Raw genomic sequence first — 129,406 nt, 5'->3', positions numbered from 1 at the left:
CCTTGTGGTTGTTGTTGTTGAACTTGCATCCCACTGGGATTTTTGCACACAGCGTTGGTGTACGGTGCTTTTTCTGCAATATTTTGGCGTCTTTTCTTGGATTTTCTGTTTGCACTTAGTCACATAGTCACTTTAAGATGTTTTCTTGTTCATGTTTTAGTTTTTTGTTTGTTGCGGTTGCACCCGATTCAAGAGGCGAATGGCTCACAGGGCTATACCTAATAAATGAAACTGAAAACTGACAGACTCATGCCCGCTTGCAGGCCGGTGCTGCACTAGCCTTGTGCCACACAGGGACAGCTGCCACCAGAGCGTCCCCTTGGCCAGACTGCAACAGGGTGCCCTGAGATGTGCTGCATGGGAGGCAGGGTAGGAATATCAGGCGAGGATGATGAGCCCTACATGAATAGACAATGAGAAGCTTAGATTTCTTTTCTGTGGCTGGCTGCAAACAGTGAGAAGAAGTCTTCTTGGTTCTTTCGGTAAAGTCACGTAAAAGGAAAATAATAAAATAATAAAAATGAAACATAATAAAATTATTCTCACGACGTTTCGGCCACAACGCAAGCAGCCGTCCTCTTCACCTGAAGACGGCTGCTTGCGTTGTGGCCGAAACGTCGTGAGAATTATTTTATTATGTTTTATTTTTATTGTTTTATTATTTTCCTTCGACGTGACTTTACCGAAAGAACCAATAAAATGAATCCCTGCAGTCACGAAAGCTTTATAGTGAGAAGAAGAGCATTAGGTGGGAAAAAGAGAGCACATTTTTTTTACACAGCACATGCACATTGCAAACGTGTACACATTTACCTCCACGTGTTGTATTTTACAAGTGAACAATTTACAGCACGGCTATGCACAAACAGAAGTTAATTTATCACGGGTAAACGTGTTTACAAAGAACTAGTATTATGGTAAACGTGTTCTTTCTCACTCAATGCGGCATCGCAGTCGCTCGGTGAACAGCCAAAGCGCCATTAAAATTCAAGAGATTCTTTAAATATTAAAGATAATTGTGCGTTTATTTCACGTAAATTCTTTAAATGTTGTTGTTTGTGTGTGTGTGTGCGTGCGTGGAAAGTGTTGCTGTTGCTGTTTAGCGTTCGTAATAACAAACAAAAGACGTCAAACATTTGCTGAGAGTGAGAGAGGATTTCTGGCTACGGGTGTTTATTCGTATTAATGGTTTTGTGAAAAGAGAAGACGCGGTTTAAATAATGTACACGACGTGATGTATTGCTCGTCAATTTTTTTTTATAAACCTTACAAAAAATTCTATTCAATTTCCGTGTGGGCGGCATGGGCACATGCATTCAGGGTCATCCTGTCATGCCAACTTCAGAATTTGACAACTGATGTTTTTTTGCCGCGCTCACCAACTCTACACCCGTCTCCACTTCGCATTGGTTCACCTCCAGATCCTGCATACTGAGCAATATCTCGGATGAAGTGAAAAACTGACCCGACACAGCCACACACATGTTCACACGAACAACCATTTTAAAAACGCGCCAATTATGACCGTCCCAGATCACCCGTAAGATGTACAACAATTTCTAATACCAGATGCATCAAACTAGAAATTATCTTCAAATGGATACCATCTAATTGTTCAAATATTCCATGAAAAATTATCCTGACCTAACCCAAATATCAATTGCGAAGCGAAGCTATGGGAAACATTTGACATGCTACCTAAAATCTGTCTTGTGTTGGAGGCGTCAGAACATCCTGAAGGGACAGTTAATTTTGTCATGTAAGGCCGTTGTTACCTGCAGGGGAAGTACAATGTTCTTGCAGTGAGTGGCCTCGTGACCTCCGCAGTGATGACCTCCAGCAAGCTCATGCCCTGGCTTCCATCCAGACGTCTCACCGATACTCATGCCACGACTCTCCCACCACCCCAGCACACACACGTTTGCCTGGAAATACATTCTTTGCCTTTCTTTATAAAAAGTAACATCGAATCATGTGTTAACTCAGGAAAGCCTCAGTGAGTTTGTCGACTTGTTTTCCTGGAGGACCCTGTGTGGGATTCATATTCTATGGTTCCTTCGGTAAAGTCACGTAGACAGAAAAATAATAATAACAATACAATAATAAAAAGAAAGTGAACAAAAATATCACGACGTTTCGATCGCAACACAAGTGGTCGTCATCCTGCGTGGGATGTTTGGCCAATTCTATACGGGGAATTATGGCATTGCTCTTGTAAAAACTTGGAAAATTCCCACAAATGTGTGTGTGGATATTTTCACTGAAGTCAATTTGGAGTAAAGAGGTACACTACATTGGGGAACAGTGGCGGCTCCTGCAAAATCTCTCAGGGGGGGAAAATGTCTGGATGATTGATAAGGATAAGGTTCACCCATGCAAAGGATAAATTAACAGCTTAAGCATGTAAAGGCAACTTCACTTCTTTAATATTAATGCAAAATAAAGTGACTCTTACAATACATCTTGTTTGTTTCTATACTCACTATTATTACAATCCACTCAGTTTCTTTTATTAAAGATTCCACTAGGTGGCGACAAATAATATTGTTGGATGAAACGTGCTTACGTATGATGACGTAAGCACGTTAGTGCGAGCCCTCCCGGAAGCCATAGAGAATGCATTGCAGCGCCCACCCTTCAAAAAAAAACATCTTTGAATGTAAGTCTATGGGACCACTCGGGGCGATTCTCAGCTGGAGGGAAATCGCCCAAAAAGAGGCGGTACTCCACAGAACGTAGCATGACGCTGATTGGACTATATCCAGCGGCACAGTGACGGCGAGCGTGACTCTGTGGTTGAATGACATTGGTGGTGCGTCGCCCAATCGCCCTAATGAAGAAACCGCCCCTGTTGGGGAACAACCCACCCTATAAGAGACATGACAACTTATAACAGTGGCGTTTATCCCCCCCCCCCCCCCATCAGCTTCTGTCACCAGTAATCATCAGCTGATGCTCCCAAGAGATGACCGGGTGACTCAGAGGTCAAAGTGCTGAGCTGGCACTGCTGAGATCCTGGCTTCAAATCGTGCAGACACTTGTGAGCGATTTGATGGTCATGGCTTAGTCATCCATAACTGCACAAAAAGCCTCACGTTAAATTTTGGTTCCGCACTTAATTTGGCAAAAGTTCCAGCTCTGAGACGTTAAATATTCGGTTGACTGTAATGCCAAAAAAAACTTTACTCTCACATGGCAGAGTAGGTGGGAAAGTGCTGACTTATGTGAGGAGCCGGTCACTTGAAGGGATCTCAGATGCAGCTCTGTAATATCCACTTACATGGACCGTTCTGCGATGAAGGGTTGCACTGCTCTGAGACCGATCTGAATGGATACTTCGTCTCGCGACAAGATGCCGCTCGGCAGAGTTGGGATTTAATTTGAGGAAAATGACAATACGTAAAGAGATGTTGCTGTTTGGCAAAATCTGCGTTGCATGAAAATGTAGCCAGTACAGCTCGAATTTGGGTGAATTTAGAACGAAACCAACAGTTAGACATTGTACATCTCTGACCAAGACCATCAACTCAAACTGGATTTGAGTTACGGGATCTCAGCTACAGAGGCGCAATGATCTAACACAAACATTAGTGCATTGAGTCACTCCTCCACCTCGCATATTGCTCCCCTTAGAACACCAATATGCGTGTGTGTGAATGGAAGTCGACCGGTTCAGGTGCTGTGCTACGAACCCGGCGACCCGAGTTCGATTCCTGCTCACGGCCAACACCAGTGACGATTATTTGAACCGTTCCTGGGCATCCCCTAGGTCGACTTAGCCTTAAATAAGTACCTGGTGTCGTGTGTAAACATCACCTCTAGGGAGACAAAGGCGGCCGGGCGTGGTGTTGGCTACCCACCCCTCCGTGTGCCGTACAGACCAAAGGTGGTCGCTAACAGCACTTGCCCCAACAGTCGGTTAAGGCTATACGGGGGATCTTTGTCTTTGTTTGCAGTGGTTAGCGCACTGTGCTACGAACCCAGCGACTCTAGCTCAATTACCACTAACAACCAATAACAGTGGTAAATGTGAACCAGTCCTGGGACGTCCCCTAGGTCGACTCAGCCGTAAATAAGTACGCTGTGGGGTGTATAAGCATCAGCACTGGGGATACAAAGGTGGTCGTGGTGCATGGTGTTGGTCATCCACCCCCTTTGTGTGCCGCGCCGGTCTTCATCCGTGCTAGGTGACAGCACTTGCCCCAAAAGTCTATTAAAAGACTATCAGGGGGACCCGTATCTCTATCTTGGGATATTTACATAAATTGGACATTTGTTTCTGCCGACAGTGACGCTGAATGCTTTCTGGGTAGCAAGGTCCCTCATTATCTGTGGTCTCGTGGGGATTGCTTTTCGCAGCATGGCTTTCATTACCTGCGATGGCTTTCCGCATGAGCCACTGATAAACTCTGGCCTTGGGGGAGTGGGGGGGGGGGCGGGGAACGAGGGGCTGTAAAAAATTACAATTTAATTCAAATGCACAGTAAGTGCGAGAAAAATCGCAGCCAAAAACTGACGTATAAATTGGCAAAGGCAGCTTGTGGCTTGACTAATGACATCGTACGATTTGAGCACGTCCTTAATTAGCGGAGAAGGATTTTAGCCATCATCATTGTCAATGTGGTTAAGTGTTTGATGGATGCACGAATCTAATATTTAAAAAAAACATGTTCTATTGTACCAGGTGAGGTCCACTGAGCTATATAGCTCTCTTTCATAAGCGACCTGGCCACAGATGATAGCTCAACGAAGTGGCCCATCACGTGGACATTTATAGCAGCCATATACTCTAAACGCACATTGATTATAAATCTGGAGGGAAAAACCGGAGGACCCGGAGAAAAATCCACGTGACCGCGGGGAGAACATGCAGACTTCCCAATATACAGGCGTCAGGGTCGGGATTGAACCCACGTTCTCCTCTGTACCAGGCGAGGTAGTTAACATCTCGCCATCATGAAATTGTGGCGAGATGTTAATTATAGAATTAACTTTTATATACAGATACAACTTTGAATGACAAATAACATAATTGTGCCAATGATAATGATAAATCATCACCCACGGTCTGTACAAATGCTGGTCGAAGACCTCTCCAAGCAATTGCTAAAATAATAATTGCAGTCTTGATTTGAAGCTTTCGTGACTGCAGGAATCCATACTCTTTGGTTCTTTCGGTAAAGTCACGTAGGTATAAGATAACATAAATGACGACGTTTCGGGCGCAACACAAGCGTCCATCTTCTTGGTTCTTTCGGTAAAGTCACGTAGAATGGAAATAATAAAATAATAAAAATAAAACATAATAAAATAATGGTCTCAGCAGACCATGCTTTCCCACCTGATGATGGACGCTACGTGACTTTACCGAAAGAACCAAAGAGTAATAATTGCAGTCTTACGATCCGACAATTAATCCAGCTCCTTCCACGCATGCCGATTCCGTGGCTCCGTCTCCGCAGTAACCACACAACGCAGGTCTCTTCCCTCCTTTGACTGCCAATCCCTTGCCAATCTCGATCACTGGCAGCCACCATCCCTTCCGAGAGTTGTGCCATGAATGACTGAGGTCTCGTTCCGTGATCGAGGTATTTCCATGTAAACATTTGAAAAAAGGCTCCACTAACTCTGTACCAAAAGTTAGTCCCGCTGATTTTTTTTTACGATTTTCATAGTTTTACCACCTGTTCTAGACAATTTCCTTCATTATTATTCTATGAATGGCAGAGTTTACTTTTCATTTGCGACATGTGGAACTTCCACCTCTTATTCTGATTGAACTTTTTTATTTTCTGGATGTAATTTTTTTTATTACATGAATAAATATAACTCCTTCATTCGGCTTAAAAGTATATCTCTATCATTGCAAATTATAGTTTCATCGTTCTGCCTAAGGGCTATCATTTGTGAATTGGCGATCATCAGCTTCCTTACTGTTATTTTCATATTGCTCATATTGCTTGCCATGGTACCTTCAATCGTTAGTTTTCCGTGTCCAATTTTTTTCATTTTTTTTTATAAACAATTTAAAAGAGTTCTGTGCATTTTCTATTGTTTAGTATCTCCATCGCATTGTATATCTCTCCTATTACGCAACATATGTTTTGTGCTTTCAGATCATTTGTTCTCTCTTTGCTTTTGACTTCCCCTCCACCCAGTTTTGATGAATTTTATTTTTATAGTGGTGATTATGTATTTTTCATAGTTTTTCTCTCTGAGGCACTTTGAATCCACTGCTAAGAGTCTGTCTAAACTTCACTACCTCCGAACCTACATATTTTGAATCGTAACAATATTGAAAATCTCCCTTAATTTTTCGTAAAAAAAAATACTCCAATGTTTCCTCACATCCCCTCCTTGCCCAACGACGACATTCACCCACTGCCATTTATCATGAATACCTTCATACCCAGAGCAATAAGTGCAGTTTAATAGCACGAGCATTACAGACAGAGATCAATAAACGTATTTGGGTCAGTGTTAAACTAATCGATTGCCTGCTACGGCACTGAGCAGAGTGCCCAGCGAGTTGAAGCAGAATTGACGAAGTCAGGCCCAACAACACGAGCTTTACCGTCTACGCTGCAGTCTTTACAACGACGTTTCAAGTTGATGTTGTTCGACCAGGTGGAGAAGAACTGAAGAGCCAAGGGTAGCCTCAACTTGCAAGAGAAACCCGGGTCACAAACAACCCCCCAAAATCTTCTCGGTTCTTTTAGTAAAGTCACGTAAAATGGAAATAATAAAATAATAAAAATAAAACATAATAAAATAATTCTCACGACGTTTCGGCTACAACACAAGCAGCCGTCCTCAGGTGAAGAACAGGTCTGTCGAGAAGACAGAGTCTGAATGCTGTCTTCTCGACAGACCTGTTCTTCACCTGAGGACGGCTGCTTGCGTTGTGGCCGAAACGTCGTGAGAATTATTTAATTATGTTAAAATTGTATTATTTTATTATTTCCATTCTACGTGACTTTACCGAAAGAACCAAGAAGATGAATCCCTGCAGTCACGAAAGCTTTAAATCGAAACCCCCCAAAAGAAAACATCATCCAGCAAGTGAGTTAACGAGTATTGTGAACTAGTACGCATTGTTAGCTCATATTTTAAAGGTTGTGAAAATTGTTATTTTTTTTTGGGGTAACCGATTGGAAAAAAAAATGGTTCGCGGTTTTCCGCACATATAGAAAGGTCGAGAGCAGAAGTCGGAAACCGAAATAACAAGAAGATCCATTGCTTTTCAAACTTGGTAAAAAAAAAAACCTCAATATTTCAAGAGCCGTAATGCAATGTAAATAAGAGACAGTGGTCCTCAATAACTCACGTCAGGAATCGTTCCTTAAAGAGCCGCGTGCGGCTCCGGACCCGCAAGTATCCGACCCCCTGGTCGAGTGCAATAAAAAATAATATCTAACAACACGTTTACCGTTTTAATTAACAAACGGAGGGGGCAGCCGTGGTGTATACTGGTTCAGCACACTGGACTTGCAATCCAGAAGCCGCTAGTTCCAATCTTCTGGGGTGGCAGTTGAAATAATGGGGAACGTTTTATTTCTAAATCCCCCCGCCCCCTCCAGCAGCTCCAATTAGCACGGTTGGCCACGTACGGTGTGAAAGAAGTTCAACATATATGGCATACATGGGTGCACGACAGTGAATGGGTGGGTCGTGAGCGCTGGGGGTAAAGTGTGGGTGCATCCACCTCTGTGAAGACGTCTGTTCAGCATGGAAGAGGAGACCAATGACCCCTTTTAGCAGAGACTATTCAGCCAGCAGTGGCTTGGGCAATTGCAGAATTGCGCCTTTAGCTGTTAAATGAGAGACGAGGGCAAATGGACTTACGCCACCGTGCGGTGAGTACATCCGCACGTGCCGATCAGTGCCATTCATTTCGAGCATTCCACTCGAAGCGGTGACCGATTACGGGGTTTCGAAAACCGGTAACAACTCGAAAAATCGCTATCGGTGTAACAGTTGCCGTTCAACAACCACAGTTCATATTAAGAGTAGGGCAAGAAGACATAGTTGTAATCAAATGGCAAAACTTCCTTCCGTCACGGAGGGCAAACGTTTGTCGAGCACCGCAAGTCAGCGGGGGATGTGACTTATTGAATCACAACGATTTACTGAAGCAGCCACTGTTCACCCACCGATGAAATGTCACGTGCATAACTTACAAACATGAGAGAGGCGCAAAGGAGAGAGACAAGACGGAGGGGGAGAGGGCGAGGCACGTTCTTCACGTCAAAGTCGCATTTGGCAGGTGTCATCAGCTCGGGGAACACCACACGCGGCTGCTGCCAACGCTCCTTAGAAATCCCATTAATCACTCCGCCTTTGAGCTTAGCCTTTGCATCCATGACGAGCTCTGAGACAGGGGCCCCCCTCTGGAGGCGGGCGGCGTTGAAGTCGGAAAAGCGCCGAGAAAAAGTACATAACAATAGGCTCAGTCAACCATTCTACCCAACAAAGACTCATTTCCTGGCAGCGATTTCAGCCGCATCATCTCTACATAACAAAAAGTCTCAGTCCCTTTCACACGCACCTTTACATCATCCGCACCTAGTTTACACAACAAAGGCTCATTCCTAACAGCGTGCTTCAGCCGCACCGAACCTCACAAAAATAATATTCAGGGCCTACATTGGCTCCTCCCACCCTCAACCAGTATATATACAAATAGTGTTCTTGGAATTTCTCTTACTTGATACAGCTATTGTGCTGTGACGTTTCCACCTGAAGACGGAAGCTTGTGCTGCCTCCGAAACGTCGTGATTTTTATTTTATTTTTATTTTAGTTTTATTAATTTTAATTTTTTACCTACGTGACTTTACCGAAAAAACCTAAGAATATGAATCCTTGCAGTCACGAAAGCTTCAAATCTGGAAGTAAAGAAGAAGCCCTCTGCCGCAATCGCCGCGCGTCTCGTTTTCTCCTAGTTTAATTAAAATTGAAGGATTCGTTACATTTTTTTTTAAAACACTCGCACAAGATTTTTTCGATTTACAGCTTTCGTGACTGCATGGATTCATCTTCTTGGTTCTTTCGGTAAAGTCACGTAGAAGGGAAGTAATAAAATAAAAAAAATAAAACATAATAAAATAATTCTCACGACGTTTCAGACGAATGCCATTCAGACGCTGTCTCCCCGACAGACCTGGTCTTCACCTGAGGACGGCTGCTTGCGTTGTGGCCGAAACGTCGTGAGAATTATTTTATTATGTTTTATTTTTATTATTTTATTACTTCCCTTCTACGTGACTTTACCGAAAGAACCAAGAAGATGACTCGCACTGGAGTTTGAATTCCGCATGCTAGACCTCGACAGTATCTGGTGTGCACGAGGCTGTTGCCTACATTTTTGTTGAGTATCTTATTGGCTTCTGTGAGATTTCAAAAGCTCGTTTGGAGATTGACTCGTGGGGTTGATTAAATGAGTAATACTTGTATTTGGTAAAGTCAGAATAAGCATCTTCATTTATCCTGGAGAAATCCGATGAGCTATGAAGTTCTGTTTTCACAAATGTCCAACAGTTTCACAGATGTCCGGTCAACAGTGATCGTACCACGGAGGGACTCTCCCCCGCCATAGGAATGTGGATTTTCCACCGCTCGTTCAGGGTTGTAAACGGGAGATAAAAAAAATTAACCCGTAAAAACAAAGTTTTTCACTCTAAATCCTTTATATGCGTGGCGGCTAGAGTCCTCTCGTCCTCTGGCTTGAGATGGCTGCCACCTATGGGTCAGATGATTGTCTGCCAGCATTAAGCAATTGGTAATTAAATATGTAAAAATTTTTCCCTAAACAGTGTAAAATCTTGGAAAAAAATTTTCACGAACATTAATTGTCACGCACAACGAGTCTGTGTGGAAAATGTCAGCTCGATTGGATCACGGGAAGTGGGTTAAAAAACGACCGAAAGATTTGCACGGTCGTAAGCAAGCAAGCAAACTTAATATAAAGGATTTAAAAAGAGAGGGATGCGCTACACAATGTATCTTATAAAGTACTGTGTACACAACAATAATTGATTGATTTGACTACGTGTAACAGTCTCCTCTTCTGAAGTTTCATCAACGCAATGAAAGTAAGAAAAAAACTTGTATCAATTGTCATGTTTAAAATATATATATATATAATTTAGAGCCCCTTGCTCTCCATGTCACGTTAGCCGTGAGTTTTGTTTGACCATACTTCACCAAATTGGTCCGTGCATGTTGGTATGAGGTGTGGCTCGGCATTGAACTTAGGTTTCTGGGTACATCTAGTACAAGTGCACGAACTACCGCACTTCCACTCTGCGCCACGTTGTGGATGTATGCAGTGATACTTCAAAAGTTCACAAAAGCCTCGTTATATTTTTGAAGTAAGCATAATTGCATGACGTTGCTTTGTCTGACAATTGTAGAGTGCCGACTAAACACATGTATTCATTTTTAATTATCCAAAAAAAGCCAAACCAAGCAAATTTGATTCAGGAAAATTAAAAAAAATACTCATTAATTATACGTACTAATGAGCAATCAATTACATACAACGGAAGGCAAATGTCAGAATTAGAATATTTATGTCTACTGGAGGGATCCGATGAGCTATAGCATTATTTTTCAGATGTCCAGTAGTAACGCTGATATCCAGTAAAAGAAAACCTGTATATTTGGAGCATACGCATGCGCATCATTGCAATCTTTTAAAAATAATTAAGTGTTTTGATGGGTGATGTGATTATTAGTTCGCTGTTGTATAATGTTGGTGACCTGAAATACATTCCTGGGCCATGGCTAAGAGTGTCCAAGTGGCATCTGAACTTGTCCTGGACATTCCCCTTATGTTGACTCAGCCTTCAACGAGTACCTGGCACAGTGTGTACACATCAGCAACATCGTAAGACAAAGTCAGCTGGCTTGCGCGCGTGCCTTGCCGGTCTTCAATAGGCGCGCTCTCTAACTGCACTTGCCAAAACTGTTTGCAAAGCTAAATGAGGAACCTCTTGGCTTTGCTACCAAGCAGTAGTTGAGCGCGTGAGAGTGGCTCCCCGTGTCTGAACCGAGAAACGTTCAAATTTGAGTGCAAACGAGTCGCAGCGTTTCTCGCCCGGGGGTATCGTGACATCGGAATTGATGATTCTCACATTTCTGCGTTGCCCGTTGAAGCTGCGGTGGCCCTGCCGATGCCAAACCAACGTGCCATATGTATTAACCTCAACACGCCCTTCTGGGAGCTCTCTCAAGACCCATTCGACGAGTCCACAGTCTGCCTCGGTCATAGGTTTCTGGCAGCAAGCGTTGATCTTTCACAACTCGTGTTGAACTATTAAAGGGGGGGGGGGGAGGAGTGCTGCCGTGTTGATGTGTCGCGTCTGCTAATAGTCGCTGGTTTTACAGACACTACGGAGAGCAGATAAGCGAGTAGATGTACGTGCACAGCCCATGTGTCACTCCACTGCTGCATGACGGCGGCCCTCTCCGCCATGCGCGTCACGGGGGCTTCTAGACAGGACCTCGCATCACTGGTCGACGCGGTTTGGTGAAGGTGGGGAGCACATAAGTGCAATTCAACCATCCACTCGTACGAGGCTCAAGCCCACTTGGCTGTCCGAGATGTGACATAGCAGGCGCGTATTACCATGTTACCATCTTATATTTAGCTTTGTCAGTAGCAGGGAGACAGGACATGTTGGTTCTCCTTTTAACCTGGGGCATGGGAGCTGGAAGTGGCGCTCAAGGCGATGATGTTCAGAATGTGTTTGTTTGTTTAAATAAGGGGCATCTGCTCATACCTACCAGTCAACACGCGCATGCGACAGATATCACGTTACATAGTCTTCGTATGAACGGATGTTTGCTATCCATATGAAGGGGAGGCGCGTCATGGAAATCTGCGCCATAGATGCCCCCAAAGGGCTCGAGTTTTGGATCTCAAGGAGAACGAGATCAGGTTTCTAGTCCAGACCTTGCCGCTAGAGGTATTATGTACCTAGGGCCTTCATGCGACAGCTGGGATTTTTCGAACACCTGATGATGCAGGATGTAATCTCCAGCGAAACATCGGATGTAATATTACAACAATGCTGGTGGGTTTTCAACATTTCCCCCAGTTCTGCTGATAAACCAAATGAATTGGCACAATCTTAATTTTAGAACTTTCGTGACTGCAGGAATTATTATTTGGTTCTTTCGGTTAAGTCACGTCTAAAGATAAAATAATAAATTAAATTAAATAATAGAATACGACGTTTCGATTGCAACACAAGCAATCATCATCAGGTATAATGAAATAGCGACATAATATCTAACCAGAAAACTATAGACAGACATATTAGCAGACAGATATCACAAGATACATACATAGCGAGAGCAACACAGGTGACAGAGAGGGGTGATCGTCTCTGTGGGGTGGCCTTAAATAGACAGAGGGGGGGCGGAGGCAGAGAGAGGGAGGGGGGTTAGAAAAAATTAGCATATCAATGAGTGGTCCAAAAGAAAAGGTGGTGCTGCGAGTACGATGGCACAGCAAGCAAGCCTGAAAATCAGGAGAAAGACACACTAAAATTAAATAACCTAGTAAAATATCTGTCTGCTAATATGTCTGTCTATAGTTTTCTGGTTAGATATTATGTCGCTATTTCATTATACCTGATGATGATTGCTTGTGTTGCAATCGAAACGTCGTATTCTATTATTTAATTTAATTTATTATTTTATCTTTAGACGTGACTTAACCGAAAGAACCAAATAATAATTCCTGCAGTCACGAAAGTTCTAAAATTAAGATTGAACCACTTCTACGGGGAAGTTTTAAGCTTATATTTTTTCTCTCTCTCTGGCGACTTGTTTTCTCTGCCTGTGTCCTCTTTAGAATGTTCACACTTAAATTCTAACTTAGCAATCTTTGAAATACGTAATCAACCAGGCTATGCGTTAATTGTGTGTTGACCGACCCTCTGTGTTGTATTACATTACATTTCGATATTTTACTAGGTTATTTAATTTTAGTGTGTCTTTCTCCTGATTTTCAGGCTTGCTTGCTGTGCCATCGTACTCGCAGCACCACCTTTTCTTTTGGACCACTTATTGATATGCTAATTTTTTCTAACCCCCCTCCCTCTCTCTGCCTCCGCCCCCCCTCTGTCTATTTAAGGCCACCCCACAGAGACGATCACCCCTCTCTGTCACCTGTGTTGCTCTCGCTATGTATGTATCTTGTGATATCTGTCTGCTAATATGTCTGTCTATAGTTTTCTGGTTAGATATTATGTCGCTATTTCATTATACCTGATGATGATTGCTTGTGTTGCAATCGAAACGTCGTATTCTATTATTTAATTTAATTTATTATTTTATCTTTAGACGTGACTTAACCGAAAGAACCAAATAATAATGAATTGGCACGTTTCCCCACGTGGCAACTTGATTTGATTGGCTCTGTCGGGTGGAGGGTTTTTAATTAAACATCAGCATTATACACGACATGGTCTACCACCCCCCCCCCCCCGCAAAAAAAACCCGTATTAATCAAAGGGGTAAGTACACGTCATATTCGTCCCATTCTTATTGCACAAAGGCTACCACGAAGGTCCCTTATGTTTAAGCTCTGTAAGCTGTACAGAACATTGCGTACGCAAGTCTACTGGAACAATTCACCTCCTCGGCGATTCAATGAACCGACACGATTGAAGGTCGCAAATTCATAAAAAAATGTATTTCTAGATTTGAAGCTTTCGTGACTGCAAGGATTCATATTCTTAGGTTTTTTCGGTAAAGTCACGTAGGTAAAAAATACAAATTAATTAAAGTAAAATAAAATAAAAAATAAAAATTACGACGTTTCGGAGGCAACACAAGCTTCCGTCTTCAGGTGGAACCGTCACAGCACGACAGCTGTATATATACAAGGACTGTTTTCTTGGAATTTCTCTCACTTGATACAGCTATCGTGCTGTGACGGTTCCACCTGAAGACGGAAGCTTGTGTTGCCTCCGAAACGTCGTGATTTTTATTTTTTATTTTACTTTAATTAATTTTTATTTTTTACCTACGTGACTTTACCGAAAAAACCTAAGAATAAAAAAATGTGTTTACATTATGGTGCATGTAGCGACCACGAGTAGCTGCAGGAGTCATGCGAATCCTTCACGATTGAAAATAAAATAATTGAATCACAGTTTAACACGTAGCAGGCTTTCGCGACCAATATTATTCATAATCAACGTTTTTGGGTTTATATCGCGTTATTTATAAATGTGTAGTAACCCTCCACCACCCGACACGGCCAATCAGTAAAAAAGTGTCACGTTGACAAAAGACAAATAGTTCACTGCTTTAGCCCACCGGTGTGTTGAAGCGTAAATGTTGTGGTTTCACGCTTCAACACACCGGTGGGCTAAAGCAGTGAACTATTTGTCTTTTGTCAACGTGACACTTTTTTACTGATTGGCCGTGTCGGGTGGTGGAGGGTTACGACACATTTATAAATAACGCGATCTAAACCCAAAAACGTTGATTATGAATTGAATCCTACACTAACAATTCGATGCATGTATCGTGAACTTGGCCATTAATCTTAATCGATGTATGTGTGAACCTTTCCACCTATATCTGCAACCCACTATTGGCCTCGCTTTGTGTTTAGACCAATCAATGTACGCGTCAGACACAATGTCAAGGAGGCATTTCGTGAATCAGCAGAACCAGATTCAATAGGTGTTTTTGTTCCTACCCAAATCAGGCACTGTTGCATGCTAACAGAGCAAATTTTCCTCTGAGTTTTTCCTTTGAATATAAAGTCTGAATACCCGTTAATAGACCGAGTGAGATGGAGAAGGCTGGTCACGTGGGATTCTCACGCATCCATGTGCCAAAATGATCGTGCACATTGAGTGCCAGGCTGGGATGGGTCTGAAGAAAGAGCTATCTCGTCAAATTCCCAGTTCATGGTCGCACTCAACACATTCTTCTACAGAGGCAGCATCACCTTCAAACCTATCACCAAATACCTGACCTCCATGGCATGCGTTAGGACCCCGCGTGTCCTGAGTCGATAACAAAACCCTGCATGGAGGGGGCGAGCGCCGCGTTCTGTACTAATGGAGCAGTGGCCACAATTTTGGACGCACATTTCGGACGCGTCAAATACATGGGTAATCATTTGCGTAATCACGATGTGGATTTTTTTGCACGGGCATAGTACGTCAACTAGGTAGTAGTGGAATCCATGAACCGATAAAATACCCCACCATTCGTAAGGGAGAATTGTTCTTAAAATACCACGGTGTTGGATGTACTCAGACTTTCCATCCATGCTGGGATGGTGATAGTGCATTCAGTCGAGTGCAAGTGTCAAGCCACACTGACTTATATAAACAAGCCACATCTTCAAAAGCTATAATTACCTTCAAAACAATACCCCATGTGTACTCTATTGCAAAGTTGATGGTGATTTTGCCTAATTTGTGGAACTGCCCTGATGTAAGGATACAATTGTTAGCTTTTCTCAACGCAAGGGAAATTATTACTGTAAGATTTGACCATCTTTGAAATGAAGATAAAATAAATTATCGGATTGTGGGAAGTTGTCCTCGATTATATTAGTTAATTGAGTGTAAAATTCAACAGTATTTTTTGACAGTGGATTAAACCACCTATTGTTTGTATCTGGGGTTTCGGCTATGCAGGCAAAGGTTTGTGAATGGAAAAAAAAAGTGTGCACATGAAAACGAATCCACAGAAAGTTCGACTGCAGAAAGGACCCTTTGGGGCCAGGAACATTGAACTCTAGAGATGGAGATAATTCTCAGCTCTGCAATCGAGAAATCTTCCAATTGGCGTGAAGATAAGGCCTCGTCTTCAACTGAGCAGGCATAATACCACTACTACCATGGCTACTGTTCTCATGAACCTCACCTCATTGCTTCCACCACCCGTGCAAACGACTCAAGTCGACCAGATTCGCCGCTTCGTCTCGCACATTTTACATTCAACCGTCAAGACTGGAGTCAACCCACTTCTCTTTCTCACACTGCCCAACTTTGGATCTTCCCTCCCTACGACTCTTCTTTGGCCCCACGGTTCTAATAACCTGGTTCGATTCAACAAAACGCGTTAACTTCCATCCAGTGCACCTTCGAGAGTGCTGTTTGTTACGCGCCGCTCGACGTTTTGGGCATTGGGGGAGCGTGTGGTTCAGCAGTCGTGATTTATAACAAATAAATAAAATTGGCCTTGGTGGAGAAATACAACGGATGGAGGAGTGTGGCCGTGGGGGGGGAGGAGGGTGGGGTGGGAGGGGAGGGTGGGAGGGGGGTGAGGGTTGTCGGGGGAGGGGTGGAGGGGGGGCTGCGAGGGGGGGTGGGCGGAGGGTGGGCGGGGGGGGGGGCACGGGGGGAGGGGAGGAGGGGAGGAGGGTGGACGGGGGGGGGGCAGTCGGGATGTCGCCATGATCCTCCGTGGATCGTGCTGGGCACGGCTCCGAGTGAATGGGCGAGGACGGGAGCATTCAGACAACGAGCGCTTCCGTTTTCTTTCGCGTCTTCAGCTTCTTGGCGGGCGAGCGCTCGATCCCGTGGGCCCGGTCTCCCCCGGTCGCTTTCTTGCAGGAAGCGTGGCCGAGGCCGCACGATGGGAACCCGCCGATGTAGCGCAGGAACCACGTCCTGCAACGCAGAGGAGTGTTCGTTGTGTTTTTTTTTTATTGTTTTCAAATAATTTTAGCCATCAATGACAATTTTGTGTAATTTGAGTCGGGTCTCAATTTGTTCGTTTGAATTTCATTCATTCTCTTCGTCTCGTCGACTAAAGCGGTCACACGTCCAGGCCTCTTCGGGTCAATAAATGTTGATATGAGTGGCCCAAAACAAAACTTGTTTTTATTTTACCAGGTAAGGCCCAATGAGCTATACAGCTATTTTTAAGAAGCGACAGGCCACAAATGATAGCACAACGACGTTAGCTTAAGTTTATAGCAGACACATACTCTAACCCCATGTTGATTTTCAATATGGAAGGAAAACCGGAGGACCCGGAGAAAAATCCACACGACAACGGAGAGAGAGAGAGATGCAAACTTAAAAAATATAGGCGTCGTCAGGGTCGGGATCGAACCCACACAGTCCTGTATACCAGGCGAGGTAGTTAACATCACGCCAAATTAGCGCCCCATCCCTCCCAAATATGGTGAGGTCTACCAACCATGAGCTCGACATATTTATATCTAGGGTGCTTAAAAATGTTCACACTTATTTGGGACTATCGTATTTTAATGGAAAAAGAACGGATAATACACGGTAACATGATAATAAATGTAATGTTAATAGCTTCAAAAAGTCAAAGAGTCTCCACTTGTTCGCCATCATTGTCAACACGTGGCCTGGAATCTTCTCCAGGTGATCTCCAGAGCCCGGAGGCACATTTCTTGTGGTATTGTTGCAAATTCTCAGAAAGGTTAAAAACATGTTTAAGCACCCCAAGTTGTACACAACACACATTGCCAATGACTAGGTGTGGTCTTCCACAGTGCACTGCAGTCTCAATGAACGTCAGTGAATGATTTCTCGTCTTGCCAAGAGTCTTGCTGTGGTGTTTGGCGAGTTGTCTCAGTCGTTGTGATATTTGATTATTTTCGACCACTCGTCGTCACCATTGATTAATATATTACCCCCCAAAAAACCCACCTCACTTTGTTGACAGTAATTTCGTTCACAACTAATGTTGGTCATGCTGGACATCTGTGAAAAAGAGCTTTGACAGATTCCTCCAGGACCGTGCCGGCCTTCACAGGAGCTCGCTGACAGCACTTGCCCCGACAGCCTGTTAAGGCTACACGGGGAATATTTGTCTGTGGTTGTGAACGACGATTCTGAATACGAATGATCTGATATGTGGAACTTCTTTCTCACCGTACGTGGCCAACCGTGCCAATCGAAGGTGGTAACTTTGACTTAAAACTTTCGTGACTGCAGGAATTCATATTCTTGGTTCTTTCAGTAAAGTCACGTAGATAGAAAATATATATTTTTTTAAAATTGAAAAGAATAAAAGCAAAAATCCCATGACGTTTCGAAGTTGCGATCGAAACGTCTTGGGTTTTTTGCTTTAATTATTTGCAATTCATAAAAAAATTATTTTTTTCTATCTACACGACTTTACCGAAAGAACCAATAATTCGTGTTAACTTTGTTGCAGGGGATGGGCATGGGGAGGGGGGGGGGGCCGGGTTTGCTGTTCACCTCGCGAGCGTGGGGGGCCCGTCGGAGGCCACGCAGCGCTGCGGCGAGGAGGGGGAATCGGGGGGCGACGGTCCCTGGGGGTCCCCGGGTCCGGCCTCCGAGGGAGTCCGGGAGCGCGGGGAGCGCGGGGAGAGGCCGCGGGGCCGCCCGGCGCAGGGGAGGTGAGCCGGCTGCAGGCAGCTGGAGGACGGCTTCACCACCTCGCAGCCCCGTGGCCGCCGTGCCTGGCAGCTCAGAGCCTGTGAAGCGACAGGGGCAAAGAGATCCCCTCCTCCACCGATAGCCTCTGAGCAGATTGTCGGGGCAAGTGCTGTTAGCGAGCACCTGTTAAAAGGGTGGGAGGGCACACGAGGGGGTGGGTGGCCAGCACCACGCCAGGCCGTTTCCCTCGTGGCGATGTCTACACGCTGCAACCATTTCGTCATTTGAGGCTGAGTCGACCTAGGGGAAGCCCAGGACCGGCGTTGGCCGTGAGCGGGGATCGTAGCGCAGCGCGCTAACCGCTGCGCCACCGCTCCCCACACACGACACGCAGTGCCACTCACACCCACGTGGACACGTTCATCCACACGGCGAACACGCGTCGTCGTGACGCGTTCACAACACAGTGACACACAGTGACACTTCCACATCCACACGCAACGGGACATCACGTGACACTTTCACGCCCCTGCCCTGTCTGTCGATTTCAAATCTTTAAAAATGTAAGAGATGTACACAGTCGTTGCTTTGTATTTTACATGTATATGTAATTTATTGCAAATAGTTTAACCAATACGCGCCCGGCCGCAAACCCCGGTTTGGATCTCCCTCCCCATGCAACTCCGTGTGGCCTCCCGTCTTATTTTGCTGTCAAGTCTCTCTTAGAAACCTTCCTGAAACTAAAACATGTATTTTACCAGTTAAGGCCCACTGAGCTATGTAGCTCTTTTGCAGAAGCGATCTGGACACAAATGACAGTTCAACGAAGTAGTGGATTATCACGTGGAAATGCATAGCAGCCAAATTCTCGAAAGGCGTGATGTTGATTCCAAACGCGGAGGGAAAAACCGGAGGACCCGGAAAAAAATCCACGCGAGGGAGAACAAGCAAACTCCAAATACACAGCAGGCGTCGGTGGTCGGGATCGAACCCACGAACTCCTGTATACCATGGGGGGTTAGTTAACATCTCGCCACCACTCCTCTTCAAGCCCGTGCCTCCGGGCGCTCTAAGTCACTTCCATTCTCTCCTGCCCCGATGCTGGACAGCTGTTTAAAAAGAGCTTCATAGCTCATCCGATTCCTCCAGTCTCAAGAAAGATTCTGATCGTCCCTCCCGCACTTCGTGTACAACTCTGCACTCTCAGACGAGTGTATTCCCATGCTTCAGATGTGGCATAATTATGAACCGATATATATTTATCATTAACATGATCTCGCAACATTGGTGGATGAAGGGCTCCCCTTTGTCGCCGCTATCTTTCACGGTCCTGCATTGCAACAATCCATTTGACTCCTGCACGCGAGCGAGATTAAAGACTCTACAGTAACTTACTAAAGTTCATAATCGCGAACAGACTTCAACAAACGCCGTGTTAACACCGGTGGGCGTGATCGTGTGTTTGCATGCATTTCCTGGATATAATGCACCAACGCAAAGTCACAAACTAACAAACATTCATATTCTGGGTAAACATTCCACGCACAATCCAGAATCCTTTGTTCTGCATCCACCCAACCGTCCCACAACCCAGGGAGACCCACTCGCACAAACACAAAACAAACATTGAACTTTCAATCACCTGCCACAGCGTTCCAATGCAACAAATGACAATGCGAAACAAATTGCACGTCAGTCTACAGAACGATCATTCACTTGACGCCATCGCAAAGCACCCGTCGGCGTGGTTACTCACTGGAATTAGGGTTGCCATGGCCAGGGGAAATCCGAGCAGCAGCGGGTCTCTCAACTCGCTCGCCCGACGCACGTGGAACGAGTGGGCCAAAGCAAAGGGTGGATATACTTATTTAGAGTGGCCAGCACGCACGCACGCACGGACGCGTGTGTGCGTGCGTGCGCACGGGTGCAGCGGTGGTCGCAGGTTCCCCGATAGGACCTTGCGGTGGCGTCCCGGGCCGACCTTGCCCAGAGCCACTCTGCCCCGCTGTGGAAAATCCATGGGGGGCTCTCAGTTAAACATAGCCCGTAGGGAGGAGTCGGGTTGCTGAACGAGCACACACACACGCGCGCGCAAAAAACAAAAGAAAATAACCTTCCGATGTGTTTTCGGGTTGTACCCCGCGTGTTGTGTCGGCGCGATTTTCGACTTTTGACTCGACACGCTTGAAAGATTCTTCATGGAGCTGAATTTGAGCGCGTGGGAGCGAAATGTCAGACATCAACGCCGAACAGCACTCGGCAGACCCCGCAGACACGTCAGGGGAGCCCTGAAGCACATCCCGCGACAACCCATGCAGTACTATCAAAGCAAGTGGAAATTCAAGTCATCAAGCAAACTCCGCAGAGGGTGGGAATCTCAGACTGGCAACCCTGATGTTCTGCGAGGGCCTTGCTATCCTCAAAGGGCTAGTTGTGGATATGTCAAGGCAAAAGCAGAGAAACGTCAACCTGAATCAGATAAAATCAGGACATTGACTTTCAACTAAATTCAGTAATGCGAGTCACATACGCAGACACAGAGGCGTGCAAAACTGAAATATGATAGCAAATCATATCCAGTTAATGATACAAATACTGCTTGCTGAGCTAGTTACATGCATACTTTCTATTAAAACAATCGAGTGATCAATCGGTGACAAAATCTGGTCTTTTGCAATTTCATACAATTATGAGATTCCATATATCATGTTTAATATTCTATTAAATACTTATTTTCTAATTAAAATATTACTGGTTATATTTTCTAAAACTTGTGGAAAATACATTCAAAACACAGGAGAACAGAAAGCTTTTATTTGTATGTTCATAACTTTATATTACTGCAAACAGCATCACTGCAGAACCAAAGGGAAGGAAATGCATGTCAATGCAAGTGCTGCTTGGCACAGCTTATAAAATAAGAAGGAACGGACACATTAACTGCAGGCGTAATGAGAGATTACTACACGCATAATGAGAGATTACTGCAGGTATAACGAATACAAAACTGTGTAAAGTGTTTTAAATGCACGATTGCTTGGCAAAAAACACGTGCATATTATTTCACAATCAAACATTTGAGTACAGTTGTGCAATTACGTCAAGACACTAGCGATGCAATTGAGTAATTTCTAACAGAACAAGGTATTGCGAATGCATAAATAATGGAAAACTCGCCCATCAAGAAGTAACAGCAAGCACACACACCTGACATCACAGTTGAGGTGGCATTGGTGGGCGCGACTCAACCACACTCTGATCAGTCAAGGCCCTACATTTCGTGCATGGCATCATTACCCATGGGCGCCAATCTCTCCAGGTGTACGTCACCTCGCGCTCACATCACACCAAATCTCATCGAAGCTCCATCGTGTCAAGGTCGCGAGGCCACCGTGGCCAATGCTTTTGAGGCCTTGACACACCTCACCCCCCCCCCCCCCATCGCTTCCTTGCTGCTAGATCCGGCAGTGGTCGCATCGTCAGCACCTGACCTCCAAAGTGCGATATCACAGTACTCAACATTGCCTCGAGATCTTACCCTCCGGTTGGTGATCTACGGCTGCCGGCTCCAGTGCCTGTCTTGGGTCACCACGCAGCCGCGTGAAACGGGCAATCAAGCGATCGTAATTTGCATCGCAGGCCTCCTTCGCAACGGGAAGGAGGCATTGAAATTAAACGCGGGTAAAGCGCAACGGAGAATCATTGGCGGTAGAATCGGAAAATGCTCCTACAAAAGTCTTGCCAAAACCGGTGCAGTTCATGCATCTCCCAATCAAGTGAGTGCAGAGAGGCTTAGCTTGTTAGCTTGTTCTTAAGAAGCTAAGCAAGCTTTGTAAAGTCCAGACAGAGTGCCCAGCCTTACCAAAGTCAAGAAGATCCTTACCAAAGGCAAGCAAAAGCTCAGTAAGAAATCGGGCGCTGGAAATGCAAGCGTTAAGATTCTTCGGCCAAAAATGACGGTGATTGGAGGGGACACCCTTTGGGTGCACGCGGCACGAGCTGTGGCCTCTACGGTTTGCGGCCACTCTTGTTCAGCTGGAAACCTTTCCGAATGTCTGAAAGCAGCAGGTCCACGATGCACAGGGACTCCTTCTCCTCTGCAACCACACACACACACGCGACATGTGCCATTTCACAACATCAGCAGCCGAATAGACAACTCTCATTATAGAATTAAGTGCAACCAACTGTTGGGTCGCGAAGCTCTAACAATACCTTAATAATCATTGAAACAGAGCCGGCCCAGCCACTAAGCGACCCTTGCAATTGCAAAGGGCCCCGTGGCCAGCAGAGGGCCCCCTAGAGTCACTGCTAGCGAGTGGGTGAAAAAAATCATACATCAAAGGGGCCTCCAACCAAATTTTGCTTAGGGCCCCCAAAGGTCTAGGGCCGGTTCATTGAAACATACTCACACAACTGTGTAGGACTTCACCATTGTAACTGCATAGCTCTCCGATGTGTTTTCGGGATGTACCGCTGTTTGGCGTGATGTCTAATGTTTTGCTCCACGAACTGGGAGCTTCTTCAGAAATCCAGCTCCAAAATAAACCACATCAGGGGGATAACCAACGGTTCCATGTACAAATAATAAACAAAATATCTAAAATCCACCAATTGTGTTTTCATTGCAGCGTTTGGTTGTGGTCAATTAATCCGCAATGTGACTTTCGTGTGTAGATTCGCCAATTATTTTTCCAGCCACTGACACGGTACAAATCAAAGCCCGACTTGGTACAAATTAAAAAAACAAGTACAAATCCCACCACAGGTCAATTTGGAGTCATGTGAAAATCAGAACCCAACTACTGGGGTTTGTGCTATGTCTCAATAAGAAGACATCACAGTTGATAAATTTGAATGCATACAAGAAACTAATCAGACCCGACACAGGAATTACTTCCTGGCTTCGGCCTACATAGAAGGCTCCACTTCATTGTGTATGAACAACGCCCGGCATATCACGGGACCCTTTTTGCCAGGATCAAAGTATGAAAAATAATCATTGGTTTCACCCTTTCTGGAAATAAAACAGTTGTTATGATGTTCAAATACCAAATAGACACCTTTTGCAAGGAATCCAGTCTACATTAACAACACGTACTTGTGGTGAACATGGAAACAAACATGCTTTGATAATATGTATTGCAGAGGTGGGACAAAGTCATTGTTATGCAAGTCCAAGTCGAGTCGCAAGTCATCAAATTCATGACTCGAGTCTGACTCGAGTCTGACTCGAGTCCAAGTCACATGACTCGAGTCCACATCTCATAGGTGGGACAAAGTCATTGTTATGCAAGTCCAAGTCGAGTCGCAAGTCATCAAATTCATGACTCGAGTCTGACTCGAGTCCAAGTCACATGACTCGAGTCCACACCTCTGATGTATTGTCCTTGAAACTGATTTACTTTGATACTGCCAAAAAGACCCCATGATATAGCTGCTCACCCCGAGCTATAGATGTTCTGATAGTGCATCGTCTTTGTACTGTCCGCCCTTTGGCGTTCTCTCGTCTGACACTGGTGAGGCCGTCTCTGGTGTAGGCCAATCAGTTTCAAAGACAATGCGAATATTATTATTATTATCCGAGCATGTTTGTTTGCATGTTCACCACAGCTACGTGTGGCTAATGCAGATTTGATTCCTTGCTAAATATTTATTTACGTGTTGGAACATCTTAACAACACCTCCTGTTTTTCTTCTTGGTTCTTTCGGTAAAGTCACGTAGAAGGGAAATAATAAAAATAAAACATAATAAAATAATTCTCACGACGTTTCGGTCACAACGCAAGCAGCCGTCCTCAGGTGAAGAACAGGTCTGTCGGAAAGACAGCGTCTGAATGAGTCTACGTGACTTTTCCGAAAGAACCTAGAAGATGAATCCCTGCAGTCACGAAAGCTTTAAATCGATATTGATACCTCCTGTTTTATTGCCAGAAAGGGGTAAAACCTATTCTTATACATTTATGCGATCTAACCCCCCCCAACAAATGCATTGTGGATGATGTCGGTCGCGAAAGCCTACGTGTTGAACAAAAAACTATTCTTATTTCTCAAGGCACGGCATGTGCGAACACTTCCTTCACAAATGGAACATTGAAAGAGTCGCCCCCCCTCTCTATTTGTGACCATTGTGAAGTGCGATCCGTTCATCACCGAGCGTCGTCCGTGCATGATATCACGCTCATGAAGGAGCACCGACGCCAAACATCAAGCGACTCCCGATGCCGTCGAATGGATTACCGGGACTCACACGGCCAGAATGTTTTTCGTCCGTTGCTTTTCAAATGCCACGTGAAAGAAAATATTTCAATGCGAATCGTGATAAACCTGAAACATCTTAAACGGTCTGCAAAAACGTTCATTATTATATTTGGCCTAACATCCCAATGCAGAAGCCTCCTATGAGAAAATCTTGAGGCTTTATTGGACGCAAAGAATGGCATTGTCTTTTGTCATAATAATTCTTATTGTCAGCACCCTGGTACGACGTGCCTAATGAGTGGTTGGGGGAAGCAGTTTGGCGCTCCGTCCCGCTTTCTCTACCTGCTTTCCCATCTTTCGGCAACGGCTTCGCGATCTTGCCGCTCGGCATGTTGCGCCGTTTCTCCGCGCGAGCCTCCTGCTCCGCCCGCGCTTTGTTTTCCTGAAAACAGAGAAATAGATGAACCCCCGTTAGGCCACCAGGAGACGTCAGGACAAAGTGACGTTAGGGGGCGAACATTCACCCAGCCCACCTCCGTCTCTCTGCGCATGCTGAAAATGACACATCGCACCAAGACAAATTTTAGGCTGAGTTGACCGAGAAGAAGTACCAGATTAAACTGTACGCCTGGTCCTGGATTTGCACTCGGGTCATGGGACCCGTAATTCAATGAAAGATACGTACGCAACGACTTGTGCAAACACAAAAATGAAAAGATGCCTCTTATAGCCGAAACAGACTTTTGTGGCAGTGCTGTTAGTGACCACCGGTGAAGGGGGGTGGGGGGTGGCCAGCATCACGCCCGACTGCCTCCGTCGCTGTAGTGACGAATGTTCACACCCACGTTCACACACAAGCCACAGTCAGAGCAGAGGTCGCAACCGGGTACCCGATACCCGTACCCTACCCGATACCCGGCTACCCGTACCTGGCCGGGTACGGGTACCCGTTTGCGACCCTGGTGCGGCCGGGTACGGGTACGGGTAGGCCGTAAGTCACTGGTGAGTCACCGTTTGTCACTCATTTCCCAACGTCTTGTCTCTTCTCACAATTAAAGTTCCTAGAATCAACCCACCCTCGCCTGCAACATGGCTTCATCCCAGAGGTCGCAATCAGGTACCCGATACCCGTACCCTACCCGGCCGGGTACGGGTAGGGTACGGGTACAGCCGGGTACGGGTACGGGTACCCGTTTGCGACCCTGGTGCGGCCGGGTACGGGTAAGGAATCAAAACCCGTTTGCGACCTCTGAGTCAGAGTAATGCAGTGCGTTGAGATGTGGCTGGCTTTTTAGATGCTTTACACACAATTAAGTGCAGATTTTCTTCAAGGACATGAATCAGAAAATATGGACACCAACAAATATCGTTTGCTAAAGCTGAAACTCAGCTTTAAGAGGTGCATGCTTGGAATTATACTGAGAAAGAGAAGCAAATGGGCTCGGGAACATCACTGGAGGGATGATGTCCGTGGATCGAGAATGCAATTTGAGTGGCAGCCAGGGAATGGAATGCATCCAAGAGGTCGTCCGCCAATGAGACGGAGCGACGAGATCAGTTCACGTGTAGGCGCCGGATGGATCAGTGAATGTCATGATCGTGAAAGGTGGTGGGGTCGGGGGCGGGCAATTCATCCAGCAGCGGATTGATCACGGCTGATGATGGCGATGACGAAGATGACGCACAGCAGCACAGGAGCCGCTTGCTGCCGGTGCCGTGACGCCGCCAACCTTTTGCGCGGAGAGGAACTCGTCGCGGAAGGTGCTCACGGAGCGCAGGCACTCGGGCAGCTGGAAGCGCCGCGCGTCCTCGCCCACGTACGCCGCCAGCACGCTCGCGCGCGCCTCCACGAGCGCCAGCAGGGCCTGCAGCTCCGCCGAGCGCTCCCGGAAGCCCTGCAGGTCCCCGCGGGCGTGGGGGGAGACACGTGGGGGGGGGGGGGGTGCACAAGCGCGCAGAGGCGACACGCGACAATGGAAGACGCGCAAGGCTCACAATGCACGATCGTAACAGCGTTCAAGTTTGTTGTTATCATGATGACGTTTCCCCGGTAATAGGCTCGCCGATTCTCAAGACTCTCTTGTTAGGAGGGTTCTGCGAGTTGTCGCAGCAAGGGTCGATGCGGCCACGTGTTATCTCGAGTGAGTCATTTGCAGGAGATGTGTTGGTACTGTGATCTTTGGCCAATACCAGTTACACACGGGTTTGTGTTGATCGCCGTGGGAGGAAAGCAGAGCAACCGGAGGATATCCATGCACGGCAGGGGAAGAACACGCACATGTCGCACAAAAATCAGGAATAAAACTCGGGCTCTTCTTGTTGCGAGGCATCTCTGTGCTCACTGTGGCACCTTTACACCCTCGTGCAGGTGTATGATTTAAAAAAAAAGGTGAATGTGATGAGGTTGGCACAGATGATGATGTTGATGTACGTATATATAATTTGTTTTAGATCATATGACAGCCTTCTGAGACCAGAAGTTTATTCTTTCAGGGAGGCCTGGTCTCCCTTGAAGTAGAGACGTGGATAATGAAGCTGATGATGAAAATAATTAATAATAGTTTTAATAATCATGGATGACAGATGGTAAACATCTGTCATCCATTAATTATCATACTTTATTTGTTTCTTTAATTCACCAAGCTATACCCTTTTTTAAATGTTCTTATTATTTCCATCTTGCAGTTGGTATTGTACATATATACACGCAGTTTGAGAAATGTTTTTTCATATTTTATTGCAATTACTTATTTTTTTGTGTTGATATCTGTTGGTTCTTCTGTGGTTGTAGAAATCCTTGCTCTGACCATTCGTATTTTAATGACTTGCTTCATTCAAGTTCAAGCTCTCAGGCATTTTCCTCATCTGCCTACGATTGTTTCTTGTCAATGAAATAATTAAATATTTCCAAATCACAGCTTGACATATCATTGCCTCCCTCGTTTCACCCTGCAACCTCCTAACACGGGCACCCTCACCTCTCCCTCTGGGAAAAAAAAAATCCTCCTCACCCCCCCCCCCCCCCCCCCGGTCTCCTTAAATTGCACATTGCCCTATTTTGTACAGCACCTGAGGACGAAACTGCACTTAGATGCTCTGCGAATGTCAAGCGTTTGTATGTAACGCATGTCACCAGCTAATGGATTGCCATGATTCAAGACCACATTTTTTTTTTAAACCTTGTCATTGCAAATAATGCAGAATCGATCGAGGCTGCAGGGTTTGCAGGAACGTGTCCGGCATCCGCAAACAAAACCGCGTGCAATATATATGATATTTACAGTATGTATTATTAATACGAATGTGTGGGGTTTTTTTTTCTTTCCGCGGATGCGCTGTACGTCTCTCCCGTGTGTTCTCGTGTCGTACCACGTGTTGTTTCGGCACTGCGTCAAACATTTATCTCCATCGTGCCGTGCCGTGAGCTTCATCAAGAGTTTAATTCGACCAACGCTAATGGTCCCCCCTCCGCCTTCTGGCGGCACTCAAAGAGGGCGGAACTTGCAGACGTGTTTTCGAGTTGTAACGAGTGTTGTTTGATGGGACGTCCGACGTTTCGCTCCTACCAGCTGGGAGCTTCTTCAGGACCTAAGGAAGCTTCGGTTCAGCTCCTGAAGAGACTCGCAGCACGTCAAGAAAGACGTCGGACATTGCGCCAACCAACACGAGGTGCAACCTGAAAACACATCGGGGAGCTGCATATGGTTCATACATGCATGATTCAATGCATTGAGTATGAGCGCAAACATGAATTTTATGATGAGAATAATTTAGTGTATTTGGTATTTGCGCCATTATTATAGCACAGGGATATCACGAAGGTGCTTTTTTCACAGATGTGGTCTGCCGGTAGTGAGCGATGTTGCTTTGTGTCATCCCAAATGAGTATTTTGCATGTACGTACAAAATTTGGACCATGACACCGGCACAAAATGGCCTGCTTATTTGTTTTCATAATGTCTGGGGATCTTAAAAATCCACTCTATTACCCGCAGTAATAACCAGGGTGGCCTGCCGGATAACAACTGCAAAACCTCTGCAACAAGTGGTGAACGTGCTACGGCTGAGCCGCGTCACCACCCCCCAACTTTAACCACTGGCTCATTGGACATCGATGACGGATGCCACAGGAGATGATGAGGATGGCGATGGTGATGGCGGCAGCGCGCTGTACCAACCTGGATACTCGGGGCGTACATCTGGCTAATCTCGTCCACAGAGGCGATGGTCTGTGCCAGGGTTTCCAGTCGTGACTTGAGAATTCCAGACTCCGCCACCAACAGCTCCATGTTCACGCTAAAAAGGTGGCCAACAGCGACATCAAACATACCCCCCTGTTTGCGTAAACATCCCAGCTATTTACACTATGAGACATCTCCTTTACCAGTGGCAAAATATAGTAATAGGTTTTTACCATTTCAACTGGTACAAAAACATACACCTTTATACAAGGCATCATGTTTGCAATAACCACAACACAAGCAGTCAGAATGCAAACAAGAAGAAACAACTCTGATAATGATATGCACTGTCCTTGAAGTTGATTGGTCCACACCCGAGACAGCTTTTCTTAGAGCCTAGTCTCCATTGGTGTTGGACCAGATGACGCCAAAAGGCGTACAACTCAAAAACAGTGCACTATCAGAGTATTGAGAGCTCGGGGCAAGCATTTACACTATGAGACATCTCCTTTACCAGTGGCAAAATATAGTAGTAGGTTTTTACCATTTCAACTGGTACAAAAACATAAACCTTTATACAAGGCATCATGTTTGCAATAACCACAACACAAGCAGTCAAAATGCAAACAAAAAGAAACAACTCTGCTAATCTATGCACTGTCCTTGAAGTTGATTGGTCCACACCCGAGACAGCTTTTCTTAGAGCCTAGTCTCCATTGGTGTTGGATCAGATGACGCCCTAAGGCGCACAACTCAAAAACAATCAACTTCAAGGACAGTGCGTATCATTATCAATATCAGAGTTGTTTCTTTTTGTTTGCATTATGACTGCTTGTGTTGTGGTTATTGCAAACATGATGCCTTGTATAAAGGTGTATGTTTTTGTACCAGTTGAAAGGGTAAAAACCTATTATTATCCCAGCTATGGTTCTGTAGAATAAGTCTTCAAAACTCAGTAAAGGCGTTCCCCTCCTGTGTTACCATTTTTATAAGAATTGTTATACACGTCTAAAGTGTCTATGTGCATCTCTGTTGCCAGTCCACTGCTGGATGAGAGCAGGGCCTCCCCCCTCACCGTGCGGAGTATTTGTCCATACTTCCCCACACTGCTGCACGCGGATTCGTGAAGGTGGGAGAGGCATAGATGTGGGGGGCATCGCAGTACAGTCCAACAACTGTCAACTACACAGCCCTGCACTATATAATAGCCGATTACACCTGTTATCCACAGCGTTTACCCAAGCACTATCCAGGCTTAGCCTGCTTAGCTTCCGAAATAGGATGAGATCAGGCGCATTCCAGTTGATTGGGTCACAGGCGTACATCCCGCACAAAGCCGAAATGGCCATCAAATATCAATGTAGCAACGTATCGTAACAGGTAATCTATGTTGTCATTTGTGCCATTTACATGCTTATAATATCTGCATGTGTCACCTTCAGGCGAAGTTAATGACCGGGACAGAACAAAGGCAGAATACAGACAATACAAATGAGATTGTGCAGACGAGACGATGAAGAATCGATGATTGAATCGAATCGTGACCCTGAATCATGACAACTCCTAGCATCTCAGATCAAGATGGGGGAATCATTAAATCTGACTGAAAAAAAAACACGTAAGCGCAACCATCGGCAGCTCTGACAAATCCACTGCTGCATGAAGACCTTCCCAAGCAGTTGGCATCTGTCACGATCTTGCGACGAAGCAATCCGCCCAGCTCCTACGGACGAGCCGATTTCATCACTCCATCTCACCGGCAGACGTCCCTTTCAGATGCGTTACTTTCCTTGGCCGTCAGTCAGTCATTATTATTGACTATCTGCCATCACATCCCTTCGAACCATGAGGTGTCCTGCCCACTTACTTTTTATGAACAGTTTGAATTACATCATTAATCCCTGTATGCTCGCCAATACGTGCAAGTTCCTAGTGCTGTCAATGTTATTTGAAGAGTGCATCTCTCTCTTCACCCATTTTTGCGATGTGTTTCAGGGCCAGGTTTCTGAACTATGGCATAGCAGGCAGTACGTACCGGCTAAGAGACATCGTCTCTCAAACAACAACAACAACATGAGGCAAGAAAAATACAGGACACGGAAGGAAAAAGTAATGGCGTGTTGTACCTTGCTGCCTTGGCAACCGTGGTCAGCTCATCAGGAAGGCTCAGGAGGTCTGGGTCCTTCTTCTCGGCCTCCTGTTACCATGGAAACAGATGGAGGACCAGGCAGGGGGCACTGCTAAGTGGGCACGGTTGCCTCATGGAGCCTCACTGGCACGGCTCGGGCACCTACTGGACTACATCGCTGTAATGTGGCGTCATCATCGGTATTAATAACAGAATCGTCATGTTTCGATTTAAAGCTTTCGTGACGGCAGGGATTCATCTTCTTGGTTCTTTCGGTAAAGTCACGTAGAAGGGAAGTAATAAAATAATAAAAATAAAACATAATAAAATATTTCTCACGACGTTTCGGCCACAACGCAAGCAGCCGTCCTCAGGTGAAGACGGCTGCTTGCGTTGTGGCCGAAACGTCGTGAGAATTATATTATGTTTAATTTTTATTATTTTATTACTTCCCTTCTACGTGACTTTACCGAAATAACCAAGAAGAAGAATCGTCATGGTTAATTACGCCAATGCTGTGACGTTGCCTCATGGAGCCTCGCTGGCACGGCTCAGGCACCTACCGGACTACATCGCTGTAATGTGGCGTCATCATCGTTATTAATAACAAAATCGTCATGGTTAATTACGCCAATGCTGTGACGTCTCCTTGCCAAGAAGGCAACAAACGGCTCTCCTGTGAGACGAGGCGTTTCAGCTGTAGTGAGCTTGCGCAACGCTCTCCGAGATGAGAAGGGGCACAGAGAGGGAGCCTTCTGCCTGGAGGGGGGTGGTGGTGAGCGTGGGTGAGCGTGAGTGAAGGTGGGTGAGCGTGGGTAAGCATGGGTGGGAGTGGTGAGAGTCTGTGAGCGTGGGTGAGCGTGGGTGAGCGTGGGTGAGCATAGGTGGGTATGGTGAGCGTGGGTGAGCGTGGGTGAGCGTGCGTGAGCATAGGTGGGTATGGTGAGCGTGGCTGAGCGTGGGTGAGCGTGGGTGAGCGTGGGTGAGCATAGGTGGGTATGGTGAGTGTGGGTGAGCATGGGTGAGCGTGGGTGAGCATAGGTGGGTATGGTGAGCGTGGGTGAGCGTGGGTGAGTGTGAGTGAGCGTGGGTGAGCGTGGGTGAGCGTGGCGAGTGTGGGTGAGCGTGGGTGAGCGTGGGAACCCACTGCTGCTCTGTCCTCACCAGGAGGAGGAAGTGAATGAGGCTGAGGCCAGGTCGGTTGCTGCGCGTCTCCTTGAGCTTCGTCAGCGTGCTGAGCCGAAATCCCTGCGCTCCACCCATGAAGCCCCCCTGTGAACGCAGACGTAGTAAAGTTAACTACTCGATGTTCACAGACTGGGAGAGCAAATCGTTGACAAAGGTTTTCCCACTCGAACTAACGGTCAGGGTCTCACAAGCTGTGAGACCTGACCGTAGACAAGGTTTTCCCGCGCGACCAAGCGGTCAGGGTCAGATAGGGTGAATTGGGATCCAAAAGCAGATTGGGAACGACCAATCACAGGGTTCCACAAGGTGGCCGGGGATTGGACAACCCGGCCACGAACAAGTATAAAACCAGAGCGCTGAGAGCTCTGGAGGAGTTCGGCTACACAAAGACCCAAGACGGCGGAAGAAGCCTAGGACCCTGGACCAAGCCCTCCAGCCCTTACAAAGACGGCGAAAGTCCCACATTTAAAGCTTTGCACAACGTTTGAGAAGGCGCTGTGTGTGATCGAGCACATATTATATCCCATGTGACAAATGAGAAGGGTGTGATAGGGTTAGCACTGGACCCAGTCACCTTTGTCTCTTGCCGAGCGGTGGCGATGTTCGCACACCGCACAGGGTCAACATTTTAGGCTGTCTTGACCTAGGAGAGGCCCTTCCCAATTGACAATGATGCACATTGACAGGAATCAAACCAGGGTCGCCAGTCTTGGAGCAGTGTGCTGGCCAATAGAGAAGATATACACAGTATAGTATTATGTATGTAATAAGTGCAATTTATAACGCGCGCAAATTTGCGGACATAACGGCCGCAACTCAGAGGCGCGGAGCCAAGCTCAGAGTCGCTCGAAAGCACGTGGTTGTAGAGGTGAGTTTTTAAGTCTCTCTTGAAGGAGGCGATTGAGGTGATGCTGCGAATGTGCAGAGGGGTGATGGCGTTCCAGACTGTTGGGGCTGCCACCGAGAAGCGGCACATAGACGTGACCATCCTGGATCTTGGTATCAAGAGGAGGTCGTGAGTCGCGCTGCGCAGGCATGTACAGCTCTGTGTCAATCCACTGCTAGATGAGGGCCTCCTCACAACGAATGGGTCGTGGGAGTTATGAGCCCGTACTTTATCACCCTGCTCTGTGCCGGATGAAGTATACAAACCGTACCTGCGGAAAATCACGTGCAGAAAAAAGAAGGACTTCCTATAACCAACCGCATTACGTTCGCCAAATAAATACGCTGATATTATATCTCCTTCATATATCGGGGACCCTTCAAATAAAAAAATTAAGTATCTTTGAAAAGTTGCCATCAACGACAAAGCCGTATTTGGAGTGCATCATTTAATTGGCAGCATTTATTCAATACAATACTCTACAAGCAAACTCTGGATCGGGTTTGAGGTACGGCGTCTCATAAGCAGCATGAGGCTTGCTTGAACCATATGCAAGTACGCAATGCGTGTGTATTATATAATGCGTATCTAATGAGATGTTGTGCTACATTGACTAAACATGTCGAGATTCATTTCTGCAGTGATTTGATGGGCTGTCACATTCAGGGCTAGTGACTGACAACTATTTATTGTCGTTTTTACCATTTAATTTGTAACGTGTTCTCATTGCTTGCTGTCTCATGTGCACAGCTCTGTTCACTCTATTAGCCTCAATGCGACGTTGGCATATTGTTTGAATGTCATTTACGTGAACGGTAAATATAATGTCTCACCCGCGTGATTCCATGAATGCATCAGGAGTGTGAGAATTAATTTTAAATCGATTCACCGAAGCATGGGTATACTCCCAACACTTGCAACTTACAAAACCTTTGTACGAACGTTGGCACAACGTTCCATGGTTACTGGGTTAAGAACGTGTTGCTGAAAAATCTGAACCACGTGCAGTTTCGCACCCCCCCCCCCCCCTCTGCAACTTACAAAGTTGAGGAAGTTTCCCACTTGCAGGACAAACATGCAGAATCGCGGGAGCCTCTTGCTGGACAGCAGACCTGCAGCAAGACGACAACGCGATCACAAACACCCCCACGTGGGACCTCGCGCACCCTCAATAAAGTACCACAATCACGGCCCCGCGCTCTCTACTGGGAGACTTCAGCAACTGCAGGGAGAATTATTTCCCTAAATTGACCATAGCCAGGGGATGGGCAACCAAAATAGCAAGAAAGGCCACATTTTTAAATCCTTTATATTAAGTTCACTCGCTTGCTTGCTTGCGCGCTTACGACCGTGCAAATCTTTCGGTCGTTTTTTAACCCACTTCCCGTGATCCAATCGAGCTGACATTTTGCACACAGACTCGTTGTGCGTGACAATTAATTTTCGTGAATTTTTTTTCCAAATTTGTACACTTTTTAGGAATTTTTTTTTTTCATATTTAATTTAAAATACCAATGTGATTAAAATGAAACTCTTACTCAAGAAAAAACATAAATGAATAATAAAATAAAACCGATGCCACGCATATAAAGGATTTATAGTGAAAAACTTTGTTTTTACGGGTTAATTTTTTTTGTTCGAATTCGGTAAACAACTCAATATTTCGCGAGCCGCAATGCCCGTGGTGGGTCTCTTCAGTAAACGACGGTCACAAAGCGGTCCTTAAAGAGCCGCGTGGGGCTTCACAGCCACGGGTTTCCGACCCCCTGCCCGTAGACACCTCTGCACGTAATGGCATGAACCCTCGATGTAACACTCACTTTCCCCACCACCCCCCCACACACGAGTTACACTACAAGTGATGCTACTAGTGCCACGCCATGCGATGACGGCAGAGAAGGTCTTGTGGAGACGCGTCAATGTGACCTCTTTATTCACACGAAGAGCCATGACGTTATATACCCCGCAGAGAGTGCTTGCTGAATGTCAACATCTAAATGTTCCAGTCTCAGAGAGAGCTGGAATTCAGCCAAATTAAGTTATTTTTCTATATATACCACGATTTACTTTGTGTAATCATCGGTGAGTGGGCTGAGATCACCAACTTTGAGTGTCTGCCTGGATTCGAACTTAGGTATCTCAGCGGCGGCAGCTCAGTGCTGCTCTGCGACCTCTCCACCCCACTGCACTAACCCACACTGGACAAAGTCTAGTGAAGTCACAATCAAACCCCCCCCATGACCGACACTGTACAGGGAAGTTTTATAAATGTAAAACCCATTGCTTTAGAACGGCTTTGTGTGTTTGGTTTGTTGTCCTCCCCCTGCACTTCCGTTCAGCACGGTTGGCTATGTACGGCGCGAAAGAAGTTCAACAGACATCATCGTCATCATCGTCATCATCACAATCCATGGACAGATCGCCCGGAGGTATCCACTGCACATTTCGTCATTTGTTTCCACTTTCGTCTGTCTTGTGCCAACATGCTCAAGTAGCGCCACATCTTCCCGGCACCGATCTCTTATGGCGTCAAGGCCATGCTCTGTTAGGTCTTCCTCTCTTTCCTGTAACCTTCAACTTTTTCCCAACAACACACTTTAAATGTTCCTGTTGTTGTTGTTGCTGCTGCTGTTGTCCATCCTACATGTGTCCAAATATTGCCTTCTCATCACTGCTGTGCATCAGCTCTTCTTCTATGTGCAACGCTTTCCTTACATCCACGGCGGCGTTCAACATACGCACAAGTTTAAATCCGGCAGTGAATCCTCGCATCCTGAATCGTGCGCGATCGCCGACCGCAACGGAAGTCGCACTGACCATCACAGGATGTGGCGAGCAACTGGGCTCGGGGCAGCAGGTTCTCCAGAATGGACCCAGCTTCTTGGCACAGCAGAAGGACGTCAATCCTGAGGGAGTAGCTGCACGTGGGGGCCGAGGAAGAGAAAGGGGTGGGGGGAGGGTGGTGGTAGGAGATGGTCATGTAGGAAAAAGGAGAGGCCGGTATTTTGGAGTAAAGTATGTGAAGTTGTCTTCTTGGTTCTTTCGGTAAAGTCACGTAGAAGTGAAATAATAAAATAATAAAAATAAAACATAATAAAATAATTCTCACGACGTTTCGGCTACAACGCAAGCAACCGTTTTCTTCACCTGAGGACGGCTGCTTGCGTTGTAGCCGAAACGTCGTGAGAATTATTTTATTATGTTTTATTTTTATTATTTCCCTTCTACGTGACTTTACCGAAAGAACCAAGAAGATGAATCCCTGCAGTCACGAAAGCTTTAAATCGAAATTTATGTGAAGTTGTTCAATGGACCATGTGATTGTCTTGTGTGAGGGTCTGACCTACCATTGTGAAATGCATACATGCACTTATATATACTGCACAATTTTTGACAGTCAATTGGTATGCAGTAATGGTCTATGCCAGGTATCCCTTGCAGACTTGATCTCAATGGGCCTATATTTTATTATTACAACTGCAATAATAATTACCGCAACGCCATTTGGCAAGCGAATGTAAAAGAGAGTGTCACGTGCATTTATAAAGACATTTGGATGTAATGTGCAAGCGGTGTGCGCGTGGGTGCTGTCTGTCACTCGCCCACGTGCATGTGTGTGGGTGTGCACTCTTTGCGGTGAGCGGTCGTGGAGCGATTGGCGAGTAGCGCTACGAACCCGGCGACCCGCGTTCCATTCCCGGTGGCGAATATCTGAACCGGTAGGTTGTCTCAGCCTCAAATGAGTACCTAAATGCGATGTATAAACATCACCATTAGGGAGACAAAGGCGGCCGGGCATGGTGCTCGCCCACCCTTTCGTGTGCTGTTCCGGACTTCATTGGGTGCTCACTAACAGCACTTTCCCGAACGGTCTGTAAAGGCTATACAGAGAGGATCTTTGTCTTTGCCTTTCTGAATTCAGAAAATTAGAATGCACGCACGCTCTTACGTCCCCAAGGCTCCGAGCACATTCACACGACAATACAGACCCACGATGACACACGCATGTATGTATGTATGTGCACAGTGACACGCACAGATGCATTATTAGTCACACATTCACACGGACACAACAACGTGCATTCTCAATCAAGGCCAAAGACAAAGGCAGCCTTAACAGACTGTTGGGGCCAGTGCTGTTGGTGAGCACCTATGAAGGCCGGCACGGCACACGAGGGGTGGCGGGGGTGGCCAGCACCATGCCTGGCCGCCTTTGTCTCCTTAGTGGCGATGTTTACACAATGCACCGAGTACTCATGTGAGGCTGAGTCGACCTAGGCGAGGTCCAGGACTGGTTCAGATATGTGTTACCAGCGTTGGCAGCGAGCACAAATTGAACTCGGGTCGCTGGGTTCGTAGCACAACATGCTCACCGCTACACTACTGCTCAGCTGCGCACACACGCACAAATGCACACGTGCGTGCACACACGCACACGTGTACATTCTTATTCACCCACACGACCACAATGCACGTTTCTCACTGGGGCAATGCGACGAGCAGCTGATAGAATCTTTCCGCGTTCCCCAGTGGCTTTCCTTCCTCCTTAAATGCCGTCACCATGGAAACCTGCACATGGCATCACCCCCACATCATTACTTTTCAGATATGTTGTTTTTGAATGCCTGCCATAAACTAATTAACATCACATTCACACCATTATCGTCCTCCAGCCCCGCTGGTCTCACTAATGCACACGGCTGAGAGAGGAAAACATTACAGCACCGAGTGATGTTTACATTGCCTTGCCCGTGACCATACAAACGTGTGCAGGGGCACGTCATCTGAACGTTTTATCCCCGACCTAATCTGTAAGCGCGCACCTAATCTACGCAGGAACATTCATGCCCCAATTAGAGCTGCGAGCACCTCCTGACATTTACAAAGTTAGCCGTTCATAAAGGGGTTATTTTATTCATAAGGTCGACGTTTTGAAATCCACAAGTCAAGCCGCACGTCATTCAATTTCAAAGGAACGTATTCACTCCTCCGAGAACCAACATGCTGCGCACACGGCTACATGCACGCATCTCGCTTCCTGTTGCATTGTAAAAGTCGTGGCTATGCACGACAGTACTCCCGCACTATGGAGGCGAGGGTTTCGAAACTCTATTCCTATGGGCGTCGAGGTCGCAATACCTGCCGCGACATCCGTGGGATGTGGTACAGAAAAAATGTGGACTCCACTTGTTTCGTCGATATGGGATAGAGTGTTTCCCCCTCGCACACGTGGGGTTTCTCCAGGTGCTCTGGTTTCCTCCCGCATGTAAAAGACTCACCGATTGGCTGATAGCACCTTAATACATAGAAGATCACAGAGCTTGGGCAATCGTTGGCGCCAGCTCACCACGTGGCTGCATTCCCTGAATGTCTCCTGGACGCCTATGAAAAAGATCTTTATAGCTCAGCAGATTCCTCCAGTATAAATAAATATTCTGTTCTGTCTGTGGTTCTTCGCGCCTCGGAATCGTTTTCTCTCTCTTCGAGAGTGAGCACATATTTGGGGGTTACTGTACAAGCCAGTATTAGCCCATCGCACATCGAGTTAATTTTCATTGTAAACCAGTGTGAGTTTATTGGATTTCGGAGCAAGAGTGACGTTTAAAGCCTTCTTAAAGCTTTGCCTCGCGCCACGTTAAACATTTTCGCATAAAACAAAACTTTGGCCCTCTGACTGGCACATCATTGGGTTAGCATGGAGACATTTCGGTACTTTTTTTTACATAGGTCAAAGGTCACAGGTTGTACAGGTCACATCATCATGACCTTGTTTCATTGTTTCTTTCAAATAAAATGTCCTCTTGCTCGGCTACGCACGACAAAATTGATTCACCAATCACTTTGCTAAGAGACGCGTGTACGAGTGTAATTCCTTATAATTGAGGGCCCAATAGGGTCTCAAACATCTACTTAGTTGGATAGTTAAAAAAAACTAATTAGACGATACACAAATCCAAGTTGTATTGTTTTGCATGGTACGGACGTGCGCTTTGTACACGATTCCCAACAATGTTAAACCGCGGGGCTGGGTCGCATTGAGCTAAGACGCCAACGGCGCCACGACGGAGCAAGTCACCTCGGAGGAGTCGGGCAGCAGCTTGACGAGCTGCTTGAGGTTGTCCTGGTCGAGACGCTCGCGGTCTCCACGTCGGATCATGTCCACGACCGCCCCGTTAGAGCTGCGCTTGCGGGGCACAGGGAAACGGCAGATGCATCTCCGCTCACCGCGTGTACATGCGTTGTGTGCGCGTCTGTACATCACTTACATGTATATTATAACAAGTCATCTCAATCGGTCAATCCATGGCACCTGAGTTTCCCGCCAGTGAGCCTTCCGCACTTCACAAGGCCCCAAAGTGCACCTAGCCTGGCACAAGCACTGTGGTGGCATCATCGCCACTTGGTTGCGAATGGCAGAATGGTGGTGTAGCAGTGGCCGCACGACACTACAAACCTGATCACCTGCGTTTAATTCCCGGCCACGGCTAAAATCAGTGGCAAGAGATAACTTAAATGGTCCTGGGCCTTCACTTAGGTCTACTCAGCCGAGAGAAGGTGTACAAATCATTGTATGCCTATTTTCGAACGGGTTAAATATCTTCAATTACAATTCTAATCAAGGTGCACATCTGTGGCAATTGATTTCTGAACATGGCTTTGGCCTCCCGTAGGTTGACTCAGACTTAAAGGAGCACCCGGTGCAGTGTGAAGTCAACAGGTAAGGCCCACTGAGGTGTAAAGCATTTTTTTCAGAAGCGACCTGCCCACAAATGATAGCTCAACGAAGTGGCTTGTCACGTGGCAATTTACAGCACCCGTTTACTCTAAGCGTTTCTAAACATGCGTCATGTCCTGTGGTGGCCTTACTTGGTGCTCGCTAACGGCACTTTGCCCCAACCAATTTGCCTGCGTGCGCTCGTATGTGTGGGCAGCAGTGATACACGCAGCTACAATTCAGGCGACGTGAGTTTTATTCTTGAACATTGATATCATCGATGGTACATTATAGCTGAACCATATTGGGTTTCCACTATTTTATGTTACGACAACTGTATTTGCTTCAGGAGATATAATTGGTCCCTTGCTTCGCCAGATGTGACAGTGCAAATTTGTGTAAGCTGATAATTGTTTTTTTACCCTTTAATCTGACAACAAAACTGACACCTTTTTTACGAGGAGTCATGTTTGCAATAACCACGACACAAGCAGTCAAAATGCAAACAAAAAGAAACAACTCTGATAATGATAATGTATACACCGTCCTTGAAGTTGATTGGTCCACACCCGAGACACCTTTCCTTAGAGCCTAGTCTCACATGGGTTGGACCAGATGACACCTTTTGGACCAATCAACTTCTAGGACAGTGCATACATTATCAGAGTTATGTTTTTTGTTTGCATTATGACTGCAAGTATTGTGGTCTATGCAAACATGACTCCTCGTAAAAAAGGTGTCAGTTTTGTTGCCAGATAAAATGGTAAAAAAACAATTATCATATTTTTTTACTGTGTAAGCTCTTACCACTTGAATTGCTTGAGGAAGATGTTAATATTCAAGCTCTTCTTCTGATCCAAAAACGTCACCTGAGGTCAACAAAAATAGGCCACGAGCAAATCATCCAGCATCCAGCAGCGGACCGAGAATAGCTGGCAGTAGCAGCGGCCAAATGTGGACAAATTATCTTGGCTTTTATTGGGCACCCCAAGCCGCACCCCAAAGTGGTGTTCTAAATGTTTAAGGAAGGCACATGCCAAACATTGCTGCTTATGTCACAGCTGTGTCCTGTCAAGTCCATCATGGGTTTGGAACTTCCCTAACGAGAACACGCTTTCACTACTTTAATCAGCAATTTCGTGATGTCACTGCAGAGCACCTGAAAATCAATCTAAAGTTTTTTTTAATTCTCAACCGAGTTTCAGACCAGAGTCAGAGAGACCAGGACGTGGTGAGTGATAACTGCACCTGTCCTGGCACTCCCACTTCACCAACCCACATTGACCAGCATGGTGAAGTATGGTCAAATAACCCACTATGATTGAGATGGTGTGGGGGAGGCCTTTATCCGATAGTACATTGAGAAAGGGCTCTATCCCATAACAATTGTAGTGGCAGTATTAATAATAATAATGGCCTTTATTTATATATGAAAGCCTGAATGAGTCTCAAGACTCTGTATTGGGACACTTGGTTAATTATATTAATGAGCGTTCAGCACATGAGATCCTGCACCTCCGATTAGCACGGTTGGATACGTACGGTGCGAAGGAAGTTCAACGTGCATACATACATTATCACACTGGTTGCAATTCTCAGCGTCGAGTGGACATGCCACTTCGTGACAGCAAAACTCTGGTACCTCTTGGGGATCAGCCCGTCGCGCCGTTGTTTTGGAAGTGGAGGGAGTGGCCTGCGGTTGGCAGAACAGCTGCTCGATGGCCGAAAAGTCTGGCTCCATGGACTCGGTCTGAGCCAAAACCCAGAGCGACGGCTTGTCCGCACATTCTACAAACAACGGTAGCAATGGCACCAACATCCACGCCCATTGAACTACCACACGGACTTCTGAAAACTACTACAATATCGATATACGTATGTATGATTAACTTCTTTCGCACCATCCGTAGTCAACCGTGCTAATCGGAGGTGCGGGGGAAGGACAACCAACTGAACACAAAAGGCAGTTCTAAAGAAATTAGTTTTCAATCGAGATGATTTAAAAGTGCACAGCTCCAGCGGCTTCCTAATAACAGAATGCAGAGCATTCCAGACGGCCGCAGAAGCGCATCTGAAAACGACTTTGTTCGATGGTTAACCATCGAACCATCGATGGTTAACCATCGAACCATCGATGGTTAGTCAAAAACCACGGTGAGGATGACCGGAGTTTTCATGACGGTTTATACTCCTTGACGAGATCAGCGCCATCTACCGCACCAACAAATCAATGACAAAGTAAATGCTCAATTAAAACGCACTGTTGTCTACTGTGTGTACATTCAATACCCCATGCTTGTCTGTTATAAATATGAATACAACTGCGAGGTAAGCTCAGTGTCCTGAATAAAGTACCCCCTCCCCCCTTGGCTCAATTAACGATTCTGATATAGCAAAACTTTTCCGACCATATGAATAGTCTCAATTGCAACCCTATGTTGGATTGACTGTGTGTGTGTACAGAACCAGAACATAACCTCATTCCAAACACTCCTTCAGTCACGTTCAAATAAAAAAAAATAGGAAACATGTGACTGATGATGATGATTATTATTATTAAGAGTTTATCAATGAAAGCAAAGCAAATTAATCGCCTTGCATGCAACTCATAATTGCTTACTTGGCAATGTATTGCTGGCCACCTTCTGCCAGTTGAGTTTCTTGAGTTGCACCGTTGGCCTGCGCTCAAGGACCGCATGCCTCTGGAGGCCCTGTGCCCCCAGTGGTGGTGGAGCAGCACTCAGAAGAACGGGACAAGGAGGTGGAGGAGGAATCATCTCATTGGTTGGAAAGGGCGGCGGCAGTGGCGGCGGTGGCGGAGGCATTCCCATATGACCAGGTAAAGGTGGAGGAGGAGGAATTCCACCAGTCGAGATTCCATTGGAAGTCCTGAGGGAGGGCGGTAGTGGGGGTGGTGGAGGAATTCCACCAGTCGAGATTCCATTGGGAGGCCCAAGAGAGGACGGGAGTGGGGGTGGTGGAGGGGGTGGTGGAGGAGGAGGTGGAGGAGGAGGTGGGGTAGGGGCAGAGATGGATTTTGATCTACAACTCTCTAACAAAGGGGGAAGTGGTGGTGGCGGTGGTGGTGGAGGTGGCATTGCTTCCACCTGAGAGCTCAGCTGGGTATGAGAAGGAGGAACTATTGATAACTCAGTTAACATGGCGACAGCAGTCCCACAATGCACCACTTCAGAAGAATTCACTTTGGCGTCGGCAGACCGAGATTTTCCAAGCGAAGGTACTGGGCCACCAGAAGGCGCGATGGGCATGGAAGTAGAGGCTCGCGTCGCTTCGGCAAGGCTCTCGTGATCCAGTCGAGCAGCCTTGAGCGCCATCATCTTGTCGAATTTCCCCGCTTTGGTGTTTTGCTGCTTCTGCTGTGGCTGCTGTGGCTCTGCTGGATGAGGATGAGACTTGGATGAAGGGATCAACCTCGTCAGGACAGCTTCCAGCTCCTGGTCTTCTTTAACTGTCAACACATCAAGCTGCTCATTTGAAAACAATTATAATAATAAAACCAACAGCAAACAAAATATGACGCTGCATTCAATTTGTTCCCTAAACCAAAAACTTTACTGCACCACGGATAAATAACAATTTGCATTTATATCATGTGCAAACACAACACACAATTTCAAATGCACACAGTCTGCATTTCAAGTACCAATGGCAGAAAGCGATTTTTTTTTTCAAAGGAAAAAAAATGAACAGAGAGGACAACAAATTTACGACAATGACAGAAAACGACATGAAAGCTGGCGCACAAACACACACCGGGTGCGCCGGGTACGGACGACATCCGGAAGCCAAGGAATTTACAATATCACAGGACGGCATAAAATGCCAGGCGCATTCCACTATCCACTCACCAGACCTCTCTGACCCCCACACCCCAAACCACACCACGGTGTCATATAGGAAAAAAATAAGTGCGTAACGAACTAGAAATAACGCTGCGTCTGCAAATTAACCCTTGAGACAAGAGTCAGAGTTCAGCTCTAGCGCACGTTCAGCAACGCCTTTAGCAATCTGAGGTTCTAAGATAATTTCTGAGAGTTAAATTAAACAAACACATTATTTAATACAAATTAAATACATTACTAAATTTCTACATTGACATACAGAAAGAAAGAAGTAAGAACATATGGTAGTAGGGTTTTCCCCTTTTTTCTGGCAACAAAACAGGTGTCAAGATGTTAAAACACCAAACTGAAACCTTTTACAAAGAATCATGTCTGCATTAACCACAATGCTTGTGGTCAGAATGCAAACAAAAAACGTACTCTGATAATGTACGCATTGTCCTTGAAACCGATTGGTCCACACCAAAGAAGGGCGGTGTTATACGTTGCATTTTAGAACCATGATGGATGTCAGCGGCTGGGGGGAGTCCTTCATCCAACAGTGGAATGGTCGTGGCTCATGATGCCATCGCTTGTGTGAAATTAAACTAAAAGACCCCTTTCAAAGCAACATCAAGGAGGCTAATGGGTAATCAGAACGAGTTAACGCAGCCGGAGACACGAGATTGTCCGGTGGCTGTGTGGCACCGGCAGCAGAGGGGAAATCCCGTGGCGTTGCTGTCGAGTGCTCAGGCCACGCAACAGCACCGGGGCCCACAGGGGCACAGGTAGGCCTCGGCAAGGTAAGGTAAAAGTTAAAAGGCCTAGGCACAGGCGCCGGGGGCTACGAGGAGGGTGGGGGGGTAATTGAACAAGCCGCCCCCCCCCCATGTTATTCCTCCAGTGAGGGCCAGAGGTCTCAACCGGGTACCCGATACCCGTACCCTACCCGATACCCGGCTACCCGTACCCAGCCGGGTAAGGTTACGGGTAGCCGTTTGCTGTCCCTGGTGCGGCCGGGTACGGGTACGAGTAGGCCGTGAGTCACTGGCGAGTAACCATTTGTCACTCATTTCGGGTAGGGTACGGGTACGGGTAGGGAACGGGTACCCGTACACAGCCGGGTACGGGTACCCGTTCCATTTGTGACCCTGGTGCGGCCGGGTACGGGTAAGGTACGGGTACGGGTACGGGTACGGGTAAGGAATCAAAACCCGTTTGCGACCTCTGGTGCGGGCCCACGCCAAACAGGCTGCGCCACTGGCAATATGAATACACTGCCTGCGTAGAGAGAAAAGTATTAATTCTTTGTCTCTCGCGAGTGGGAAATGTGCGACAGGCAGGTACTCGTGGCGTGAGAACTCCACAGATCTACGTTCGAGGGGCCCCAGGGGGATTTTCTCGTCATGGGACCAGAGGTCGCAAACGGGTTTTGATTCCTTACCCGTACCCGTACCCGGACGCACCAGGGTCGCAAACGGGTACCCGTACCCGTACCCCGCCGTACCCGTACCCTACCCGTACCCGGCTGGGTACGGGTAGGGTACGGGTATCGGGTACCTGATTGCGACTTCTGGGATGAAGCCACGTTGCAGGCGCGGGTGGGTTGATTCTAGGTACTTGAATTGTGAGAAGAGACAAGACGTTGGGAAATGAGTGACAAACAGTTACTCACCAGTGACTCACGGCCTACCCGTACCCGTACCCGGCCGCACCAGGGTCGCAAACGGGTACCCGTACCTGTACCCGGCCAGGTACGGGTAGGGTACGAGTATCGGGTACCCGGTTGCGACCTCTGCATGGGACCCGGGGGTGGGGGGTGGGGGGAGATGCCTACCCTCATCGGCGACGAGGACGGCGCGCTGGGCCACAAACTCGAGGGCGGCCCAGAGCGGCGAGGCCCCGGGCAGCGACGGCTCCAGCTCCAGGAGGCTCTGCAGGATGGTGAGCAGCTGGGAGGACACGGGGTGGCTGCTCACCTGCACGTGCACGACGCCACACGCGGGGGGGGGGGGGGCAGTGGGAACCAGCATCAAATCGCGCGTCTCGGTTAACGGGCCGACAACTAAAGCAAACGAGTCTTAAATTTCGATTGAAAGCTTTCGTGACTGCAGGGATTCCTCTTCTTGGTTCTTTCGGTAAAGTCACGTAGAAGGGAGATAATAAAATAATATAAATAAAACATAATAAAATAATTCTCACGACGTTTCGGCCACAACGCAAGCAGCCGTCCTCAGGTGAAGAACAGGTCTGTCGGAAAGACAGCGTCTGAATGACGCGTCTGAATGACGCTGTCTTTCCGACAGACCTGTTCTTCTGAATGACGCTGTCTTTCCGACAGACCTGTTCTTCACCTGAGAACGGCTGCTTGCGTTGTGGCCGAAACGTCGTGAGAATTATTTGATTATGTTTTATTTGTATTATTTTATTATTTCCCTTCTACGTGACTTTACCGAAAGAACCAAGAAGACAAACGAGTCTTGGTTGCATTTTGCAGCTGGCCAGTTTGCGTGAATGACGCCGAATAAAAACATTGATTTTTTTAATATTATTGTTTTGTCCTTTTGCCCAATTGTATCTCGATTGTGATTTGCATGCGTTTGTGTCACTCTTAGGCTAAAATAAAGAGCTGACTGCACCTGCACCTAACTTATCTCACATTACACTTGGACTGCTTTTGTCTCGCGTGTATTTTGTTTACAACCTTTGAAGACCTCGCTTGTCAGTTGTGTCATACTCCTTAAGGACCCTCGACTCGTTCTGCCCAATGTTGATGTTTTTATCCAAAAAAATGTATTGCTGTGCTCGCGCACCATGGATCTCCTTTGTAAACTAGCTGGCCGACGGGCTAAATGGGATCCTCTGTCTAACAAATCAAAATAAACAAACGCAGCCAAACATACGGTGTTCTGCTCTCCCCACAGGATCGCTTCTCAGGGCGAGGTTCCTCGTAGCATTCATAACCAGCGGGTCACGGCTGCAGGTGTCCACCAGATAAACACGCATCTCTGCTCAGCCTTGTCGGTTGAGTGGGGCAGATTGAGTGTTCCGCCCTTACATTACATGGGCTGTCTTCAGTTTATTCCATTGTCCTCCAACACACACACCACTCAGAGATGATTCATAGTAAAAAAGTAGGTCATTTACTTACACACGATAGCCTCACGGCCAGTATAAAATATATATTTTTATTGGGAGGGTCCAATTTGTAACGTTAGCCTATATTCTTTGTTAATACCCTTTGGTTCTTTTGGTAAAGTCACGTAGATAGAAAAATAGCTAATAAATCACTACTAATAGTGATATATTAGTAGTGATCTATTAGAAAGACCCAAAGAGTATTAATTCCTGCAGTCACGAAAGCTTCAAAACAAGATTTCTTTGTTAAATTTAGCTTTTTTTTTTGCTAAACTTCACCCCAATTGTGCTACCTGCGCGTGACATGAGACGAAGCATACATCTAGATATCAAAGAGCCACTTGTGAGACGTCTCCAAATGACCTCTTGCCCACAAATTTCCGAACATGCCCTACCGCAGACGGCAATGTTTGTCGCACGACAAGCGACGATTTGAAATGCTGGTAATGTCGCCAAATTATGCGAAGAACCATATTTAATATGCCGGGGCTTGAACAATTAAAGCATTCAAACGAGTAAGTCCTACATTTCATGGCCTTTAATTTTAATGTTCATGAAACTCTCAACTCAAACGACTGTTTTGTTGCAGACCATTCACTCGACTGCTCCTACCTCACCTCTGGGGACCGGAGAAATGACGCCTCGTCTAATTGGGCGCACATTTGCTGGCATTTAAATACATCCTCACGCTGCTAATTACGTTACGAGATGAAGGCTCGCGCTGTGTGATGTTGGTGGGGGGGGGGGTCAAGCTTTGCCAGGTGTGGTGGCGACATCATCGTTCTCTTTGAATGTGCAACGAGTCGTCGCTGCAGAGAGAATAAAAAAAACACATCGTGGAGGCAGCAGCACGGAAATAAGAACCAGGGTATTTACGATTGGACCGAAAGAAGGAAAGTAAGTTATCTTCTTGTTTCTTTCGGTAAAGTCACGTAGAAGGGAAATAATCAAATAATAAAAATAAAACATAATAAAATACAATTCTCACGACGTCTCGGCCACAACGCAAGCAGCCCTCCTCAGGTGAAGAACAGGTCTGTCGGAAAGACAGCACAATTTCAGACGCTGTCAGACGCTGTCTTCCCGACAAACCTGTTCTTCACCTGAGGACGGCTGCTTGCGTTGTGGCCGAAACGTCGTGAGAATTGTATTTTATTATGTTTTATTTTTATTATTTTATTATTTCCCTTTTACGTGACTTTACCGAAAGAACCAAGAAGATGAATCCCTGCAGTCACGAAAGCTTTAAATCCAAAGCAAGTCAGTAAAAGGAAGTGAGCTCAAGGCAGGGCACGTCACTTAGAAGGGAAGACGACCGACGGTCACCAAATGCCTAGCGATGGAGCGTCAGCCGAGAAAAGGAACGCGTTCCACCGGACGTCCACGCACGAGAAGGGGGCAATTAAAGCAGCTCGTGTCGAGGTGTTTGGCCGCATCGTCACATCGCAGAACCGCGAGGGATGGCGACGACTTTGAGGATGCTTTCACCCAGCAGAGGATGGAGCCTCGCTGACGAAGATGTCGATGGTGACGACTTAACCGAGACGCCTACACACCTCGGGCTATGGAGGTGCTAAAAACGTCATGTTGCGTCTTTTTTTGCAACAATGACTTGGTTCGGGGATTTTGGACTGCAACCTTGTTGATCGCTCGGGATAGAAGGCAAGGAAGCGAGCGAGACACGGGAAGGGGTGGAGGGGGGTGGGTACACGCGCGTGTCGGACAGTGTCCGTGGCGGTAGTGTAGCGGTTAGCGCGCTGCGCTACGAACCTGGCGACCCGGGTTCGATTCCCGCTCACGGCTAACACCAGTGACGATTATCTGAACCGGGTCCTGGGCCTCCCCTAGGTCAACTCAGCCTTAAATGAGTACCTGGTGCGGTGTGTAAACATCGCCACTGGGGGAGACAAAGGCGGCCGGGCGTGGTGCTGGCCACCCACCCCCTCGTGTACCGTTCCGGCCTTCATAGGTGCTCGCTAACAGCACTTGCCCCTCCAGTCTGTTAAGGCTACACGGGGGATCTTTGTCTTTATCTTTGTGGCGGTGGCGAGGGGAACCTTGTTGAAGAGCGCGTGGAACACGCCCTGGTGGCTGCCCCAGTCGGTGTCGCCGTAGCGCGCCGACGCCTCCGCCTCGTCCCCGGCGCGGTGATCCTCAAACGCGTCGCACTGCACCAGCACGTTCTCGTCCGCATTGTCGCCGGTGCTGTCGGGGGGGGGGGGGGGGGGGGGGGCACAAAGTGCCGTGAGAGCGACCACCCTTGAAGGCCAACAACGTGGCGCATGCTATGGGAATGCGGCGCGGACACCTTTGTCTCTCCACAGTCATCATGTTTACACACCGCACCAGATACGTTTCTTAGGCCGAGTCGACCTAGGGGAGGCCCAGGACCTGTTCAGATAATCGTGACTGGTGTAGGCCCGTGAGCAGGAATCGAACCCGGGTCGCCGGGTTCGTAGCGCAGCGCGCTAACCGCTACACTGCCGACGTTGTAATGCGTGCGTGCATTACAGGCATTAGCAGGCTCATGTATAAAACTCTCTCTAAACAATTAAACATCACAAGCAGACCGAGGGCAGATTCGACTGTCATAAGTGAGTATTGTTTGGCGTGCTACGCTCACGAGCCGACCAGGCTTCACATATTCCCATCCGGTGCTCCAACACCGACTTGTGCAGCACAAAGGCCATTTAATGAGCATCATAAAACCTAGAACCATCGTCAGCTTCCAAGCCAGGCTGGGCGATAGATCAACACGCGTAATCAATAGGCGCTCATGTTCACAGCAGCCGCCTCGAGACTACAATTGTCGATAGGGAGCGGGAGTGTTTGGCCCTATTGATGGGAATAACTCACAAAGCTCTGCGTGTGGATGCTCTCGACTTACCGCAGCTTTTCCAGAACCTCCAGAAACTGCAGCCCTGCATCACACAAGCAGCAGAAAGAGAGGGAGCAGCACTGTTAGACTGTCCAATTGCCAGCTCCATCTCCCAGAAGGAAAATCCAGGGCTGGCCAAAAACGAGTGCCGCGTTGTATGTTTTATGAGCAAAAAATGTGGGGCGGCGATTGGGAAAATCAAATCAAAATCATTTGTGCACTTGATAATTGGTTTTTTATCCTTTTATCTGGCAACAAAACTGACACCTTTTTTACAGCTTTCCTGTCTCAAAAGCTGTCTCGGGTGTGGACCAATCAACTTCAAGGGCAGTGCATACATTATCAGAGTTATGTTTTTTGTTTGCATTACGACTGCAGGTATTGTGGTCTATGCAAACATGACTCCTTGTAAAAAAGGTGTCAGTTTTTTTGCCAGATAAAAGGGTAAAAAAACAATCATCATATTTTTTTCTTCTGGCAAATGAGCTTCCAATGGTGTATTCGTGTACTTGTTATTCGCGCCATTCCTATAGCCAGACGGGTACAGTCCACCAGCAGGGGCCAATGTTGCTGTGCGATTTTACCCAGTCAGGTAACCTGAAGACGGTCACTTGTGTTGTGATCGAAACGTCGTGATCAATTATTTTTTCCACATATGTGACTCAACCGAAAGAACCAAAGAGTATGGGTCATATTTCGATTGAAAGCTTTCGTGACTGCAGGGATTCATCTTCTTGGTTCTTTCGGTAAAGTCACGTAGAATGGAAATAATACAATAATAAAAATAAAACATAATAAAATAATTCTCACGACGTTTCGGCCACAACGCAAGCAGCCGTCCTCAGGTGTTGGTCTGTCGAGAAGGCAGAGAAGGCAGAGTCAGTCGCTGTCTTTCCGACAGACCTGTTCTCCACCTGAGGACGGCTGCTTGCGTTGTGGCCGAAACGTCGTGAGAATTATTTTATTATGTTTTATTTTTATTATTGTATTATTTCCATTCTACGTGACTTTACCGAAAGAACCAAGAAGGACTATGGGTCATTTTAAAATTTGGCGAATTTGGACCGCGACGCCGGCACACGCACGCACGCGGCCTAGAGAGCGTGCGACCACGGTGTCCGAGCGGCGCGCGCTCACCGATGAACTCGTTACGCAGCAGCATGCGCGCCTGCAGGGAGCTGGCGCCGATGATGAGGGCGTTGATGACCCCCAGGAGCGTGGCCTGATAGGCGGCCATGTCCGTGGCCTTGAGCTCATTCAGGATGAGGCTGAAACGGTAGTGCTGGCTCTTCACCACCTGGTCACAGAACAACAACATCATCATCATCCATCCATCAGCATCATCACCACCACCACCATCACGTGTGTTTTTATTGCAACAAAACACGAGTACACTACGCCAGAGGAGGGGAAAAGACAATCTGCAAAAATCTAATTCGGTTGGTGTGACGAGACCGCACATCGGGGGGGGGGTGGTGGTGAATAGAGGGCCCACTGGCCCAGCCACCATCACGTTACTTAAAAGTCAAGAGACAGATCTGAATTGGCTTGCGCATGCCTCCACGAGATCCAGGGTCTCCACGAGAGAGCCTTTCTCGTTGGCGTTTTAACTTAATCTCCTCCACTGACCAGACATCTTGGAAGCATATCATCACATAATTGTGTTTTCATATTGTGCTTCGAACTGTTAAAGCAATGCCCGAAAGAGTGTGTGACCGACAAACACCAAGAGAGGGAGGGTGGCGCAGCGTTTAGCGCACTGCGCTTTTAACCAGGCGACATAAGTTCGATACCTGGCCACAGGCTAACATCGGTGGTGAGTGATATGTGGCAATCCCACTGACCAGCGCAGTGAAGTATGATCACACAACCACCCCCGATCGACGCCTCGCACAGGGTGGGTATTAAAATGGCTGTAAATTAAATTAATCATAATTATGAAAAAAATGTATAATGCGCATTCCGTCCTAGGATCGCAACGCGCAAAAATGTTGATTAAACGCTCACAACCAGAGGAGTGCCGGGCGGTTAAAACACACAGTAGGGAGGACATGCGGTGTGCATCCGCTAGCCAGTCACCCCGCACCTCCGAGAAGCACGAGTGGCTACGTACGGTGCGAAAGAAGTTCAACCTACATACATACAACCTGTGGCACATGGATCCGCTCCTCGACTTCCTGCCAATCGGGCCTTCAATATTTCACGCGACCTCAAAGTGCACGTAGCCTGGCACAAGCACCGTGGTAATGTCACTGTCACTCAGTAGCGAATGGCAGGTGTTGTTGTTGTTGTCCTGTGTGTGTGTGTGTGCCGCGCGTTGCCTTGTAGTGCTGCAGGGCGTCGATGGCGAGCTTGTGCCCCTCGGAGGAGTAAACGCACAGCGCGGAGAGCAGCTCCATCACCTGGCGCTTCACCAGCTCGCTGCCCGTGTCCATCGCTGCACCGCACGGACACAGCGACAGTCGCGGGTGAGCATCGTCCCCCCGCCACCACGGCGAGTCCTGCGAGCGAGCGGCCTCGCCACGCCGGCCAGCACCCTGCAGGTACGGCCAGCCGCCTTTGTCCATTCAGCAGGTAGGAGCGGAGGGGGCAGTGATTGACGCACGGAACTAAGCGGCCCGAGTTTGATTCCCGGCCACGGTTAGAACGTCAGCGGTGAACTATCTCTGAAGAGGTTCTTGCTCCCTCCCACAACCCCCTTCACCCAGCCTTCGCCAACCCACACCGACTAACGTGGTGTAGTAGGGACAAACAAACCTTACAACGGATACAAGGCGGGGAAGGCCTTCGCCCCGGCTGACAAAGAAGCTGTAGATGACATCAACCCACGGGGAAAACCCAGGGAAACGTCTAGACACTACATCGTGTTATTTACGATCAGGATTCTAACCCGGGTTGGCGGTGATAATAGCGCAGTGCACCAACCACTGTGCCACCGCTCAGCCCCAAGCAAACGCTCCACGCTGATGAATGTACGCCACACCAGGTACTCGTTTACAACTCGGTCGCAGCGTGGAGAAGTGTGGCGAAACAACGACCTGCAGCGGCACCGCCCCCCCCTCACCCTCCCGTCCAAAACAATGGATGTGCTCATCGCAAACCTTCTACGAAAAAGGGCAACACGTCCGTCGACGATCGCTTCGCCACATGTGCTCGAGCACCACCGCCGAGTTAGGATCCCCAAACAATTTGTGTGGCCTCCCCTCCTGCAGAAGTGGTGGTCGATATACGTGGATCGCAATCGACGGGCGGATGGTCGCAAAACAAATTTTTTTTGGACCTTTGACCAAATCAGAACAAACACCGAACATAAGCGTACGGCAATTTTCATTGCATGTGATGGCAAATAAAAACCCCAACTAAGCATTCATTTGTAAAACATACAGAGTGGACCGTGGAACCCATTGAGATTCGCTAATATTGATCGCAGAGCTTGGTGGCATACCCACGGCTGTTCTCCAGGCTAAAGAAGAGCCTGGCCTACTGGGACATTGTTGTAACATTGAGAAGCTGCCGACATCATCGACCAGACACCCACCGCTATCACCGCCGGTGCTGGCGGCGACGGCGACAGCATGTACATACGTGGAACTTTTTTCTCTGACGGTGCTAATCGGAGGTGCAGGGGAAGGACAACAAACTAAACACAAAAATCTATTTTCTAAAAATGAGTTGTCAATCTAGATGATGATTTAAAAAGTGCAAAGCCCCCAGTGTCTCCCTAATATCGGAAGCAAGATCGTTCCAGACGGCCGCAGAAGCGCATCCGAAAGCGCGCGGACACGGCGACCACCGTCCTTGCCCGACGACCAGCCAACATCCTCAGCCGCGAGGGATCGCCCGGAGGTTCCGCACGCCGATGGACCTTACGCTCCTCGCCGAGCTCGTGCGGCACCTCACCCTGCACGAGCGTGCGCACGCGCTCCCCTCCGCACACCAGGTAGTCGAGCCCCCGGCGCGAGTTGAGCACGGCGCGCACGCAGCCCACGCACTCGAGCTGCGCGCACACGTCGGTGAGACGCAGCGCCCGCCCGCGGCGCGAGAACCTCTCCAGGGCCTCGAGCAGCAGGTCCAGCCCACGCAGCTCCAGGAAGGCGGTGACCCAGGCCCCGTCGCACTCGGCCAGGCGGTGCCGCAGCCCCGCGTAGTTGCGCGAGCTGGGGAACTGCAGCAGGCGCACGCACAGCTCCGGGTCGGCGCTCTCCATGTTGCAGGTGCCCGAGGCCGGGCAGGAGGACTCGGGGCCGCCATCGTCGAGCGAGATGACGCGAGCCAGGCGGGCCCACATGGCGGGGTGAGTGAACCTGCGCGCGGTGGCCCCCCGCCACGGGGTATCGGGGGAAGAGAAGACGCGATATCAGTGTGAGAGGAGGAAGCGGTCGTGAGCCGTTTCGCTTTTATTCGTAATGATGATGACGACAATAATGATGGTTATTCAACCAGGAAAGCCTCACTGGCCAAGATGTATGCACGTTGAACTTCTCTCGCACTGCACGCAGTGGTGGTGCAATGCTAGCTGGAGTTCCAAATGAAAATGACTTCATCTCACGTGAAGATGACGTTATAAGACAATTGGAAATGGTGGGAAGAGAAAAACAAATTAAGGAGAAATATAATGACAATTAAAATAAACTACATTTTGAAATCACGTGTCATAAACCTTGCATGACTTGTTTCTGTATTTCAAAAGAACGCCGATTAGACATTCCACGAGTTCACGTCCACTTGAATGAGTAACATCTACTGTAAGCTTATATCGGCACGCACAATACAGATGTCATAAAAGTTTCTGCGGTCCCTAAATGTGGGCCGTTAATGCGAACTTTATGCAATTGGTTGTAATAGTGGCCCATATCGACATGTAACCGCAAAAAATGTGCCGAAGGGCCACTTGGCCCCTCCGTACTCACGATTGTTATGTTTTACAATCATTTACCGTCGCTCCCGGCATTAAATCCATCACGGTACAGTGGGTTTAAAACAGTACAGCGAAAAAAATTGGCAGCGTCTTGCAAATAAAAACACAGGGGGTGACTTCGGTGCCGCTTACTTTATAAACATTGTCAAAGGGAAGATTAACAACGCTCCTACCGCCCTGTGATTCTGCACAATGGATAATGTGAACGTTATACAGAAGTTCAACGTACATACAGACATACATAATGTGCTTTACCGAAAACCATTTCTTAAAAGCCGCAAGTTCAGAAGCGTGATGCCAATAACATTTGATGTGACTTGAACTAAAACCACAAAAACTCATGCGGTTAGGACTTTCCCCACCAACGCCAGGCAAGACACGCATTGCTTTAACCAACAGAGCTCCTTGTCGATAATAATAAGCTAAACACACATTTACAAGTTACAGCAAAAGTCATCGACTTCACCTCTTTAACGGCGGCGGTGGTGGTGTCGGTGGCGGTGGTCCCGCGAGAAGGGCTCCGTGCCGCTGGTGAAAAATACTCGAGCGGAGTGAACCAGCGGTTGTGATGTTTCCAAGTGGGGAGCGGGGAAAATACCCAAATGGCAATAATGCGCACACGCACACCCCTAAGTCCCACAAACTCGGTGCTTGTACAACGGATGAAAAAAATAAAAAAAAACACGCACGAATGTGCAGTCACGCCCCACACTTCCTAACAGCCGAGGCTATCTCTGCAAAACACGCAGGGGCAGGACGGGAAGGAGACCCTGTGAATACTTTGAGGCTCTTTCTGGAATTCGACGAATGTCAATGTGTCCCCCCCTTTGTGAAGGCACTCGATGAGGGCGGAAGTTGCCGGCGTTGTTTTCACGTTGTGACGAGTGTTGTTGTTTGAAGCGATGCCCGACGTTTTGCTGCTACCGGCTGGGAGCTGCTTTTTCTTCCTCTTCTTCAGGAACTGAAGAAGCTTCACTTCAACTAAAGGAAGCTTCACTTCAGCTCCTGAAGAGGCTCCCAGCACGTCGAACCACACACGGTACCCACCCGAAAACACGCCCGGGGAATCTGTACAGCTTCACAACCGCAAATACTGGGTGGAACTCTTCAGTAGGTGTGTAAATTTGCACAATTTTTTTTCTGTCCAAACAGACACTGGAGGTGAATAAAAGAAAATACTCCGATTCACGGAATAAAAAGAAGCGCTGTTTGAGTTGTAGCAGCAGTGAACCTCTTTGTGGCTTAAAGGGCAGCGTGCTTGATTTTATAGTTCAGTAAGTCTGCCAGTACGAGGCGGGGAGACCTGGGAAACGTAGCGTGACGCTAGATAATGGACTTCATTCAGAGCGAGCATTCGGACTTGGCATCACACCTTATCCCGGTGACACTCTCCACGCACTGGAATAACGAGGGCTCATCGAGCACAGTGACTCTCAAAATAAAATGTTTTTAGATATTAGGTTCTCAGATATTGTACATAAATACAGTCAGGCACAATTTGTGACGCTGTATTGCGTCGTGTGTATTAAATTGTGTTGGCAAAGTGGTTAGGGCACTATGGATGCGATGGACTTGGTGGTAATGCAAAACATCTAAATATTTGGATTCGTGTAACAAATATATAACTATAGCAATAGGGCTACACTTGCTTTCCAAAATTTCCAGAGGTACTTTCCTAATTACATGCAACGCATTCATTCTTTCCATTTATTCACCACCATGTGACCTGGTTTGAGGCAGGATGTTGTGACTGAACACAAAAAAATGCAGTTTTCCTTCTCGCTGTGTGAACCCCATGCACAGCCAAACGGAAGGACTGGACCGTTTGTGTATTTTTTCTATTTTCCAGAAAATGTTAAAAGTCGTTTTCTTCTTCACTTTTTTTGTAATCGCACTCAGGAGTGGCTAAATGTAATACAGTGTGGACACGGAATGCGTTCTATTTTTCGATTTAAAGTTTTCGTGACTGCAGGGATTCATCTTCTTGGTTCTTTCGGTAAAGTCACGTACTTCCCTTCTACGTGACTTTACCGAAAGAACCAAGAAGAGGAATGCGTTCTATCAGAGGACTGCAGGCATGAGGGAGACGATATCGACATATATGCCTGTAATCGTGATAAAGCGTTGGGTGACCTCTGATCATGGTGGTGTAAGGAGGGAGCAGTCGTGTTGCGGTTCGAGTTCCATTCCCGCTCAAGGTCAACACAAGTGACGGTTATCTAAACCGGTTTCTGGGCATCCCCTAGGTCGATTTAGCCTCAAATGGTGCGGGGTGTAAACATCGCCACTTGGCAGACAAAGGCGGCTGGGCGTGGTGTTGGAAAGCCACCCCCTCGTGTGCCGTGCGGGCCTTAATTGGTGCTCGCTAACAGCACTTTCCCTAACAGACTGTTAAGGCTATACGGGGGATCTTTGTCTTTCTGAGGAGGCGCAGTGAGTCGGCTGTGGTAATGCGTGAAGTTTTCCAGCCCTCAGAGAAGCCAACTACAGTATTATAAAATAATAATATAAATTCCTGCACAATCGAGTCACCATGCCTCTTCACGCCACTGTCTAACTAACCCTTTATATCACCATCAGAGGTTAATTTCAGAAAAATTCGCGTTTCTTTGGGAAACATTGCATTTCTCTCTCTGGATAACATGCAGAACAGCAGGGTTGCCACCTCTGAGGTACAAACACAAATTGGCACAAATCTTGGAAAGAAAAATATCTCACAAAACCGACGGGAGATAAGAACTATGTGTGAATGAAATGTCTTGACTGGTAAATTATTTACACAACTGACAAAATACTAAAGTTTGAATGTAACGGAGAGTCTTACAGCTTTTGCCCGGACAGCCAAATCACAGAGGATTATCCTGGGAAAACCAGAACAGGTTGGCAACCCCCAGCAGACAGGCCGATTCGCTCCTTTTTGCGCAGTTATTTTCGTGACCATTTGTTTGTGTTTTACAAACTCCAATACTTAGCCTGATAACGGGGACTCCACTTCGATAAATTGCACTCAATTGTATTACACATTCAAATATTTTATGCCGTAAAATATCTCACGGCTGAAATGAAAGCCCGCTTTAATGAAAGTGTGGAATGCGCATTTTTTTTGTTAAAGGTGCATGCGCGTCCCAGTGTGCACGCTTCAACAAACACAGAACACGCCCAAGTATGCGCTGCAACTCGTTCAACGCCTTGTCACAAGCTTCCGACTTGCGCATTACGCACAAAGTGCTTGCCGCAAGTGAACCACAATACCTCGCTGATCTCATCAAGAAGCATCAATCATCACACGTACTTCGGCCATCCTCGCAGCTTGCGGATTTTTGATGACCATCGAACTAAAATTGCCACTTTCAGAAGCGCTTCTGTGGCCGTCTGGAACGCTCTTCCTTCCGATATCAGGAAGCCATTTGGGGCTTTGCCCTTTTAAATCTAGATTGAAAATTCATTTCTTTAGAACTGCTTTTTGTGGACAATTTTTTGGTAATTTCCCCGCACCTCCAATTAGCATGGATGGCTACGTACGGTGCAAAAGTTCAACATACCTACAATATATACACACAGTACTCTACCCTTGCATGGCACCAGCGAGGATATTCCTCTTCATCTTCTTGGTTCTTTCGGTAAAGTCACGTAGAATGGAAATAATAAAATAATAAAAATAAACCATAATAAAATAATTCTCACGACGTTTCGGCCACAACGCAAGCAGCCGTCCTCAGGTGAAGAACAGGTCTGTCGAGATTTATTATTTCCATTCTACGTGACTTTACCGAAAGAACCAATAAGATGAATCCCTGCAGTCACGAAAGCTTTAAATCGAAATAGTACAAAAACATGTGACAGTACAGTAGAACAATGTACAACAAAGGTAAACAAACACACGCACACCAAACTAAACCATCCCCATCCTACCAGGCAAAGGCCACCGAGGTATTCGCTTATTTTTCAGATGCGACCTGGCCACAAATTATAGCGCAACAAGGTGTCTCATCATTTGGACATTAATAGCAGCAAAATCATCGAATAAAAATGAACGTTACCAGACCGTGAATTATAAAAAGCAAATCAACGTCTCTCATCTCTCGGAGTCTGTTGCTCTCTATCATTGTCCCTCATCTTGCTACATCTCCATCTCTTTAACACGGGGGCTTTCGCGACCAAAATTATCCAAAATACAGAATACAAATGTTGTGGCTTGGCTCTCCAACACACCGGTGTGCTGTACTAGTCACGAACCGGCATGTCCCGGTTACGTGACAACCCTTACTAGTTGGCTGTGTCTGGTGGTGGCAGCTTTAACGACACATTCATATATTTACGCAATCTAACCCAAAACAACCTGTTTTATGGATCTTCATCTCTTGTTTACATCTCCCTAGAATTTTACAAAGCACAGGAGCAGTGCTGGATTATCCTCGTAGCAAAAGTAGCTACATATGCTACGGGTCCCGCACTTTCAAGGGCCCCGCGCTAAATGCTTCAAGCTATCAATTCCAGTTCAGTGATTCTGCACTTGCTCTATTACTATAGTACTATACTGCCTTCAACTTTTATGAACGACTGGGTGTTTAAGGTTAACGATTTGTCGTATTATCTGGCTGTATAGCAAATGAAAGAATACAATTACTTTATTATGCAAATTAAAAAATTGTGTTTAATATTTATGTGTTTTTATTTTTTTTAGGGCCCCTTTATAACATACGCTACAGGCTCCGCACTAGCCTACTCCGGCACTGGACAGGAGACAGGTAGGTAAGGTGGTGGTGGCTGAAAATGTTACTTCTGCTTTAAGCCCTTCCCCCGCTCCCGCCCCACTCAATGGGCCCAGCATCCGCCAGCGACTGCTCCCAGCAGCTGCAGCTGACGCCCATTCAGACATCAGCAACCGCCTTCGGGCACCGTCGACGTTTTTAACACCCGTTCAAAATCATGGGCACCCGTTCAAAATCATGGGCACCCGTTCAAAATCATGGGCACCCGTTCAAAATCATGGGCACCAGCGTTAACGCCCTAGTGCTGCGTTCAACCATGATTGCACGTTTAGCTTATTTAATCAACCACCTGTGTGGAATTAACAACTTACCACCCACCACGTGAATTGGACGAGAATGTTTTTTTCTCACTTCTCACCAGAGGTCGCAAACGGGTTTTGATTCCTTACCCGTACCCGGCCGCAGCAGGGTCGCAAACGGGTACCCGTACCCGGCCGTACCCGTACCCGACCCGGTCCCGGCCGGGTACGGGTAGGGTACGGGTATCGGGTACCTGATTGCGACCTCTGGGATAAAGCCATGTTGCAGGCGCGGGTGGGTTGATTCTAGGAACTTGAATTGTGAGAAGATACAAGACGTTGGTAAATGAGTGACAAACAGTTACTCACCAGTGACTCACGGCCTACCCGTACCCGTACTCGGCCGCACCAGGGTCGCAAACGGGTAGCCGGGTATCGGGTAGGGTACGGGTATCGGGTACCCGGTTGCGACCTCTGCTTCTCACCCGGTGGTTGTAGCCCCGCTAGGTGTTGCTCATGTCGTTTTTTTACTTCATTTGAGAAATTGCCAAGTCAAGGTACAGGTAAAAGTGCAGAGCTGCAATCCCGACTGACAGAAGAGCCTCCACCACTAGGAGGGAGCTCAGGAGAGCATGCCAATTGGAGATTTGACTGACTCCTTCATGTTGGAAGTGGTGGAAAGTCCCCAAGCTTTACCAAACCTTTTGCACGATCCGCCGATCGACTGCGGGGTACCGATTTATACCACTCGGTGGACAGAGTTATAGTGGATGTTAAACCATTGCCCATTGTTTCAGCTGCAAAGGCCAGGAGAAGCACAGGCGTTAAACAAATTCAAGTACTGTAACATAATACCATGGCCGAAAGATAACCCTTCCAGACACTCATTCGTGGAATTTGCCAAAACATTCCAATTCAGGACCGTCCTGAATGAGAGGCTGGAGACTCGGTGAGGCCTTCTAAAACAATGGGCATTGTGTGTGTGTGTACGTGCAAGCCCATTGTCAATCCACTGCTGGATGAAGGTTTACCCAAACCGTGTGCGTTGTCGGGGTTATTTATTGCACCTCCGATTAGCACGGTTGGCTACGTACGTTACGAAAGATGTTCGACACATTTTACATAATATGTATGGGTTAGATCACGTAACTATATAACGACGCATTTATATTTACGTGATCTAACACAAAAAACCTGGGTAATATTGGTCGCAAAAGCCTACGTGTTAATACATCCGTATTTGACGATATTTCACCTCGCTGGTCAGTGCGGGATTATGAAGGCGGACGGCAAAGATGTTGAAGTTGTGATATCAGACTACAATAGATTTCACTACACTGCCCTCTGCTGCTCAACACATAGCCCCGCAGCATAACACCTGTTCGGCTTCGTGATGGGCACACATCCAAGCACTCTCCAGGGTCAACCGAGCTTGGATTCCAAGATCTGACCAGGTAGGTTCCCCATTTCAGTTTATGAAAACTGCAACTGAACTAGTTTTATTTTGCCAGGTGAGGCCTACGAGCTATATAGCTCTCAGAATCTATCTAGTGACAAATGATAGCTCAACAAAGTGGCTTATGTGGGAATTTCTCGCAGCCAAGTACTATAAACGCATATTTCTAATTGTGGAGGGAAAAACCCGATCGTGCTGAGAGAGAGACATGCAAACTCCAAATATACAGAAGAAGGGTTGGAATCGAACCCACGACCTCCTGTATACCAGGCAAGGTAGTTAACATCTGGCCACCGTGGTGCCACAACCCCAACCCCCCTTTTTGATGCATTTGACCTGTTAGGGTTAGGGCATTATTCCTGGCACAAGAAGTGCTGAATGGAACCGGGAATGTCCACCACTGTGGGAGGAGAGGACATAAGAAAGGGGTGCATAGTGTATTGGACGAAGATTGGGTCTAGCGTTGAAGACCATCAACTGCCTATGAGAGCAACCTTTGCCAAGTGCATCAGAATCTATACCTGGGCTAGACGCCCGTTGTGTATTCATGTTGACCAAAGTGTTAAAAGCCTCCTCCGATATTATTATGGCATGGTTGATGCCACCATCTTCCATACAGCACAAGTGTGAGTACATTGACTTTTAGATGGAGGACCATGTATTTTTTTTTTCAATTGTCCAAGACCACGTTGCTAGGCTATAGGAAAGTGTTTGTACAGAAACTGGCTTTGCAAGAGGAAGGGCCAACTTGTTGTTATATCAAGACATGTCTTGATACAGCGAAACCCTCAGTTGCAATATTAGAGCGTCCTGAGATTTGAACACACAAGGTCATCGTGTCCACCCACAGTTTGCGATTTGCCCGTCGACCTCATCGACAGTGACATGAACGAATTATTGCAGAAGTTCACGGCTGCCCTGGTTATTACTTCTGGTGCAATAACCGTCATATGACTTCAGCCACACGCTTCACAGTGGATATTATCCTTCCACATTTAGAATCATGTGTTTAGAGCGTTTGGCAGCTGCTATAAATGTCCACTTGATAAGCCACTTCGTTGAGCTATCATTTGTGGCCAGGTCGGTTCTGGAACTCAGTGGGCCTCACCTGGTAATATAAGAAGTTTATTTGACATTAGATTCCGTGACATCATTTGCAAGTGTAGGCCAATTCTGTGTCGGTGTCATGGTCCACAAGACAACCATTGCCAAGTAAACTAAACACATGGCGGGAGTCTCCATAGTAATTTACGAGACACAGAGGGGGCTTTCTTGGGTGAACAAGAGTTAGAATATAATTTATATAAATAAATGTGGATTTGTCCTCTGACATGCCACTCCCAAATTCAGCCCTCGAATAATAATACAAATATAATAAAAGGTGGTGTTGATTTACCAGCAACAGAGTAATGGTAGGCTGAGTTAACCCTCAACACCCTACCTGGTTGATTACGTTCTACCTGAGAATGCTAAATTTGAGAGAGAGATAAAACACGTACATAGGCACGTCTCTCTCTCTATGTATCTCTCTAATATCTGTCTCTACTTAAATGTCTGTCTATATGTCTCTGGTTCTGTGTTTTATCTCTCTCTCAAATTTTGCATTCTTAGGAAGAACGTAATCAACCAGGTAGGGTGTTGACTGTTATGTTATCCGACTCTCTGTTGTATTACATTACATTTCTAAGTATAATAGATTTGTGTTTCTATTTCATTTATACCTGATGATGATTGCTTGTGTTGCAATCGAAACGTCATATGCTAGTATTTAATTTACTATTTTCTCTTTATACGTGACTTAATCGAAAGAACCAAAGAGTAATTCCTGCAGTCACGAAAGCTTCAAATTAAGTTTGAGTTAACCCTAGCCAGTGTTTACATGCAGGATCTCGGCAAATACATAAGAAAATAACTTCCACTGTAGATTGATCCATAAATAACGAACCGACAACAACACTGCGTCCTCAAACGAGGCTTATGCCACAGCTACCGTGATACCGTACACAATATTCTACAGGGCTTCCCTCTAAAATGTCAGCTTGCATATGTATCATATTACAGACAGTCTTCTACTTACGAACAAAATTCGTTCCTGAGACCCGTTTGTAAGTCGAACGGTTCGTAAGTCGGAACAGGACATCTACTCTATTTAAATGCCCCCACACACACAAACACCCACTCCCAGCACGAGGCTGACTGATTACCTCTCGCCGAGGATCACTCATCGAGACAAAATAGTGCCGCGGTTCAATTTGCAAGTGAGCGTTCGCGTTTTAATTCAATGAAAAAAAACTATGTCATAGAAGCTGGTTTGTAAGTGCGGTAGTTCGTAAGCCAGTCATCTCGGTCATCTCGGTCAGTCGACCCGTGGCACCTGGGTCTGCCCCGTGACCTCCTGCCAGCGGGCGTTCGACACTTCACGTGGCCTCAAGGTGCACTTGGCCTGCACAAGCGTGGTGGTGACGTCACCGCCACTTAGTGGCGAATGGCGGTTGTTGTTGTTGTTGTGTTAGTAAATGCCGGTGTTCGTAAGTCGATGACTATCTGGATATTTTTTTTTATACAGCAGCGTGATTGTTAAGGACGCACCTTTGCTTTCCTGCCATCTTGGTCGATGTTTTAACGTCAGCGATTCTTGATGAGACCAGGCAGCAGAAGAGGTGGTGTTGATTTTCTCAGCACAGCCAACGCAGCAGCAACTGTGACGAATCCTCGGCACGCCAACTGCACTCACTTCGCACACACAGCGGGAACAATAATCACGAGTTTGTGGAGGAAAATTGAGCGTAGACTTCCTCTTTTTAATCATGTGCCCAGGGGTTCACGACCTTGGAAACATGACGACTATAATTTCATTAAACGCTGCGAACCAACAGTTTAAACAACAACAAAATCCCCAAAACAAAAAAATTTCCCCCGAAATTTAACTCGCATGTACATTTAAAAAATCATACAATTATTTGTGTTTGTGGCAATTACGCCATTTAAAATGACCTCATGCTGCCAGCGTCGTGATCTCAATGTCTGAGCTAAGACAGAGTATTGCACTGCAGCGGGTGCTTCTCCTTGGGAGGGAGTGGTGGCACGGTGGTTCGCGCACTGCGCTCTGCAGCACCCAGCGTCTGTAGTTCGATTCCCGGCCACGACGAGTGATATCCAAACGAGTCCCTAACACCCCCGCAACTCCCTCCACCAACCCGCACTGCCCAGCATGGCGAGGTATGGTCAAACAACCCTCCATGGCCAATATGGCACTGGGACGCCTTCATCCAACAGTGGAATTGACAAAAGGCCGAAATAAACGAATTGTAAACCGATGCTTTTAACAATAGTGGTCAAAAGTTAAAATGACATTTCATCTTCTTGGTTCTTTCGGTAAAGTCACGTAGAAGGAAAATAATAAAATTATAAAAATCAAACATAATAAAATAATTCTCACGACGTTTCGACCACAACGCAAGCAGCCGTCCTCGGGTGAAGAACAGGTCTGTCGGAAAGACAGCGTCATTTCATGCTTAAAAAGGCAGTGGTGCTTGTGCTTTCTCCCATTTGTTTTCCTGGAGAACATTGCACACTAAGTGTGGTTTGTTAATGGAAGTGTGGCCGTCTAGATTACAAGGGTGGAGTTGATGGCAAGGAAATAAGAACCAAGTTCGAAAGTTTAGTGGCCTTTGGTGGTGACTTCCTCTTCAGACAATACGTTGCTTTAAACGCATTAAGGAGCCGAAACATTCATGTGTGGCCGGGGGGCTCGAAGGCCAAGAGCAATGAGCTGGCACCGCCGGCGAGTTCCTGGATTTGAATCGACGGCAAAGCCACCAGCGAGTAATCGTTTAACGAGTGCCGAGATGATGATCTTTAATGTGAGGATTTCTCCGCAACTCTGGCTGTCGCCTGATGAAGCTGAATTGTAAATATTTGGGGTTTACTCTCCAACACACCGGTGTGATGAACTAGTAACGAATTGAAATGTTTTGCTTACGTGACAAACCTTACTAATTGGCTGTGTCGGGAGGTGGCGGGTTTAACGACCCATTGATATTTACACGATCTAACCCAAAAATCCTCTATTATGGATATTATAGGTTGTGAAAACCTACGTGTTAAACTCACATTAAAGTCGATTTTCCACTTCATTTGATTACATTTCCATTTGTGAGCATTAAAGATGTTGGTTCGAATCAACCTTCAATGAAAACACGCAAAGTGGATTGGAACCCCATCATCACGAACGCACACATTTGCTGTGCCTCACCAAAGTCTTTGTGAGTCCTCCCGAAATATCGTTCAAGTAGCATCCTTTGCATAGTGGGGGTCAAACTTTCCCTCGTATTTCAAAATAAGATTGTCATACAACGGTGCTGTACGTCCGCCAAATCAAGTGACAAACGAGGTTTTAATGTGATGGGTTTTTTGTGGCGTCATTGTTGATCGAGCAAAGACCATCATCAACTCGCTACACCCGAGCACCCGATACAGCCACGGATGGCTGCCCGGATTCAATCCCAGGATCTCAGCTGTCCCGGCTCACCATTCGAAGCCACCAGGCCACCTTGTACCAATCTATATGGTGTATATGCAAATCAGCTCAAGCCTCGGGTGTACCACGTGACTTGTGTGCTGCCACCGCCACTCCGAATGCCTTCACTCTCCCCTGTAAAATTAAACCCTCCCGTCTGTGTAGTGGCATCAAGGGCCTTGTGTAGCACCTTCCTCCCTATTCTGAACTTTCCTGGTCGCTTTGGTCCTGTTTTTCCGTTCCTTTTCTTTCCTTTTCGTCTTGATTCCTATTCTTTCTCTTTGCCCTTCTCTTTCCCGGTCCTTTTAATTACACCAATCTATGATATCATTCTCTCCTTGGCCACGAGTAAAAGGTTGCGAGTAGATTTGGATGGACAATTCCATCACCTTTCCTGTTCACGAGCAAACGAGTGGCTATCAGCGAGTTACAACTTTGAACACCAGAGGTCACTGTGTTATAAGGAGTGCTACATTGAGGTGATCTTCAGCTGAAAATGCATCGTCTTTTAAACACAAATATTCAACTTGAGAAAGATAAAATATATACATATACATAGGTTATCTTGCTTAAAACAATAACGTCCTTTGTTTCGACGTAATTTTTTCAAGAGCTTACCCCTCCCAGCTTGAAATATTTGGTCAATCAAGTTTGTGAGTGATTGGCTTGTGTAAGGAAAAAGGCCAACCCGAAGAAAACTGCATGAATTTGAACAAACAACACCCAGAAGCTCCACACAGATTATTTTAATTTTAAGGAATGCCATCTCATGGCCACCTCGCAGCCCATACATTTTGGAAGTTTCTCACAAATTTAAGCGATCCACCAATTCTCGCCTCCGAACTGCCGGATCGGTGACATGCGCCACCGCGCTTACCCCCCCCCCCCCCCTCTCATGGAGAGAGGTGTTCATATTCCTAGTTTTTTTCGACAAAGTCACGTAGGTAAAACATTAAAATTAATAAAAGTAAAATAAAATAAAAATCACGACGTTTCGGAGGCAACACAAGCTTCCGTCTTCAGGTGGAACCGTCACAGCCACGACAGCTGTATCAAGTAAATGAGAGATTGCAGGAGCTACCACTCCTTCTCCAACCATTATATAAACGGAGTGGTAGCTCCTGCAATCTCTCATTTACTTGATACAGCTGTCGTGGCTGTGACGGTTCCACCTGAAGACGGAAGCTTGTGTTGCCTCCGAAACGTCGTGATTTTTATTTTATTTTACTTTTATTAATTTTAATGTTTTACCTACGTGACTTTACCGAAAAAACCTAAGAATATGAATCCTTGCAGTCACAAAAGCTTCAAATCTAGAGAGAGGTGTTCTTTCAAGACTTGGCTGCATCAATTCTTATCGAGGCCACATCGATGGGTTGTCCTCTTCACGAACTCGCACAGAGTGGTGGTGGCCACACACAAGTCACGTGCTCTACGGGAGCCTTGAGCTCATTTGCATATGGACATTGGCGCAAGGTGGCCGAGCGGCTGGGGATGCTCAACCGGCACCGTTGAGATCCTGGGATTGAATCTGGGCAGCTGCCCATGGGAGCGTACCAGGTTCTCAGGTGTAGCGAATCGACGACGGTCTTCGCACGATCAACAAGGATTGCACGAAAAAAACCATCACATTAAAAAACAAAATTGTGGTATGTCGGGACTTCATGGAAAGACTGCGTCAAAGCAAAGAGCACTTACTTCATGATTAAAAGACAGGGTGGCGGCTTTGGCTGGCTGCATGATACGGGAGCGCCAACCAAAACATTTCCATCGTCACCATTGGAACCTCATTTGCCAGTAAAAATATATGATAATTGTTTTTTTACCCTTCTATCTGGCAACAAAACTGATACCTTTTTTACAAGGAATCATGTTTGCATAGACCACAATACCTGCAGTCATAATGCAAACAAAAAACATAACTCTGATAATGTATGCACTGTCCTTGAAGTTGATTGGTCCACACCCGAGACAGCTTTCCTTAGAGCCTAGGCTCACATGGGTTGGACCAGATGACGCCAAAAGGCGCACAACTCAAAGACAATGCACCGTCAGAGTATGAGAGCTCGGGGTAAGCATTTACACCATTGGAACCTCATTTGCCAGTAAAAAATATGATAATCGTTTTTTTACCCTTCTATCTGGCAACAAAACTGACACCTTTTTTACAAGGAGTCATCAGAGTTATGTTTTTTGTTTGCATTATGACTGCAGGTATTGTGGTCTATGCAAACATGACTCCTTGTAAAAAAGGTGTCAGTTTTGTTGCCAGATAGAAGGGTGAAAAAACAATTATCATTTCCATCATCGTGTGCGTGTCGACCCGTCGGTTGACCATGCCCCACGCTGGATTCTCACTGCTGGGGCACCGAACGGGTAGGCGGCCGAGGCCCAATGGGATAGCCGAGGGCCTCCGGACCCGCAGTAGGATCTGACAGCTGCTGCCGGAGAGATAACAGCGAAGTGACGCGGCAGGTTGGCAGCTGCTATCGAGATATGTCAGCGAGAACGGAGCTCGCTCGCAGTCGCGCCAGGATGAGGCCCCTTGGGTTGACATTGAACGAGAGATGATGCCACGCGCTGTTAATTTATGTGCTCCCACGTTAGACTTGACTGACGCACGCAAGCCTCGACAGGCCAGTAACAATAGCAAAGCGTCTTCTTGGTTCTTTCGGTAAAGTCACGTAGAAGGGAAATAATAATTGTGGCCGAAACGTCGTGAGAATTATTTTATTATGTTTTATTTTTATAATTTTATTATTTCTCTTCTACGTGACTTTACCGAAAGAACCAAGAAGATGAATCCCTGCAGTCACGAAAGCTTTAAATCGAAAAAATGAACCCGTAAAAACAAAGTTTTTCACTATAAATCCTTTATAAGCGTGTTCAATGGGCCACAACCCAGCCCACATTGGTCTTTGAAACAAGCGGCTAAAGTCCTCTCGTCCTCTGGCTTGAGATGGCTGCCACCTATGGGTCAGATGATTGTCTGCCACCATTAAGCACTTGGTAATTAAATATTTTAAAAAAAATTCCCTAAACAGTGTAAAATTTTGGAATTTTTTTTCACGAAAATTAATTGTCACGCACAACGAGTCTATGTGCAAAATGTCAGCTCGATTGGATCACGGGAAGTGGGTTAAAAAACGACCGAAAGATTGGCACGGTCGTAAGCAAGCAAGCAAGCACGCAAGCACGCAAGCAAGCGAACTTCATATAAAGGATTTAACAAGTAAACCCGTAAAAACAAAGTTTTTCACTATAAATCATTTATATGCGTGGCATCGGTTTTATGTTAAAAATGTCAGCTCGATTGGATTACGGGAAGTGGGTTAACAAACGAGCGAAAGATTTGCACGGTCCTAAGCAAGCAAGCGAACTTAATATAAAGGATTTAAAAAATATATATTCGCCTGTGGAGGACGCGGGGATCGATCCCGCGACCTTTGGCATGGGAAGCGAGGGCGCTACCAACTGCGCTACTCCGCCACGGCCTGTGGAGGGGTTACGCTCTGGGCTCTTACACTGTGACGTTCAGCCAAAGCCATGAATGAGTTCTATTTGAATATATGTAAAATAATTTTATTTTGCCTAAAAAGTGTAAAATTTTGGGAATTATTTTTCACGAACATTAATTGTCTCGCACAGCGAGTCTGTGTGGAAAATGTCAGCTCGATTGGATCACGGGAAGTGGGTTAAAAAACGACCGAAATATTTGCACGGTCGTAAGCAAGCAAGCACGCAAGCAAGCAAGCAAGCACGCAAGCAAGCAAGCGAACTTAATATAAAGGATTTAAAAATAGCAAAGCGTTTGCGTTTCCGCGGGTTGCACCGCGTTTTACGCACCACAAGCGCGAAAACCTTTGCAGTCGTGTCTGAAACGCCGTTCAGCTGGGTACACGTGCAGCCCTGCTCGTTAATCCGCCGCTGGATGAGCGCCTACCCATGCTAAGTTGGCTTTGGGGTTCATTTGATCTCACACTTTGGGCTGTGACGTGGCCTGCCGGAGGTTCACGGTTCGAATCCAGCTGCCGAACGGATTGATGGTGGAGGTGTGTTGACCGCAACATCGCCCACACGTCGTCTGCTTCACAGCGCGCAATAAAGATCCCGTGATGTTCTTCACTCTCTCCTTCTCCCCTTCTCTGGGTCCTTGGTATTCCTTCAGTACGCTGGTTACCTTCCCCCCCCTCCCACCTTCTCCCTCCCCCAAATATTAATCTTCACCCTCCCCCCCCCCCCCTCTACGCGTTGTCCCCACTTGGTTGGGGCAGTGACTCCAACTCCCCCCACCCAACCCCCCCCCCCGTGCCCCCCACTTGGTTGGGGCAGTGACCCCAACTCCCCCCACCCAACCCCCCCCCCCCCCTCCCCGTGCCCCCCACTTGGTTGGGGCAGTGACCCCAACTCCCCCCACCCAACCCCCCCCCCTCCCCGTGCCCCCCACTTGGTTGGGGCAGTGACCCCAACTCCCCCCACCCAACCCCCCTCCCCGTGCCCCCCACTTGGTTGGGGCAGTGACTCCAACTCCCCCCACCCAACCCCCCCCCCCGTGCCCCCCACTTGGTTGGGGCAGTGACCCCAACTCCCCCACCCAACCCCCCCCCCCGTGCCCCCCACTTGGTTGGGGCAGTGACCCCAACTCCCCCCACCCAACCCCCCTCCCCGTGCCCCCCACTTGGTTGGGGCAGTGACCCCAACTCCCCCCACCCAACCCCCCCCTCCCCGTGCCCCCCACTTGGTTGGGGCAGTGACCCCAACTCCCCCCACCCAACCCCCCCCCCCGTGCCCCCCACTTGGTTGGGGCAGTGACCCCAACTCCCCCCACCCAACCCCCCCCCCTCCCCGTGCCCCCCACTTGGTTGGGGCAGTGACTCCAACTCCCCCCACCCAACCCCCCCCCCTCCCCGTGCCCCCCACTTGGTTGGGGCAGTGACCCCAACTCCCCCCACCCAACCCCCCCCCCCGTGCCCCCCACTTGGTTGAGGCAGTGACCCCAACTCCCCCCACCCAACCCCCCCCCCCCCCGTGCCCCCCACTTGGTTGAGGCAGTGACCCCAACTCCCCCCACCCAACCCCCCCCCCCCCCCGTGCCCCCCACTTGGTTGGGGCAGTGACCCCAACTCCCCCCACCCAACCCCCCCCCCCCTCCCCGTGCCCCCCACTTGGTTGGGGCAGTGACCCCAACTCCCCCCACCCAACCCCCACGCGTGGTCCCCACTTGTCAATGTCGATTGGCGACTTTGACCGCGACTCGCGTTTTGTGACGCAATAAAAAGTAAAAGAGAACAAAAAAGATTCCGATATGTTAATTGCAATAGCTTAGGCCATTGTGTGCCGGCATGATGGTCCAAATTTGAAGAAAGAAATACCCGCAATTTACTCAGTTGGGATTACACATTGGCTTTCGCGACCAATATTATTCATAATAAACGTTTTTGGGTTAGATCGCGTTATTTATAAATGTGGCGTAACCCTCCACCACCCGACACGGCCAATCAGTAAAAAAGTGTCACGTTGACAAAAAGACAAATAGTTCACTACTTTAGCCCACCGGTGTGTTGAAGAGTGAATCTACAACATTTATAGTTTTTGTCAAAGTTACACTTTTTTAACTGATTGGCAGTGTCGGGTGGTGGAGGGTTACGACACATTTATAAATAACGCGATCTAAACCCAAAAGCGTTTATTATGGGATTACACATGGCAAACATCACCCCCCACCACGACAACTTGGCAGGGCATCCTGGAAACGAGTCGCGAGACTCAGCGACGATTTCCATCGGTAATCGAGTTCAACAAAATAATGACTTCATTGTGCTGGTCAGTGCGAGTTGGTGAAGACGAGGAGCATAGCTGTGGAAGCATAGACGTAGAGTACAACTATGGATATCGCTGCGCTGTTCTCTGCTGCCCAGAAAGTGGCGTCGTAGTCGCCTGTGGTATGCAGTAGTTCACCAATCCAAGCAGTATCCAAGGGCGCATCTCCAGGTAATAGGGTCATAGGCCACACACTAGAGCAACCCTCAAAACATTAGCGCCTCTTCGAACGGTCGTTACACGTTACCAATCATTTTCAGATGTCCTACGAGCTGAAATGCATTAGTCTGGCTATATTACTCTCCATATAATATACGCTCTTATGCAGCTGGTCGTGAATGAGTCACTCAGGTAGGACATTCTAATTATGTTCTATGTGAGCTAGAGAGCTGCAATTTCGGAGAAATGTAGTGAAGTCTCTGGTTTTGACGATAAACATCTCAAAACCAAAATTGTTCTATATTGAGCACAACAATGTTGGGGGGGGGATTATTTGTTTTTACTTTCGTTCTTTTACAACCGTACGTTCTACCTTTTCATGTTTTGAATAATGCTCACGCTTGAAAGCGATGCATGTAAAAAATGCAAACGGCGTTGAGACGTTTCACTCTGCGCAGGGCGCGGATGCCGCCGCGTCTCTCTCTCGAGGCGCTGCACAAACAGGAGGTGCCCCACGCCGCACACGCCGCAGACTCGGAAGAGAGCAGATCCGAGAGTTCTGACCAAACTGGACAGAGCACCGGTGGACCCGACAGCACTGGTGGCACGAGGCATGAGCAAGCCCAGGCAGAGTCAGAATATTTATTTATAATGGAGGAATCCGGTGAGCTATGAAGCTCTTTTTTCACACGTGTCCAGTAGCAAGTGGCCCTATGCCCCCCCGCCCCCCAAGCAGATCAAGAGGCCACAGAATTAAGATTCAAATCGTAACAAAACTCAACAGGCCACGTAATCTCTTGGTTCTTTCGGTAAAGTCACGTAGAAGGAAAATAATAAAATAATAAAAATAAAACATAATAAAATAATTCTCACAACGTTTCGGCCACAACGCAAGCAGCCGTCTTCAGGTGGAGAACAGGTCTGTCAAGGAGACAGAGTCTGACAGACCTGTTCTCCACCTGAAGACGGCTGCTTGCGTTGTGGCCGTAACGTCGTGAAAATTATTTCATTATGTTTTATTTGTATTATTTTATTATTTTCCTTCTACGTGACTTTACCGAAAGAACCAAGAAGATGAATCCCTGCAGTCACGAAAGCTTTAAATCGAAAAGGCCACGTAATATTCATATTTCCTCTGCGTCTCTATCTTCTAATCTCACTTCATCTTTACCTGTATAGTTCTTGCTTACACCCCTCCAGTGGGGCTCTCTAGAGCTGCCCCCGAGTGCAAGCTCTTGTGGCAGCGGTGGAGTGAGCAGGCAATTGCAAGGCAACGCCTTTACCTGTTTTTGTAACCTCTGTACGTTACCATTACGTTGAAATACGCCATTAACGGGTTATTCAACCACGTGGAACAATACAGCTGCCCTAAAAAGTGCCAGTATAATGGCAACGTAAATCCAGCTCCACGAGGAACTGGCTTGCTTTTACGCAGGGCATGACGAGTTGTTGACGAGCACACCGCACTCGTGATGCATATTGTGCGGTTGGGATTAAGTGGGAGAAATGAATGGCGTTTTTTTTTACAGACAATCTTGTGCAATCGTTCATTTTACCGTGGTCACTCTTAGGGGTAAAATGTTCAAGCTAGCAGCTCGCACACTTGTGCTGTTCACTGTGATGATGTGAAATTGGGAATGGGAAGTAATGCATTTAGAAATTATTGTAATCCACCTCGACAGATCTTCAGCCCAAGAGTCTGATTTTTTTCTATTTCATGTTCTTCCCTTTCTGTCCACGCGTGAAGTTAATAAGGAAAAGGGGCAGCCCTGCAAACGCTTGCTTACGTCACTGCTGGCAGAAGGGCCTCCACCACTTCGAGGGAGCTCTAGTGGAGGGCCCGCAGAGCTTATCGCGGCTCCACGGTGGCTAGGATATGTTAACTACCTCACCTGGTATGCAGGAGGTCATGGGTTCGATCTAGACCCTGACGCCTGCTCTATATTTGGAGTTTGCATGTTCTCCATCTGGTTGTGTGGATTCTTCTCCGGGTCCTCCGGTTTTCCCTCCACATTTAGAAACACGCGTTTAGGGTATTTTGCTGAAACAAATGTCCACGTGATAAGCCACTTCGTTGAACTATCATTTGTGGCCAGGTCGCTTCTGAAAAACAGTTACTGTATTCTCTGGATTAAAAGATGCTCAAAGTAAGACTCATCCAAAACGTGTGCCCACTGTCAATGAAGTAATACAAATCTGATCCCTTACACACACACATGCACACAGCTGCAAGATTATCAGACATACAAGCCTCGACTTTTTCTTTAAAATACCACGGGAATCCAGAGATTACGATTTGAGTGAAAAAAATTCAGCTTAGTTCAATGTCCCTTCTTCCTCCACACGACACACTTATTGGCAGTGCATTCGTGTGACAGATTCATCATGGAGACTGCAACGGGGAACGAACTGGGTACACTTCATCTCAGAGGTTATGTACTTACGAATAACCTTTGGTGCTTCCACTAAAACGACCAGACCAGGCTACATTCATCATATAAAAGGAATGCATATTATATATTTTTTAAGTGCACTTAGGTAGGCAGTGCAGGATTTTATAGAACACTTAACATTCACAGCGATGGTAATGATTGATTCCATAGACCATCTCTTATTTCTACAGTGCCTAACCAAGCAGGCACGCAATGCTAAGGGTTTTCTGGGGTGAAAGATACAATTCAGGAGAAGCAAATGTATTTTTCGAATTAACCACGTGCCTTTAGAAATGGATGTTGCTCAACAACTAATTTGTCCCAGTGCTTTGCGTGTCAAAATCACGGTGGGTGTCCTCATGTTGGGCAAGCCGTAAATGTTCACACTCGCTACACCCATGCCAGCATCTCATGGGCGGTGGTGGTGGCGATGCATGTGGCCTGTAATGCAGCACTGTGGAGCCGAGGGTTGGTGGATTGCACAAACGTTGTGAAAGTCCTGAGCCGTGGCCATCAAGGAGGTTTCCCATCCCTTAACTTGCCATGGAGAAGGCGGTACAACAAGTGGACTCATCTGCATCTAGAAGGGAAATAATAAAATAATGAAAATAAAACATAATAAAATAATAAAAATAATAAAAATAAAACATAATAAAATAATAAAAATAAAACATTCTAAAATAATTATCACGACGTTTCGGCCACAACGCAAGCAGCCGTCCTCAGGTGAAGACCAGGTCTGTCGGGGAGACAGCGTCTGAATGAAACACCACCACGCTTGGAGCGTATATATAGGACGGCTGCGTGCGTTGTGGCCGAAACGTCGTGAGAATTATTTTATTATGTTTAATTTTATTATTTTATTATTTCCCTTCTACGTGACTTTACCGAAATAACCAAGAAGATGAATCCCTGCAGTCACGAAAGCTTTAAATCGAAATCATCTGCATCTGTTTATATCTTTCCCTCTCGCACGTGTTTGGTTTTCTCCAGGTGCTCTGGTTTCCGCCCACACGTATAAACACTCCTTTATTATCTGAAAACATCTTAAAATAAAAACCCAATGCATGACCCTCCTGAAATACGTCCTCGAATGTCCTAGAAAATAAGTACTTTTTATTACTGCTTTATTATTCAACAAGAAATAGCCTCTTGAATGGCTGGAACGAACTGCATAGAACCTGCAATGTGCGTCAAACCAGCCTGTTTGGCTCAGACGAAGATAAACAAATCCGTGTAACGTCACCTTTCGAAAATAAACATTCCACAGCATGCGATTGTGGATACTGACCACAATTACTGGAAACGTTTGGGTAAGGAGTAATAAAGGATATCACAAGGGTGGGGTGTGAGAGGCTGGCCGTTACCAAAGAAAACAACTTCAGAATTCACTGCATGTGCTGATTTTATGGGAATTACCCAAGCAAACCATCTGCTATTCAGAGGATGTTATTAAAATAAAGACGTCATCATTGGCAAGACTACGTTATTGAGTCATATCGGTAGTACTGAATTCTTGTCCATGTATGTGTAGCCTTTTAGTTGAACGTGCCTGTACCCAGGGAGCATAGACAAGGAATCATAGAAGTGCAGCACAACAATGCATTTTACTACACTGTCCTCTGCTGTTCACATCATAGCCCCGCAACACGTGGTGTAGGATTGTCACCCACCCAAGCACTATCCAGGCTTAAACCCGCTTAGCTTTCGAGATATCATGAGATGGGTCGCAAAGTGGGTGATTTGGTCCTAAGAGTGTGTAATGTCATGTCCTGCATATAAAATGATATTATCACACCCGCATATACTTTCAAAGTAATTTAAAGAACGTCTTACCTTGGTAAATAATCAGCGAAAATAAAAAAAACACATTGTGCATACTGCACATCGAACAACCGCATGGCATATTCCTATAAAGCAGCAATATTATAATGGAACATTCCTTGTCAATATATTCACATTATCCCCATTGCTGACAAGTTGTGCCACCGTTACAAGGTCTGTGAATAATACATCCCTTGTTTTTTAAAACATGGATTTGATTTATATCATGCATACAAAATACCAGCCTTCCTGTTTTGACACCATACGCACACTAACACTGTTAAGAACGTGCAATTTATCTGCAGTACAGAAGGTCTATGAAAGTGAAACATTGCATTGCATTTCTAGTGTTATTTCCCAGCCCTTTGTTCATGCGCTGCTGAAACAAGGTCTGCCCTTGCAAATGGCAGCGATGTGGGTTGTTTGACGATGCTTCACCGCTCAGGTCAATGCGGATTGGTTACGTAAGGGGAGCTCAGGACCGATTTAGATATCGCTCGTCACCATTTATGTTAGCCATGGCCAGGAATCGAACTCAGGTACGGGGTTAATATCGTGGTGCGCAAACCACTCTGCCCACCACTGTCTCCACCAAGTGTGGTGCAAAGTTGAATTTTGCCGAGATAAAGTGTAACTTATTATTTGAATGTCTCGACAATTATTTTGTAACTACTGAACTTATGATTAACCTTAACCGAAGAGGAGTGTTCATCGTGTTGCGATACACAAACCTATACCGAACAATGATCATTGTCAAATGTGCGAAAATCAATGAAGGCTGACAATATGAAAATTGAATCAAAGCCTTTCCAACCTTTTCCGAAAAATATACCTTGACATTTTGACTCATGCATATCTGACGTTAATAATTCTGACATACATACATGTATAATAATTACGATCGAATTTTACTGAGATTACAAATCAAACGTAACGCAGTAACCTACCCACAGCTGGCCCAACGTTAGTCCAGCAGTTCCACACACATGCCAATGCGTGGCCCAACGTTGGCATGAGTTTTACCCGAGTATGTCAATTTCGACAAACATGTACCTGCTGTATACACGGCACCATCCTTTGTATAACGCATCACATTACTGGCAGTGGCATGGCGTGGTTGACATGGGCCCTGCTGAAAAGAATTAAGTTTGGCCTTTTTCTGTCCAAATCCCCCCCCCCTGTCCCTTAGCAGACCTCTGGCCCCTTTGGCTCGTGGGCCACGGTTCAGTTGCACCGCCTGCACACTCAACAGCGATGCCACTGACGACTGCATTGGGTGTAATGGTAGTGGTTGAGGCAGGGGGGGGGGGGGTACGCAGACTTCTCAAGGTCTCTCTGTACCCTTGGGGTACAGATAACAATTTGGGTGCCTCTCAAGGTCGGGTCATGCCAACGTCACGAGCACGTGACCCCCCTGCCCCGCCCCCCATGTCTCGGTGTCACCCAACACCCGTTGCACGTGGCTCGATCTCGGTGTGACAGCTCACGACGCCAATCTTCATACCGAGTCTGTCTGATGTCTCAGTGTGCTGATTTAAGGCTAAGTGGATCTGGCAGAGAGCACGTGCAGACAGCAATTACCACGAATGAGCAGGGAGACAGCATAACATGGGCGCACACACACACCATTATTTGGGTCTTTCGGTAAAGTCACGTAGATGGGTTCAAAGAAAATAACAAAACTACGACGTTTCGATCGCAACACAAGCGGTCGTCATCACCTTTTTTAAATCCTTTATATCAGGGGCGGTTTCTTCATTAGGGCGATTGGGCGACGCACCACCAATGTCATTCAACCACAGAGTTCCGCGAGCCGTTACTGTGCCTCTGGATATAGTCCAATCAGCGCCATGCTACGTTCTGTGGAGTACCGCCTCTTTTTGGGCGATTTTACTCCGGCTGAGAATCGCTCAGAGTGTTCCCATAGACTTACATTCAAAGATGTTTTTTTTTCGAACGGCGGGCGCTGCAATGCATTCTCTATGGCTTTCGGGAGGGCTCGCACTAACGTGCTTACGTCATCATACGTAAGCACGTTTCATCCAACAATATTAATTGTCGCCACCTAGTGGAATCTTTAACAAAAGAAACTGAGTGGATTGTAATAATAGTGAGTGTAGAAACAAACAAGATGTATTGTAAGAGTCACTTTATTTTTCATTAATATTAAAGAAGTGAAGTTGCCTTTACATGCTTAAGCTGTTAATTTATCCATTGCATGGGTGGACCTTATCCTTATCAATCATCCAGACATTTGCCCCCCCTGAGAGATTTTGCAGGAGCCGCCACTGCTTTATATTAAGTTCGCTTGCTTGCTTAGGACCGTGCAAATCTTTCGGTCGTTTTTTAACCCACTTCCCGTGATCCAATCGAGCTGACATTTTCCACACAGACTCGTTGTGCGTAACAATTAATGTTCGTGAAATTTTTTTTCCTAAATTTTCCACTTTTTGGAAAAATTTTTTTTCATATTTAATTTAAAATACCAATGTGATAAAAATGAAACTCTTACTCAAGAAAAACAGAAATGAATAATAAAATAAAACCGATGCCACGCATATAAAGGATTTATAGTGAAAAACTTTGTTTTTACGGGTTATTCTTTTCCTGATGACGACCGCTTTAGTTGCGATCGAAACGTCGTAGTTTTTTTTTGCTTTCATTTTTAATATGATTTCTAATTTAATTTTATTTTTATTTTCTATCTACGCGACTTTACCGAAAGAACCAAGAATAGGAATTCCTGCAGTCACTAAAGTTTTAAGTCTTTATAGATCACTTGACTCCTTTATAGGCAAGAATCTAGAGGCCTTTTGTCAATCCGCTGCTGGGTGACGGCCTCCACGCACGCCACGCGGTGCATGATGGGCGTGATAGGGGCCGTCCATAAATGACGTCACGCACATAGAGGGGGGGTCAGACATTTGTGATGAGGTGTGACGAGGGGGGGGTTTGAGAAATGTGACGTCACATAAAAATGCGCAACTTTAAGTAAATGTAGAATTGTTGTAACAACACTAATTGTTATAACAACACTCCTACAACATCAGAGTGCAGCGCCACATTAAATACGCACTACAATGACAATAGTTTAAAGCGATTTGAAGCATGTTTTATTTTCAAAATGGAAATATGGTTTTGGGGGGGGGGGGGGCAGAGCGTTGTGACGTCATGTTTGAGGGGGGGGGGGGTCTGACTTTTTGTGACGCCGTGTGACAAGGGGGGGGGGGGTTAAAAATCGTCCAAAATCGCGTGACCGTGACGTCATTTATGGACGGCCCCATATCCGCTTCACCACGCTGGTCAGCGCGCGTTGGTGAAGTGAAACACCACAGCCGTGGGAGCATACAATTACAGTACAACAGTGGATGCTGCGGAGGAGCTGCTCTCATTGTCCTCTGCTGCCCACAATGTATCCACGCAGCTGCCCATAGCACACCGCTGTGCGTCGTGGTCGCTCGCTCGTCCAAGCATTACCCAGGCTCAAACCGGCTTAGCTTCCCAGATACGACGGGCGATTTTTGTCATAAGCAAGAATTCTTACCTCTGAGAATCGTCAATAGAAGCACGCATTCACATCCACCCGTTCTCGAACACGATCCCATTAAGTCTGGCGAAAATAACAGTGGCACCGTAAGCGTTAAGATACAATATTTAACAAGCTTATTCGAAGTTGATTTGGAGCTTTCGTGACTGCGGGAATTATTCTTTGGTTCTTTCGGTAAAGTCACGTATAAAGATAAAATAATAAATTGAATTAAATACTAGCATACGACGTTTCGATTGCAACACAAGCAATCATCATCAGGTATAAATGAAATAGAAACACCAAATCTAGTATACTTAGAAATGTAATGTAATACAACAGAGAGTCGGATAACATAACAGTCAACACCCTATCTGGATGATTACGTTCTTCCTGAGAATGCTACATTTGAGAGAGAGATTAAACACAGAACCAGAAACATAGACAGACATATAAGCAGACAGATATCACAGAGATACATAGAGAGAGAGAGCAAACATAGGCACAAAGCTTATTCGAGCGCTACTGGTCATATATCTCAACAATAGTAACCGGGGTGGCAACAAAGGAATAGAACGCGTCTGACGGTGACATCCGTAGAGGAGACGGAGCACCGAAACCGGCCCTTGTACAGGAGCAAGGTGCATTATTACCAGAGGTGTGGACTCGAGTCATGTGACTTGGACTCGAGTCAGACTCGAGTCATGAATTTGATGACTTGCGACTCGACTTGGACTTGCATAACAATGACTTTGTCCCACCTATGAGATGTGGACTCGAGTCATGTGACTTGGACTCGAGTCAGACTCGAGTCATGAATTTTATGACTTGCGACTCGACTTGGACTTGCATAACAATGACTTTGTCCCACCTATGAGATGTGGACTCGAGTCATGTGACTTGGACTCGAGTCAGACTCGAGTCATGAATTTGATGACTTGCGACTCGACTTGGACTTGCATAACAATGACTTTGTCCCACCTATGAGATGTGGACTCGAGTCATGTGACTTGGACTCGAGTCAGACTCGAGTCATGAATTTGATGACTTGCGACTCGACTTGGACTTGCATAACAATGACTTTGTCCCACCTCTGATTATTACTGCGCAGCACCACGAGGGATGACGATTGTTTTTGCGATACTTCCATCCGGCAGTGGGGTTTGATCAACGCTTATGACGATGAGTTGTATTCATACCCTAGTAATAATATGCCGTAGATTATTATGAGTCCGCTATACATTATTGTACGAATGCGTATTCACGCTCGCTTCAATCTACATAATGTACCGTATCGAAATTAGCTCAAGTGTCACTTATGTGGCCACCACCAACTCTGAATCCATGCCCTCTCTCCAGAGGTCGCAACCGGGTACCCGATACCCGTACCCTACCCGATACCCGGCTACCCGGCCGGGTACGGGTAGCCGTTTGCGACCCTGGTGCGGCCGGGTACGGGTAGGCCGTGAGTCACTGGTGAGTAACCGTTTGTCACTCATTTCCCAACGTCTTGTCTCTTCTCACAATTCAAGTTCCTAGAATCAACCCACCCGCGCCTGCAACATGGCTTCATCCCAGAGGTCGCAATCAGGTACCCGATACCCGTAACCTACCCGTACCCGGCCGGGTACGGGTAGGGTACGGCCGGGTACGGGTACCCGTTTGCGACCCTGGTGCGGCCGGGTACGGGTAAGCAATCAAAACCCGTTTGCGACCTCTGCCTCTCCCCATCATGTCTTCTTGTCTGGTATGCAGGAGGACGTGGGTTCGATCCCGACCCTGACGCCGGAATATTTGGAGTTTGCGTGTCTCTCTCCTCGTGGTCGCGTGGATTTTTCTCCGGCACCTACGATGTTTCCCTCCACATTTAGAAACATGCGATTATATAATTTGGCTCCTCTTAATGTCCAAGTGATTAGCCACTTCGTTGAGCTATAAATAATTTGTGGCCAGGATGCTTTTGAAAAAGAGCTATGTAGCTCAGTGGGCCTTACCTGGTTAAAAAAAAATGTTTAATTTCCCCCCCCCCCTCATCCCATTTCTGCCAGGCGCTGTCTCTCTTCCCACTGCTCATCGAGAGCCGTGCCCTCTTTCTCTTGGGGACTTTCGTCCCAGCATCCCATCCCTTCCCTGCTCATCTTGCCCCCCCCCTGCCACCTCTTGCACAACGTTTTTACCCGTGTGGTGTGCCACACGGGTACAACGTTTTTCGAAAACGAAATGCACTGCAATCACTCTGCAGCATCAGTATGTATGGGCACACCACTCCCACAAGTTTCAAAAATACCTGCTTCCTTTCGCGATGTCGCAATGAAGTCAATCACAAGCCTTTCCAGCTGCACATTACGCAAGATTGTCTTATTTATAATCCAGCCTGGGCTTCATATATCACTTGGTATTTTTCGGAACGCTGCTATGCGGACTTGGAGCAGGGGTTTTTGGCGTATAGAACTACCACTATTGGGTATACGGTAGGCCGTGCATGATAATCCGCTAGTATTGTAACTTATATTCCCATAACCGTATAAACATTTGCAAATATATATTATGTCAAAGTAGGAGAGAACAGCACACCGGATTGTTACAGCTAAAATTAAGCACTAAATACAATGCAACATTGCTTAAAGAAGCCACACGTTTTAACTTTAGACATGCGAGTAAGATAGTTGATTTTATACCACGTGTTTACAAATTATATATTTACAGCCCTGTTCTTAATCCACTGCCGGACAACTTGGAATTGACAACGAAACATACGAACTCCCCAGCAAGATCCATCCCACAACGAAGACAATGGAGGAACAAAATGTCCCATAAACTATTCCACTAACCAGAGCAGTAATTAATTGGTGCCACGCGAAAATGCCAACTCGTTCGTGGTAACAATGTCCCTGGCACGACCAACAAAGGTGACTGCGTGATAATAATAAAATGCCATCACATACCGTACTGTACTATAATTTACTTTATTTACCATAAACCAACACACATTAGCGCCACTAAAGTGTTTGCCATCAGGCCGTAACTGGAAGGACAAAGTGAGATGCCCGGTTTGATCATTTAAAAAAACACACACACACCCAGACACGTTCATGGGTGGAAGATAAAAGCATTTGAACACAGAACTCAATAAGGTTAATGAAGGTGGGGTTTGTTTTTACCGGTGCCTGCGGAGCGAGGCCGATTGGGCGGGCTGGCATCCCGAATGTGTTTGTGCCCAGGCTGTGCAGAACCAGTTCTCCCGTTCCTCACCCCCACCATTATCAGCAGAGGAGGAGTTGCAGGAAATCCGGGAGCGTTGAGTGATGGATCTTGGAGGTGAATGGGCAGTGCGTGTGTCAAGGGGCCCGTGATGGTTTACCCACCCCCTCGTGTGCCACAGTGCCGGCCTTCATAGGTGCTCGCAAACAGCACTTGCCCCGACAGTATGTTCAGGCTATACGGGGGACCTTTGTCTTTGTGATGGTTTAGTGCCGGCGTTCATAGGTGCTCGCTAACAGCACATGCCCCGACAGTCTGTCCAGGTTATACGGGGGACCTTTGTCTTTGTGATGGTTTAGTGCCGGCGTTCATAGGTGCTCGCTAACAGCACTTGCCCCGACAGTCTGTCCAGGTTATACGGGGGACCTTTGTCTTTGTGATGGTTTATTGCCGGCGTTCATAGGTGCTCGCTAACAGCACTTGCCCCGACAGTCTGTTAGTCTATACGGGGGACCTTTGTCTTTGTGATGGTTTAGTGCCGGCCTTAATAGGTGCTCGCAAACAGCATTTGCCCCAACAGTCTGCACAGGCTATACGGGGGACCTTTGTCTTTGTGATGGTTTAGTGCCGGCGTTCATAGGTGCTCGCTAACAGCACTTGCCCCGACAGTCTGCTCAGGCTATACGGGGGACCTTTGTCTTTGTGATGGTTTAGTGCCGGCGTTCATAGGTGCTCACTAACAGCACTTGCCCCGACAGTCTGTTCAGGCTATACGGGGGACCTTCGCAAGGTGCGGCTTGTATTTGGCTGCTGCTATCAATTTACGCATAATAAGTTCGCCGCTTTCGTTTGTGGCCAGGTCACGTCTGAAAAAAAGAGTTTCATGGCTCAGTGGGCCATACCTGGTAAAAAAATATATCGTTTAGTTTGTTTGGGTGTGGTGAATTTATTAAGGTCAATTGATACCGTACAATATTGAAAACTGATCCCATTTAAAATTGCCACATTTGCTGTACTACATTAAATTCTGCAGCGATGAATAGTTGACAGGTGAATAACATAACAAGTATATGTATCTTCTTGGTTCTTTCGGTAAAGTCACGTAGAAGGGAAATAATAAAATAATAAAAATAAAACATAATAAAATAATTCTCACGACGTTTCGGCCACAACGCAAGCAGCCGTCCTCAGGTGAAGACCAGGTCTGTCGGGGAGACAGCGTCTGAATGAAACACCACCACGGTTGGAGCGTATATTTAAGCTGGGTTGGAAGGGGGGAAGGGCGCCTTGACAAAAAAATTTGCATATCGAGAGGAATTTAGCATATTTATGGGAAATTCAGGTATGTGATTAGTAGTACTTGTGAAATGCGTAGGAGGTGGGCGGGGGGTTTCAAAGTCATATTATGCCCGTGCATTATGCAGGGTTAGCAGCATCAAAGGGAGGGGATAGGGGTAGCATTAATAATAGGAAGGAATGTTAATAGTATGTAGCTGCAGTAACTAAACAACCACGTAAAAAACTAAAGTATAAACTACATAGTATCATCAGTATACTAAATATACTCTCCAATAAGCTGAGCTACTAACAGTAAGTAATACATTACAATTATATGTCGCAAAAAATATAATATGCTTCCATCTAAACTTTTTTCCCTTGCATCACACGGGTCTACCCCGTACTATATGCTGCCATAGACAAACCCAACATTAAATTATATACTGTATTACTATACACCACCCTATACCTTAGAATAATACATAGTGTAATATTACACTATGTATTATTCTATCTTAGCTTTCCGAGACCTGATTGCATCGAGTCCATTCCGGGCCATTTTGTGCGTAGCCTCAAATATAAAGTATTATTCTTGTTATTGATTATATGAGGTGCATCTGGAAGTGGTTGTAGTATTGGAATGTTGAGTCTGGTCACTTTTAGATGTGGGGATTGACACGTGCACACAACGTGATCATATGTTGTGCTGTATACAGCTTCCCCTCGCTTTGTGCCTGTTCCGTTTGTGACATTCAGCGCATGGGTGGCGAACCTATTTCTCCCCAAAACATTCGCTATATCGGTCGGACACGGGACAACATTGTTTGTGTGTGTAGTGTAGTGTATGTGCGACTGGGCAAGCAGCTGTCTCGTGCGGTTTCGTTTTGTGTGCAATTTGTTTGGGAACGCATCGGCTCCCGAATGAAACGAGGGAGACCTGTACAACTGCGTACAACCTCAAAACCATAACATCGTTTTACTCTCGTCAAAATAACGCTCTACAACCCTGTATCACACGTGTCTCTGTCATGGGGGTTGTTTGGTCAGGAAGAGTTCAGATATCGACGTCTCTCGACGCTGGTGAGCCGTGGCCGAGTATCGAATCCAGGACACTGGATTCATAGGGTTGTGTAAAAAGCTAACCACTTTCATAATCGATTAATAATTACCGGTTTCTCAAGCCAGGAAACGATGATCGTTTAATCGACTGCGAGTGATGAAATAGACCGATTGGATTGGCAGGTTTGAGTGGACAAACCGCAAAGCGGCATAAGTCGTCACGTGGTATATTTGCCCTCATTTCTCAGGTAAAAGGTACCAAGCCTATAACTTATCTGCTTGCTTGCGCATGCCACTGCTGATGAAAGGGCCTACGCGCTAGTTGGAGTTCTGGGGCGTATACGGCCTCGTCTTCCACGCTGACCACTTTAAACTAGACTATTTTTTATTTTACCAGGTAAAACCTAATGAGCTATGTAGCTTTTTTTTTTTAAAGCGGCCTGACCACAAGTGATAGCTCAATGAAGTGGCTTATCATGTGGAAATGTATAGCAGCCAAATACTCTAAACGCATGTTTCTACTAGTGGAGGGAAAAACCTGAAGACCCGGAGAAAAATCCACGCGACCACGGGGAGAACATGAAAACTCCAAATATACAGGAGTCAGAGTCGGGATGGAACTTTCCACTATTATTTTAACCGCGGCGCCAGCAGATGGCATCGAACCGGTGACTTCAAACACAATCATGATTTAACTATATGAATGTTGGGAGCACATCGGAATAAAAATTCAGCAACAACGTTCGTTTAGAAATAAATCGTCACTTTATTTTGTAACAATAAAGAACACATTAAGCACATGAGTGCAACGAAGCGTAGATTCGCATTGTTTTCATGGAGGTACAGCACATTTTAAGAAAACCATTTTTTTATCAATGGGGTTCATGGTTTGCATCAGCTAAGAGGGCAGTTTAATGTAAATCCCAATTTAGTCAACCCTCAAACGGCACTTTGAAAATGGCCTTTTCCACTGTTAGGTCACAATTAACGTATAAAAAAAAGCTATAAGCAAAATGAATCCTGAAAGGCGATAATATTTACACACATGTTGGACATATTTTTAGGTTTTTTTTCGGTAAAGTCACGTGACTTTACCGAAAAAAACCTAACAACATGTTGGACAGTTTTGTAAATGAGAAAAGAAAACAAGTATACACAGACGGTTAAACTTATTCCAAGTTTTAGAAGCATCTGAAAAGTAGTGATTAGATACGTGTACAATTGTTAACCGCAAAATTATACAATAAACAATAGTGTGTATAATACCACGCTGCAGAACACATACAGTGGTTTTCGAGTCAAGTCTTGAGTTTACCATGGCCTTGTAGAATTCCCCATACGATATCTACAACTCAAGGTCTCGTGGAATAGAGAAGGTTGTCTTTTTCCAATATTTGGAAAACGACAACAGGTGCAAAACTACACAATGAAGTTAACAGAAGTGCTGCCAGAGTTAATGAAAAAGGCAGAGTGGGCTGCAAGTTGGTAATTATTTTAAAAGTAACTTTAGTACAGAACTCCGCTTGTATAAAATTCTGGAAATGCAGCAGAAATCCCACGAATCTGCAGAAACCAAATGTTTTTGTTGTTGCAAAATAATAGTATAAATCGAACGTTAACTGCGAGCTTCAAGTGAGCCCTGCCCACATCTGCGGGTTGTGGTATGTCATCCACGGTGCGTTTACAATCCGCTGCGGCGCGCTGCGGATTACGGGGCATTCGCAGACCGACGATCCGTGAATTACAGGGTTTGTGCGGATTGGAGCGCGGATGTTTACAATTTCTACTGGACTAATATTGGAGAAATCTTTACGAATGAATTTTTTATAACTTCAGTATGGCGATGCAAAAAGGTAAAAAAATGGGATTTGTTATTGCTTATCTGCCATGCCGAAGTTGGAAAAACAAAAGTATGTGAGAACATTATATATAAAAAAAAAAGTGAGAATATTCAACAATTCTGATAATCAAAATCATCAATTACCATTGTCAAATCACAGCCGGACGAAGTGTTCTTTGTGTTAAAATAAGTGACCAAAATTCCAGGCACTACTATTTCTTAATTCTGCATGCTTACGATCTGTTAAGTGAACTCAGAATTCCTGCTGTCAACAGGTCTCCCTTTTGCTTGGATAGTCCAAGCCTCCTTAGGGTTCTCAGGGCAATTGAGCAAGTTAAAAAGTGGACGGGGTAACGATATTCAACATGTTCACCCTTTCCCATTCCGATGACAAACATTTCCTTCGTTAGATTTTCTTCCGATTTCATTAGAAGAGCTAAAAATAACTATCGGTATATCTTCAGGTTGGAAGACGTACCAAGGCATGTGGCACAATTTGGTTCCAGCTATCATAGAGTGCGGTTGTGTCGCTACAGTTCTCTGCGGTGAGTACAATGTGTTTAAAAACAACGGTGCTATGCCTCCATGATTCAGAGGTGAACGGGACCTATCCTGCAACTTGCAGACATATTGGAATGGGAAAGGGTTAATTACGAAATCCTGAAATACAAACATGTAAGACAACATAATAGCACACATGATTTCATCTTCAAACATTGCAACAAAACCATTTACAGTTACATCTGCACTTAGGAAATTTGTACAATGTAAACAGAAAGTAAGTTACACAAAACATCCATCAAGTAATTACGCACAACTGTAGTAAATAACGTGAAACATAAAAATAAACATATTATTTGGTTCTTTCGGTCAAGTCACGTAGATAGAAGCACTGGCAGTCTATAATGTAGACTTATTCTGGTTCTTTCAGTAGTAAAAAAATTAAATTAAAATAAAAACCACGACGTTTCGATCGCAACACAAGCGGTTGTTATCAGGAAAAGGGGGGTTAGCCTCTCAAGGCAAACTGTTTTTAAAGGTTTAGAGATGGGCGTAGCCCAAGTGTGTCAGCAGCATGGGCGGGGAAGCTAATGTTAATGTAGGAGAAAACCCTGACACCGGCAGTAAGTCTACACCAAAGGGCCGCCAGGCAATCATTGCACCTCGCTCCACACACCCACACTGCTGACGGTGAAGGTTGACAAGAAAACAACGGCGCTCTGCCTATTTTTTTATTAACTTTATTTTTTATTTTTTATCTACGTGACTTTACCGAAAGAACCAAAGAATATTAATTCGTGCAGTCACGAAAGTTTTAAGTAAAAAAATAACCGTTTTGGTATTGTCACTTAACTGTAATGGAAATTAACAAGTATACACACTTTTACAAAATGCCCCTTGAAACAGTTTAAAAAAATAGGTAATGTAAAACCATCGCGGTTAAGGAGTTTGAAAGTTTAGAATGTTTTTAGTGCATGCAGCTTGATAAGATGCAAGAGACAGATCAAGTAGAGACTGGGTGCATTAGTTTAACATGTGGTAGGCTTTCACGACAGTCGGGTGGTGGCGAGTTTAACGACGCATTTATATTTACGCAGTCTAACCCAAAAAAAACGATATTATGGGTGCATTAGTGTTGATGCTTCAGCACTAAGCTATCCCCAGAACATGAATTTGCACAAGATACCTGGCCAGAACCCATGAATTTATCAATTCGGAGTCAGTTATGAAAGTGCCAGACAGCACAATATTTTTCATAATAAAGGTTTTTGGGTTAGATCGCGTAAGTATAAATGTGTCGTACCCCTAAACCAAAAACCTTTGTTGTGAATAATATTGGTCGCGAAAGGCTACGTGTTAAAAAGCACAATGTTTGACAAGAGAGTCCCCCCGTTCAAGGCCAATTGCGCGTGGGAACGTTGCATTCAATTGTCATTTGTAACTTTGTGTCTTCACTCGCCATTACCTAAAACATAGTACCAACACAATTTAGTGGAATTTGGGCTGGTAAATGGTTGTTTTAATTCAAAACTATGGGTCCAAGGAATCCTCCAAGGTAGGTTTCCCTTGTGACCTTGGTATCAAGATCAACAACATAATTATGAAAGAGGCGTTGCCTATGGCAAGTGTGGTGAACATTGGGAACATCAGCACAAAGTGGAAAGGGTGGTCTTCCAAAGTATACGGCGAGGTGGAGTAACATTGTTTTATTCGACGGCAAGTGTTTTTATGGCTATCTTCAGTGCAGGTACACAGAGTGCCTAGCTAGCATGATCAGTGCAGGTTAAAAATACACTTAAAAGACATATTTGAAAAACCTTCGTCAGGTATGTCATTACATAATCGACATTCATCTGAACCATTACAAAACTCCACGTGCAATTTTCATTGCTCAACATCATGTGCACAAGTGCACACTTTACATAAATATTAATAAAGCATGTTAAATGCTTTGAATGTATACCTTTTTTAATTTAACTCGCACTGCCCATGCATTTGTGCCAGATACATAACCGGGGTCGAGGGTGGTGTTGGGGGGGGGGCCTGATGACATAATCATGACGCAGGAACCCGGCCCAGCACTGTGGGATGCGGGTGACATCACCACACAAATGTAAGCGGCGAGGTTACCACCGCACACTTACCAGCCCGTGTGCCAGCCAGCCAGCCAAACTTGTTTTATATCGTACAGTAATACATCGGTTAACGAAGCCTCTGGGAACGAATCTCCTTTATCACGAAGCTGACCGTGAAGTGCCCCTATCGGCCCCCTATTTTTGTAAAAATCGACAAAAAAAAAATGAATACCTTCAGAAATCATGCAAAGCGATTCAAAAGAGTAAAACTAATTTAAATGCTGCGCATGCCCTCTCACCACGGCCAAGCGGAGTTTGTTTAGTGGCCAATCGGCGAAGAGCGTCGCGAATCTTGACCCAATCAGCGGCGCGCTTCCCCCGGTCTTCCCTCTCCTGCCCGCCACTGCCCGAGCTCCTTGTGTTGGTAAGATGCGATCGTGTTTTATGCAGTGGTAAAACAATTTGACTACCCCCAATTTTGTCATCTAAACGACCGTCTAGTGCTAGTGGCCTTTCTGGGCAAAAGGTGCAGCGTAAATCCTTTCTCTTTGGAAACTAAAATGCAGATCACAAGGAGGGCAGAGGCAGGAGAGATGACAAGCGATATAGCTCGTTCATTAGGGTTGGCGCAGTACACCTTAAAAGACCACTTTAAACCAAGCAGAAAAAGTGAAGGCTTTTGTTGTACTACCCTTCTCCTGGAGCGCAACCCCACGTATGTATGTTGAACTTCTTTCGCACCCTACATAGCCAACCGTGCTAATCGGAGCTGTTATATCTACCTCTGGTGACGAAGTTTCTGATAACAAAGTGATATGATGGAACGCATCTCCTTCGTTAACCGATGTATTACAGTATCGCATCATTAATGAGAGCATCATCCATCCACTCACAACTGAAAATACCTATTATGTAAAGGTAATAAAAATCAGATTTGTCAATGATCGATTTCGGCTAAGGTTAAACCACTGCTGGGAAAAAAAACATTCCCGAGCCAACAAATCTCATGATCCTGTGATGTGATAACCCAGTTGGCACCTAATCGTTATTATAATAATTCCGCAAGAATGCATGCACCGAATTACGTGTGGAATAGTCGCCATTTTTTTAAATAAATCGTGTAAGTTGCAGCCACGACAATGCTTCAATCACCACGGCATTTTAAAACCGGAATAGATTATTGAACAGAATCGCGATGGTAGATTACATCGCAAGGGGAGGATGATCGTCACACCCCTACTGATCAGTGCACACGATACACTCGCTTGTAATTGTATACAAGAGATGGTGTAAATAAAAGTATTTTTTATTTTACCAGGTAAGGCCCACCGAGCTATATAGTTCTTTTTCAGAAGCAACCTGGAGAAAAATCCACGTGACCACGTGGAGAGACACGCAAACTCCAAATATACAGCAGGCGTCAGGGTCGGGATTGAACCCACGACCTGCTGCATACCGGGTGAGAGAGTTAACATCTTACCACCGTGGCACCCAAATGTTGGAGGACGGTGGACATTAGCGCTGTCGCTCACTGAACAAGCACAAATAACGGAAAATAAGGTTTGAACGTTCTATACGTCAAGTATAAAAAAAAACATGCTCCTGTGCAACACTGCTGCACACTAAGCAAACCTTGCAGCTGTTCTGAAGAGTGGCCCATTTTATTAACACCCGTTGGACGCTTCTTTAAGAAATAAACTTGGAACATCACCTCGTCATACGCAACTGTGTTAAGTGCAAGCAGAAAGATCGGACATTGTATTTCTGCGTTTGTTGTAACCCCAAATTTACAAACGAGCGGAGGGAAATGGCACGAGCACATCTCGTTGTGTTTTCAAGACACCCCCCCACCCACCCCCAAAATATTTCTTTAGTTGGTAAACCTTCAAATATATTCCGGGAGGCAAATCTTCATTCAGATCAAAACATTCATGTCAACGCATCGGGATTAAACAAGCCACAACATGAAATAATCCTCAAGCTACTACTCCGTTTCTCTCTCTTTGCTTTATGATCCGTCAATTTAGTTAACCTTGTAATGTTCTGCCAAGCAGTACGTTGTCAGCAGCAAGCGGATAAACGGTTAATGGAAATTTTTCATCACAATATTGTGTGTTGTATTTTTCTATAAAATTAAAGTCAAAAGCCATGATGTACTATAAATGTAAGCATGTTAATTATATAAATCCCCTTGGCACATTGTTTTCAGTGAGAGCCCTGGCAACATGGCATGGTAAAATCATTAACCATTTGCCTTCTACTATGTTATAAATCAACACTTTATGTATCTTCAAATATTTCCGGCCACATTTGCAATACATACAGTGTACGCACATATACACATGTATATGTTATACTTAAGTCTTCCAAAAAAAACTAGAGAACATAGCATGCTTATTAGTTAGGCCAGCTGTTAGTAAAAAAAAAGTGCTTTAGTATAAAATGTATCAAAATTTTAACCTATTATAATATCAAAATTTAATGGAAAAAAACCCCATAACTTATCAATCAAGTACAAGTAGTTTGAAAATGAATTTTAAGTTCACTATCAGTAGTAAAATAGTCAAATTCAAGTTTGTTTTCCTCTAGGAGTTTATAGAGTCTGGGATATTATATTTTACGACAGTAACCATATTAGGAATCTGTTGATATCTGTCGGTAAAAATATAGTCGCTGATTGGCCACCTGGGTCATGAGGCCAGTCGACAGACGAGGAGGTGGGGGAGGGCGTGGGTGGGATTAAAGCGTCGAGTTTTTAAGCACTGTCATACAACCGTGTAAAAATCAAATAAAAGTTCCTCGTGTCTCTCCGACTGCGACTAAATGACAGTTTTGGCAGCAATGTTTCTGCTCCTGCAGGGAAAAAAAAGGATTCGTGGCAACCCGCCACAGACTCGGCGTTTCCTACTCGCGCTCGCACACCCCCGCAGGCACTGACAGAAGGCAACGTTCTTTCTGCAAGCCCCAGCTGTCCCCAAAATCTGACAATTTGTGACCACGTCGAACAAAACGAGCATTTCAACAAGAGAAATGTCTCGCCTTGAAGGTTGAACCACCGATAGAAATCCTTTTAAAGGCAATCTGTCACATCAGACAAATTAACACACACCTTCACGACTCATCACATCACAATATCCAGAAAGAGGATACCTTTTCTAAGTGCTTTCTGTTTTCCTTTGTTTGCTCCGGGTGCGATTTGTCCCTTCATTGCGAAACACACACGCTTCGCTCCCCTATCGCCGCCGATTCACCATCCTGCCGTGAAGCGATTCACCCATTGGTAGCCTGTCAAGGTCGCAAAGCCGTTGCGAAGCAGCGATAGGCCAGTGTCGCGAAGGGGCGTCAGCGGCGGAGCCAGCGCTTCTCCAGGCAGCCGACGACGCCCAGCGCGCCGCCGAGACAGAAGCGAACGAAATTGTCCCCGACCAGCGGCCCCACCGCAAAGAGGCCACAGCCGACCCCCTGCGCCCCGTCCTCTCCTCCGTCTTCACCGTCGTCGCCGTAGCCACCGCCGCCGTCGCCGCCGCCGCGGGCCCAGCCGTCGACGCGGCGCGGCGCTCGCTCGCACTCGTACGTGAACGGGTGCACGTCGAGCGGGTTGTGGCGGCAGCTGACGGCGCGCGACGGGTCCATGGCGAGCGAGCGGCCCGCGCACGCCAGAAACGACAGGTCCGGGTTGGAGCCGATGAGGACCAACGCCATCGACACGGGCAGCACGCGCAGCTCGCCCGCCGGGCCCTGCAGGAGCACCTTCCGGTCGGGCCGGAATTCGAGGACACGGTGCCTGCGGGTGGCGGGAACGCCGCGTACGTTACGTCACGGGGCGACAACGACCGGCGTCAAGGGCGGCGTTGGCGTCGCGGGCAAACCGGGACGGGGCAGGGGCGGTGCTGTAATGCGAAGCTCCCTGGTCTCGCGCTCGGCTTTCATACCGCAGACCTCATTATTTATTTAAGTACTTAGTCTAACAGGATTCTCATTTAAGACTCGTGGCCGCCCAGATATGACATTGCCATCGATACCGACACAATCCACAAACACGCACACGATTAGGACGGCTGCCATCCACCACCAAGTGGCGGTGGAATCACTGTAGCGCTTGTTGTGCCAGGATAGGAGCTCTGAGCACACGTGCACGCAAAAGCACGCGTACCCATAGCATTGCCATGATTTGGAGGTGCAAATTTATTCTAGAATTAGTTATCATTTAAAAAGTGTGGTGAAGTGGCTTGCAGCATGTAAAGGAACCAATGACGTAAAACATATGCAGATCTAAAAAAAATATATTCTTGTATGTCCAATAATCGAGTTGACTCAATAAAGATGTATCCCTTCACACCTCATATCAAGACAACGTTCCCCCTTAAGTTGTATAGAATTTTGGGACGAGTGCAGTTAGTCGGCATCAATTACGGCTCACGTAGCGCAGTTATGGCTATTGCCATGACCTTTGACTTCTGAGCACTTATGTGCACACATTACACCGGGTACTCATTTATGACTGCGTTCACCTTGGGAAGGCCCCGAACCGGTTCAGATAATGGCCACCTGTACGCAAGATGTGGCCGAGAATTGAACTCGGGTCACCGGGTTCATGCAGCAGTGCGCTGACCAATATGTTACCACCCCCCCTTATAAATACACAGACACATCAACACCACACACACACCCCCTTCCCTCTCCCATCACACCTGGGCAGGCTGGCGTATCCATTGTAGGACGTGTCGCTCTCCCCCATCATGTGATGCACCTTGTGGTACTCCGGGTAGAGCATCTTGGGCAGTTGGTTGAAGATGAGCGCGGGGTCGGTGACGGCGCGCCGGAAGGCGTGCTGCACGGGCGCCGCGTGGTGCCGCGCGGCCAGCACCGCGTCCGCCGCAGTCAGCCCCGCGCCCACCACCAGCAGCGGCTCGGACTCGCGTCCCACCTCGCCCCGGGCCACCGCCCGCTCCAGAGCCGCCGGCGCGTGCTGCACGAACGGCAGCCCCTCGCCGGGCACGCCAAGCCGCGCCGGCGAGTCCGTGCCGCCCGTTGCGAGCACCACGGCGGCGGCGCGCAGCCGGAAACACCGCAGCCGCCCTCCACCGCCGCCGCTCACCGCCAGGTGGTGGCCCCGCACCTCCCAGCGCGCCGGGCCGACGCCGTTCGCGGAGCACGCGGACGAGGGATGGAGGGGCGACGCGGACGGGGAGGACGACGACGACGACGGGCGGATCAATTCGGGGTCGCGCAGCCGGTGCACAGAGGTGACGGTGACGCCGCTCACGAAGCTCTGCTGCAGGCCCTTGCACTTGACGTAGTGGCGGTAGTAGCGGGCCACGTCCGCCGTCGTTGCTCGGTCATTGCGCAGGTGCCTGCACAATAGTGGTGCGAGTGCAGAGTGCGACACACTTTACTCAAGCAGCTGCTAGACTGCGGATACATCTACTCTCTTCGTTATAGCCCCTTCCCTCCCCACCGTCAATCCACTGCTATGCAAGGGACTCGTCCTACGCCATGTGGCCCGTGGGGGTAAATTTGACGCTGCTTCACCACAATGGTGAATGTACATCGGTTAGGGTGGGGCAACATTTAGGAGCATACTGTAGGACAACAATGGACTTTTCTGCGATGCCGCCTGCTGACAGCGTAGCTATGCCGCAGGCTATGGCACCTTGTTTTAAGTGTGGTGGTCACCCATCGGAGCGTTATCCAGGCTCATACCTGCTTGGCTTTCCGAGATTTGATGAGATGGGGAGCATTGCAGGTGATTTGGTCATAAGAATAAAAAATTGGTTTCACTTTCCAGATTTTTCGTCTGCACTTTCCAGTGAAAAGCAATGCAAGGAGGCGACAAATGGTAGTGAGCATTACCCACAGATGGATTTCCCACCTGAAGGGAAACGGCAAATCTTATAGTGCTAATACACAGCCTTCACCTAAAGGTAGCTGTGCACCATCATTTAAATATTCTCCCCTGGCACAAACTGATTTTACTTCTCCACTTTGGGTTGCCTCCCATAGGGAAAAAACACTACGAACTCAGCACAACTCTCCTGTCGTGCTAATGAGGTTTGCCATTTTACCAAACTGCTGGAAGGAAATACTATGTATGCAGATCACAAACTGGAGTGCTAAACTCAATCAATAAATGCTGATCGAGCATTGGGACCTAGCAGCTCCTAAAGTATGCGTTGGCTCTTTCGTTGTTTCAATCAATAATTCGACTGCCATCTGGAGGCTTATGTCGCCATCCGGATTAGCTGTACCCATATTGGCTAACGTCTGGTGAACACAAAACTGTGCACAGCAAACGGCCGACGCGGGCACTGGCCCGCTCTGCCACGTCAGCTCGTCCCACGACCAGCACGCCAGTCGGGCGCGAGTCATCGGCGGCGTTTTGGGTGTTGTTGGCACGGGCCCCATTTGGCACGGGTGTGGGGCAACTATCTCTGTGGCCATAGAAAGAAGGGGCTTGCCAAAAGATCATCGAGGACATAAATAACGCGCCGTGTCAAATTCAAAACAGGAGACCGTTGCATCATTTGATCTCGTGAAATTCTTTCATGAATACAGGGCAAAGTCATGTCTAACCGGGCTGTTAGCTGCGCCATCCCCAAAACACGCGGTCTTCGGGGAGGTAGGGTTACGCAAACCCTATGTATTCCCGCGTTGGAACTCGCAACGTTAATTCAGCATTCATTTGTGGCATTAGAAAACCCAGGTAGGCGGAACCCATTGGTGTCGAGCGGTTACGTCGTGTCTAAAGCAACGCGTGATTTCCTGCATCGAGGTTGGCTCAAGTTCAATCAGAGTGCCAGCAACACGTAACCTGCCATTGGTGTGTTTGCGCAGCAAAGCCTCATTGAGCGTCACAACACCTGTTTGGTAGGATAGTTTTGATGTGGCCAATCAGTTTGTGTTTTTGCAAGTCAGTGGAAATCAAATAGTACCCAGAGAAAACCTGCACATAGGAGTGGATAGGAAGCTACATACATACATACAGACATGTATGTGGCTTCTTAACCTACCTGTTAAACTGCCTCCTGCATGTAATGGCTGCCAGAGGTGCATGTGAATTAATGCATGTGTACGTGTGCGCACGTCTTTATGCAAGGTGTGTGTGTGTTGAGAAAAGAAACGCGAAAGACATTTACAGGGCAGCAACTGCTCTCCAGCAATTATGGGGGAAGAGGTTTCATGCTCACAACAGGCAACATCAGATGGCCAAGTCAGAGCAACGTCACACAATGGAGTATGTACTCGATGCATCTACTGGTCGTCCTAATCAGCTGACATTACATTGAGGTACATCCTGGCATCCTGCCAGCAAGCCTTTCGCCACTTCACATGGTCTCAAAGTGCACCTAAGCCTTACTTCAGTGCCATTGTTAACTAATTGCCAGCTTCTGGTAAATGGCGGCTGCAGCTCTTGTATGAACGTGGAGATCCTCACCTGCGCTGCTCTCGAATCCAGTCCTTGAAGGGCAAATCCGGCAGCTCCATCCAGTTGCCGAGGCTTAGCGTCTGCATGGACGTGTCCATGGCCTTATAACAAGAACAAAGCAATAACGACATTACTATCGTTAGAGCTGGCACGACTGGATGACCGGGTTGATAAATCAAATAACAAGTATAATTGTCCGTAAGAGGCAAGACTTTTCTTTACGATGTGTTTGTCGAGTAATTATACCGATAAGAATAAGAGAAATTGATAACTGTACCAAGAATCCGCACAGCAATTAATTACTTAAATAATCAATATAGCCTGGCACAAAAAGGGTGTTAGTTGTGGGCATAACGGTGATCACAATATAGTGGCAGAGTGAGTGTTAATGTAGCGGTTCCCGCAGAGAATGATTTCCAAGAGCCGAGTTCAGGTGGTGCAATTCAATGGCAATTGCTAGGTGCAATTGGGTATTTGTCTAACACCATAGGTTGTCAGGCTAAATATAAGCAGATAGTGCAATGTGGTCAAAGCCAGCACTGTGGAAGCAATGGTCTATTTTATAGTGCTTTAGAGCGGACTTTCACCACGGTCAAAGTGCATGGAGATTTCATTTCTCAACTCGATTGGTGGGCCTTGAACTGGCCGTGGCATTTCCACATTCCTATTGTCACGCCCAGTCCATCTGTAGGACGATACCTGTGCACTTGATTAACCACTGGTTTTGACAATGGGTCTTTACATTTCTTTCTCTTCCCCTCCCCACCAATGTATTACAATTGCGTTACTGGAATGATGGAATGTGAGGAAGAATAATTTTGGAAATCTCTCAGAGGAGGGCGGCCTCTGAGCCACACAACAGCTGTGGAACACATGTTTCAATCGAGTTGTCGTGAAAAAAGACGTCAAATGGCCTTTTTATCCCTTTACCCATTAGTGGGGCAAATACGTAATACACTGTGTCATGAGAATGTCTGACAGAAGATGGTAAAACTGATATTTTCAGAGATGGAATTTAGCCAAATACAGTACAAAACCAAATTGAATGTGTGGGTTTATTCATGCCATCATTGGCATCGACTTGCTACACTTGAGATGGCAGTATACTCTTAGGTGGCTATTCGTATATGAACCCAGGATCTCAGCAGTGCCAGCTCAGCTCTCTGATCTCTGAGCCATCCAGCCTCTTCTGTTTTGAATGTTTAATGTGAAAAGTGACATTTATCTGCGGAGGGAGACACGACCAAAGTCAACTTAAAGTGCTTACTTAGCTTATATTTCCTTGGCAACAAACTCTGCTCTTTTAATCTACGTTCTCGGCATCTACACACAAGCGTGCAGTCTTCTCTGGGAGGGCAAAATGTGCCAGGTGGCGGCTACCTCTGCGAAAAGCAGAAAGTGAATAACTCCCGATACAAAAAACTCAGCACAAACTTGTTCTACAGATAACACACTTTATCACCGTGAGACTGGAGCAGTGGTTGTGTGGGGAGGTGGGGTGGGTGGGAGAGGGATGCAGCGTGAGAAGGGGGGTAATCCGCGTACGTTCCACGCTCCTCCGGGTGCTCCCTTGCCGAGCACCACGTGTGGGATGGCGCGGTGCGGCTCTGGCTCCCAGCGGATCGGCGAGGGCAGGTCGGCTCCGCAGTCGGCGTCCGGGTGGAGCAGCGAGTCGAGCAGGAGGGCCACAGGGTTGGCGGAGCGCCCCTCGAGTCCCTCGCACAGGTACTCCAGGTCCTGTCCACGGAGAAACGAGCGCCGTCAGCCCGTCGCGCCAACGAGTACCCACGTGCATAAACGGAACGGCCACTTAAGCCTTACTTGGAGTGTGAGGTTTACGCGCGGCGATATTCGCTAGGCTGAGATTTTTGCCGTACTTCATTTTATTTGTTTTGCTTTTGTCATTTTGGTGACGCAGGTTACTCTTGCAAATGAGACTACCCTGATCACTTGAGTTCCCATCTGGTTAAATAAAATAAACTGGAAATGTAGAATCCATGGAACAGTGGTTGGCGCACTGCGCTACAAACCCGGTGACCTGATTTCAAATCCCAGCCACGGCTAATATCGGTGGTCATTGATGTCTGAATCAGTCTTCAGCCAACCCCTTTAAAACTATTTCCATTGACTATTGTGGTGAGATATGATCAAACAACCCCCATGATGGACACATCACGGGGAGGCTTTCATCAAGCAGTGTATTGACAAATGGCTGTAGGTTTCAAAAAATAATAATTTAAGTGAACTGGCAACTAATCAGGGAGCTAAGGGCTCTGAAGTAATAGTCACACACACCGTGCAACCCTTACATTAAGTTGAACTGTGGTGGTCTGAACATGTACGGCATAACCCAAGGCACACGGTATTCACAAAAATCCAGTGTGAACCCACCCTGAGTGTCCACGTGTTCTTTTTGTGTGTGTTTAGGTTGCTGCCCTTATCCCGCACCTCCGATTAGCACGGTTTGTTACGCACGGTGTGAAATAAGTTCAACGTACACATGTATCACATAATGGAATGACCCCTAACAATGGCACTACAGAAGCACTTGTGGAGTCACTTCAGTTCGCGTCTCCCTCTCAACACTAGATGGTCCTCCCCCAGGCTACGCAAAGAGTAGTTTACCTTGCGCCATCAGTCACGAATGCGATACCCATCATTACTTCACGTAATTATTATGTTTATCCTTTATGTTCGAAGCTAGTGAATGGACCTTTCAAATTACGCTGGCTACAAAATATTTGGTTCATACAAAATTACTTGTGGAATTAAAGCCAGGTTTTGAAAAAAGGAAGTTAAAAGTTCTGGGTCAATTACTTGACAAGAGGCATCAGCTGCCTCACATCCAACCACCACACCAGGGGAGAAGGGTTAAAGCAGAACTTTTAAAATAGCCACCCACTTATAATATAAAACAATTCTAATTCCAAAATGTGCACATGTTCGTCAAATCTGGCAGCGGTCTGTTTATTTTGTCTGCAAATGCTGAACGCAGGAGACTAAAAAGATACAAATATAGGCAGACTGATGGGCTTCTAGAATTACAGCTGCAAGGTCAGGGTGTACTGGGCTAAAGAGGATTGCGAAGTGAGAACGTCCCAGGTCTCATGCCAGACACAGCGGGATTAGAGCAGGAATGTGCCGCGATTTGGGTCAAAGCAAGGGAGCCGACTGTTGATTGACACGGGGTCACAGCCAGATGAACTCTTCTGGCTGGCAAACCACACCGCCACAGTGTGCGCAAGGAATGTTAAAACATTGTTGGAAAAAAGTTAGTTAAAAAATTACGGATATTTTTGTTATAAAAAACCCAATGCCAAATGCTTGGCTTTAGGTAGCTGCGCAAAGCAATTGCAAAAAGATGCCAAGTTATAAGGCTGGATTTTGGTGGAAGATTTTGACAGTTATATTGGCATTTGTACATTACAGGATGCACAGGGGATGGAAAGAATGGAAGGGTTGTTGGAAAAATGGACAGGGAAAACACGGAATGTGAGAAACATATGGGCTTATGAGTGTAAAATGCAATTCATGAAAAATATCACTCATAATCCACTTTGCTGCAATTTTACCTCATTATACAAAATAATAAAACCCACAATGTTCTTTGCAAATTAATTTAAATGCACAGTTTACGGCAAAGAACATAATGGAAGAAAATTACTGTAACATTACCATAAAATAACTATTTACATTTTGCTTTAATTATACGGTTTTAAGAGCAGACTCTTAAGCCTGTAACTTAGCTGGTGTAATTTTCTACCACTACCACTTTATAAGTACAAACTTCTCCTTTTCGATGTTCATAAAATTCAATGTGTGCGATCGATGACAGGAATGACAATGGTGATGACAACGACAATGGTGATGACAACGACAATGACGATGCAACTGCTGCTGTAGCTGCTGCCGAAGATGATAATAATACAACTGTTGCTCCTGTTGCAATTGTTGTTGACGCTGCCACTGCTGCCTATGATAAGACTGCACACAAAAAGGATATTCACCTGCTCCAGTATGGACGTGTGCAAGTTCTCCTCCAGTTTCATCTGCAGAATGTGATTGGGATGAGGAGGGGCTCCCTCCGAGAGGTATGGCCGGTATCCAGAGAGCAGGTATGACAGGCAGATTCCAGATGGACCGTTACCTGCCCGGGGGACAAAGACGGACAAGGATGGAGGCGTGTGTGTGAGCGCGCACCCGCAAAACACGCGAGGCGACGCGCGCCGTTACGTGTGAACGCGCGCGCAGCGTGTGCTGTGCGTCCACCACTCGTGAAGGAGCGTCGCTTGCACAACGCACAGCACAGACACAACACCGTGACGGCACTGGCACGCTGTGGACATTTTTTATCACGTTTATATGTGGCATTTTAAACACAAGTAAACAACGTTCATATACTCTATTGTACACAGTTGAGGGATGCTGCCGCAGTGGTACAATAGTCAACACACTGGACTTGCAATACAGAGGTTGCCGGTTCGATTTGATCTTCCAGCGTGGCATTTGAAACAATGAGGCAAATTTATTCTGTGCACCCAGCAGTATAAATGGGTACCCCAGTTTTTTGATTGGCAGGTAGCGCGCGGTGTGGGTCAAGTGTGGACACTCGCACCTCTACAGTCATTTGACCAGCGAAAAAAAGAGCAGGAAGGCAAAAATACCCTCTCCTCGAGAGGGGCCCTTTAGAGCTCCCGCAAGTTGAGGCCCTTCAGCCAACAGTGGCATGAGCAGGCAATTTCTGGGCTGCACCTTTTATTTTTGGCAGAATACAATATAAAACACTGGCTGCACGCACTGAAAAGTGAAAACACCACACCGTCGCACAAACGCGCACAAGCAGCCTGCTCGCAAAGAGACACAGCCGAACATTCATCGGCACGCACAAAGCCGGCAACGAGCACCATGAATGAACAAGTGAGAGGCATCGCCCATGATTACGCTTCCCTCCCCACGATCTCGACCCCCTCGCTCGCCCACATTACTCACCGATGACCACGACGGGAACCGTGACGGAGCCATCATCGGGCAGAAACCCAATCTGCTCGTGCGACATTGTGAAGCTGCTGCCGCCGCTGTTGCTACTGAAGGAACAGCCCACAGCGAATGCTTCCACAGCCGTCTCCTCTCCGACAGCAGCTCCGTCTCTCTCTCTCCCCCTCCCGCGCTCTCTCCCTCTTCTCCCCCTTCTCTTTATGCGTTCTCTCAGCCGGCAAGGTCACAGACACTTGATGAGGCAAGAGTTTCCTTTCTGGCTCCTCTTGTAAGTGTTTCCTCCTCTGCAAGGCATCGCAGCAATGCACGAGGTTAACAGTCGCAGGGAAACGAATCGGACGCTCAAGTCATCTGGGCGGTTTTCTCCCTCTATGTGGACATAGCAATACGAGAACAAAAAACACCAGTTCTGTCTAAAACTAATTACAGAATACAGCGCCGCATATCACAGTAACTGGGGACTGAAGTATAGGTGGATATGTGAAAATGTCGCATAGGTGAGTATCCATAAGAAAGGGAAGTTACATGGCGCACAAAAAGCTTACTGGAGACAAATTAAGTGTGCAAGCTGCTTTAAACGTGGGGAAATGCTTTTCCTGTACTGTACTTTTCGAAGTGAGCAAATCTACACGTGAATAAGAAACACATTTCCACACGTATGAAAAGGTCAAATTTGTCACCTGCAGAAATTGATTTGCACCGTGCACACATACTACACTGGTGGTTAATAGGTCAGAGCTAATATGTATGTCAGGGTGGCTATGTGATGCACGGATAAGTGACGTTACTGTATTATTACATTCTATTTGACAAAAAAATGTGTCATGATTTTTAAAACTGTCTATCACATCCTGAAGTAGACCAGATGCTCTAAGGCATTACACATATTTATATACATTTACTAAAAGTATGCCTAAATAACTAGCATAACGGAACATGATTTCTATTGCTCACATAGGAAAACGTTACAAAGATTTGTTACAAAGACTTATTTTCATATTTAGCAAAATCCTTTTTTTACATAATTTGTGTGGAGGTGGGGGGGGGGGTCAATCCACAAGTACATGGAGGAAAACCCAAACTTTCACACAAACCGTGCACAGAAATAGCTTCTCGACAGATTGTTTGCTCTCGACAGCCACCAGTTTTCTTTTTGCAATGCAATGTTTTCTTGTAATCAATTTAAAACAAAAACACACATCACGATAATCATTTGTTTTTGTTCAATAGCGCCCTATGCACTGGGGCGTCTCATAGCGCTTTGCAACACACGTGTTCCTGTGTGCACAGGGTGTGAGCTCAGCACTTGGTCAGTACAGCATTAGTCTGCCAGTAGGGGGGCAATGATTGCTCTATATTATCCCAAGCATTGCATGTTCCAAAATAGTATGATCATATTAAATTGTAAAAACCTGAGCTCAATGCAGCATTAAAAACAATTAGCTCAAAACAATCCGAAAACCAAAATACTAAAAACTAACCACCTGACATTATCCACCCCGATTGCTTTAAAAAGGTGACTCTAAAATGCACTTCCTAGCATTTCCGCACGAATTTTTTTTTCTCTCCCAATATCCGAAGGCGACCAAGTTTAAGAAGAATGCTTTGGCATTCCTGTCCACAGCTAAACCCGGAAGTTGCCTAAAAATAGAACGCAGCCACCTTCCTGGGCAAGTCCCATGTGTGGACTCGGGTTTTAGTGCACAGACAGACCCACGCAACTCGCCACCACGTACAAGTGTAAACAAGCAAGCACACACACACCCACACACGCGCGTACACACGGCAAGCACACGCACACACTCTTCCGTCCACGCAGCCGCAAACACTACCTCTGAAAGTTTCCTGCCTCTGGACGTTTCCTCGTGGGTTCTGTCTTAATTTGGCAACTGCAAAGGGCCTCCAGTCGATATGAACTTGAGCTTAATAGCCACCAACCTGCATGTTAAATGCTTGTCACAGCTGCAATTTAAAATCAAACATTCTATATAGCAGTAGCACTAAAAAATTTCAAACATATTGTGTCTGCATTGTTGTTTCTTTTATGTCAAGCAGACTTGTGAGACTGGTTAGAAACCATAAACTGTCTAAGCGCCGTGGGAAAGCAATTCGCGCTCTTAAATGTGTTTGCGAATCACCGAATGCATTTCTAAGTAGCCGTGCTTCAGGGTATTAACAGCGTTGGGTTTATTATTTGAAGGACAAGAGGATATGTCAGGTTAAATAAAAAAAAATTTGAGTATTTTTTTGTTCTATGTTTGCACAAAAAAATATCACTAAGCTGCACTGAGACATTTGGCTGGCCAAGGACAAAGGCCAACCGACCATTCATTCCGTTACGCTTTTCCAATACGTGCACGCTGAAGTGGCTTCGAACAAACGTAGAGGGTAAATTATTATAACGCCAAAAACAACGCGCCATTGAACGCACTACTGCAGTCGTACCGCAATTAGTAACAGAGAGAGAGAGAGAAAAAAAGATCCCACAGCGATGAAACTCCGGCTGCCGCTGCGCGCCATGCTGCAGAGAGGAAGCTCCGTGCTCATCACTGGGCACAGACACAAAGTGGGGATTGTGTGGACAGCGTGGGCGGCGTGGGAGGGCTCCGTCACCGAGAATAACCCGCGGTTCCGGGGCGATTGGTGGCCCCAGTGTTATTTAAACACGCGCAATCACCGCACAACCGGGTTCAACCCTGGGTGACAAGGTGTTTCACCCGTTTTGCAATCAGGTAATTTCGAGCGGATTCACACACTTTCTTTTCCAGAGGTCAAGAATTAATGCTGGAAAATATATGCATTGGATTCACGAGTTGCCAAACGTTCGTTCTTCGCTCACTTTCTTTTTTTACGTGGCAATGGCTCCATTATCAAGAATAAATTTGGGAAACAGCCGAAGAAATTTGTTTGGGTCATTGTCAAGATTTGAAAATCTGGCTTTTTGTCTTCCAGAAGTAAAATTTCCTACTGGCTATAACATCTTGACAATGAAAGAGCTCATGGTTACACTATACTAATTTATAGCCTTTTTTCAATCTGCTGTTGGATAAAGGATTTCCCACATGGTGTCGTTATGAGGCTTTTTTTGATCTCACATGTCGAGCAGAACGGGTTGGTGAAGGTAGTGTGCGCTTACGAGTGATTCAGTCTTCACCTGCCAGCGATGTTGGCTGTGGCCTGGAGTTCAACTCGGGTCACAAGATTCATGGCGCAGTGGAGAATAACCACGGTATCATTGCCCTCCCCGGTTATACAATATCAACCCAAATATAACACAGCAGTCCACATGACTGGCCCTGCATAATATATTACAAATATACGGGTACACCGCAGACTCTGCCGCATGTGGGGGGAGGGAAAGTGTGAGCTCCCCCCTTCTTCAAACACATCTGAAGGGCGAAGAGCTCCCTCCAGTGGGGCATTTCCGCCAGCAATGGTGTGAGCAAGCGATTGCAGTGGTTCACCTTGGCCTGTTAACCTGCAGCAAATACGGCTGGAAAGTCCTGCATTGCTTATGCGTGACGAGACAAGAGAAGATTTCTCTGCAATCTCACGACGGTTCCACGACAGGCTTGGTGCTCAATGCTCTGGCAACCACTGCGGATCGCACATGGCACGGCTCTACGCTCGCAGTGCAAAGTGCCCAGGCAGTCACAACCACGCCGGTGAAAACGCGCCAACGCAACCGCTTACAGCAACCCAATGCTGCACATACACACACCTCACAGAATCAACCTAAGCTAGCGAGGGCAATGAGAAAAAAAGTAGGAGCCATGTACCGTGGGTGCCAAACTGTTAAACACATACATGCGTCGAAAAAGGGGCTGGATGACACCTCCAGACTTATGGAGAAATTATGAATCTCTGTGACACACCGCCCACCATACCCGAACCAACCAGAATTCTGCAGCGCATGGATTGCATTGCCAGATGCCATGGATGCACGCGCACAGACCCGCAGCGCGGCCGAGTATCTGGTGACATGCGGATGAGCACATGCGTGTGCGTCCCTACGTGGTAGTGAGTGAAGCATTTGCTGCACGTACGCACTGTATGGGAAACCGCAGCTTACCCTGGAGGGCTGGAGGGGCGATTCGCGGTAACTCAGCTGTGTCAGATGTGCAGTAGCTGTTCGCAGCAAGGAAAAAAATAGATTCCCGTTACTCATTACTTAAAATACAATCCCAAAATAATAATAAAACACTATCTTTCCGTGTGACTCATCCAACACGTGGTGACCTTAATAAGTTAAGGGCTTAATCCCAAGCATGATTAAATGAACCACAAGAGACATTGCTCAATGGAGGTGGCTTGTGTAGTAAAATCTAGGTTGGACGCAGATTAGGATTTTTATACTCAACACCAATTTGCATAGTCTTGTTAAGTGCCATTGCTGGCTTAATAATAGTACAAAAAATGTAATCTGTTGGTATTCACGCCATTCCATTCTTACACGGCAAAGCTATCACGAAAGACCTACGGTTTACTTAACACATGTGTGCTGCTCTGCTGGAATGACAACCACTGCAGTCAGGCAGACCTAGTGTCAGTGAGTGATAAAGACACCGATCCAAGTTGAAATCCATCCCAAAAATAAACCAGTGAACACCCAATGTAGTCTCTTGGCATCGTATACACACAGATGACCTCGGCCGAGTGAGTGAATTATTTAAATTCCCATCATGTTCCAGAAGAACTACAATACTGGATATGGGCACAAGCACAATATAATCTTATAACTTGACAAAATCTACAAATAGTTTGAATTTGGTCCACGCAGAAAGAATGGCGCATAGGTTTGAATGAGATATAAACTGGTTTAGGTCTTCTGCTAAATCCTGAAAAAAACACAATCTCCATCATCAGCGAATCGAGTAATTCACCTCCTGTTATGATGCTGAAGCTGACAGAAAGCGAACGAAGCCGTTGCAAGTTACGAGTATGTACATGAAAAGCATGCAGTGATGCCTAAAGAGAAAGAGGAGAACATGGATCAACAAATGCGCGTCAGAAATCATATTGACTACGAGAGAAAGTAGGTCGGCATGGACTCGCCACCGATGGTCACTCATGGATAAGAATTTCGGGACATCAAGTTCGTAGCGTAGTGCTAGTCACTGCGTGACACCGCTCCACCCATTGTCAATAATCAGCACCACGCCTGTGACCTCACAGATTCCCATTGCAGTGTTTCCCAACCTCCAGGACCCAATGTCGTCCCCCCACACGAGGGTTCGCATCTCCTCTATTCACATGCAAATGCTCACGCCAATAAGTCCATGAATTAGGCCCTGCTGCTTTACACTGTCGCCGGTTGTTTTGGCTGACGCTTACAGACAAACCGGCGTTGCGAAGGCTGGAGTGCTTTGCGTCGGAATTGCCCAACTCTGCCAGCAGCAACGGGCCTTGCACCACCCGCGGGGTTGGGGATGGTGTTCGGTTAGCATGAAACCCCGCTCCTTCGCTGTGGTAAATGAGGACGCTCGGCTCCTTAACCGACCTATCACCCACTCCCCACCACGCCCTCTCAAGGACAATTTTTTTTGCCCGACTGCAGAGAACCCTGCAACCTCGCGCCATCCATCAGAGCCGACACAAAACATCACAGTCAGACTTTGTGGTAATCACAAAAGACTTAGTGAATAACTTAGAGTCCTGACCAGTCACATTAACAGCATGCTTGATATATATATGCATGTCTAAACATGCATGATTACGCAAGCCTGACCGAGTCGGTAGGCAATTAAGGAGAATGCTGGATGGGTTGAGGTTTAACAAAGGATGGAGGTATGACAAATTATATGAGAGTGTCAGTTGATCCTGGAAACTTGGATGTGCCTCTATGGTACGCGGCGGCCTCCTCAGCACAACATTCGATTGTGTGATTATGAAATTATTGAGTTCATTTAGTCACGGTATTTTTTGTATTACTACTAGAACACATGACATGGAAACAATGACACCACTTTGTAGCAGCATTTGAATTTGGCTCAAAATGTCCCTAGCTTGCTTGGTGACTAGACGTTTTTCTTAAAACGATTAAATAAAAAAACAATCAGACTTTGCAGCTAATGTATTCGAGTTCTCTCTCGATTGCCAAGTTTGTAAATAAAATAATCGAGATGAAGTCTGGAATGAAGGTAGAGGGTGGGACAGGAAGTTTGATGATTGGCGAAAGGTCCATGGCACTGCAAGGCAAAAGTGCAGATGTACACACAGATAAACGAGCGCTAAACAACCATAAAAGATTAACACAACTATTAATTAGCTCGTGATCTTGACAATACGCCCTGTGGTTACGAAACCAAAATTGTGTGGAGACGCGCTACATTCTTCCACAGCACAAAGCTGCAAGGCAGCTTTTTACGCCTGCCTACAACGTTTTTCACTCGTACAGATATCGGACATCAATGCGCATCCAGTATACGTGGCAAAATAAATGAATGCACACTCATTTTATCGAATGTAACACGGCAAAGTTGAGCGATAATGCAGCGCATGGAGCCATGGTGTCAAGAAGAAGAAAGTTGAGAAAGATCTCTCGTGCAACCAGTTATAACCGTGACTTTTGGCAGGATGTTGAAGTATACTCTTAGTTCTTTCGGTAAAGTCACGTAGGTCAAAAATGAAATTAAAAATAATAAAAATAAAACAATAAAAAATCACGACGTTTCGGAGGCAACACAAGTCTCCGTCATCAGGTGGGACCGTCACAGCCAGATTTGCTGCATCAAGTGAGGCAAGGATTCAAAATGTAAGCCCTTAAAAGCAAGTTGAGGGGGGAGGAGAGGGGGGGGGGAGCTTATCAGAATGTGGTAGCCAATGAATGGAACGTGACTTTACCGAAAGAACTAAGAGTATGAATCCTTGCAGTCACGAAAGCTTCAAATCTAGGATGTTGAAGCTTAAGCATAGCGTGACCACGCCGTAAAGAGACATCCCTTTACTTGCGTTCTTTTCAATGAAGGATGTGAATTTAGCAACAAAAATAAGTATGGTTAGTCACCTGGCAGGTAGGCTAAAATGTGGCAGGACTGGAGGAGTTGCAAAGATCTAACAGTGGGCACTAACGGGACATGCACGAATTGCTCAGCTGTCGAGACACAAATAAATGCCCGGCTGTCTCTCAGAACAGACTGTACTGGAAATAAATACATAGCCCAGGCAATACGGAGGCCACCGGGCACATTAAAGCTGCCTCTAATTCAGTTGCTAGGCTCTTGGCCAGACCCATGCAATTCCCACTTTCATAATTAGCTGTTTCCTCACTTGAAAAACACTTTCAAATGCTGAGCTAAGTCATGGGGCATTCAGTCACGTATTAATGCGATTTATGCAATGCAAAGTTTTATAACGCCACTGTAGCTGGTGCATAGGCGACCCCGGGTGCTATATACACACACAGATGCCGTAATACAGCAAATTATAAATTGGTCACTCGTTAATAGAATCTGCCAAACGTTCCAATGCAGATCCCTTCCTCAACAAAAGACTCAGGATATGTCCAATTTTATTTTTAAATACTACCTACTGAGACGACTTTACAGAATCTAGTTTCTAACAATTTTACTGGCAGTGACATGCACTCCAGATAAGATTCAAATGTACTTTAGAGAAGACAAAATAATGTTATGAATGGAATGCATAATTGCACTGTACATCATGAAAGGGTGTATTCTCCCTGCATTTCGTCACAATTCTACCCCCCAGTCCACTTCACTTGGCAGCTTTTTGTTTCTCCCGGCATTATGAAATGAAAGGGCTGACAAGATGATAATAATCACCCGCCATGTTATACCCACTGCCGGATTAGGGTCTCCCCAATCCCTCCCCATCATCCTTCATCAGTCTCACAATGCCACAATCAGTCCAGCTTGTTTCTTCACACGAGCTATCTCGTCACTCTCCTCTTTGGCGTGGGTCCTTCCTTTTTGGCCGCCACTCCGTTGTTAGTATCAGCCTCCCCAAGATAAGCGTGTCAATGGGTCGACAGTACTGCATTTGACCATTGCGTAAGCCACAACACACAACCGTTTGAATGATGGTGACAAAGCCATTCCCCACTTGGAATGGCTGCAGTATAGATCATGTGCCGAGTAAAAAGTCTTGCGGCATTTGTATCAGCAGCAAGTCCTGAGCGGTGTTCTACTTTCCGAGTCTCATCAGCAGCGAATGGCCAATGTGAATCTTTGCCGATAAAGTGTGATACGGGAATTGAGGATGTTTGACACATGTAATGCGAAGAGCTCGCAATTGTTTGATGCGACAGCCGATGCCTCTTGAAATGGTGTAATTTAAATGGTAACATTGTCGCAACAGAAATGTTTCCGAGCAACTCTGCACCAAGTTCACTTCAATACAACAACAGTACTCTGCTCAAGCATGCATTTTCTTTTCGATTGTGCTTTTTTGAATGTAAGCAAAAAGCAAATCGAAAAAGTGTGCAAATAACAAAGAGCAGAGAGGGGCCTCCGATTAAAATAACTGGCCGCCACCAAAACTAGGTCTACTACGTACGACCATGCTAGCGCACTAGTCTGGGCATCAAGCGCCCACGCAAAGAACTTGGATGTCCAGATCAACAGCATCGTCCGAACAATAATGGACAATATTGAAACGCACTCCCACCAAGTGGCTCTCTACCCGTTCTGGCCAACATTACGCAAGGAAACCTTTGCCCGGGTGGGATGCCGCGACATAAAAGCGACTGTTCTCCACGTTGAGTACAATGTCTTTAAAAACAGCGCTATGCTTCTCTAAATAAGTTAACGCTAACCGCTTGCACGTTCCGAGATTCAGCGGTGAACAGGACCCACCCTGCAACTTGCAGACGTCTCGGAACGGGAAAGGATGAAAGCGTCATCTAGGGCCTCACCACTGCTCCGCACGGCTCTGTTCTGCCAAGAAAACTGTGGTGGCTCCATCAACCGCTTCTCTTCCACAATTGTACAATTAGAGATGAATCACAGTGCAGTGACCACGGCCAGCTGAACCAAACAATGGAACACATCGAGAACAACTGCATTCTTCTCCGGTTCTCTGGCGGACTGGACAATATCATAGTAATAGGTTTTTACCCTTTCAACTGGTACAAAAACTGACACCTTTATACAAGGGATCATGTTTGCAATAACCACAACACAAGCAGTCAAAATGCAAACAAAAAGAAACAACAAAAAGAAACAACTCTGATAACTCTGATAACAATATCAGTTGTGCTACTCCCTAACCTATAGGGCCCACAAACTTAAACCTGGGCGTATAATTTACACGTACGCTCGAAGAAGAATGTACCCCCTACAACCGTGTTCATTGCTTTAGCACATGGGGATGATGATTGTAATGATGATGATCCGTATAAACTTATAAAACATTTGTGGACTTGTCTTGGGAGAGAGATATATGATATAGTTATTGGCATGTGCATCGTGGAGCAGCTGCAAACAGCCTTGACCAAATTACCCTGAATTTGGCCAACCATATCAGCCTCTTGGAAGCAGGGAAAGCCAAATGTTTACTGAGCCAGGTTAGTACTTTGAATTGGAGAGTGCCTGTGATTACCAGATGTTGAAGGCTTGGGCTGCGACATGGTTGCCAGGAGATGGAGGTACAAGAATGGATTCTTGAATCCATGCGTGCAGAGCTTGGTTCCCCCGTCATATGCGTGGCTGGGTTTTTTTTTTCTCTCTCTCTCTCCGGTTTCCTTCCACGTGAAGAAGCCACGCAATAATGGAACTGACCAAAACATCCCCAAATGTTATCAGGACCCTCCTAATAAAGTAATCCTGGAACCGAGTGAAGCATTCCTCGATAGGTAAAGGACAATCATCATCAACCACGGTCAATCCACTGGATAAAAGGCAATCTAAGGACAGCCAAAGGATTAAAAAAGGATGTTATTGTTATACTAATGTGTAGAACGTTTCCTGACTAACGGCACCATCACGCTAAGCACGTGGACAGCAGCAATCCCACCCCCCCTCACCCTGAGGCTTGCAATGCTGCAAGTCAGCCAGATAGATTACATCACACGCGTGTCCCACTTTCACGGTTATCAGTAACAACATTAATTTAGTAAGAAACGTATGTACCCCGAACACACGTGGATTAATTAAAATAGCAGCCACAATGCTATGATTTGCACCGTCTTAACATCCTTCCGATCACTTTATCGCAATCACACAGAGACCTTCTACGAATTGACGAATCGTTGAAGTTGTCATTCACGGTACAGAACAGTTTGACAGAGACGTCGATATTTTCTTTCGGCGATTCAAACGTTGCCAAAGTGATCGATGTTGCCACACAGTCTCACACACACGGCGTATGCATTGAATGACGCCATTATATCCGTTATGGGTACAAGAAAATTTGAAACCATTTTGTTTAACATAGCTACCGGGATATTGTTATACTGCATAACAATATCGTATCTACAGTAATATAAATATGAAATATGAAAACGTAAGAATGTTTAGTATACACACGTACTCATTGCATTTAACGGTCCATCCCCGCTATCTTTACTGCGTTTATAATTACCCGGAATTTTAGTGCCACGTAAGAGGAAAAGGAAATGATAAACACATTCGAAATAATTAACGTGGCTAGTCGCGTGCGAATGTAATAATCATCACACGCACACACAGTTACTACACAGTAACACACACACAGTTACTACACAGTAACTGTGTGTGTGATACATCACAGGGATAGAACACGTACAGTACACACGCGGTCGTCATGGACATCGCTCTCTTATCACATGGCACCGAAACAACCACCACACAATGACAGCGCCGGATGGTGATGTGCGTTGAATTGTCACACTGTGGTGGTGGTGGTGATGGTGCTGGTGGTGGTGATGTGCATTGAGTTGTGACACTGTGGTGGTGGTGGTGATGATGATGGTGGTGATGGTGATGTGGGTGGTGGTGATGGTGATGTGGGTGGTGGTGATGATGGTGGTGATGGTTGTGGTGGTGATGTGCATTGAGTTGTCACACTGTGGTGGTGGTGATGTGGGTGGTGGTGGTGGTGATGGAGATGATTGCTGGTTGTGGATGTGATGATGGTGGTGATGGTGATGTGGCTGGGCTTGATGATGGTGGTGGTGATGGTGATTACTGATGGTGGTGGTGATGATTGCTGGTTGTGGATGTGATGATGGTGGTGATGTGGCTGGGCTTGATGGTAGTGATGGTGTTGCAGTGATGTGTAGCTACGTACGGAGTCGAGGAAGGCGGCTTTCGCAAATGGCAGCAGGTGCCGGCTGATGGGTGACCGTGGTGGTCGCGCGTGTTTAACACAGCGACTACGCGTAGACCGGCGTGTAGAATAATTTATTATATATATTACATAAATATAAAATGTACTCGTGCCTTCTACCTACCCTCTCAGCATCTGCGCGTATTTACAGCTTACAAATATAGAGTGTAATCTAACAAGCTTTGCGTATCTACACGTAGATATCGATAACTATATTATTGTTAGAATTGCCTCCGCGTTATTCGCAGTGCTAAGCGTGCACTCCCCTGCTCTGTCGCTTGGCCTCTTAATGAAACAAAAAAACCCGAAAGCGACGTCTCATGAACACGAGAACACCCCCACCCACCCCCCTCAAGCCAAGCACCAAGCAATCCGTCAATCCACGCCGGCTGTCAAACGCAGCGGCTGCAACACAGCACCACGTGCTCGCACGCGATTTAATAGGTGCGACTTGGCACAGGTGCGTGGATCCGTGTGTGTGTTATAATACGCCGTACTGCGTCATAAATGCACACAGTGCCACCGCTGTCATCAATGTGGGAGGCTGCAGCGAGGAGAGAGGAGAAGCTTAACGCACGATGTGTCACCGGCGGCGACACTGTACGCGGCACGTGTCAACGCAAATTGTCTTTGTGGGGAGGACGCGACACCGCACAGCGCCTTATAAACTAACACGTGGTGGGGGTGGGGGGGGTGAACACGTGGTGGGGTTGGTGGGGGGGCGGGGGGCCGGGGCGCGTGAGGCCGTTATCAGCTTTGGGTGGGGGGGGGGCTCCTGCGGGGTGGGGGTGGAGCTACCGCGGGGTTTGGGGGGGGGGACTTTCCCCCAAAAGGGGTGGGGGCGGGGCATAGCGTGCTTTGGGGTGGGGGCTGGTCGCGGGATGTCGCGCAATAGCGGTGGGCTTCTTGAAATTGGGGGCGGGGCGTTGGTGGGTTTGCAGAGGGGGGGGGGGACTGAGAGGAGTGGGCGGGGCGAGTCTAGAAGGTTCTGTGAGCGTGCCCCGCGTCTATTCAGGGAAGGTGAAGCCATCAAAACCAAACCGGTCAGCCCAGCCAATGTCCATCTCATGGTCGTTGTCATGGGTGACGGTCAACTGGTCAGTTCGCGCGAGGATGAAGTGGCCTGCCCCAAGCCACGGGTGACGGTCTCTCTGTAGAAGAGCCTCGGGGCTCAGCGGAAATAAATATTTGCACCCTGATCACTTGCGGACATGAGCTTGATTTAAAACTAAATTTTAAAAAATAGCTCAACGAGGTGGCTTATCAACGTGAAATTTTATAGCAGACAAATACTCGAAACGCACGTTTCTAATTGTGGAGGTAAAATCCGGAGTACCCGGAGAAACATCGACACGACCACGGGTAGAAACTCCAAATATACAGGCGTTAGGGTCGGGATCGAACCCATGTCATCCTGTATGCCAGGCGAGGTAGTTAACATCTCGTTACCATGGCACCCCATCATAGCTCCATCTCCCCGTTGGATGTCCTTTGTTCCTAGCTTTCCACATACGCAATCCAGACTTTCCCAACGTCTATTACGACCCTCCACGGTGCTTATTTAATGTTGATCTATCTACTCTGTTAAGTTACAAATTACTGCAAGGTATTACATGCCGGCACGTACTTGACTGTTAAACACATCGCACTAAGGTATGTTGGCCCTTCTCTTCCAAACTGGCCCGATGTCTGTATAGAGGTGGGAGTGCCCACACTTTACCTCCACCACCGTGACCTGCACTGCGTCCAATGGGTCAAGCACTCCAGTGCCCTTCTACTGAACGATCTGCTAGCCCAGAGCGCATCGTAGCAGCTTTTAAGCGTTAGGTGGGCACGTCAAAATCCAGCCAACGCGTGGCGCATTGTTTCAAACGGGTGGCTGTGACGTCCCCGTCGTTGGGAGGCTGAGAGCGTCCTAACACCACCGTTCAATGCAAGAAGAATGCACCGGGGCCTTAGAAAACTACGATACAAGCTCACCAATGCCTTTGAAGTTGTGTCAACGGTTTTGTGGGGCAATGTGCTAAACACACATCGACGTTAACTTATCTGCTACCTTTGTCTGTTCTTGGCATGCTGACAAGGTCAGTGCCCATCAGCTGCCAAGGTCGCAATGCCACAACAGGCCTAAAGCGGTGGAGGCAGTCTTTACATTCCTCGTAGCTTTCCACCCATAGCTTTACACCATGTCATTCCTCTGCAGTAGAATTGTCTAGCCATAACCAGCTGCATTTTTCCACAGCTCCCAATGGCCAGATCCATCATGACACTACCTCACAGCCTCTTCCTCGTTCACGTAGCGACGAATCCAAGCATTTGTATGCCATCTGAATAGTTTTCCTTCCACCGATTTAAACGCTTCTGCGCACTTCTTAACATTGCACCTTTGCTGTCTGGTGTGCAAAAGGGGCAACGATGCCACGCCGCATGTATGAATGTATTCGTGTGTGCACCCCATTTCTGCATAAAGTTTGGAGACATGCGTCAATGTAAAAAAACAACCTACTTTCGCAAAGGTTACATGGCAGAGGCCTGCGGACTAGTGCTGTCCGCAAGCCACAGCTTTGAAATGTCTGAAAAAAACGCGAAAATCAAGGGTCACCATCCAGTATTTGTTATCCGACTCAAAAGCAAAGCCGTGACGCACAGCGGAGTGCATACGCTCAGTTGGGATCTTGGTTACACACATAGACGTGCAGTGTTGCCCTGGGTGCAGGCCATGTGCTGGAGATGACCATACAGCAAAGGCCAATTGTGTAACCTAGTTCACACGCGGCAATGGTAGCGGGCACTTTTGTTCATACGAATCCAACAGAAAAATAACAAGGCATGACGTGGCTTACAAATCAGTCGTTGGGTGGATAAAATATTTGGCGTATCCTCTCCTCGTCATTGCTCATCTGCAAACCATTGCTCATCATTACAGCCATCGAACAACTTCGCACACACACTTTTGCCATCAATAAACAGCTTTACAGGACACTTACACACGTGACTCGAAAAAAAGCACCGTATCAACAATGTACAGTCCACCTGCACGCTGACCTGAAACGGACATCAGAATACCATTGCTTCGTATGCACTCAATCACAGAATCGAGGTTAAGCACAGGAGCGACATTCATATTCCGGTTAATCACTGCATTGATTCAAGAGATCCATAGATCAGGTAATCCCATTGATTCATTGTCGAGTCGTGTGATTTATGAGTGCAAGGCAAATTTTTGTGATTTCGCCACAGTCTGATTTTATCTTGTTACAGCACCAAGCCTGAATGCTCTTCCCATTAAATACACTCGTGTCGATAAACGAGCTGGAGTACCCATTTCTACTTATGGGCGGATTAAACAAACTTTCTCTGTCGCCAGAGAATTAACCCTTTGTTCATTAGAATCTAGTTACAATTAACCTGGTTTTCAAGTCTAGTGTGCTAACCATTGCACACAGCGGCATTTTCAAATTGCTATTGTATAGCCTATACCATATTTTAATTAGAAATGGCACTTGATCATATGATTCAATGCCGTTGATGGAAAAGCAGACGCACAACGGAAGAAATGTCTAAGCGATTCCAGCCACGATGGGCGTTGTCACAACACTTGGCCAAAGGTTGTAACAGTTTTCCAACTCTATTAAGCGGAAATCTTCCAAACTAACAAAACAAATATTCACTAACTTACCAAGTACAGTAATACTATAACTATTTTTTATTTTACCATTTAAGGCCTGCTGAGCGATATAGCTCTTTTTCAAAAGCGACATGGCCACAAATGATAGCACAACGAAGTAACCTATTTAAAAGGTATAGCAACCAAATACTCTAAACGCACGTTTCCAAATGTGGAGGGAAAAATCGACGGACCAAGAGAGAAATACACGCGACCACTAGTAGAATATGCAAACTACAAATGCACAGGCATCAGGGTCGGGATCAAACCCACGATCTCTTGTATACCAGGTGAGGTAGTTAACATCTCGCCACCGTGGCGCCGAATGTGGGGATTACATTCCTGGAAAATGCCGTGTTTGGCAAAACTGCGTTCGATAAATAATATACCTAATGGGCAAAATATTGTTGCTTTCTTGGGTCCGAAATAATCATCCCCTCCATATTTATTGAGCGAATTCTACATGTTTTCCTCCCCTGTTATCAGACAAAGAAACATAAACTTAACCTACATGGTAAAATAAAAGTTGCGATATAAAATAAAGTAAAACAAATGTAACTCAACGTGTTTCTTTTACTTACAATTAACGATGATGGTGATGATAAAGGTGAAGATGACGTCGGTGTAGGGGTGCTGGAGGGGAGTGAAACCGCATGAGAGTGTTGGGGAGGGAAGACAGCGATGAGATATGCATCCACGGCCTCTACAAGCGGACCGCGAACGACTTGTCGACGCGAAGTTGAGAATATTAGCAGCGTCAAACCCGTAGAGCCAAAACATGGCCCCCGTGTTGTGGAAAACATACCTCAATAAGTAAACCGCGTCGAGCCGGAACAAGCATTCAATAAAACAGCGTTGGGCAAGGTACGATTGCAAAATTACATTGATCTTATTTAGTCTTCTGCCACATCGCAGGTCTTTGGCTCAAACCTCATCCTGTCGGATCATCTTTTGAACTTTCATTTCACTGCACCCCCCCACATCACCACTCGAAACATGAAGCTAAGCAGTGTTTTTTCTTATTCTGCCACTTGGCCTCTTTCCCAAATTCCATCCCGAACTGTCTTCATCCAGTTACCAAATTCCTCATCATTTTCCTATATCGATCAACTGATACAGGATCCTTCTAAATATACCTGGAATCTCTCCAGAAATCTGCATAACGTCCTCGTCCAAAGAAAGTCGCCACATTTGTTTCTGGGCATTTGGGCGAACATTAACCACGAGGGAAAACCAAACAGTCGCTCGACCGAGTGACGACTCATTGGCAACTGTTGAATTGTGAATTAAAGGGCCCAGCCTCGCTGAAACCGTGAGAGTTCAAAACTCTGAATCATCTGGAAGGTGGTGCCATGTGCTCCTGCCAGCACATGTCAGTATGTCTAAGTTCATTTTCCATTGTTGAACCGTAGTATTCTCCAATGTCCATGCTTCCCCGCCTTCACCAACCAACACTGAACCAGCATGGTAGAGTATGGCCAAATAACCCCCATGACCTTGTGTGAGGTGGCCAGCCCTCATCCAGCAGCAAATTGACAAAAGGGCCATGAATGTGCAGTGCAATACTGGGCATGTAAAATCACGTATATCTCTCAAAACAGACTGTGACATCTGTTTAGTTGGCTGAATTGTGCTGACGAGACGAATGGGAGGTGAATTGTAATCACAGATTTTACGTTTAAAGATATCTAATACTCGGGCAATGTAAAAATATCCTGACCTTTAACATATACTACTTTACGGTATATAGACCAACTGTCGTTAAACTATAGAGTACATTGCATTGAAAGGCCAGGCTATGTAAATCTGCTGCCAGAGTCAAGCAAGTGCATGACTACTGTGGGTGTGTTGGGTGTCCACACACCCTATTTTTTTGTAGATATGGGTAAGAGACAACATTTTCTAACATCATGGTATTTCTGAGTCCACGTTTTTCTATTTTTCCACGTGACATAAACGCCAATTAAGCTGACGACGGAATATGAAAAAAACACAGTAGCGCCGTGCCCAGTAAGGCCCAGTACTAAATCAGTAGCCAACAGCAGTTGCATATATTTCGTATAATTATAGTGCAGCAGAACTCCTTGTCATGTATCCCTTCTGTGATCTGACCAATAACCACCGGGAACCATTCGCTCGGAGGCAGTGACAGATTGGGCCAAGAAATCGGCCCAGGCATTTGTAAACATACCTGTCCCAAATTGCTGTGCGATCTCATTGGCCCATTTGGGCTGGGCCGAAAAACAAATGGGACGATGAGGAATTATCTTTGGGGCTGCTGAATACAAGCATTAATGGCAAATGAGATAGTAAATAAACAATGAAGTATGCATTGAATCAAATTATCTTAATAATAATACAAATTACTACTCTGATCACATTTGCAATATCCTCACACAGATCAGCCCACCGGCCCTCGGAATGGACCAGCCCACCGGGCATTTGCCCGGACTATGACCCTGAGGCCATAGTCCGGGCCTGCTCGTAGGACACCACCAGCTTCCAGAGTGTGGCTGTGCCCCTGAAGCAGTGAAAATCAAACTCTCAAGCTCTTCATAATGAGGCCCTCAATCGAATGTTTCAGGTCCAGGTAGACATCTTAAGAACATTACCAAAGTGGCTTGGCTAATTTCCCCATCGTCGGTGACATGGGCATGATCACACTTTCGCTAAGAATCGTATTAAAGTATTCATCAGCATATGATTCCACCCCTTTAATAAAATGTCACGTCAACTTTAACATGTCCCAGTTCTTTAGAACTGCATGAACACACCCAAACTCTGCATAATGGCTAGACAAAACTGATATGCCCAGTATGATCTTTCTTACAAGCTCCCTCGTACCTGCACTTACACAGTAGCACTCATGGGAGAGGCCGCGCTTGTACAAACCTGTCACCTGCTCCCGTGGGAAAAAAAAATCAGCTTTGTGTTCACTGGTCAAAGATTAGCAAGTTAAAGAAGTGAAATGGTAACAGCTCTATCTGCTTTTGTTCTTACCCATTATACAATTCTACAGCGTAAAAGACGTGCAAATAATGATTCAATGTCGTTACTGCAGAACCTTCCTCTTTGTACCACAGTAAAACTTTACAAGTGATGATCCTTAACACTAAAGAGGGGGGCAATGAGAATGTAACATACACCATTTATATCACGTTGCTACCTATACATAATAGTACGGTCCTGTACTCAATATCAGCATGAAATGCAAGCAAATGTGAACAACTGACAGTAGCAGTGATGCAGGTTGTCAATCTCTGCATTTAATCACACTTGCTGAGATATATGATTTTTCTTCTTTAGGGGTCTGTGTAAAAATGTCACCATTAATTTTTATATTCTGTATCCATCATGAGTTCTCGTTCCGTCTTCCCACCTTAGGGCTACCATTTGTGAATGACCAATTATATTATCAGCATTTTTATTGCTGTTCTCATGCTGCCATTCATAGTCAATCTTCACTCATTGACAAAGTATAATGATATATATCATAGTGGAGATCGTGATGGACACAGTAATGAACAAAAGGAGTAACCAAGTCAAGTTTATCTGCTGAACCAGGTGAGATCTCACCATCCTAGCATCTTCTTATTTACAAGAGTGACCATTTAAACCTCATGGCGGTACCCCGGGGTACCATAGTACCCCGGTTCTCGCATAATGTCCGTGATGCAGTCACTTTCAGTCTGTTAATGGTCGGCGATGCGGCAATCGACTCATCTCGACGAGCTGTACACGATGCACCACTTCAGTGCGTACGAGCGTTCAGGGTTTCAGCGCAATCGTCCTCGCTGCGTTTCAACATCGCGGAGTGGCATTGATTTCGAATTGATTGGTACCCCAGTCGTGGAGTTAAGTACACCCCTAGAAAAAAGTGTCCCAGTAATAAAATATTTAATTGCCTCGGCCATTTAGTATTATTTGGTACCCCGGGGTACCGCCATACGGATTATTTGCAAGAGTGACTTGGAGGAGTGACCAGACACATGTGAATATGTCTGACGAAGAACGTTTTCAATCAGTTCAAACTTCCAGCTATGACTTTGTGGATCAAAAACCATGGAGACTGACAAAGAAAGCTTTGAATTAAACTGAGAGACAAAGAGTAACACATGAATCAGGGAACAAGTACAAATTAGATACATAATATATACCTGCAAGAAAAACGTATGTATGTTGAACTTCTTTCATAGCCAACCGTGCGAATCGTATGTGCGAAAGTGGGCTTGGTCAGGGCACATAGCTCGGCGTAATGATGGCCAATGAATATTCTTAGTTTTTTTCGGTAAAGTCACGTAGGTAAAAAATTAAAATTAATAAAATTAAAATTAAATTAAAATCAAGACGTTTCGGAGGCAACACAAGCTTCCGAAACGTTGTGATTTTTATTTTTTATTTTTACCTACGTGACTTTACCGAAAAAACCTAAGAATATGAATCCTTGCAGTCACGAAAGCTTCAAATCTAGAATGGCCAATGAACAAGACCGGTGCCAGGATGGCAGCCAAAGGAAAAAAAACACATGCACGAGAAGATGCTGTGATAACATCAACTTCTGTACAGAACTCTTTAAATAAAAACAAAAATAACATATCACGACGTTTCGATCGCAACACAAGCGGTCGTCCTCAGGTGGAAAAAATAATCCAGCAGTGAAACTGCTGAACTGTACAGAAGTTAGATGGATTCTGAACTTACGGTACCGTGTGGCATGGTGAATTTGTGTGGATGCATTCATCTAACAGTAGATTTACTGTGACTGATCATGAATACTGAAACTTAACAAGGGGACCCAGGCAGATGATTGTGCGAGCACACACAAATGCCATTAGGCGAGAGATTAAACTTTTTGTTTTAGAACTAAAGTTCACTTTAGCACTGCTACAATTCACAAATCGCTATCCAAACCAATTTTGTCCGGTGAAGCATTGCATTTCAACCAAACTCGAGCCAATCCATCACAACACAGGTCTCCGGATACCATCTGAAAACATTGCGTATTTCTGAATTGCCTTTTACTGGGTCAAGCAGGGCTGGACCAGGTCAGTGGGACACAGTGTTTTTCCGACAGCACAGTGAAGCACTCGCTATGCTTCGACGGTCACGCAAGAGTAACACGGGGTGCCGTGCTGTGTCAGTGAGTCCTATTGGCTGTAGGGCAGCGCGATGGGTGGGCGTTGGACATTGCGTTCGATTGAATCACAGCAAAAGTCTCGGGGAAAATCTTTTCGTACCGTTTTTTTCCGTCTAGGCTTCCACCGCACATTGTCACGTGACAACAGTGAAACTGACAAGTTTTTTATTCTGAGAGCTGACATTTTTCCAACCTAAGGGCAAAACCGAATTTAACGTTGGTATATTTTGTGCAGTCGTTGACGATTGGGCTCAGACTGTCAGCACGCTTGAGAACCCAGTTTAATAATGGATAATTGAAACCTGGACTCAAACCTAGGTCTTCACGCCGGCTTGGTGCCCTTACCAATGAGCCACCCACCTACCTCAAATAGTTTTATTATAGCTGAAAGTACTGTAACAAGTTAGTTTGCTGTAACAAAAGCCCAAGTGATGTTCTACTTCAATAACCATTCAGGTCATGCTCATCTGTTTACAGCTATGGATCCATTAGTGGAATTTCTACGTTCCAATGGCTGGGGTGAGTCTGTCCATAGGACAACCCCATTGACGTTCCCATAACGTGGTGCTGTACACATTTGAATATCCCCGGAGGACTGCTGTGCTGAATCATTACTCAACTAGGATGTCAATGCGCAACCTTCTGTTTGGGAGCCCCTTGCTCTATCGTTGAGTCACCAGGTCATACGTGGGAGTTGGAAAGGAAATTGACAAGTTATTATGTTTCCCTATTTTGTTCCATATGTGATGGATAGCGAGGGACTTTTAAATGGTTAAACGTTGGTACAAAAACTCGCGATTTTTTACGATATAACGTTTAACATTTTACGTCACATTTTAGTTTTGTATGAAGAGTGAAGCACTATTTACAAGCACTGGCCCTTGTCTCTACAACCTAACTTTAATTACCGTATCTAGTAAAACATTTCTGGCAAACCATGTGCATTTCAATGTGCCTGCAGGACCATTCAACGCTTTCCCCGAGCACAAGTGAAGTCTATGTTTAATTTTATCTGTCAAAGTGTGTGAGTGCTGTATACCAATACTAATAACGTATCTACTTTCCTTTCCTCTAGGAAACGACTCTGCGATATAAATATACAACTGGAGATTTGTACGGATAGCGATTAAACAACACGCACATCTGTAATAACTCGCACTGTTCAGGTGGTAATAAAAGGTGGCATATTGGTAATGGAGTATCACCATTATAATATTTCAAATGAACACTTTTTTTTTTACCAATTATTACACATCAATGCACGGACCTCTCAAACTTCGGGGAGGAAATGTAAACTCTGATGAGAAACATTGCCCACGTGAGTGGTGCAAGCGATCAAAGGTCGACAGCCCGGTGTCACCGATAGCCACGGCGATGGACATACCGGTTTCCTCTGAAGACCATTCCAGAATGCGCCAAGCCAAATCTTTCAACCCTCTGACAATCATTACCGAACCTTTGAAAGTGCAGTCGTGTACGAGCAAAACTGAAAAGTGAAAAATTACCATGTCCGGTCACTCCCCTCATTTAATCTCAAACTATTTACAGTTTTCTTTGGGGCCTCCCAGTGTAAGGAGTGGTTTTGCAACACAAACCCCCCTTTTGTCTGTGGCCTGGAATGTGTCAAGTCATTTGTGCAACACGCCTTGACTCAGACTGTCAAGTAACTTATGTAATGCTTGAAACCACTTTGGCAAGATTGAATGTGTATTTGTGGCTTTGTGTTCACGTGGCTTTTTTTCTTAAAAGGGGTTGGCATTCGCACTGAAAGCAGATTGCTTTATTCTCCCCTTGCTCTCGTAAGCCGAACCTTCCCTGAAGTCAAACATTGCCCACTCATGCCTGCAAACACGGCACAGGTGTGGCTGTCAATTCCAAACAAAGCTTCCATCGTGACAGGGCTAAATAAAGGGAATGGAAGTTCTTTGTGGGCAATTACAGTGTTTGCAGTTACATGTGTGCACAACGAAAGATTAAGTATACAAGGACTCCTCTGCTGACGAACGCTCGACTTGCAAACTATCAGAGATACGAACAAACCTGTCCGAATGTCCAGCTGCATGTTCGGACTGAGTCGTAAGTTCAACCGCTGCGCAATAGACAGCTACATCTGCAGAACGTGAAGAACCAGTTGCATCTACATCTACAGGATGTTATAAAACTTTTAAAGCCATTTGCTGTATTTAGTATACATCAGCAGGAGCAGATTTGGACTTACAAACAAATTTACTTACGAACAGACCTCTGGAACCTAACTCGTTCGTAAGTAGAGGAGTGCCTGTGTAAGGACAGTAAGGGGTAATGTAAGGACAGTACGCTTCCCCGTGGCCGTGGTTACTAATTAAGGTGACGGGAACAGACAGGGTCACGTAAGGGTGATATGGGACCTAAGTAGTCGTTCATAATTATTGATGCGACGGGCACTGACAGGGGCACGTGAGGATATGCGCAGGGACCTAAAAGGGTCGTAAATAGTAATTGGGACAGAGACAGACAGGGCCAGGTGCGGTGAGAGAGTGTGGGGAAAAGGGACGTGGCCAGGTCGTGAGGGGGATAAAAGCCGGCGTGGAACGGGGCTCTGGGCTGCTGCTGCTGTTGAGGGGGAACCAAGGAGCTGTCGTTGCCGTCGTCATCTTGGTACGGGCACCTTGTAGTCTTGGAAGGCTAGAGTTATATTCTCTCCGTGACTACTACGCGTCCGCTCCTGTGTAGCCAGCCAACTACACAGGGAGCGTTGCGTAGAGTCACAGAAGTTACCCAGGTGTATTTAGTCACTCGCGGTTACTTGTTAGGTTATCAGTGAGTCAGTGGACTTTATCCAAAATAAAAATAGATATAACTGAACAAGACGGTGTCTCCGAGAGCTACATTACACCTGTATAAGCATTTGGCAACCATTTCATATGCTTAGATGCATTTGAGCAAAGGTCAGAGGACACTACTGTAAACGTTGGCCACTGACCGGTAATTATTTGACACTGCCTAGATGTAATGAGAGCACCATCGCCTGGATTATCAGGGGGGCATATATATTAATTCTACAGTCCATGCTTATCCATAGTGGGGTTTACATCTCGGGGAAAGGTGAGAGGCGGTTCCACCAGGGAAGCCTCTGGAACGTTCGGGAAGGTTCCAGGAGGGGCGTGGCCAGAGGCGGGGCGTGGCCAGAGGCGGGGCGTGGCCAGAGGCGGGGCGTGGCCAGAGGCAGGGCGTGGCCAGAGGCGGGGCGTGGCCAGAGGCGGGGCTTAGTCCCAGCTAGGGGGATATAAGCGGGACCCTGAGCAACGCGAGTGGTCGGTGCTGAAGACTAACGAGAGCACCGCCGCTGCTGCTGCACCGCCATCTCCATGACCTCACCACGACTGAATGACTGGGCATGTCCTCCAGCTGCCCAGCTGGAGGACATGGCGCACCGTCAGCCAGCGGTGCGTTGGAGAGCGGGTGAGCGCCACGTGGCGCGGGGCAGCGTAGCCACACGAAGAGTGGACGTCCGCATAAAGGAAGAGACGGAGACACCTTGGCTGTACCAAGCTTTTATTGACTAAACAACCCAAAGTTGCTTACCGTGTCGGAGACCACTCATTACATAGAGATTGAATGCATTGTCACAATTAAGTGGTGTGATTCATCAAGTCATTGATTCTGGTTTAACCTTACTTGACCACCTCATTTGTATTGTTTATAATTGTTTGTCTGATTTTTACAGTTTCGTTCACTCCGCGAGCACTAATTTGATATGTGTTTGCATAACTCGTAATTAATTCTCACAGGCTCAATTGATGCACGTAACACGATCATAAGAATTTATTTTAATTGATGCAGGAAATTTTACATTGGTTATCCATGAACACCATATCCTTTACATGTGTTGCAATTACTCATCAAACTCCATCTAGGGTTTGTCAGAATAATATATTTAATTGCAGCACTAAACCAGGACTTAATTAATGTTACTTTATTGCTTGCATTAATATGTTTGTTTATAGCCATGCAGAAAGCCAATTTCAACGAATCTTAGCTACTTAAGGGATAATGTCATTAGCTCGAAGGAATGTATGACAATTAGCTTGCTCACAACGGTCTATCTTTGTAAAAAAAAGTTGAGTTAATCCAGTTCACTATGAATAAAACCCGTGTTCTAAAGTGAGTGAGTTCATAGTCTTAACCAAGAGATTAATGAATGTACAATGTTTTTTTTCTCTCTCAATTTCACAACATTTGAGCCTTGAGATGTGAACATTTCGGCGTGACTAACACATGACGAACATCGCTATTGCATGGTGCGTAGGAAAGTGTAGCTTGCCCATTGTGCGTAAGAGGACGCCTTGAATGGATCTCAGAAGTAGGTTTGTAAGGTCTCCATCTGTGGGCTGTTCTCTAAAATGGGGTGATGCACTGCTGTATGAGAACTCTCAATAAGCATTTGCTCGTGTGAAGACATCGTACAGATAAGCGCAATTGACATGGAATCGCAGGGGGGAAACAACCCCGCAAAAAGTAACATTCTTTTTTATCATGGTCACCTGGTGTCATAAAAAATATGACGAAGCATAAAACGCAAATTGCAGCGAGGAAAACAACAAAGTCACGAGCCTTTCCTGTTATTCAAATAAGGTGTAAGAACCACTATATAGTGGGCTCTCCATAATCATACAGTGCAGTGTATATACTAGAACACTTTGCATTCTTTTGTCAGAATGTAAATATAATGGAGACATCCGTGTGTGGGCGTGTTAAATTCCATTCCAGTCATGCATCTTGCACGTGCGCATAATCACATCCAGCCTAAACGCATCAAGTTACTCACTATATTGCACTTTTTTATTTCTTTGTGTTTCTCATGAACGTCATAAACATCTCTTTGGAAATGTCAGCAACCATTGCAACACTGTCGCGTGTATATCTCGACACGGTTTAATCCCAAGAATGACTTTGCAAACTAGTCGGTAAATAAAGGCCCTTTATATAATCTCAGGGCGTGTGATTACAGCAACCCTCTTGGTAAGCAAAGGGAGAGAGAGAGGACCTTAGGCCCTGGCCACGTGACCTCACCGCGACTGAATGACTGGGCATGTCAGCATGACTAAGCAATTTTCTCTAAAGGTTTCGTGCAGTTTTCTGACATGAGTCTGCGTTTGGGTGACATAAGCGAGAGCCGTTAAGATAGGAAATAAACAAAACCCCACCACGGAGCGAGAGGCGTGGTGTGGGCCCTCACGTGAACCATCAAGGGTGCTGTAGCGCATGCCTGTCACCCAGTTGACTTTGAACAGGGGGTTGGTGGTTCACGCAAAAGATTAAACTAGGCAAGCTACCCGCTGCACGCCGCAGCGAGGGTGCGTGTTAGGTCTTTCACCCGTGACCTGCCAGCAAGCCTTCGACACTTCACGTCGCCTCAATGTGCACTTAGCCTGGCACACGCGCTGTGACGTGGCACTTATTGGCGGGTTGTATTGTGCAGGAGGAAGTAGAGAAAGTACAGTAGGTTGTTGGCATGCATACACGTGAGACTGAGTGTTCTTCCTGTGTAAATGTACCAACATCCCATGGAGGGAACCTGTTCCGACACCGATGTTTTCCTGGATTAATAATACAATTGTAGTCCTGCGGCATTTGTAAATCCACAATTTCATGAAGGCATCTGTGTACTCTTGTCAGTTTTGGGGACTGTTAGGCTATACTTCACCAAGCTGGTTAGTGCAGCTTGGTAAATAAAGGGGAGCTCGTTGGTAAGGTGGGTGCAATGGGTGGGTAGGGGGCTTCCCAGGACCAGATGTTACCAGTTCTGCAGGTTCATAGTGTAGTGTGCTAACCACTGCACCACCACTCTTCTTTAGTATGGCATTTTTGGGGATTGCAACAGATTACAAATTGATGTCGAGATTTGATATCCATTCGACGCAGTTGGGTAAGTATACTCTAGATTTGAAGCTTTCGTGACTGCAGGAATCCATTCTCTTTGGTTCTTTCGGTAAAGTCACGTAGGTAGAAAATAAAATAAATCATATTTAAATAAAATAAATCACATTTTATTTTATACCTACGTGACTTTACCGAAAGAACGAAAGAGTATGGGTAGGTATATATATGCACAGTACACCTTTAAGTAACCCATACAAATACAAATTTAATTACTGTTTCAGCCAAAATACCATTTAACATTGTTATGTTGGTTAATGTAACCACCCCTGAAAATGAAACAAGGATGAAACTACCAAGTCTGCCTCTACAGAAAATTGCATTCCCACAGTTCATTACTTTGTTGATGTGCATGCATGTCTTATTAGTCGCATGCCAATTTATCCAGTTGTTTCTTTCACTTAATGCTAAGTGATTCTGCATTCGCTGTTATTTACTCATTCGTGCAACCACGTGCATTTCTACCCCCTTCACAATTTTCAAACTATTATTTGACAATTTCCCACTGTCCTTGAGAAGACTATTGCCATCACCGCACGAAAAGACATGCAACGTATAAACCCTCACCCGAACGCTTGCAGTGAAGCACTGGGTACAGGTCACCAGGGACAGGTGCAGCCCTGCAATTATTTTCTCGCATAGCTGCTGTCGCAAGGTCTCCACTGGAGGGAGCTCAAGAAAGCCCCCTTCGTGGAGTATTTTTGCCAACTCTGCCACACTCGCCAGACATTTCAGGAAAGGTGGCGAGTACCCACACCTTACCCGAACACACACGACCTGCCATGTCGACCATTGTGGGTAATATATGAAGTGACCTTTCCCTTCATTACGTACACCACCAAACGCTGCTGAATAACGTAAGTCTGACTGCCAATGGGATGATCGATGAAAAGATTAGAAAGCATATATCAGCGGGGTGAAAATTACGTCATTTCAAAAATCCCTGCCTGCTTGTTTGAATGTTGAAACCACCTTGACCAATTGTGTGACCTCATGTGCAAACACCCCAACCCCGTGTAATAATTGTATAATACAAATAAAAAAAACAAGTGGATTAACTAAGTTGTACTGGATCCCGCTCCCCCACCCCCTTTCACCATTTCATTCTGACCAGCATGCTGAAATCTGGTCAAATTGAGTTTATCCACTGCTAGATGAAGGCCTTCCCACGCCATGCCAGTCACGACGTCTGTTTGACCATACTTCATCATATTCTTCGTTTTTTTAATTTTATTTACTTTTATTAATTTAAATTTTTTACCTACGTGACTTTACCGAAAACCTAAAAATATGAATCCTTGCAGTAACGAAAGCTTCAAATCTATACTTCATCATGCTGGTCAGGGTGGGTTGGTGAAAGGGCGGGAGTCTAGGATGAGTTTCGATACCACTTTCCACTGATGGTAGCCGTGGCTAGAAATCGAACTCGAGTAATTAGGTAAAGAGTACGGTGCGCTCATCATTTTGCAACTGCTCCCCTTCATAAGTATGTCGAGGTAATATGCATTTATATAATGTCAGAAACGTTCAATAACATACGCCCATTTGATAGAAAATACTCCACAGAAATCTTTATGTTTCTGTTATTAAAAATTAATTTATTTTATGCTGTATGTTAGGATAAGCAGTATTTGGGCAGCAAGATAATGCAGTGCGCCTCACAGCAACAAGGTTTTGGGTATGATTCCCGACCCTGGCGCCTTTCTGCATGGAGTTTGCGTATTCTTCCCGTTCTGCATGAGTTTACTACGGATTCCATGTTTTTACTCCCATAGCAAAAAAAAACATACCTTGTCACTTGATTTAGCCAAAACATCCCAATGCATAAAAATTACCTGAATCACCCAAT

At 46.3% G+C, this 129,406-nt stretch overlaps 2 protein-coding genes across 11 annotated transcripts; both read right to left on the bottom strand.

Moving 5' to 3' along the window:
• Positions 1-21,168: 21,168 nt before the first annotated feature.
• Positions 21,169-82,490, bottom strand: INF2 (inverted formin 2). Of its 3 annotated transcripts, XM_078602010.1 has the most exons (22): positions 82,353-82,490; positions 79,210-79,275; positions 63,501-63,644; positions 53,427-53,830; positions 51,848-51,963; positions 50,664-50,823; positions 49,536-49,569; positions 48,706-48,853; positions 45,348-45,489; positions 42,289-43,137; positions 41,311-41,456; positions 40,476-40,537; positions 39,030-39,132; positions 37,437-37,522; positions 35,771-35,871; positions 33,995-34,065; positions 32,044-32,151; positions 30,878-30,948; positions 28,749-28,866; positions 26,301-26,465; positions 24,913-25,012; positions 21,169-22,466 (listed from the first exon to the last, which is right to left on the bottom strand). In XM_078602010.1, the coding sequence occupies exons 3-22, from the start codon at positions 63,515-63,517 to the stop codon at positions 22,378-22,380; spliced, it is 3,090 nt and encodes a 1,029-aa protein (XP_078458136.1). In that variant the 5' UTR covers positions 63,518-63,644; positions 79,210-79,275; positions 82,353-82,490; the 3' UTR covers positions 21,169-22,377. The 3 variants fall into 3 exon arrangements, with proteins under 3 accessions (XP_078458136.1, XP_078458135.1, XP_078458137.1); XM_078602009.1 differs by lacking the exon at positions 79,210-79,275 and having other exon boundaries at positions 82,353-82,459; XM_078602011.1 differs by lacking the exons at positions 63,501-63,644; positions 79,210-79,275; positions 82,353-82,490 and adding an exon at positions 54,911-55,615.
• A 2,985-nt stretch (positions 82,491-85,475) lies between these two features.
• LOC144723315 (oxidative stress-induced growth inhibitor 1-like) lies at positions 85,476-113,474 on the bottom strand. Of its 8 annotated transcripts, none has more exons than XM_078602005.1 (9): positions 112,796-113,474; positions 111,128-111,301; positions 105,639-105,694; positions 101,561-101,850; positions 100,579-100,718; positions 98,117-98,308; positions 96,581-96,672; positions 93,837-94,499; positions 85,476-92,929 (listed from the first exon to the last, which is right to left on the bottom strand). In XM_078602005.1, exons 4-9 carry the CDS (start codon positions 101,625-101,627, stop codon positions 92,488-92,490), a joined length of 1,596 nt encoding a protein of 531 aa, XP_078458131.1. In that variant the 5' UTR covers positions 101,628-101,850; positions 105,639-105,694; positions 111,128-111,301; positions 112,796-113,474; the 3' UTR covers positions 85,476-92,487. The 8 variants fall into 8 exon arrangements, with proteins under 8 accessions (XP_078458131.1, XP_078458129.1, XP_078458132.1 ...); XM_078602003.1 differs by lacking the exon at positions 111,128-111,301 and adding an exon at positions 106,450-106,534; XM_078602006.1 differs by lacking the exon at positions 111,128-111,301 and adding an exon at positions 103,399-103,528.
• Positions 113,475-129,406: the final 15,932 nt, after the last annotated feature.

Source organism: Lampetra planeri, chromosome 17 (assembly GCF_965212315.1).
Source record: "Lampetra planeri chromosome 17, kcLamPlan1.2.h2, whole genome shotgun sequence".
NCBI classification, from domain to species: Eukaryota; Metazoa; Chordata; class Hyperoartia; order Petromyzontiformes; family Petromyzontidae; genus Lampetra; species Lampetra planeri.
The sequence above is the reverse complement of the archived record's forward strand: the minus strand, read 5'-3'. Positions and strand labels throughout refer to the sequence as shown.

Coding starts and splice junctions, on each gene's coding strand:
- INF2 (XM_078602010.1), bottom strand. Junction 40,538..41,310: donor GACGGGCTGATCCCCAAGAG/GTACCAGAGTTT, acceptor TGTTGACCTCAG/GTGACGTTTTTGGATCAGAA. Junction 26,466..28,748: donor TGTACGCCCCGAGTATCCAG/GTTGGTACAGCG, acceptor GGGGACCTGCAG/GGCTTCCGGGAGCGCTCGGC.
- LOC144723315 (XM_078602005.1), bottom strand. CDS start 101,627: ATGTCGCACGAGCAGATTGGGTTTCTGCCCGATGATGGCTCCGTCACG. Junction 98,309..100,578: donor ACACGTCCATACTGGAGCAG/GTGAATATCCTT, acceptor CTCCGTGGACAG/GACCTGGAGTACCTGTGCGA. Junction 94,500..96,580: donor TGGATTCGAGAGCAGCGCAG/GTGAGGATCTCC, acceptor ACTATTGTGCAG/GCACCTGCGCAATGACCGAG.